This window comes from Halichoerus grypus, chromosome 15 (assembly GCF_964656455.1).
Source record: "Halichoerus grypus chromosome 15, mHalGry1.hap1.1, whole genome shotgun sequence".
In the NCBI taxonomy this organism is placed as follows: domain Eukaryota; kingdom Metazoa; phylum Chordata; class Mammalia; order Carnivora; family Phocidae; genus Halichoerus; species Halichoerus grypus.
Genome location: NC_135726.1, coordinates 58,111,499 through 58,229,615, shown reverse-complemented (window position 1 = coordinate 58,229,615; position 118,117 = coordinate 58,111,499). Strand labels below are relative to the sequence as shown.

At 57.3% G+C, this 118,117-nt stretch overlaps 9 protein-coding genes across 32 annotated transcripts; 6 read left to right on the top strand and 3 right to left on the bottom strand.

Annotated features, from left to right (window-relative positions):
* The first annotated feature begins 9,141 nt into the window (after positions 1–9,141).
* On the top strand, positions 9,142–12,925 carry SBK3 (SH3 domain binding kinase family member 3). The gene is made up of 4 exons (XM_036096834.2): positions 9,142–9,186; positions 9,719–9,869; positions 10,580–10,782; positions 12,236–12,925. The coding sequence occupies exons 1-4, from the start codon at positions 9,142–9,144 to the stop codon at positions 12,923–12,925; spliced, it is 1,089 nt and encodes a 362-aa protein (XP_035952727.1).
* A 3,982-nt stretch (positions 12,926–16,907) lies between these two features.
* Positions 16,908–20,376, top strand: SBK2 (SH3 domain binding kinase family member 2). Its single transcript, XM_036096830.2, has 3 exons — positions 16,908–17,160; positions 18,812–19,014; positions 19,446–20,376. Exons 1-3 carry the CDS (start codon positions 16,908–16,910, stop codon positions 20,106–20,108), a joined length of 1,119 nt encoding a protein of 372 aa, XP_035952723.1. The 3' UTR covers positions 20,109–20,376.
* A 5,722-nt stretch (positions 20,377–26,098) lies between these two features.
* On the bottom strand, positions 26,099–48,583 carry SSC5D (scavenger receptor cysteine rich family member with 5 domains). Of its 7 annotated transcripts, none has more exons than XM_036096801.2 (14): positions 48,199–48,582; positions 47,650–47,676; positions 47,030–47,338; positions 46,727–46,846; positions 46,397–46,510; positions 45,817–46,125; positions 43,806–44,123; positions 43,417–43,593; positions 41,401–41,718; positions 39,378–39,986; positions 38,989–39,306; positions 38,701–38,868; positions 31,218–31,382; positions 26,099–28,290 (listed from the first exon to the last, which is right to left on the bottom strand). In XM_036096801.2, exons 1-14 carry the CDS (start codon positions 48,221–48,223, stop codon positions 26,681–26,683), a joined length of 4,587 nt encoding a protein of 1,528 aa, XP_035952694.2. In that variant the 5' UTR covers positions 48,224–48,582; the 3' UTR covers positions 26,099–26,680. The 7 variants fall into 7 exon arrangements, with proteins under 7 accessions (XP_035952694.2, XP_035952695.2, XP_035952696.2 ...); XM_036096802.2 differs by having other exon boundaries at positions 38,989–39,303; XM_036096803.2 differs by lacking the exon at positions 31,218–31,382 and having other exon boundaries at positions 48,199–48,583.
* A 612-nt stretch (positions 48,584–49,195) lies between these two features.
* Positions 49,196–51,739, bottom strand: NAT14 (N-acetyltransferase 14 (putative)). 3 transcript variants are annotated; one of them, XM_036096840.2, is made up of 3 exons: positions 51,584–51,739; positions 51,067–51,183; positions 49,196–50,299 (listed from the first exon to the last, which is right to left on the bottom strand). In XM_036096840.2, the coding sequence occupies exons 2-3, from the start codon at positions 51,136–51,138 to the stop codon at positions 49,751–49,753; spliced, it is 621 nt and encodes a 206-aa protein (XP_035952733.1). In that variant the 5' UTR covers positions 51,139–51,183; positions 51,584–51,739; the 3' UTR covers positions 49,196–49,750. The 3 variants fall into 3 exon arrangements, with proteins under 3 accessions (XP_035952733.1, XP_035952732.1, XP_035952734.1); XM_036096839.2 differs by having other exon boundaries at positions 51,575–51,694; XM_036096841.2 differs by having other exon boundaries at positions 51,554–51,675.
* A 664-nt stretch (positions 51,740–52,403) lies between these two features.
* Positions 52,404–79,686, bottom strand: ZNF628 (zinc finger protein 628). 7 transcript variants are annotated; one of them, XM_078062964.1, is made up of 3 exons: positions 79,585–79,686; positions 65,786–65,924; positions 52,404–55,661 (listed from the first exon to the last, which is right to left on the bottom strand). In XM_078062964.1, the coding sequence occupies exon 3, from the start codon at positions 55,654–55,656 to the stop codon at positions 52,528–52,530; it is 3,129 nt and encodes a 1,042-aa protein (XP_077919090.1). In that variant the 5' UTR covers positions 55,657–55,661; positions 65,786–65,924; positions 79,585–79,686; the 3' UTR covers positions 52,404–52,527. The 7 variants fall into 7 exon arrangements, with proteins under 7 accessions (XP_077919090.1, XP_077919089.1, XP_077919091.1 ...); XM_078062963.1 differs by lacking the exon at positions 79,585–79,686 and adding an exon at positions 74,303–74,352; XM_078062965.1 differs by lacking the exons at positions 65,786–65,924; positions 79,585–79,686 and adding an exon at positions 59,454–59,481.
* C15H19orf85 (chromosome 15 C19orf85 homolog) lies at positions 65,811–73,665 on the top strand. Of its 2 annotated transcripts, none has more exons than XM_036096867.2 (3): positions 65,811–65,940; positions 67,062–67,296; positions 72,751–73,665. In XM_036096867.2, exons 2-3 carry the CDS (start codon positions 67,124–67,126, stop codon positions 73,205–73,207), a joined length of 630 nt encoding a protein of 209 aa, XP_035952760.1. In that variant the 5' UTR covers positions 65,811–65,940; positions 67,062–67,123; the 3' UTR covers positions 73,208–73,665. The 2 variants fall into 2 exon arrangements, with proteins under 2 accessions (XP_035952760.1, XP_035952762.1); XM_036096869.2 differs by having other exon boundaries at positions 65,849–65,940; positions 67,089–67,296.
* On the top strand, positions 74,540–81,360 carry ISOC2 (isochorismatase domain containing 2). 8 transcript variants are annotated; one of them, XM_078062969.1, is made up of 7 exons: positions 74,608–74,678; positions 77,393–77,503; positions 78,293–78,430; positions 78,762–78,971; positions 79,208–79,278; positions 79,418–79,535; positions 80,963–81,360. In XM_078062969.1, exons 3-7 carry the CDS (start codon positions 78,296–78,298, stop codon positions 81,041–81,043), a joined length of 615 nt encoding a protein of 204 aa, XP_077919095.1. In that variant the 5' UTR covers positions 74,608–74,678; positions 77,393–77,503; positions 78,293–78,295; the 3' UTR covers positions 81,044–81,360. The 8 variants fall into 8 exon arrangements, with proteins under 8 accessions (XP_035952742.1, XP_077919093.1, XP_077919095.1 ...); XM_078062968.1 differs by having other exon boundaries at positions 74,608–74,741; XM_036096849.2 differs by lacking the exon at positions 77,393–77,503 and having other exon boundaries at positions 74,540–74,678.
* Positions 81,361–81,482: 122 nt separating this feature from the next.
* Positions 81,483–100,706, top strand: SHISA7 (shisa family member 7). Of its 2 annotated transcripts, XM_036096811.2 has the most exons (7): positions 81,483–81,711; positions 84,839–85,004; positions 89,202–89,913; positions 91,439–91,593; positions 93,173–93,238; positions 93,717–93,866; positions 96,371–100,706. In XM_036096811.2, exons 2-7 carry the CDS (start codon positions 84,980–84,982, stop codon positions 97,012–97,014), a joined length of 1,752 nt encoding a protein of 583 aa, XP_035952704.1. In that variant the 5' UTR covers positions 81,483–81,711; positions 84,839–84,979; the 3' UTR covers positions 97,015–100,706. The 2 variants fall into 2 exon arrangements, with proteins under 2 accessions (XP_035952704.1, XP_035952706.1); XM_036096813.2 differs by lacking the exon at positions 84,839–85,004.
* Positions 100,707–111,539: 10,833 nt separating this feature from the next.
* Positions 111,540–115,997, top strand: UBE2S (ubiquitin conjugating enzyme E2 S). The gene is made up of 4 exons (XM_036096856.2): positions 111,540–111,737; positions 112,352–112,499; positions 113,848–114,038; positions 115,506–115,997. Exons 1-4 carry the CDS (start codon positions 111,735–111,737, stop codon positions 115,824–115,826), a joined length of 663 nt encoding a protein of 220 aa, XP_035952749.1. The 5' UTR covers positions 111,540–111,734; the 3' UTR covers positions 115,827–115,997.
* The last annotated feature ends 2,120 nt before the right edge of the window (positions 115,998–118,117 follow it).

Genomic DNA, 118,117 nt, shown 5'->3' with positions numbered 1-118,117 from the left:
CTTTTCACCGATGTCATGCACCCGCAATCAGAACCAATGTCAGTGACACACACCCTCCCTGAAAAATAAAACAAGACGAAATCAGAGAGGGAGACAAATGTGAGAGACTCTTAACTCTAGGAAACAGAGTTGCTAGAAGGGAGGGGGTTGGGGGGATGGGGTAACTGGGTGATGGGCATGAAGGAGGGCGCACAATGGGATGAGCACTGGGTGTTTTATGCAACTGATGAATCACTGACCTCTACCTCTGAAACTAATAACGCACTATATGTTAATTAATTGGATTTAAATTTAAAAATACATAAAAAAAAAAAAAAGAAACCCCTCCCTGCGAAACAGCTTTATTGGTCTAAGTTCCGAACATTTGCTGCCGATGTTACCATGGAGTTTTAAATATATAATAAATATACACACATATATTAAACATATACATATGTGTATATGCATATAGAATGCATATGGACATGTACATTTATACAATGTGTATATATTCATGTATATAATTAGCACATTTTATTACTTCGTTCCCCCATCCTTTCATGGAGCACTCTATTGCACATGGAAGTCAATGGAGAGAACCCCAGTTTACAGCTGACCTCGCTGCCCGCAGACTCCACTACCCACGTTCATTTTGAGAGTAAGTTCCTGAGGATCAGATTGTCTGAGCTCATTTCAGATGCAACCCACGCCTTCAGCGTCTGTGGAGCTCCACGTCCCCGCTATGTTTAAAACGGTAGTTTCGAAGTACACGTAGATGGCATGGTGATTCTAAAGACAAAGAAACAGAGCCTGAGAAACTGGGGTGCTGACCTTCTCTGTCACCCTTGGAGTTTGTATTTGCAGATCAAGTTCGAAATGGAGAAGCAGAGCACCCACCACACAATGTAACAGTTTTTACTGAAGTGCAAGTTTGAGCTCACACCTGAAATCTTTGCTGAACTGGAACCGATATCTCTAACATTGGAATGTGTTCTTTTCAATTTCTGATTGTTTGCAAACTAAATATATATATATGTATTATATATATATATATTTATATATCTATCTCTTGAGATATTTATATATATATCTCAAGAAAAAATGACAAGTGATGGCTCTTAAAAATCATTTTGTTATGTGAGAGACACCCAGCACTCATGTCCCTTAGTGTTCACGCAAATAAGTGAAAATCTCTCATGCACACAAAACCCTGCACACGGAGGATACTTGGAAGCAAGACGATGGAAGATTATTTGGTGCTAAAAAGAAATGAGCTATCGGGTCACGAAAAGGCAAGGAGGAGCCTTAAATGCACATCATTAAGTGAAAGCAGCCCATCTGAAAAGGCTACACGCCACACGATTCCAACTGTAGGACATTCTGGAAAACGTAAAGCTATGGAGACAGTAATACAGTGAGTGGTTGCCAGGAGTTAGGGGAGGACAGATGAATTGGGGAGCACAGAGAATTTTTAGGGCAGTGAAGCTACTCTGTGTGATACTGTAATGGTGGACACACGTCATTATACATCCATCCAAGCCCGTGCAATGGGCAATGCCCAGAGCGAACCCTAATGTAAACTATAGACTTTCTGTGATTATGGAGTCAATGTGGGTCAGCAACTGTGACAAACGTACCCTCTGGTGGGGGACGCTGATAATGGGGGAGGGGGACGTTCATGTGTGGGGGCAGAGAGTCTATGGGAAATCTGTATCTTCCTCTCAATTTTGCCGTGAACCTAAAACTGCTCTAAAAACTCAAGTTTATGGAAGGAAGGAAGGAAGGAAAGAAGGAAGGAAGAAGGAAGGAAGGAAGGAAAGAAGGAAGGAAGGAAGGAAAAAGGAAGGAAGGAAGGAAGGAAGGAAGGAACCTCCCCAAACCAAGAAAACGATGCTGCTGGTTATTCCATGATTGTTGCTGAAAATTGCTCTGTTATCCAGAGGCAGAGGGGTGTTAAACGCTCTGTCACGTTCTCTGCAGCCTCGCTAGAATGTCAGCGCCACCACAGCGGGGACCTTTTTTTATAGCTTTATGGAGATAGGCTTCTCCTAGCACACCATTCATCTCTTTAAAGTGTACCAGCTGATGACCTTCGGTGTGGTCGCAGGGCCGTGTGACTGTCACCATGATGAACTTTAGAATGCTCCTGTCGCCCCAGAAAGGACCCCCTGACGCATCGCCCCACAGCACCCCATCCCCTCCAGGCCTCCTGTCCCCTTCCGGTCTCTGCAGATCGGCCTCTGAGGGCAGGGACTATTGCTCTCATTGCCTTCTCTCTATCCCCAGAACTGGCAATCCTGCTCCGTAACTCCAGAGCTCTTCAACCAATGTCTTAACTTGAATCCCAGATAGGACAGGCCTTTGCTTGGGGGCCTCTTTCTCCCCCACCCGTCATCCCCGTCAAGCCCTTTCAGAGTCCCCTCTGGACCCCACTTTGTCACCTCCATTAGAAAGGTGACACCTTGTTTTATGATTGCTTGCATCCTTGTGCATGGCACCTTCTAGACTCCTCCCCAGCGGGGACAGAACCTATCTGCTGGTCCTGGCTCCAAGTCACAGGCCCCAGGAAATGTGTGTTGAATTTGAATGGAAACGAGAGAAGTCAGCGACCTTGACTCACATCTGTCCCCAGCTCCTGGCCTGCAGACGTCTACCCACACCGGAGAGGCTGGGGGAGGGGGTGTGAAATGTCCTACTGTGCCGTTGACCCCTAGTGGGACACAGAGCAAGAGATTTAATCTCTGCGAGTCTCCCTTCCTTCAACTATAAAACGGAGCTAATAATAGGACCTACCTTTCCCAGCTGCTGTGAGGATTAGCACAGGGGCTGGTAATACACAGAGTTCAGTAAATGCTAGCTATAATTATCGTTAATCATGCGGGATTTACAAAGCCATTACAAATGCACTCCGGCCATCCGTCAGTCTCGTCCCACACACATTTCCTGAGGAGAGGGAGAGAGAATCCAGTGTGCTCCCGGGAACTGTGAGTCCTTCCGTGTGGCTGGGCTGTCGGGTGAGATAGGGCGGGGCGGCAGATAAGACGGAAAGAGCATCAGCTCCAGAAGGGCTCAGAGGCCAGGCTGGGGAGCTTGGACTCTATCCCAGGGGTAATAGGGAGCCATGGGAGGCTATTGAGGAGAGGGACGGGCACGTGTTGTCTCTGAGTGTTAGATGCTTTTGGGGTGGTGGGTGGGACACTCTACGGAGAGACACCGGAGGCCAGGAGTAAGGTGGGGTTATGGTCCACATATGTGAGGGACCTTGACCTGCAGCCCAGTGGACATGAGCGAGGCGGTCATTCTTAACCCGTGGTCTCTAGACTTCTAGAGAGATCCAGCAGGGTCGGTCCCCCTGGATGCTGTCTGCCAAATCGTGTTTCCATTTTTCCAAAAGTAAAAAAGGAACTAGGTGAAAATAATTTTGATGCTTTATTTGGTTCAATGCAGTGTATCTTCCTTATTCCAGTCGCTCAGTACACTTGATTCTCCTTATTTATGGTGGTTATGGTCTATAAAGTTACAGTGAATGCTGAATCAATGAATATGGAACCACAGTCCCTGGGGGAAGGACGGGCTTGGGTTCCTATGAGCCTTTGTCACAGGATTCTCACGAGCACCTACATGTCCACCACTGCCGGTCAATCCATAACCTTGTTTCACGTGTGTTCTGTTTAAAGACACCTTACTTAATATATATACTGTTGACTCGCTCACACTGAACTCACGGCCCACGGCTCCGTAACTCGTGCTCGAAGGAAGCTTACCTAACACAGATATTTCTCCGTAAGACACATCACACCTTCTTGCGCTCGGGGGCCACTTTCAACCACAAAGTCACCAACAAAAAAACACAATATTGCGAAAAATGCGGCACTAGCCAGGCTGCCAGAAGGATGCTTGTGTACGGGGTGACAGGTGGAACGAGGCAGAGGGTCCCCGTGTGCAGCCACCGCGCATGCCCACCAGAGTGCCATGATGTTGATTTGAGGACTACGGGAAACTTTTCGTGGGTAGGCGCATTTGCAAATACGAAATCCATGAATAATGAATTGGCTCTATATCCAAGACATTATCATGGCATCATGTAATTAGTATAAAAATCATCAGTGAGACAGTTTATGTTCTCTTTTTCATGCTAAGTCTTTGAAACCCGTGGTCTGTTTTACACTCACGGGAGTTCTTAATTTGGACCAGCCAGTTTCAAGTGCTTAAGAACCACACGTGGCTGGTGGTTTCTGTATTAGCTCAAGTCTCTGTGGCTTTCTTCAGATTCTCAGAGGAGCCTACGAACTCAAAAAATGACCACAAAAGGTCAATGCCAGATAGAAGCCCCTTGGAGAGCGTATGGCAGCACCAGAGTGAGCCCCTTTGCCCAGGGCAGTCCGTGTAAGAATATTCTTTGCATCCCTGCTTGTAAGAGCGCAAGATGGGAGAAACAAAGTGTCGGTCATCAGAAGAATGGACCCATAGAACAGGGCAGGTTCATAGGCTAGAATACGCAACATCTCTGCAAAGGGACGAACCTGAACTCCATGGAACGGCACAGATGAAGCTCACAAACACAGGGTGGAGCTTGTGAGGACAAAAGCCAGCTGCAGAGGCTCACATACTATTTATACAACATTTAACCGCACGCATGGTGATCCTCTACAGCAGCCATGGCTTATACATATGTAGCAAATACATTTTTTTTAATGAATAACAGATACCTCCTTAGTGACAGTGGTTACTTCAGGGAGGGAGGGGAAAGATTTGGAGTGTGGTAAGTACCCTGCAGGTTCCAATTGCCGTAGCAACATTCCCTTTCTCCAGCTGGACAGTGGTGGACATGTAGGTGCTCATTATATCATTTGGGATATTTTTGGCGTGTCAGCTAAAACATTCCATTGCATGAGGAACCATAGCAAGATTTTGTGTGGCTATGAAGAAGCAGACTCCCTGCTGAGCAGAGAGCCCGATGCAGGACTCGATCCCAGGACCCTGGGATCATGACCTGAGCCAAAGGCAGACGCTCAACCGACTGAGCACCCAGGTGCCCCAAAGGCCAAGATTTTGATTTACTAGTTTATCATCTTATTCTTTTTAGGCAAATCAACTTAAGGTTACCCCTTTTTTTCTTTCTCTATTGATCTTTTTTTGGGGGTGCGAGGGCAAGTGGGTTGTCAAGTGCACAGTCTTTGAAGTCTAACTCAATTTTTTCTGTGATCTTTCCATATATATTTTATTCATTAAAGTTATTTGGAAAAAATATAAAATATATAAATAATAGGGGTGCCCAGCGGGCTGGTTGGTGGAGCGTGCGGCTCTTGATCTTGGGGTCATGAGTTCAAGCCCCATATTCGGTGTAGAGATTACTTAAAAATAAAACCTTTAAAATATGTATATAACAGGGGCGCCTGGGTGGCTCAGTCAGTTAAGCATCTGTCTTCGCCTCAGGTCATGATCCCAGGGTCCTGGGATCAAGCCCCGCATCGGGCTCCCTGCTCAGTGGGGAGCCTGCTTCTCCCTCTCCCTCTGATGCTCCCCCTGCTCATGCTCTCTCTCACAAATAAATTTAAAAATCTTAAAAAAATAATTTAAAAAATATATAACATATAATATATATACTCTACTATATATAAGATGGTATATATTATATATAATTATATACAAGGTAATGTATATTACATTTATTATTATATTATATACAATATATAACATATTATAATGCTCTGGGTAGAACCTGCAGTTACTCCCATCTCATAAGGAGGAAACTGAGGTATGGGGGCAGTTGGACACTTGAGGGAGAGCACACCCTGGGCCAGGAGGGCCTGAACTAGGATAGTCACTGCAAGAGCCCATGGGGACGGGTGGACAGGAGACGCAGGAGGGGATGGGCGTGAGGCCTAGAGGCCAACTTAGATGAGGGATGTGTGCACCCTGGGGCCAGGGCTGGAGCCTGCCCTGCCTGCCCACACCTGCCCTCTTCAGGTCACTCCGGGTGACCCCGTGGGGTGGCGTTGCTAAATGGGGAGGTGCAAAGCTCCCTGGATCATCAGTGAGCCTCTCAGGGGGCCAGGGAGGGCCAGAGGCCTGCAGCGTTCCCCGCCCCCCCTGCCCAGCATACCCAGGTGGCTCTGCAGCCTGACCTTCTGGCTCCAGAGTAGCAGCTGTTCTGCAGTCCCTCCAGGCCCCTTGCACGCACACATCCTTCCCCAGTGGAAGAATTCAGCTCTAGTCACACACCAGGGGTCTGCCTCCCTCAAGCTGCCTGGGCAGGGGACAGAGAGCAGCCTGGAGGCCCCAGACCCTCTGTCTTTGCCTCTCATTGTCTGTTGGCCAATGCCTCTGCTGCTCCATGCCTCAGTTTCCCCATCAGTAAATTGGAAACCATCATTCTACTCGTCCAGGGCTTATAGGGAGGATTCCACCTTAATTAAAAAAAGCCAAGGCCTGGCATCTGGCATCTGAGAAGCATTGAATAAATAGTCATCATTGCATTTCTTCATCGTAGTCCTGGTTTTTGAATAGGTAACACATGCGGGGCAACAACAACAACAACAACAACAACAAATCAAAGAGTACAAAAGGCACAACAATGAGAAGTTCCCCCGAAGCTGTGTGTTGACATCGATCACCGATCCAACTACAGCAGCAACAGAGGGTTTATTTGGACAAATTGGGGTGCACAGAACAGGACTGGGTATCAGCTGGTTTTCCGGAATTACTGTTAATGTCGCTAGATGCAATTGATAATAGCATTGCAGTTGAGCTGGAAATGATCCTTCCTTTCAGAGAGATGTAGACCCCAGGGTAGCAATAATTTCTCGTGCCGTCTGTCGTGTATTTGACAACATTTAGCTTTTTATGAGGAAAAATGCCCAGCATAGCCAAAAATAAAGAGTAAAAGGAATCCCCTCACTCACATTTTGCGAGGTGAGTGCCACTCCTGTCCCCGCACCCCCCCACCCCCCACCCCACACACATTCTTGGATTTTTCTCCTGCTGGAGTATTTGGAAGCAGGCACCAGGCAGCATACCATTTCACCCAGAAAGATTTCGGTAGACTGTAATTTACTTTGAAATACTTCATTCCCCCACAGAAAACAGAGATACAGCGAGTATTGGAAAAAGTCAACCCGTGACGTCTGGTCAGTGCCCTGGAGGGTGGTCACTGTGGGGTCCTTTTGACTTTTGTGCATGTTTGCAGAGCTTTTCACCATCAAACCCCCCGAAAAGCAAAGAGCAAAGGAAGTTCTCTGCCACCTGCCCCACCCCCGGCCTGGGTTCCCAGGGGTAACTTCGCAGCCAGTTTCCTGGGGATCCTTCCAGAGTCTGAGTAGCGTCGTGGTTGTGACTTTATTAATAGCGTGTTGTAGTAGTAGTAAAACCAAGCTGGGCAGAACTCAGGGCTGTGAGTCACTCCGACCTGGCTCGGGTCCCACCAGACACCTCCTCCCACTCTGACCTTGTGTAAGACAGTCCCAGCTCACAACCTCAGTTTCCTGCTCTGTAAACTGGGGATAAATCTCCACCCTTTCTGGATGGCTGCGAGGATCCAGGGTAAAGCCCTACCCCAGCCCCTGCCCAGAACCAGGCTCAGGGCAAGTGCTGAGAACATGAAAGAAGCCCCTTCCCCCAGTGCTTCTCTTGGCTATTAGAGCTCCTGGGTCTGAGGGAGGAGGGGCTGTGGGGCTGGACTCCTGAGTCTGAGGGAGGAGGGGCTGGGGGCCTGGACTCCTGGGTCTGAGGGAGGAGGGGCTGGGGGCCTGGACTCCTGGGTCTGAGGGAGGAGGGGGTTGGGGGGGTCTGGGCTCCTGGGTCTGAGGGACGAGGGGCTGTGGGGCTGAACTCCTGAGTCTGAGGGAGGAGGGGCTGGGGGCCTGGACTCCTGGGTCTGAGGGAGGAGGGGGATAGGGTCCTGGACTCCTGGGTCTGAGGGAGGAGGGGGATAGGGTCCTGGACTCCTGGGTCTGAGGGAGGAGGGGGATAGGGTCCTGGACTCCTGGGTCTGAGGGAGGAGGGGGATAGGGTCCTGGACTCCTGGGTCTGAGGGAGGAGGGACTGGGGTCTGGACTCCTGGTTCTGAGGGAGGAGGGGCTGGGGGTCTGGACTCCTGGGTCTGAGGGAGGAGGGGGCTGGGGGAGCTGGACTCCTGGGTCTGAGGGAGGAGGGGCTGGGGGGCTGGACTCCTGGGTCTGAGAGAGGAGGGTCTGGGGGCCTGGACTCCTGGGTCTGAGGGAGGAGGGGGCTGGGGGTGGGGACTTGGTATTAAAGAACAGGGCTTTGGGAACAGTTTCCCTGGTTCCTAGAGGCCAGACTCCCATCCCATGGAGGAAGGCAGAAAGCATGGAGCTCTGGGTCACCCATCCCAAGTAAGGTATGTGAAGGGGCCCTGTTTCCTCTTTTCTCACTGCCGTCAGGCCTGGCCCTTGGGGGTTCACAATATGTTTTGTCCCCTCTGTCCTGGGACCAGAGCCCAGAGTCCAAGCTGGTCTAAGTTTGGAAGGGGGAGGGAGGGGGGCAGCGGGTCAGAGGGGGTGAGGGAGGGGTGTGGGGGGACAGGATGTCTCTGAGCTGTCACACACACCCCTGTCCCAGGCCCAGAGAAAGGGAGGGACAAAGGCTCTGAGAGAGAGTCAGGAACAAAGACGGGAGGAGGGAGACAGAGAGACACTGGGGAGAGCAGGCCAGAGCATGGCCGAGTGGGAGAACAGAGAAAGAGTGAAAGTGTGGGATATCCTGAATGACAGACAGTGGTGACAACAGTGGGGAGAGTGTGGGGACGAGAGACAGGATAGGGAGACCCACCTGGAGATCCGAGAGCTGGGACAGGGAGGCTGGTGGGGAGAGAGAGACTGGGAGACAGATAATCACACAGAAGCAAAGATACTGTGAGGTCAGAGAGGGGAGGGAGGTGTGAGACGGAGCAGAGAATCAGCAGGATAGTACAGACGGACACACACAGAGACCCGGGCTGACAAGGAGGCAGGAGTCCGGCAGAGGACGGCAGAGAAATCCTCCGACTCAGACAGGCAGAGGGAGACCGAGGCAGACCCTTTCAGACGGACTCTAGAGCGTGGCTCTGTAGGGCAAGGACCTGTGGGGTGCGGTGGGACGCGGGTGACCCAGGCAAGGCGTGCTTGCTCACACAAGGTCCAGCTGACGCCAGGGGACTCCGACATGGAGCTCAGGGAGCCCGAGAACCATGAGGATGGGGACCCAGAGGTGAGAGACGGGAGACAGGGAGAGAGAGAGAGATGCAGAAAAACAGAGTCAGAGACAGACACGAAGAGGGACAGTGGACAAACACACAGAGAGATGGAAGAGACAGGGAAACAGAGAAACAGCAGAGACCCAGAATAACACAAACCTGAGGACACAAAGCAAGACCGAGGCCGCCAGGGCAATAGACTCAGAAACAAAAAACGGAAAGCACAGGGGGAGGATGGAGAGAGAGATGGGTGCAGTGGGGGTTGTGTAAGCTGAGGATGCAGTCCCAGCCAGGGCTGGGGGCTTCTGGTGGTTCCCAATGATGGTGGTGGGCAGGGTCTCTGAGACAATCACCCCTAACCCTGCCAGGACAAAAGAACAGGTGGCCCAAGGCCGGTGAGTCATTGTGACTCATCCTCCTCCCTGGGGACAATGACCCCATCACCCTGGCACCCCACCTCAGCCCTGGGCTGGACCTCCAGTTTCCCCCACTGCTCTCAGTGGGCCCCAGACTCACTCCTTCCCCACCTCTGCTCCTCTCTGACAGGAGGACACAGCTACCGCCCTCCAACGGCTCGTGGAGCTGACAGCCACCAGGGTGACCCCAGTGAGGAATCTGCGTGTCCTGTACCGCCTCATCCGAGAGCTCGGCTCGGGCTCCTATGGCCGTGTACTCCTTGCCCGGCCTCGCCAAGGAGGTGAGTTTGGCCATCGAAGGGCACACTCCAGAATAGGGTTCTCAGAAGCCACTGAGACAAGGAGCACCCCAGGAGATGATGGGAACCCTTGATGGGGGCTCTCAGAAAGTTAAGAGCTCTTCGATCTTCCAATAAACAGAGCTAACCCAAAGAAGGGGAACTTGCCTGAGGTCACACAGCAAGGCAGGAGTGTAATTTGGATTGGAGCCCCAGTCACCATGTCCCCTACTTGATTCAAGAGAAAACTGAGGCTCGGGTGCCTGGGTGGCTCAGTCGGTTAAGCGTCTGCCTTCGGCTCAGGTCATGATCCCAGGGTCCTGGGATCGAGCCCCACATCGGGCTCCCTGCTCAGTGGGGAGCCTGCTTCTCCCTCTCCTCCCTTCCTGTACTCTCTCACTGTCTCTCCTTCTCTCTCTCTAATAAATAAATAAAATCTTAATAAAAAAAAAGAGAGAAAACTGAGGCTCAGAGAGGGTAAAGCAGTCGTGCAAGGCCACACAGCAGAATAGGGAGTCCTCAGGGAAGGTCACTGTCAACCCCTACTGCATGCAAAGACAAACTGGAAGCAGAGAGAGGTCAGATGCTATGCCCTGCCACTCTTGTTTTACACATGAAACATCCATGGTTCAGAGAGGTTAAGCAGTTTGCCTAAGGCCCCACAGCAAGATCAGAGCTCCCTGAGCTCCCTTCTGCACCCCTCTCCCTGGCAGGTCCTGCTGTGGCTCTGAAGCTTCTTCGTCGGGACTCGGTCCTGAGAACCACCTTCCTGAGAGAGTTCTGTGTGGGCCGCTGCGTCTCATCACACCCAGGCTTACTCCAGACCCTGGCAGGACCCCTGCAAACCCCCCGACACTTTGCCTTCACCCAGGAGTATGCGCCTTATGGGGACCTCAGCGGGATGCTGAAGGAACGGGTGAGGCGGGTGGGGAAAAAAGGTCAGAACTGCTTATCCCATGTATAACTCTGTCCCTAACCCATTTCTATCTCCAATCCTGACACCCAGATCAGTGCTCAACCTAGCTCTGCCCTAATCCCCCAGACACCCTCCTTATTTCTAATTCTCGGTGCAATCCCACGCCTAACCCTAACCTAATCCACCCAGCCATTCCAGCACGAGTTTGCATGGGCAAGGGGATGCGGTTGGGTTGGGAATGAGATTGGGGTGGGATTTTAGTTAGCACTGGGATTGGGAGTGTGGGAGTGGGTGGAGTTGGGTGGGTTGATAATAGACTGGTAATGGGTGAGAAAAGCATGGATGGGGTCTCAGAGTGAGACAGGGATGGTTGAGGATGTGTATACAGAATGAGTTGGAGATCAGTTGTAATGAGGTTCTCTCTGGTGAGGAGACCAGGTCAGGACTGAATCCATGAGATTCTGGGGGTACATGAGTTTGAAGATTAGGGTGGAGCCATCTTTAGGAATAGATTTTGGATTTGAGATAGGGTTGGAGATAAGCAGAAGGAAAGAAAGAAGAGAGGGAGACAGATGAATGGGTAGAGAGATGGACGGATGGATGGAAAGACGGGTGGATGGATGAAAAGATGGGTGGATTGATGGGTTGGTGGATGGATAGATGGACGGAAAGATGGGTGGATGGGTGGATAGATGGAAAGATGGGTGGATGGTGGATGAATGAAAAGATGGATTGATGGGTGGGTGGATAGATGGATGGATGGATAGAAAGATGGGTGGATGGCGGATGGACAAAAAGATGGATGGATTGATTGGTGGGTGGATAGATGGATGGATAAATGGATGGTAGATAAATGGAAGGAAGCAAGGAAGAATGAATGGATGGATTTTGGATATTAAGTAATTGAATACATTATTGGATTGCTGACTGACTGGTGGAATGGAAGTTAAGCAGAAACCCTGCTGTGTAGACCGTCGAATGGATGAGTGGTTTGACAGATGGATTGCTGGCTAGCTGCCTGGCTAGATGGATGGACAGATTTACCAATCCAGTGATGAAGAAAAATGACTTCAGAATGGTGTCTGAATTAGAAACACCATCTAAATTAGTAGGAACTAAGACTAGGATTCAGTATGAGATTTGGGGTCCCACTGGAGATCTGGGTAGTCAGGCTAGAGGAGATAAGAAATATAAGGAGGAGTTTGAGTGTTAGGGTTAGGAGAAAGCTTGGTGGAAGTGCAAAGAGCTTCTGGTTCGGTCTGGGGTTCCAGTGACGACATACCGGGGGCTGGACCACAGAGGTTGTAGCCCGGTGTGGCTGAGGATAATCTGAAGAAGGTGCTGGGGGACACTACAGGTAGACACTGGTCTGAGGTTCTGAATTCTTGAACTCCAAGAAACCAAATAAAGAAGGAGCCAAGGCACCCTGACCTTCATCTCTCCTTGACCCCAGGGCCTCCCGGAGCTGCTGGTGAAGCGGGTGATGGCCCAGCTGGCTGGAGCCCTGGACTTCCTCCATGGCCGGGGGCTGGTCCATGCAGATGTCAAACCAGACAACGTGCTGGTCTTTGACCCCGTCTGCAGCCGCGTGGCCTTAGGTGACTTGGGGCTGACCCGGCCCGAGGGCAGTCCAACCCCTGCCCCACCGGGGCCACTGCCCTCGGCCCCCCCCGAGCTCTGCCTTCTGCTGCCACCAGACAGCCTGCCCCTGCGGCCAGCAATGGACTCCTGGGGCCTGGGGGTGCTTCTCTTCTGCATTGCCACTGCCTGCTTCCCTTGGGACGTGGCACTAGCCCCTGACCCTGAGTTTGAGGCCTTTGCTGGCTGGATGACCACCAGGCCCCAACCCCCACAGCCACCCCCACCCTGGGACCAGTTTGCACCCCCAGCCCTGGCATTGCTCCAGGGGCTCCTAGACCTGGATCCCGACACTAGGAGCCCCCCACTGGTTGTCCTGGACTTCTTGGGGGATGACTGGGGGTTAGAGAGGAACAGAGAGGGACCTGGGGGCTTGGGGGGCATGTCTAGTGAAGATGGGGAGGAGGAGGAAGAGCGAGGAGCTAGCCTGGAGGAGTGGACGGACGAAGAAGAGGAGGATGACAAAGATGGCAAGAGGATGGGGACAGATGGGGGAGCTCCCTGACCAGGTGACTGAGACAGGTGGTCAGAGCCTGGGCCAAAGGCCCCTCCCCCAGCACCCCCCCCCCCCCCCCGGCCCTGGCCACCTGGATGGAGACAGCTGCTCCCGGGAGGACAGCGACGGAACACACTGCATCTCTCCCTGCTGAGCGCTGGACTGGGCTGCACAATTCCCCTCTCAACTGAGGACCTGGGAGTCCAACACCCAGCCCCTCCTCCCTCAGACTGGGAGTCCAGGCCCCCAGCCCCCTCCTCTCTCAAGGACCCTCCCTCTTCCTTCTGTCCTGAATGGGTCTTCTCGGAGGAAGGCACCGCTTCCCTATAGACATATTTCCACAGTGTGGGGACATGCTGAGTGCCTCTCATGGATTCTGACGGGGCCGCTCACCCCCACGGAGACCTGGTTGACTCTCACCATCCATGGTACCACATCTGAGCTTTCAGGATCCAACACCATGGAAACCTCACCCCCTACGTCTTCCATTGCCCTGGGCTCCGGGTGACACTGGAGAAGTCACTCATCCTGTCTGAACCTCAATCCTTGCACACACACACACACACGCACACACGCACTTTCCTGCCGCGGGCCCTCCGCACACCCTGAGTCCTCCCCTGAGAACACCTTCCTCACAGCTCGGTGCCTCCAAGCTCTCTCCAGTCTCATCGGGAACCTACATCCGGGCGATCTATGTCTCCCGTCTTTTTCAGCCTCACCTGTTTGGGCTGCCCGGGACGGACGTGGTTTTTCTCGTTAGGACATCCTTTCAGTTCTGCTCCCCCCTGTGCCAGCTCCCTACCGGCCCGGAGCACGGCGCTGTGTGACTGTCCCAGCTCTGTGGGCCTCGGGCTCCGTGCTGACAGCTGAGGCTGGCTGGGGTGAGCTTGCCTTCACCTGGGCCGGCCCGTGCGCCCCACGCCTCTCCGGCGCGCGCCCGGTGCCTGATGCTTCCCGCCTGCAGGGCAGGGGCGCGAGCACGAGCGTCGGACGTGTCCCGGTACCCAGCTCAGGCTCCGGAACGGGGAACTGCTCCCCCCTCCCGGGGAATCTGTCCGGCGTGCTTTCTAGACTCAAAAGAGTGGGTTCATGAAGCGCAGTGGGGTGTCCTGGGCCGGACCCCGGGGACAGCACGAGGTTGTTGGCGGAAGCGCTGCTGAGATAGGCAGGGCCTCGCACCCGGACGGATGATTTCTTGGACAAATGTGTCCTTGGCTGCTGGCTGCGTGAGATACCAACCTGGTGGGGAGCTGGGGACGCCCGGCAGCTCTCGGCACAAGGCTTACAGCTGTTCTGGAAATCTAAAACTGTTCCGAAATAAAAGGTTTAAAAAAATTAAGGGAGTTCACAGTGGTCATCTTGCTGCAAACCGGAGGAGGGGATGTGGCATCCCACGCCCCCAGCCCTTCCTCCATCAGGCCCAGAAGTTCCTGCCTAGCCCCCCCACCAAAGTTGAAGTCTGCAGACTCAGAACGAGGACTTCCCCTCCCCGCTCCTCCCAGGGGCTCCACCACCTGCTTCCCCTCAGCCCCAAGTCTGAGATCATCTCTCACTGCATCGTTCTGGAATCTGGTTGTCTCATCCTTTCCCCAAACAGGACCCCAGTGTCCCATCCCCTGGACACCCCTCACCAAACACTTGTGTCTGACCTGTCAGTGGGGCATTGATGGGGCAGCTGGGTGGGGTCAAGGCAGGGCCAAGCTAGAAAAATGATTTCATCCTCCACAGGGGCCCGGACTCCTGGGTCAGAGGGAGGAGGGGCTGGGGGCTGGGCTCCTGGGTCTGAGGGAGGACGGGCTGGGGGCCTGGACTCTTGGGTCTGAGGGAGGAGGGGGCTGGGGGCCTGGACTCCCGGGTCTGAGAGAGGAGGGGCTGGGGGCCTGGGCTCCTGGGTCTGAGGGAGGAGGGGCTGGGGGCCTGGACTCTTGGGTCTGAGGGAGGAGGGGGCTGGGGGCCCGGACTCCTGGGTCAGAGGGAGGAGGGGCTGGGGGCTGGGCTCCTGGGTCTGAAGGAGGAGGGGCTGGGGGCCTGGGCTCCTGGGTCTGAGGGAGGAGGATCTGGGGGGCCTGGACTCCCGGGTCTGAGGGAGGAGGGGGCGGGGGGCCTGGACTCCTGGGTCTGAGGGAGGAGGGGGCTGGCGGCCTGGACTCCTGGGTCTGAGGGAGGAGGGGCTGGGGGCCTGGACTCCTGGGTCTGAGGGAGGAGGGGGCTGGGGGCCTGGACTCCTGGGTCTGAGGGAGGAGGATCTGGGGGGCCTGGACTCCCGGGTCTGAGGGAGGAGGGGGCGGGGGGCCTGGACTCCTGGGTCTGAGGGAGGAAGGGCTGCGGGCCTGGACTCCTGGGTCTGAGGGAGGAGGGGCTGGGGGCCTGGACTCCTGGGTCTGAGGGAGGAGGGGCTGGGGCCTGGACTCCTGGGTCTGAGGGAGGAGGATCTGGGGGGCCTGGACTCCCAGGTCTGAGGGAGGAGGGGGCTGGGGGCCTGGACTCCCGGGTCTGAGGGAGGAGGGGGCTGGGGCCCTGGGCTTCTGGGTCTGAGGGAGGAGGGGCTGGGGGGCCTAGACTCCTGGGTTTGAGAGTGGAGGGGGCTCTGGGGCCTGGGTCTGGGACAGATTTCTGGCGGCGGGCAGTTCTAGGAGTCAACGCACGATGTCGCTCTGGCCCTAGTGGGGTAGAAGGGGCGGGTCCAGGGGCGGGGCTTACGACCCCCTAGGTGGGGGCGGTGTCTGCTCCTGGGCAAGCCTCTGCTGGCATGGGATCTAGTGCTGGGCACTGAGCACAGCAGGCAGCGAAGGGTCAAGCAAGCTTTGGAGAAGGTGAGGTTTGGAGGTCGGCGCCCAGGTCAGGAGGAGGCAAGGGTTAAACAGCCTGAGGTGGGCAGCACCTGATAGTGAAGCCGAACGGCCGGCCGAAGTCCTGGGTCCCTCAGAGGGTCAGGGGCTGAACTTTGAGGCTGTAGAGTGGTTGAGTGTTAGGGAAGCAGAGTCTGGGAGTCATAAGATGTGTGAGTTGTATAAGGTTCCAGGAGAGGGGTGGGCTGGCAGTCCAGACTCCTGGTCTGAGGGAGGAGGGGCTGGGGGCCCGGACTCCTGGGTCTGAGGGAGGAGGGGCTGGGGGCCTGGACTCCTGGGTCTGGGGGAGGAGGGGCTGGGGGCCTGGACTCCTGGGTCTGAGGGAGGAACAGCTGGGGGTCTGGACTCCTGGGTCTGGGGGAGGAGGGGCTGGGGGCTGGACTCCTGGGTCTGAGGGAGGAGGGGCTGGGGGCCTGGACTCCTGGGTCTGAGGGAGGAGGGACTGGGGTCTGGACTCCTGGGTCTGAGGGAGGAACGGCTGGGGGCCTGGACTCCTGGGTCTGGGGGAGGAGGGGCTGGGGGCTGGACTCCTGGGTCTGAGGGAGGAGGAGGCTGGGGGCCTGGACTCCTGGGTCTGAGGGAGGAGGGGCTGAGGCTGTAGGAGTTGGACCCCAGGCGTCTCAAGGACTTGACCTTCCCAGTGCTTGTTCCCATCCAGGTCCCAGGCGTCCCCCAAGGCCCTGGTGTGCGCAGCCGCCCTCACCAGCCCCTGGAGGCCGAGAGCACCTGTTTGCTCTTAGGAGAAAGAGGCTACTCATCCACCCCCAGGGCCCAAGTCTGTTTGCTTTGGAAACAAGGTGGGGGGTGTCTCGAGTTATCTGGTTCATCTTTCACCCTTGGGCCATTGGGTGGCGCCAGGATGTGGGGGTGGGGGCAAGAGACATCTGTGACCTTAGGCTTGACCTCACCCCAACCAGCAACTGGTCTCCCCACTCCTCAGATGCCATAACGAAGAGGGAGACTGAGTCACAATGGAAAGTGCCAATGAGCCCCCAGCCCGTCCTCCCTCAGACCCAGGAGTCCAGGCCCCCAGCCCCTCCTCCCTCAGACCCAGGGGTCCAGGCCCCCAGCCCGTCCTCCCTCAGACCCGGGTCTAGCACAACCTGGGCCCTGGGTCACTGTCTCTGCTCCGTCCTGCAGAGATGCCTGGCAAACAGTCAGATGAGGAACAGGAGGAGGCGGGGGCTGCTGAAAACGTAGCTGAGGAGGACCTAGGGGGCCTCACGGCAGAGGAGCTCCGGCAGGGCCAGGAGGCAGCCCTGGAGCTAGAGGACATGATGGCGCTAAGTGCCCAGACCCTGGTCCAAGCCGAGGTGGATGAGCTTTACCAGCAAGTGCGTCCCCTGGGCCAGGGCCGCTTCGGCCGGGTCCTGCTGGTCACCCATCGTCAGAAAGGTACCAGGGCCCGGAGACAGATGCAGGAGGGTCAGGGGCTGGTGGAATGGGCCAAGACAGATGCCAGTCAAGGCCGGGGAGTCTGTAAACAGGAATCAAGTGCTGCCTCTGCCCCTTCCAGGCTGTGTGTTCTTGGAGCCTCCCCTACCCTCTCTGAGCCTCAGCCTCCTCCTTCGAAAATGTGGGTGATTCTGTGAGCATAGGTCGATGGCTCTTGCTGGTGAGAAAGGGGGGCAGACAGAGTCCTCCCCTGTGGCTGGCTTAGCGGTCACCACGGGGATGATTTGGAGCCACACCGTGTGCCGGACCCTCCGCAAGACCAGAGCACAGTGGGTCCCCCCACCCCGAGTCTGGCACTTTCCTGCCAGGCGTGCACACATCCTCTGTCCGTCCCCTGAGACCGGCACAGTGTGGATGGAACTCAGAGTCAGTGTCAATCCGGGGACACGCCTAGCAAGGCCACCTGGGGGGCTCGGCCCTGTCCTCTGTGCTTGGTGCTTGGACCCCAGAGCTGAACCCCTGAGGCCTGCCTTCGCGGAGGAGCTCCGGCCTGCGCAGGGAGAGAGGGTGCGAGCAGCTGGGGCAGCCACAACAAAGCACCACAGACTGGGGGTTCGTTTTCTCACGCCTCTGGAGGCCCAAGTCCCCCGCCCCCGGGTGTGGGCGGGGCTCCCCCCGTGTGTCCATACCTGCGTGTCTGTGACCATTTCCTCCTTCTCTAAGGACACCAGTCACAGTGGGCTAGGGCCCACCCTCGTGACCGCACTTTACCTCTTTCAAGACTCTGTCCCCAGATAACAGTTCTATTCTGTGAAACCGGAGTGGGGACTTCCACCTCGGGGTTCGGGGCGGGAGGGTGCACAGTTCAGCCCACGTCAGAGACAGATGCAAAGAGCAAGAGGTCCAGGTGGGGGTCATGACCAAACTGGAGGCACAAGCCATAACGGGGGCACAGGGGCCGTGCTTCTTTCCACCTTCTGGATGCCCGGCGCCTGGGCCGGGAGGTGCTGGGGCCGAGCGCTCACGGCACAGACGGACGGACGCCATCAAAACAGACGGCGGCCTGTGCGGTCATGGCGGGAGTCCAGGGCTTCCCAGATGCTTGGGAAGGGCGCTGCAGCATCCAGCTGGGGAACGGAAGGAGCATGGTCAGCGTGTGAGGCGAGGAGGCGGCCTTCCTCCATCACTCACGGGCTCCTGGGGGGGGAGTTGGGGTCCTGGCGGCGGGTGACTATGCAGGGGAAGAAGCCAGAGTTCCCGCCTCCAGGGGACTTACCCTCCAGGTCACTAGGCGTAATGACTCCTCCTCAGCGGGACGGAGTCTCCCGGGCAGGGCATCTTTGCTGCATCCACTGTGGCTTTTGGGCACTGGTTTGCGGAAGGAGGGCATTTAAAGTTCCGAGTTCAGTTTCCCAAGGGGCCCCCTCCATCTGCTCCAGCGCAGCAGAGCAGAAACTCACCGAATGCTGCACTGTTGTTATTATTAATCACCACTGACAGCGTTTCCGTGGCCACGCTGAGTTTAGGGTGGCGTGGCGGGAGGCAGGTTTGCAGGAGGGGGCGATGGCGTGTGGGAGAGTCAGGGCTGGGGTGGGGCGGGGGCGGGGCGCGGCTCTCACACTCGCTCCACACCTGTCCCCACTGCCCCCAGGCACCACCCTGGCGCTGAAGCAACTCCCAAAGGCCTCCACTTCTCTCCGTGGCTTCCTGTACGAGTTCTGCGTGGGCCTCTCTCTGGGCACGCATTCAGCCATAGTCACGGCCTACGGCATTGGCATCGAGTCAGCCGACTCCTACAGCTTCCTGACGGAGCCCGTCCTGTATGGGGACCTCATCACCTTCATCCAGCCCAAGGTGGGTAGGTGCGCCCCGAGCCGGCCCCCGAGGGCCCCTCCCTGGGCCTCTCCGGAGTTCACGGACACCACAGAACCAACACTGTGCCCGAGTGAGATTCACCTGCCCCTGTGGACTCACCCCAGGCCTCTAGGGGGTCACATTAGACCTCCCCAGGGCTCACAGTGCCTCACGGGGTCACACTGGGCCTCACTGGACCTCACGGGGTCACACTGGGCCTCACAGTGCCTCACGGGGTCACACTGGGCCTCACTGGACCTCACGGGGTCACACTGGGCCTCACAGGGTCACGCTGGGCCTCCCCGTGGCAAGTCTGTTGGAGGTCCTTCAGTGTCCTGGGCCCCCCTGGGACTGAGGAGCTGCTGCATGGCCTCAGGTCCCCGCCGGCTGTCCAGGGAGGGGCAGGAGGCCCTGACGCCAATCCCCCGCAGGTGGGCCTCCCGCGGCGGGCAGTCCAGCGCTGTGCGGCCCAGCTGGCCTCGGCCCTGGAGCACATCCACTCCCGTGGCCTGGTGTACCGGGACATCAAGCCCGAGAACGTGCTGGTGTGTGACCCAGCCTGCCAGTGGGTCAAGCTGACCGACTTCGGCCACACGAGGCCCCGTGGGACACTGTTGCGCCTGGCTGGGCCGCCCATCCCTTACACGGCCCCCGAGCTCTGCTGCCCCCCGCCCCTCCCCGAGGGCCTGCCCATCCAACCTGCCCTGGATGCTTGGGCACTGGGGGTCCTGCTCTTCTGCCTTCTCACCGGCTACTTCCCCTGGGACCAACCCCTGGCCGAGGCCGACCCCTTCTACGAGGACTTCCTCATCTGGCAGGCGTCGGGCCAGCCCGAGGACCGTCCTCAGCCCTGGCTCGGCCTGACGCCTGTGGCCGACAGTCTCCTGTGGGGGCTCCTGGACCCTCACCCCCGGAAGAGGAGCCCGGTGAGCTCTGTCCGGGGCTACCTGGGGCGTCCCTGGAGGCAGCAGGAGGAGGAAGCTGAAGAGGTGGAGGAGGGGGACGGAGAGCAGGTTGGAGAGGAGGGGGGACAGCCCGAGCCCACCTTGCCTGCAGAGACTCAGAAAGGGAACCAGGTGGGCCCCACATCCTGAGGTCACCTCTGCCTTCTTGTGGTGGCTTTTGGCTTCTCTCTTGCCCGTTTTCCCCTTTCTGCCTTCCTTACCTCCCACGTGGGCATTCTGTGTCCCTCCCGTGGCCGGGGGTGGGGGGCATCGCTGAGACGGCCACCGGTCTGTCCCACCGTCCCCGTCTTCCCCAGGGCTCTGGCACCTTTGCTCCCCTTGCCCGCGGGCTTGTGGCTCCTTCCCTCGGCTCCCGCACGCCCTGGGTGCTTCCGCTGCCCTGCTCAGCGAGGCCTGCCCTCGGCGCCAGGCCCCCCGCCCCGTGTTCCTACCACCTCCCCCGCCCCGCTCCCTCCGCTCTGGGACGCTCATCCCCTGCAAGCTGTCTGCTTAGGTCAGTGTGGCTCTTCTGCGTGTCCTGCTGGGGGGGTCCCGCCTGTCCTGTGAGGTGCCCCGCGTAGCCGGAGCCGTCCTGGCCAAAGATGTTTGCTCAATAAATGCCCCCGTCTGGTTCTGTGCCGCCGTCTCCGGCCCTGTCTCTCCCCCCGGCTGGGTCTCACTCACTCCCTCGGCCCCGTGGCTTCTGCCCACGCGCCAGGCTGTCGCCCTCTCGATAATGTGCCCTCTCTTCTCTCACCCAACTTCATCCAGCACTTAGGTCTCCATGATGCTGCTGGTCTGTCCCCTTGGGGAAGACTGGACAGCGTGTTGTCAGGCAGAGAGACGGAGCGAGGGACGGACAGGCAGACAGAGTGGCAGAACACGGTCCCGCGGCGTGGCCGTGCTGCGTGCCCGAGGCTGGCCTCGGTGTGCGTGTCGGGACCGCGTGAGCCTGTCTCTGCACGGGCCTGCGTGTGAGCAGGGGCCCCGAGCACCAGAGCTGACCGGGCTCGGGCGCTTCCGCTGGACTGGGGCAGGAATTTCTGCAGATGTGTGTGTCCGTGAGCGTCTGGGCCCGTGGGTGTGCACAAGTCATGGCGCGTGGGGGAGACACGGCGACGTGACTGTGTTTCGTGTGTCCGAGCGTTGGAGCCTGTGTGTGAGGGGACAGGACGGAAGCTTGCGTGCGCCTGGCTCTGTGTGTGTGGACATCAGGCCCGTGTTTGCGTGTCCACGAGACCTTGAGTGCGCGTGTGTGTAGCAGGAGGAGAAAAGTCACCCAGGCGCCACTGCCAGTCACCAGCTGGGCCCCTCTCTCCTTCACACCTTCTTCCCCCGCCACCCTGGCCCCTTCTTGGCAGCTGCCCTGTTTGCAAACACTCTGTCTTCCTCTCCTCGCCTTCTTTGGCCACCCGCCCAGAGCAAGGCTACAACTCAGAGCTGGATCGTGTGTCACTCTCTCCCAGGCCCCTACCACCCCCCCCCCAGGGCCCCTGCTGTGGCCTCCTAGGTGTTGCCTGGACTGGGGAGGGGGGTTGCTAACAGCACCTGTGGAGTGACCCCAAAGACACTTGAATCTAGTTCAATTCAGAGGACACTGGCCCCTGTCCTGGGCAATCCAGGTGAGCTTCCTGGAGTAGGGGATCGCTGGAGAGAACAAGATAGGGAGGTACATAAGGGGGGGAGCATGACCAGGACCTCCTGCAATCTTATCTGTGAATGTGAACTATCCCAAGCCATCAGGCCAAGAGTGTGTCCCAAAAAAGCTGGAGGTGGCTGGGGCAGGGTGGAGCTGGGAAAGAGGGGAGTGGAGATGGGCAGGGGCAGGGGAAGCTGCAGAGGGTGTTAATTGGTGGCAGCAGCTGAGGATTAACTGGGAGGTGATAATGACCCAGTGGGGGGCCCCAGGGCAGGGCAGGAAGACAAAAATTCCCAGGCAGGGCCTGAAGGGGGCAGGGGCAGTGCTAATTAAGTATTAGTTACTTAATTAGGTAAGACTTAATACTAATCATAATACTTAACATTAACAAAGCAGCTTGCTCCTCGAGCAGCCCCCCTGGCAGAAAAATCTGCTCACTTGGTGGGATCCTCCTCATTTCACGGGTGGGGGCCCCAAGGCCAGCGAGGGTGGTCAAGGTAGCACCTGAGCTCCCACCGTGGGCCAGGGGCAGGAGCAGAGCCAGGAGTCGGACCCGGACTGGGTCCTGCCCGGGGTCCACGGTCTTCAACCTTAGGGTGTCCCGCTGCTATCAGTGGCCGAAGGGGTCCCACACGGAGGGCTGGGGTGCATGTGAGGGGGTGCGTGTTGGTATCCGTGTATGTGTGAATGTGCAAGGTGAGTGTGCATGAGGGGTCGTGAGGTGGTCATCCCTCCCTGGGAGGACACAGGCGTTGGGGCAGGTAAACCATGGGGATAGAAGGTGGGGGCAGGTCGCAGAAGCCTCCAGACCCACTGACACGTGCTAGTGAGGACGTGGAGAGGCTAGAACCCCCATGCGGCGCAGAGAGAGTGTAAACAATGGTGCCGCCATTGTGGGAGACTGCCCGGCAGTTCATCAGCTCGTTAGACACAGAATTACCATGTGGCCGGGCAATTCCGCTCCTAGGTCTGTGCCCATGAGTAACGGAAGCATGCATCCATACAGATATTCACAGTGACATTACTCACAATAGCCAAACCGTGGAGACAACCCAAATGTCCATCAGCAGCTGAGCTGAGAAACACGAGGTGGTCCAACCAGACTCCGGACTACTACTCAGCCATGGAAAGGAATGAAGCCCTAACACATGCCACGTCGTGGGTGGACCTCACAAACACCATGGGAAGAGAAAGAGGCCAGCTCTGGAAGATGAGCCATTGCAGGACCCCATTATGAAAATGTCCAGAATAGGCAAATCCACAGAGGAAAGATTGCTGGCTGCCGGGGGGTGGGGCTGGCGGGGGGAGATGGGGAATGGCTGCTAAGGGGCACAGATTTTCTTCTTGGGGGTGGCGATGGTGGTGGAGTCGTCCTAAAATTAGATTACGGTGAGTGTTGCACAACTCTGAATATATTAAAAACCACTGAATTGTACACGGGAAAAGGGTGAATTTTATGGCATGTAGATTTCATCTCAATGAGGCTAAAAAACCACAAAACAAGCATGTCCAAGATTCTCATGCCTTGATCAGCTTCTTTCCTTCTCGGGGCCTCTGAATTCCCATCAAAGAGAAAAGAGAAAACCCTGCCCTCCTTCTAATAGCTCTGAATTAATCAAAACCAAGACCTTAAACACAGGACCCACTCCCTACCCCTCCCTCCATTTTACAGAAAAGACCATTGAGGCCCCAACGGGGAGGAACCTACTTTCCGAAGACCAACAAGTCTAAAGGTGTTAGAGCCTGAATTCAAACCCAGCTCCGGCCTGATTCCAGAGTCTTTGCTTGTCACCCCAGCCCAGCACCTCTAAAGTGTGCCGGGGCTGGTGGTCATCAAGGAAGAACTGCTCCCCCCAGCTGGGAAGCCCCAAGCTTGCAAGCAGGACCACGTGGGTGTCCAGTGCAAAGTGAAAATGTGGGGTTTCTTGCTTCAACGAAAGTTTTTCCTTCCCCTCCCCCTCTGCCATTTGCTGTTGATGCCACTCCCTGGCCTCGGCCTGGGGCATGGAGCTACTCCCTGGCCGACCCTCACCGGGGACGGGGCATCCAGCCACCAGAACCCAGCAGGGAAGTGACTGTGCATGAGCTCCGGCTCCGGTCCCATCGGCTTCACTTAGAAAACACAGAATCAAAAATCACGAAGAAGAACATGGGCAGAGCGTTAAACCAACCCAGCTGCACCCCACCTGCACTCTGCTTGCAGCGGGGAAAGAGCCTGCCCGGGGCCGGAGGGGGCCAGCCCCGCAAGGCCTCTATGAACAAGCTGCGGGGTGGGAGCTCTGCAGTTCAGTCTAGGACACAGATAATGCAAATGGCTTGAGCAGCTCTTCTCAGTCGTGACAGCTGCCGGCCGCGAATCACCGGCCACCTTGTTAAAACGCGGATTCCGATGGGGGGGAGGGGTCTGAGGGGTGCTGGTGAGGCCCATGCTTTCAGGGCATGGGTCACACTTGCTGGTGCAAGGGACACAATTGTAGAGTACTGATCTTGCGTCCTAGCTAAACTCTTATTAACTCTAACCATTTGTCCACTGGATGCTTTGGGCTTTTCTACGTGGACAGTCATACCGCCCATGGGAAAGGACAGATCTGTGTCTTTCTTCCCACCCTTCCTGTGATTAAGGAAGCCCCCTCTGCTCCTACTCTGCTAGGAGTGTGCGTGTGCGTGTGCGCGTCAACCATGAATGGGTGCTGAGTTTTGTCAAATGTTTTTTTTTCCTGCATCAGTCAAGCTCACTAGGCCTCTGCAGCTACTGTTCTGGGCTTGTTGCAAGCTGGCAGGCACAGGATAGGGCTCAGCTGTCCCGTAGGAGGTGTCCAGGTCAGGGCCAGCAGTAGGTGGGGGCTGGCCATCCACCCTGGCCCTGGGCCCTGGGGCCAGATGTTTGGGCTTAGCTGCCTGGCCAAGCAGGGATAGAGTGACCGGATAATTAAGCACCCGCTTCTTTGGGGCTGGCAGAAGGCGGCAGAGGGTGGAGGGACCTGGGGCCAGAGTGCCCAACAGCCTCCCCACCAAGTCCGGCTCACAGATGGGGGCCTGGAGCCTAAACTCCTAGTGGGGCCCTCTGAGGGGACCCAGAGTTGGGGTGCACCTGCTCCCAACCACAAATGGGAAAGTAGACCCTTTGCCTCCAGGTTGGCGTGCCGTCCTCTGAGCCCCTGACCGCCCAGGAGGGCAAGGGGCAGGCAGGCAGGGCCCCCTCGGCCCTCCCCGTTTTCCAGTCAGCAGTTATTTAAGTCTGGGGCTTAATGAAACCCGGGGAACAGAATTCTCTGTGTGTTCCTCTGCCTGTTGGCGGGGGCAGACAGTCTATCTATCAGGACCCCCGGACATTATCCGTCCCCGCCCCCAACAAGTAACTGGACCCTGCTGGCCTTTGCAGGACTGTGGGGGCGCCAGCTCCATGACCTTCCAGGACCTCTGAGCCAGGCTCCAGACGGGGGAGAGGAGGAGGAGGGAACGGTCTCCTGTCTGAGGCTACAGAAACCAGAATCGGAACTTCTTTCAGTCTTTCAAGACAGCCCCCAGTTTACAAGTTTACAGTTTACAAGGAGAGGGGAAGGGCCCACCCAAGGTCACTCAGAGAGGGGCCATCATGGGAGTCCTAACCTGGAAGCCCAGGCCAAGGTCAAAGCAGGGGAATTTGCATCTCGTTTTTCTGGGTTTGAGTTCCCACTCTGCTGTGTGGCCTGAGGCAAGGCGCTTGCCCTCTCTGAGCTTCAGTGTCCTTTCTGAAATGGGGATCAAGTTCCTCCCTTAAAGGGCTGTGGTGAGGATGGGATGTAGTGTGTTAAGAGGCCACACTGGGTCACGCGCAGAGAAGCGCAGTCAGGAAGGGATCACGATCATTCTTGTTAACTGAGCACATGATGTGCCGAGCTCTGTCCTTGCCCACCCTACCTCATCTAATCCTCACCACCACCACCTCCCCAGAGGCAGGTGCTATTTCTCTCCCCGTGTACCCAACGAGAAGGTTCAGAGAAAGGAAACAAAACCCGAGTCCCACTGCCTGGACATGGTCTCGAGTCCAGGATAGTCTGACTTATGAGCAAGGACCCTGGGTCAGACAGGCCTGGGCACCAATCATGGCTCCACTAGATCTTCCCTGAGTGACGCGGGGCCTCAGTGCCCTGATCTGTAAAATGGGGATAAATACAATAACAACTGGCACAGAACGAGCACTTACCAAGAGCCAGGCCCTGTGCTAAGCGCTCTTCCATATGCATTAATTTATCAGTTAATCGGCACAGCAACCCATGAGGTATGTACTTATTATCCCCCTTTCATGGTTGGAAAAACTCAGACCAAGAAGTTAGGTAACTGGCTCAGGTTCATGGCCACAAACAAACTCAGGCGTTCAGGCTCCAAAGCTCACTCCTTCTCTGCTGAGCTGTGGTAACAGTACTCTCCTCAGCAGGTGTTCATGAAGATAAAGTGACATTATGCACTTGAAGCCCTTAAAACAGAGCCTGACCCAAAAGAAGTACCCAACAAATATTAGTCATTATTATTATTATCATGTACTCATTCATTCATTCAAGAGGTATTTAAGGAGTGTGCACTCTGCGTCAGGCTCTGTTCGAAGAGCTGGGCATACATCTGTGAACAAAACAAAGATTTCTCCCACCGCGGGGCTTCGTCGGTGCCATGGTGGCATCATCTTCAGCACCCGCACCCCCATCATGATCTTCATCACTATGTCGTCACACTCATGCCCATGGCCGTGAGCACCTTCATCATCATCACCGCCATGATCATGGCCAACCTCACTTCCATCACCACCATCGTTGTCACCATGACCATCACCACCATCACTGCCATTGCAAAGCTCCCCACCATACGTCTGCCACAGTCACAACGACCATCATGCTCATCGCCCATTATCACCAACACCATCACCATAAACACCATTGCCTTGCCTGGTGCCTGTGGGATTGACAAATCAAGACCAATCTTGTGATTCCATCTCTCTGGAGTTCCCCCTAGGTCCCCACAAATGTCACTGATATTTTGTTTTTAATTAGATACTTTGGTTTTCATTTTTTGTTTGGGCGTGTCTTAGCCCCTCAAATCCCATACAGGGTCACACGTCTCCCCTCAGAGGCCTTTCTTCCTCCTCTGGGGTGGTGGTGGTTGGTGCAGATGTGCTGGGGGGCCAGGCCCCCTCAGCAAGTCTTTTCACAACCTCACCCAGCTGCCCGAGGTTCCGGGTGGCCTCCACCAGCTGGGTCAGCCCCAGTCCCAGGGCTTGGCGCTGCTGCAGTTCCTGTTCCAGGACCAGCGTCAGCCTCTGCAGCTGGCCACCCACGTCCCTCACAGCAGCCACCAGCTCCACCAGGGCAGGCGGCTCACAGGCCATGACCCTTACGGGTGGTGGCGGCGCCACACATGGGCCAAGGGGGTCTGGGCTCTGACAAGGAGCTGGCTTTGGGGTGAGACGGTCAGGGAGAGGTTGAGCCAAGGGGTGGGCCATGGAAGACAGGTGGAGGTCAGAGGTCACAGTAGGGTCAGGGCCTGAGTGTGGGGTCTGGGTGGGTGGTAGGCTTGGTTTGGGGCTCTGGCTTCTTGGTGGTTCAAAGTCCTGAGTGGACAGTGTGTCCATGCTTGGGGCTGGAGAAGGCCTGGAGTGGCTGGACTCTGAGGCTGGAAAAGGCGCTAGGCTCGACATCTGGGATGTAGAGAGACGGGAGGACCCCGTGGAGGTCAACCAGGGCTGTAGGCTAGGCTTGACTGTTGGTGCTGGCGTGGGAGAGAAGAGTCCTGTTCCCAAGGAAGTTAGAATGGACTTGATAGTGATCATAGGGGTTGAGGTAGGGTCGGCCGTCATGGCGGGGCGAGCAGAGGTGGTAGAATGAAGGGTCATGGTGGGGTGAGGGGTCGTGGCAGGGTAAGGGGTTGTGATAGGGTGAGGGGTTGTGGTGGGTTGAGTGGCGGTGGACTGAGGGGGTGTGGTGGACCGAGGAGTCATGGTGGGTTGAGGGGTTGTGGCGAGGTAAAGGGCTGTGGTAGGAGGAGGGGACGTGATGGGTTGAGGGGGTGGGGGGGGTTGGGGGGGTGTGGGGGGTTGTGGAGGTGTGGTGGGTTGTGGGGTCGTGGTGAGTTGTGGGGTCATGGTGGAGTGAGGGGTGGTCATGGGTTGAGAGGTCATGGAGGGGTGAGAGGTCAAGGTGGAGTGAGGGGTGCTAGTGGGGTGGGGGCTTGTGGAAGGGTCTGGGGATCTGGAATGATCTGGAACTGTGTTGGCGTATGGAGCTGTGTCCAAGTTTGGGGTTGTGTCAGATTCTGGAGTCAACTCTGAGGTAGAAAAAAGGTGGGTCACCACTGCTGGTGCAGAGGGGTCAGAGGTCAGTTCTTTGGGCGAGGTGGGTGGTAGGGGGGGTGAGAGATCAGGTGTCAGCGCTGGAATCACAGCGGCCTCAGGGGTAGACAGAGTGAGGCCAGGGGTTGTCAAGGTGAGGTCAGAGTTCATCCGGGAGGCCAGGTCTGGGCTGGGTGGCAAAGTGCCAGGAGGGTCAGAGGTCACCTCCCGCGTTGAAGCTGTCTCGGGAATAAGCCGTGGCGCAGAGTCGGGGGTCACCGGTGGGCCAGGGGGCTCTGGCGAGGCCGAGGGAACTGGGGAAGCGGCAGGGGGCGCCGTCCTGGCCGCTGTGGGACGCTGCAGCCGACGCTCCGGCCACGGTTTCCTCAGGGAACCTGGAGGAGGAGGAAAGACAGATGGCCGAGGTCAGCTTGCCCCGCCCACCCCCGTGGCCCGCCCCGCCCCTCCAGGGAGGAGCCGACCAACGGGAGGGCGCAGGGCCTTGTGACATCATGGGTTGCCAGCAGACTTCACCCCGCCCTAGCGCCCCACCTCCCCGCCACCTGTGATGTCTCCAGGCGCCACCTGGCGTCCTCCACCGCGGGTGAGGGAGCGCAAGGGAGGTGAGGGGTACCGCGGAAGGCGGGAGGGGGCGGAAACGTGGGGGGCAGAAGGGGGAGGCTGCAGGGGGTTGTGGAAGCATGTGGGAAAATGCGGGAGTGTGAGGGATGTGGAGGCTTACCTGGGGATGCAGGAGGGGCTGAAGGGCAGAGGGGATGAGCGGGCACATGGGGGGAGGAATGTGGGAGATGCCAGAAGGTGCAGAAGCATGAGGGGGGATGCAAGAGGGTTCTGAGCGTAATCTCAGTAGTCAAGATTTTTATGTCACATTTTTAAACAAAATTATTGCAAGAGATCCACTGTGAACAAAAAAGTCAAAATTTTACCCCGACAGAATCTGACGGGGCCAGGATTAGGGAAAGTCAAGTGAGGTAGATGGGATCCTGCCTCTAGTTAAATTTTTGATATTTAGTTCATTGTGAATGTTTTACATTAATTTTTATTTTTAAAACTATAAAGATACTATTTACCTTGATAACTGAGTGTTTTGGCAGCCCCTTACATTTAGGGCCTGAGTAGAGTGAGAGGCCTCACCCCCTTCCTGGCTCAGCTTCCAGGTAAATGAGAATTTTATCCCTTTTTGCAGATGAGGGGAGTCAGGCCAAGAGGGTAGGTAACTTGCCATAGGTCTCACAGATACAGTTCGCAAATTGTGGGGACAAGATTTGAAGCAAAGTCCTTTGCATTCAGAGTCTAGGTCATTAATAATCACTTTCTCAGTGATGGATATGATAACATGTGGCCACCGAGTACTTGAAATGTGGCTAGTCCAACTAAGGAAATGAAAGTTTCATTTAAAAAAAAATTTTTTTTTTTTTGTGGGCAGCAAAGCAAGGTTTATTGAGACTTAGCAAAGTGATAATACAAAACTCCCAAGGAGGGAGGGGACCTGAGGGGGTTGCCCTCATTTTTCAAATTTTTGATTCATTAAAGTAAAAAGCCACCTGTGTTGATAGCTACCATACTGAACGATACAGCTCTAGAGAATTCCAGTTTTCCTGTAGGATTTTTGATGTGCATCCTGTTCTTGCCATTTGTTTACAGCAGTAGAGAAGTGGTTAAGTAAAGGGTTTGGCCTCCAGCCAGGGCTTAAACCCCAGATCTGTCGCTTCCTAACTGGGTGACCATGGACAAGTTATTTAACTGCCTTGAATCTCAGTTTGTGGATGATCAACGGACCTCCCTTGTAGAGCTGTGATGATTCAGGGAGCTCCTGTGTGTACAGGGACTTAGGACAGTGCCTAGCATGTAACAGGCACTCTTGTGATTATTAATACTGTCATAGTCATTGATGTCCATACCTCAATTTCTCTCATCTGTGAAATGGGCATAATTCTAGTACCTACATCATAGGGCTCCCATAGATGTTGAGGGCTAAAGGGGTAATATACGTAAAGTGCTTAGAATAGTACCCAACACATGGTATATTGCTCAGTAAATATTAACTGGTTTAGTTATTATTTCAAGAATCTCAGCTTGCTTAAATATTGTAGGGGTTCAGATGCCTACAGTGGTCTTTTTAATTTTTCAGATGCAAGGTACAGAGAGCTAAGCTAATCATACTCCTCTGTATATTGTCATCAACAGTCCTGCAATGTCTCTTCTTTCTTCTCCCTTTTCTTCCCCGATCTCCATCCCTTGCACTTTCTCCCACAGCTACCTCCATTAATGTATTTGACATATGTCCTTATACAATATCTTATACAATATACAAGGCATATATGTATATATGTTAATATATTAAGTGTATGTGTATTTTTGTGTTTGTGCTTTTTAGTTTTTGCAAGTCATTGGAAATTTCATTCTGCTGCTGTCTTCCTCCATATTATGTTGTTCCTACCGCCCATGTTGCTCTGTGTATAGCTAGTCATTGCTTTAGCTATCGCATGGGATTCCATCATGTGTACCCACTGCATTTCTCTTGTTACCCACTGCGGGACATGTAACCTGCCTCCAACTCCCTGATATCACATTCCAAAGAAAACCCTCACATAGGTTTCCCTTAGGAGCCTGTTCAAGAATTTCTCTGGAATACAGGAAGAGGATTGCTGGGTCACAATGCACAATCATACTTAATTTCACTAAACTGTCTTTATCAAATAGCTATATCCAGTGGGGATGTCTGTATTCCCACATCTTCACCCACACTCGATATTACCTACCTTTCAAATTTTGTCCATGCTTGTCATCATTTTAATTTGAATATCCTGATTTCTTATGAGTGTGAATGTTTCTACGTATACTTGTTGGCCATTTGGGCTTTCCCTTCTGTGAATCACCTATTCATAACTGTTACCCATTCTCGTATAGGGTTTCCTGTCATTTTTTTATTGACTTGTCAGAGTGAATTACATAGTATAGGTTAGGGCTTCCCCACCTGGGCATCGTTGATATTTGGAGCTGGATGATTCTCTGTTGTGGGGGACTGTCCTGTATGTAGTAGGATATGTAACAACATCTGTGGCCTCTACCCATTAGGTTCTAGTAGCCTCACTACTCTTAGTCATGACAATCCCAAACATCTTCAGATATTGCCAATTATTCCCAGTTGAGGGCCACTGATGTAGATAATAACCCCTTGTTTCAGGATACATTTCTGTTGGGTCTCTGGGGTAAGAGTAGGGTCACCACTGGGGAATTTGGAGTCCATTTCTCTACCCCACAACACAAACAACCTGGTTGCCACAGCTACATGCCTCACCTGTGTCCCCATGGATCCTTGGAGCTGGAGAGGAATGGCCTGGGCTCCGGGTGATAGTGGTGGTAAGAATGGATCCAGGTCTGCCTGCGGTGGGTGTCCCCTTGGGAAGAGCCCCTTCTGAAGGTGTATCCCACGTCCGGGAAGGCTCATAACTATCCTCATCACCTTGAGAGATATAGGGAGAACTGAGTCTCGCTTCACTTGATTTTGACCCTCTGTTCCTCTTGGACCCAAACTCAGGCTTCATCCTCTCTCAACTAGACCACCACCCCAATCTCCTCCCTGACTTCACAGCCATCCTGGTGACTCAGCTGAGATGCTCTGAACTACCAAGAACAGAAACTTGGACTAAACCAGCTTATAAAATAAGAACAGTTATTATGTCAATGTCCTGATGTCCCTGCCCCTACTCATTCTTTATTTTTCCCTCGGGGAAAAAAAACAACCCTATAATATCTTTATTAATGAACCACTAGGAACATTTCTGTATTATTTTCCCTATTGTTTTTAGATGAATACACTTGGATAATCTCTACATGACAATAATTTTATATAACATATGAATGTATAATATACAGTGACCCTTGAACACCATAGGTTTGAACTATGCAGGACACTTGTATGTGGATTTCTTCCATAAATACAGTATGGTACTATAAATATATTTTCTCTTCCTTATGATTTTAGTAACTTTTTTCTCTAGCTTACTTTATTATAAAAATATAGTGTATAATATATATGTGTGTATATATAACTTACAAAATATGTGTTGTTTATGTTATCAGTCAACAGTAGGCTATTAGTAGTTACGTTTTGAGGGAGTCAAATGTTATATGTAGATTTTTGACTGCATGCGGGTCAGTGCCCCTAGCCCCCGTGTTGTTCAATGGTCAGCTGTGTAATAATAAAAATATACCATTTATAATGTAAAATATAATGTAAAGTATATCATTTTATATAGGGAGAATAGAAAGACTGAATTCAGTCTTCTAGCTTGGTGGATCAAAAAACTTATTTTAACAATAGCTTTGTTGGGTGCCTGGGTGGCTCAGTTGGTTAAGCGTCTGACTCTTAATTTCAGCTCACCTTGTGATCTCAGGTTTGTGAGATCCAGCCCCACATGGGGCTCCATGCTCAGCACTCAGAGTCTGCTAGAGGTTCTCCCCTTTCCTCTCTGCCCCTCCCCTTCACTTGCATGTGTGCGTGCATGCTTTTTCTCTCTCTCAGGTAAATAAATAAATCATTTAAAAAACACAATAGTTTTGTTGACATATAATTCACATACCTTAACGTGTACAATTCCGTGGGTTTGAGTGTATCCACAACATTGTACAACTGTAAAGTCCATGTTCCTCATCTCACTTGGTTAACTGCCCCCTGCCCACCTCTCCAGCACCCCCTCTTACCATGCCGCCTTCCACATGGTGTTGCTGCTCACCCTGGACCCCAAACCTTGAGGTGTTCACATCTAGCCTCTGTGCACCTCTGAGCCTTTGCCTTTGCCTTCTCCACCACAGATATTTTCCCACTCTGCATGTGAAACCAGGCAGAAGGATGGTATCTGACATACTAGGCATGTTTGTCCTGGTCACTTTGAGCTCTGTAGCTAGCTGTCCCAGTTGCAGAAATCCCTTGCTCTGTCACCTGCTAATACATTACACATGAATAGAACATGGGTCAATTTTCACCCTGATGACCAGCATTGCAGATACCTCGGTCATGTCTCCCTATTACTAACCGTTCTTAATTAAATACCTTCCCCATGCCTGTCAAATATCTTAAGAGGATAACCCGTGAAATCCTACCTGACGGTCACACTCATTAGGAATTTTAAAAACCATTAGCAGTACTATTAATTAAAAAGTTAAAAATGGAAAAAATATGAGAGAAAAACCATCAGCGGTGAAGATTTCTTTTCAAGATGCTGGGTTTTAGGAGAACTCCACTGAGAACATAAATTGAACTCCGTTAAAATGTCAGCCCACCAACTGCAGGCATACTCCTTGGGCCTCTGTGTTCTTGAAATGTCCTCTAAGATATGGCCACCTGCTCGTGGTCCGTTAGCATGGGATCAATTTGATTTTTTTCATTAAAATATGCATTTTTAATTTAAGAAGCAGCATTCCAGAGTTACAGTCCTTGTGAGGCCCAATCACACCCCTTCCCTGAAGGACTCTCTGATGCCATATTGTTTCTCCATGCTTTAGCTTCCTAAGTTGAAGACTTTGCCCATCTACCTATATACTGCATACGTCCTTTTGCAGCTTGGTTTGTGGGTGTGTCCCTTCCTAGCTGGGTGAGCAAGTCACTGAACTTCTCCATGACTCAGTTTCCTCACCTGTAAAATGGGTACCATGATGGTCTACTGCATGGGGTCGCAAAGCCTGGCATGTGATAAGCTTATTCTTTGAATTAAATTCATCTATCTCTAGCTGCTTCTTTTTAACCTTCATATACTATTCCGTCGTATGAATACACAACTGTTGATTCCTCTGTGCCCCTGCTGACAGGTGGTTAGGCTGTGGCCAGTGTTTTGCTGTTACAAATATGGCTGCAGTGAATTCCTGAGATCTGTGTCCTTGGGTTCATGAGTGAGAACTCCTCAGTACCTAATGTGTAACTGCTGTGTGGAAGGCAGCTGCATCTCCCTAGAGGTTGTTACACTGCCCTCCGAAGTAGGTGCAGACTCTCATGCCCACCTTCATCCCACATCCTTGATGCTGTCAGACATTTTAGTTTTTGGCAATCTCATGCGGAGAGGGTGGGTGGAGAAGCTGCCGTTTTGCTACAGATGACCAAACTGAAGCCCAGAGAGGGCAAGGAACTTTCCCAAAGTCACACAGCCAAGGAGCAGTGCTAGGCTTCAGACCCATGCAGGTCTACCTGGTCCTAAATGGAGACCTCTTTCCCTTGGGGTGCAGATCTCCTGAGTCTTACCCTACTCCTCCCCTGGTGAGCTTTTATTCATCCTTCAAGATTTCATTCAAAGGCCACTCCCCTCCCCCCCTCAATGAAGTCATGCCCTGCTTTATGCTTTCTGGGTTCTTCAGAGCTAATTCTGTCATATGCTCCTTCCCCGTCTCCATGGCTAGAGTGGTTAAGAGTGTAAATCCTGGAGTTAGAATCCAAGCTCTGCCCTTTGCTGTACTGGCCTCTTTGTACCTCCGTTTCCTTATCTGTAGAAGGGTGTTAAGGATAGAACTGATCTCATAAGGTTCCTTGGGGGAGGAAGTGAGTTAAGCCATGTGATGCTGGTAGATGGTCCCTGACATGTGGAGCACATTCAATGAATACTAGCTATGATTGTTAATACTTTCATCCAACCTCTGAATTTAATCCTGCATTTACTCTTGGATCCCCTTCCCTCTGCATGACCTCATGCAGCCATAACATACAGCAAAAGCCCAAATCCATCAATCATCCCACCTCCCAACTGGGTGTGGGAGGTCCATTAGACAAGGCTATCTGTCTGCACAGCTTCATCCATTCCCACAGCTTCAAATTCCATCCTGTCAATTTATATCTTCAGCCCAAGCACTCCTCAGAGCTCCAGTATTACGTATCTAATGTCTCCACTTGGGTGTGTTAAACGCATCACCAATGGATCTAATATTCCCACTGTGGATCCTGTGGATCCAGCTGCAGTAGTCCCTGATCCAGTAAAAGGTGGATCCCCATCTCCCACCTCCCTCTTCACACACCCTACCCAACCCATCACTCAAATCCATCAGCTCAACTCCCAAAATATAGCTTACATAATCCACTTCTTAGTCTCCACTGCCACCCCGGCAGAGACCACTGTCACCTTTCCAGAGACCTCTCAGCCTCCCTGTATGCACTCTAGCTCCTCCATCCATTTCCCATGCAGCATCCTGGGTGACTGCTTTGAAAATGCACATGTGACCATGTCCTTCCTAGCTCAAAATGCTCCACTGAGGGCTTCTTGCTGCATAGAGAATAAAACTCAGAGTCTAGCCCTCTCCTATCACTCTCACCCTGCCTGGCTTACCCTGCTTCAGCCATGCTGGTATCTTTGCCATTCTCTCAAGATCTCACCACAGCGCCTTTGCATGTGCTGCTCCCTCTGCCTGGAATGCACCTTTAGCTCCCTCGGGGCTCCCCAGCACAGATCTCATCTCCTGCCATCATTCCGATCAACCACTCCATTTCAGCCCCACTGACCTTGCTGCCATTTCTGGAACCAGCTAAGTACACTTCCACCTCAAAGCCTTCGAAGGCACTGTTCCCTCTGTATGAAACACTCTCCAACCAGGTATCTGCGTGGCTTTCTCCCTCTCCTCCTGAAGGTCATCACTTAAAGGGCACCTTCTCAGTAAGGCATCTCCCGGCCATCCTATTCCAAACTGCAAACCTCAGCCTCCCTTTCCCTTGCTCATCACTGCTCTGTTCCCAGGGGTTAGTAGTCACGCCTGTCACACCGCAGGTATTTGACACACGAGTTAATGTCTGCGTCTCCAAATTCCGAGAAGCCTCGAAAAATGTTACTTCAATGAACTAGAAAGTGAAAATTCAACCTTTGAAGCCTCTAGCCTCAGCTGTTACAATTCAGTCAACAAATGTGTCTCTGCTGAGTCTCTACAGCACACATTTGACGGCAGACAGAATAATTCTCCCCCAAAGATGCCTGTGCCCTAATCCCCAGAACCTGTGAATAGGTTACCTTTTTGTGGCAAAGGGATAGTGCAGATGTGATTAAAGGTCCAGACCTTGAGATGAAGAGATTATCTTGCATCAATCCAAGTAGGCCCAATCCAATCACACAAATCCTTAAAATCAGGACAGAGAGAGATGTGAAGACAGAAGAGAGGTCAGAGGGGTGCAACACTGCTGGCTCTGAACATGGAGGAAGGGGCCACGAGCCAAGGAATGTGGGGCTTCTAGAAGCCAGAAAAGGTACAGGAACAGATTCTCCTCCCCTAGAGCCTCCGGAAGGAACACATCCCTGCTCACACCTTGGTGTCAGCCCTGGGAGAGCCCTGTAGGACTTCTGACGCACAGAACTGCAAAATGAGCTTGTGTTGTTTCAAGGGAGTACATGTGTGGTTATGTTATGGTAGCCACAGAAACTGACAGTTAAACAAACGCGCGATGGAGCTAAGGGTCCAGGGAGATGACAGTGTCCTCCTGGCGATGCGGTTTCTCACCTAGAGCCTTTGCCCCTCTGAGAATTCCCTTCCTCCTGGTGTCTGCCGCTGGGTAATACCATTGCTCCGCAAGGTTTTTCCTGATTGCTCCACTAGAAATAACAACTCCTTCCCTGGGATCCTGCAGCTGTTGTTCATTTATGGTAAATCAGTCTAACCACCAACGTTCTGTGGTTTTAAACTATTTCACACACATTTTGTTCATGGGATTGGGACCTGAGGTCACCCAGCTAGTTCTCATCTTGGTGGAGCCACAACTGGAAGCCGAAGAGTTGGACTAAGCAACTCGCTGATAATTAGCTCAGTAATTCAGTAATCTTTCCCAACCCAACGAGCAAAATGTGTGTGAAATCATGTAAGATGGACCTCAACAGTGGCTCCTGTGTTTAAGTTCTGAGTCAGATTTTCTCCCCATCTGAAACACGGGCGTTAACAGGACCTAGGTCTCCCGGTTGTTGGAATCATGCGTGCCCAGCACGGAGTTAGCTCGGCTGGACTGTTTTTCCAGAGGAAGAAACAGGCTCAAAGAACTGGAGTCATCTATTTTCAGGGTCACCTTGCAGTGAGGATAGGAATTCATGTCTGTCCTTCCTCCCACTCCCCATCTGGCCCCCTTATTACTGTATCTGGGACCACCCCGAGATTTCCCTTGAGCGGCTCGCAATTCTGCACTTCTCTGAGCTCACGTAGTCGCCTCCCCTCCCCCCCACTCCAAGAAGGAACTCCATCCCCGCGTCTGACCGTCTCCGCCACGAGGGGGCGCCAGACGACAGACAGGGGTCTGCGCCGGTTGCAGAGAACAAAGGCTCTAGAACCCCAGCCGCAATGCACCCGGGAGCAGCACCTCGGAAAACTGGGCAGGACCGGCCCTACCTCACAACTCCGATCCCCCACCCTAAAGCGCGGCGGCCCCTCGGCCCGCTCCTCCCCTCCGTTTCCCCTCACGACGAGCCCAACCTCGCGTACAGGTCGCCGCTCTGGACGCCCACGGAGCGCTTCGCCGGGTTTTATTACCGCGGGCGTGGGTCTGCCGGCCAATCAGGAGGCGCAGCGCGCCTGTGGCGTCACAGGGCGTGAAGCGGATTGGGCCCACTCCTCCTCCCGAGGACAGCGGAGTGCGCGTGCGTGCTGAGCGCCAGAAAAAGGCGGGAAAATGCCCGAGGGGCGGGGCGCCCCGTTCCTGAAGCGACGAGTCCCTCAGGAGAAGACAAGGAGAGGGGCGCGGGGCGACAGGCAGAAGTGGGACCTTCGGGGGATGGGAGAGCACACGGAGAAGGAGGGAGGGGGCAGCAAGCTGGATGGAGTGAAAAAGGCGGGGCCAGGGCGGGAGGAGACAGCCGTGAGCTGCAGGCGAAGGAGTCAGCGTGCGAGGCACAGAGGGGCGGCAAGAAGCACGAGCGGCCGGGGTGCGGGGCAGGCAGACAGCAGGGCACGCAGGGGAGGCCGAGCCGCCGGCGTGGGAAACAGTGGGCCCCAGAGGAGGAGGAGGAGGCGGAGAGAGCGAGAACAGGGGAGGATGGAGGCATCGACTGTGGGAAAACAGGAACGCGGGGAGTGTGCACTGGATGTAGGCACACGAGAGCGATGGTGAGAGACTAGCAGACCAGGAGAACAGCAGAGCGATGGAGACGTGGAGTGGGGGAATGGAAGAGCGAGAGCGAGAGCGGGGCGGGGGGGAGAAGATGGAAGAGCCGCGGACGCGCGTGCGCACACATGCACATGCGCAGGGACGCTGGGCGGCAGCGGCTGCGAAGCCCGCGAGAGCACGTGCGCATGCGCAGGGACGCGGGGCCTGGGAGACGCCGCGGGGAAAGCCGGGAGAGCAAGCGCACGCGCAGGGAAGCACGCAGGGGCCCGGAAGACGCCGCGGAGAAGCCCCCGAGAGCAGGCAATGGAGCACGTGGGCTGGGGCGCACGGGCTCCGGGTGTGGCCGCAGGGTGAAAGGACACTCAGGTCGGCCGCACGGGCCAAGCTGTAGGGGGCTGCAGGATGGCGTGGTGACCTCGGCCAGCTGGGAGGTCTCGGGGCTCTGGCTGGAGGGGCCCAGTCTCAGGTGTCGCGGCTGGTTTGCGGGAGGCCTGTGAGGTCAGGCCGTGCTGAGCCTGGTCTGATGCTCAGAGACACACGGGGGTCTCCTCTTCAAGGCTCTCGAGGAGAGCCCAAGGAGGGAACGTTTTAGGGTCTCTAGAGCCGCGGAGAACCCGTCCGTGATCTCCGACACCCAGGCCCGCTCACTTCGGGGTCTCTTGGGAAGCCCTGCCGGGAGGCGCACACAAATTGATGGGGGCCCCATCCGCACCCTGGCCGTGCACCTCACCTGTGTCCGGAAGACGCCTTGTCGCCGGGGAGGGGGCCCCTGGGCTCTTGGTGGTGCCCCAGGAGAGCCTGTGTCCAGGTACCCCTGCAGCGGTGGTCGCCTTGGCCAGGTCCTCTCCCGAGGTGGGATCCCAGGTCCAGGGAGGATAATCATCCTCATCCGCGTAGCCTTGGGAGAAAGTGGGGCACGGGTTGAGCCCCACCCTGTCTCAGGTCCTTGCTGCTGCTCCAGACTACCCTTCCAGAACCTCCTGGAGTGACTCTGGGTCCCCCACCCCATCCCCAGTACCAGTGCAGGTGAGGCCCACGTCTTCCTCGTGGTCACAGTTGTGCTGGCCCCATGCCCTAGCAGGGCAGTCACTCAGCGAGGCCTCCATTCCCTTGCAGCCCACGTCATCCAGCCAGATGGGACCGGTCCCGGGGCCGTAGTGGGTTTTGCCCACTCGGGCCCGGACCCTTCCACAGCCCAGCTCCCAGCAGGCCACGGTACTGTCCCGCAGGTCCCAGCTGTCATCGCATACTGTCCCCCAGCGCCCAGCATGCCACACCTCCAGCCGGCCAGCACACCGGTTGGGCCCATCGGCCAGACGCACCCGGAACGGGCCTGCTGGTAGAAGACCCCAAGTCAGGAGGGGTCAAGAGGGGTCAGCCTCACCTCTTCATGTTCCCTCCGCTCACCTGATTCCCCAGCGGTGCTCCCAGTGGGGGAGGGGGCTGGGTCTTTGGAAGACTCTGGAGAACCTTGTGCTGGGGTGTCAGCGGATGGCTCCACGGAGGCCAGAGGGATTCGCTTCACCGTGGCCTCAGAGGTCATTTCTCGGGGGCCTTGAGTGGTTGATGTTGCCACGGTCTTAGCGGTCCGTTCTCGGGGAGCCCGGGGAGTCCGTGTTGCAGTAGTATGTGAGGTCGTCCTGTGGGGAACCTCAGTGGTCAACTTGGTAGTAGACTCAGAAACTGTTCTTCGGGAGGCTTCAGTGGTCAGGGTTGTAGTGGTACGTGAGGTCAGTTCAGGGGGCCTCTGGGTGCCCAGGACCCTGGAGTGTTTAGTGGTTGGCATCGCAGGGGGCTGAGTGGTCGGTCTCCTTGCATTTTTGGTCACCCACTTCTTAGTACTCTTGGGCATTTTCCCTGGGGCCTTGGTGGTGGTTTTCTCGGGAACACTGGGGGTCAGCTTTGCGGGGGGCTTGGTGGCCAGTTCCCCAGGGAGCCAGGCATCCGGATCTCTACCCAGGCCAGGGATCCAGCTCCAACTGAAGGGGTCTGCGATGGAGTCCAGGCCAGGGGTGTCTGGAAGGTGGGAGGAGAGGACAGGGAAGATGGTGGATACCATAATGACAAGGTTGTCTTTTAGATCTCTCCTCTCTCATCTCTGCAATCACCAAGTTTCCATTCATTTGTTCATTATTCATTCACTCATGCATGTCACCAACATTTATCAAGCATCTTCTATGACCCAGGCACTGTGCCAGATGCTGGGGATACAAACCTCCTGGCCAGAAACACCACCCCCTGCTCCTTGGCTTTTACAGTTGTGACGTGACTGATCCTCCCTGCCCTTCCCACGTCCGACCTCTCCTCTTCATCTTGGGGCCACCCATGGCGTCACTTCCTGTAACTTCTGACAGTCTCCCTTTCTCCCTGTCCAGCTCTTACCAGTTACCAGAGTGGTACCAGGTCTGGCGGGTCACTCCCCAGCTCAAAACCCTTCTGTGGCTCTGTGGCTTTAGCTTCAGTGACTCCATCCTGTGGGTCACCACTGTTGTCACATCTCTCTTATTGGCACCTGTGTGCAGTAAAGTGTCACCTGTGCCCAAAGAAAAGTTTGGCCCTTGGCCCCTGGTTCCTGGGGCTACCCAGAGAGTCGGCGCCAACATTGTGATGTATGGGCAGCCAGCCGGCAGGCAGCCATAGCTTGTAACCAAGCTCCTATAAAAACTGCACACGGGGTAGGGGACCATCTCTGCTTGGCAGTGCTGCGTGTGTGGGGTCACTCGCCCCTGCTGGGACAACTGAGTGCTGTCTGCAGGGCTCTCCTGGGACAACGGCTGCAGCTCCGTGAAGGTCTCCCCTGAACCAGCCCCTGTGCCTCTGCCTTGACTGGTTTTTGACGGCTCTTCTGATTTTTGTGAGTCCTTCTAGAAGATCACAGAACCTGAGGTTGGTCTTGGGCCCCCCCAAATGATAACACGTCACACGGGTTTGCGGTGATTTGTTGGTGCATCTCTTTCTATCAGTGAGCTGTGAGCTTCCCAAAGGCCGGGACTGTGATCGTTGCATCCTGAGGCCCCAGCACCTGGCTCAGTGGCACTCCATAAATGTTAGCAAACGAACGAGACAGACACAACGCTTGCACTTACTGCAGCTGGCCCTCACTTTGGCTTCTCTCCGTCTCCCAGTGTCCCTCTTTTCACCTCCTTTATCTTGGGGAGGAGAAAGAATCCCAACTCTGCCACTTAGTTGCTGTGTGACCTTGGGCAAGTTACTTAACCTCTCTGTGCCACGGCTTCCTCAGTAAAATGAGTCTAACATCCACCAGCTTGTACTAATTGTGAGGCGTGAGTGCGGTCACAGGTGTGGGAACACCCAGCCCGGGGCAGGGGCTTAGGAGACAGCACTCAGTAGATGTTAGCGTAGATGTTAATTCCTATCCCTTCTTCCAGGAAGCCCTCCAGGAGCCAGCAGGTGGGCAGGGCCTCCTTACCAGTGCAGGTGACTCCAACGTCTTCATTGTGAGCACAGTTGTGCTTCCCCCAGGGCGCAGCAGGGCAGTCTGAGAGTGAGGCCTCGGTCCCCAAGCACCCCACGTCGTCCAGCCAGATGGGGCCAGCCCCCCAGCCAAAGCGGCCAGCCGCAGGGTCCTGCTGCCGAGCTCTGCCGCAGCCCAGCTCCCGGCAGACCACAGCTGAGTCCCGCAGGTCCCAGCTGTCATCACACACCGTCCCCCAGCGCCCATTGTGCCACACCTCCAGCCGGCCTGAACACCTGCTGGGCCCTGCCACCAGGCGCAGCTGGGGGGACCCTAGGTTGGAAGAGACCCAAAGAATTAGTCAGGAAGCCGTCCAGCTCGCTGAGTCCCTCCACCTGCCTTGCATTCATCCACCCATTTGTCCATCTGGGCTTTCCCACATCCATCCGTCCTGGCGGCAAGCACAAGGGATAGAGTCAGGCACGGTCTGGGTTTCTCGAAAAGTTCAACGCAGAATTACCATATGATCCGGAAATCCCACTCCTCGGGATCTACCACAAATAAAGGGAAGATGGCTATTCAAATGGATACTTGCACACAAATGTTCATCGCACCGTTCACAGTGGCCAAAGGGTGGACACAGCCTGGGTGTCCATCACTGGATGGAGGGACAGCCAAGTGAGGCACACACACAAAATGGAATAGGATTCAGCCTTTCTAAGGAAGGGAATTCGGACACCCGCCCCATGGACGAACCTAGAGGACATCAGCACAAATACTATAGGATTCCATCTGCATGAGGTCCCTAGGGGAGTCAAGTTCGTAGAGACAGAAAGTAGAGGGGTGGGTGCCTGGGGCTGGGGCAGGGGGAATGGGGAGTCTGTCTGGGATGGCGACAGAGTCCTACAGCTGAATGGTGGTGGCTGCCCGACCTTATGAGTGTATTTAATGCCACTGAAATGTACACTTAAGAACAGTTGCAGGGGTCAGTTTCATGGTACGTATAGTTTACCGCAGTGAACCAAAAAGAGAAGGTGGGCTCTGGAGCAAGTTGCTTTCACCCGTGTTTCAGCCATGTGGCCTCCTCTGAAACACGGACACCAGGCAGCACCCACGGCCCGCGTGGCCGCGAGCGTCACCCGAGGGAGACGCAGACCGTGTCTGCGACAGCACCGGCCACACGAGCCAGTGAGCGCTGAGTGCCACAGGAAGAGGGGGAAAGAGGCCTCCGGCAGACCAAGTCTCCCACCCTTGACGAGTCAGCTGTGCTAACCAGGCCTCTCACTGTCTGTGTTTCTGACGCTGTGACCTCTCGGGGCCTTCCTGACCCTGCAGGGACTGCCCTCGAGGGACAGCTCATTCCGAGAGACGGGAAACCAGCGGAGCGTGCCTCTTGTACGCACGCCAGCCGATCCAGAGCCCACCCCCCACCTGCTCCGGGGGGGCGCTCACCCTCTGGGCCGCTGTCCACCCGCCCTCAGGCGCCCGACAACCAGGGGCAGCCCCTGCGCCCCACCGCTCGGGAAACGATCCAGGCGAGCCGACCCTAAGCCTGCTTCCTCGGCCTTGCCTGCTCCTTCCCACAGAAGCCACGGCCCAGGCTCTTGCTGCGGGTCCCCCTCGCGCCCTCTGCCTCCTGGCCGACGCGCCGCTTCCCTGCGTGGCCCCTGCAGCGCGTGGGCTAGAAACCCACTATCTTTCCAGTGGCGGTCCCGTCTTGATCTGCTGGCTGCACTGCACCTGAATAATACTAAGGCCTGTGTTTTACAAATGACAACGATTGTGGATCCAGTCATTTTGGTGGTTGTGAGGAGACCGCCTCCCCAGAATCACGCATTTCAAGATGGCACCAGCAGAACATTCAGCCAAGCACAGACCCTTCTGGGCATGGGGCTCTGTTCCCTCCTCCGCCCTTGTCTTCGCCCCGGATGAGACAGTCTCTGAGCAGGGAGAAAGGGTGCCTGGGGGCTGACTACGGGGGAGGAAGCAGTAGGTAAGGCCCCGTTTTCTCGGGGAGCAGAACAGACTCACCAGCTTCTGGTCCAGGCTCCCGAGGGACAGTGAGGGAGACAGGAGGAGGTGAGACACCTGTTGTCCCTGGGGCCTGGCTCACTGTGGGGGCCAGAGGCCTGGACGCTGCCTCCCTGGGCAAAGAGCCGTTGCTGTCCACTGCCGGGGCCGTGGGAGGGACATATCCAAGAGGCATACCTGGAGTGGGGGGAGGTGATCACCACCACGGTGATGCTGGACAGCTCCCCACACCCTCCATCCCAGGACCACTGATGCAGAATGAGGTTTCATGGATGAGGACAAGACGGGGCAAGTGGGCGGTCAGGACACCCCACGAGCCCCCCACTTCCTGTGCCTCCACTTGAGGCTCTAGCGCACCCACACCCCCAGCCTCTCCCTTGTGTCCTCACCATCACACACAGCCCCGGCGTCCTCCCTGTGGTGACAGTCATGCTGGCCCCAGGGCCGTGCTGGGCAGAATCGCAGGGCTGTCTCGTTACCCCGACACCGAAGGTCATCCAGGAAGATGGGTCCAGCCCCCTCCCCAAAGAAGGCGCCTCCGGGGGCGGCCAGCGCACCCCCACAGCCCAGCTCGCGGCAGGCCACGGCGGCGTCCCGCAGGTCCCAGGCATCATCACACACGGTCCCCCAGCGCCCGCCGTGCCACACCTCCAGGCGGCCGGCGCACCCGTGGGGGCCGTCAGCCAGACGCAGCCGGGGGGCCGGGCCTGGATGTGGGGAGAGGGAGGGGAACAGACAGACAGGAGACTGCGATGGATGAGCGGTGTGAGCTCCGTGCTCAGGCAACTACCCATGCGCAGGTACCGAGCTATCTGTGGGGCTGGGCTTCCTGCCCACGATGACGCTGGACAACAGGTATCCCACCTTCCGTTTGCTGATGAGGAAAAGGCTCCAGGATGGGAAATCACTCAGCAGGAGTCCAGCTCTGGTCTGTCCACCTCCCAATGCCCTGCCTGCCTGGGGGCGAGCCCTGCGGACACTGGCCCTGATCCCACTCCCCGGCTGCCTGCTTCAGGCCTGTAAAGCAGGGCTTCTCAACCTCAGCACCACTGACATGGGGGGGACGGGTCATCCCTTGCTGTGGGGGGCCCGTCCTGTGACTGTAGGATGTCCCGCAGAATCCCTGGGCTCCACTCCGCACATGTGAGTAGCATCCAGAGTGTGACAACCAGGCGCCTCAATAGGGTTCACTTCTCTTTCCCAGCAACTTAGGCCTCCCTCGAGCCTCAACTTACCTCCCATGACCTGGGCTCTGAAGGCCCCGCTTCTGCCCCTACGTCCTGCCCACGCCGTGCAGCACTGTCCCTGGCCCTCTGCTCAGTGCCCCAACCCAAGTGGGTGGGCTCCGCCCCCACCCCACCCTAAGCTTCAGATGCCCAGCCTGCCCAGCAGACCTGTCGGTAGCCGGACAGACCCGGCTGGTCAAGTTCTGGGTCTGGGGCTGAGTCTGTGATCTGGGCCATTTGGGTTAATTCTCTGAACCTCATCTCCACATCTGGGAAGAGAGGGGTGAGAATACCCACCCCAGAGGCTGTCCACGTGGGGGTGAGGCTCAGAGACAGCAGGGGAGGTGCCCAGCATGCTGCCTGGCACAGAGCAGGGACTCAGGTGGACATCCTCGTCCTCTTCCCCTTCACATCAGCTGCCTGAAGAATTGCCCACCCCCTGCCCCCCTGTCTGGTGGGCACCTACTGTCTGCCTGCAGCCCCTGTGCTTTCCCCCCCACAACTATGGGCGGCCCCTGCAACTGCCCTGTGCTTGCTGGGTCCTGCAGCACACGCACTGGAAGTCCGTGAGAGTGAGGACTGTGTCTCATGCTGCGTCTGCAGACCAGGCACGGATGGTGCTTAAGTGGTATTTGTGGGAGGGGGAGAGGGGAAAGGAGGGAGGGAAGAGTGGGAGGGAGGGAGAGAGGGAAAGAGAGAGTCAGGAGGGAGGGAGGGGAAGGAGGGAGGGGAGAGGGGGAGGGAGGGAAGGAGCAGGGGGAAGGGAAGGAGGAGGCAGGGAGGGAAGGAAGAGGGGAGGGAGGGAAGGAAGAGGGGAGGGAGGGAGGGAAGGAGAGAGGCAGAAGGGAGGGAAGGAAGAGGAGGAGGGAGGAAGGGAGGGAAGGAGGAGGGGGAGGGAGATGGGGTAGGGAGAGAGTCAGGAGGGAAGAGGAGAAGGGAGGGAGGGAAGGAGGAGGGGGAGGGAGGGAGAGAGGGAAGGAAGAGGGCGGAGGGAGGGAGGAAAGGAGAGAGGCAAGAGGGAGGGAAGGAAGAGGGAGGGGGAGGGAAGGAAGAGGAAGGAGGAGGGAGGGGAGAGGGAGGCCGAGGCGGGAGGAGGGCCCGACAAAGCAGGTGCACTGACCGAGGCAGGCGGGCAGGGGCAGACCCAGGGGGCGGGGGCGGGCGGTGGACATACCAGTGCAGACCAGCCCTGCATCCTCGTTGTGGTCACAGTTGCTCCGACCCCAGGGGCTTCGGGGACAGTCCCGCAGAGCCTGCTCTCCGCCTCCACAGCCCACGTCATCCATCCACACGGGCCCTGAGCCCGGGCCAAATCTGGCGCCTCCGGGGGCGGCCAGCGCGCCCCCGCAGCCCAGCTCGCGGCAGGCCACGGCGGCGTCCCGCAGGTCCCATCCGTCGTCACACACCGTCCCCCAGCGGCCGCCGTGCCACACCTCCAGGCGGCCGGCGCACCCGTGGGGGCCCGAGACGAGGCGCAGCCGCTCTGGGGGGGGAGGGGCAGGGAGGGAGGGGGTGGTGAGTCTTGTGCGAGGCAGTTTGGGAAAAGCGGATTCAAACACCCTTCATTTTCCATCTGGGAAAACTGAGCCCCAGAGGGAGCAGTGGCCTGAGATCCAGGGAGGGAGCGGCCACCTGGGGCCCCTGATGGGGTGGGGGTGGGGTGGGGGCACAACGGGAGCCTGGGCCCCGCTGAACCCCGAGGGACACAGTGCATGCTGGGGTCCCCAGGTCAGTCCAGGCTGCACGGATCGTACCCTGTCGGGGGGCTCCAGCCGTCAGCACAGGGGCCCTGGTGGATTTGGGTTGCTTGAGCGGCCGCGGGCTCTTCTTCCTGGAGTTGTTCTGTGGGGTCCCAGCCGGGCGGGGGGCTGGGAGAGACAGCGGCCAGAGCGCGGTTGGTGGGGAGCTGTTCAGCCTCCCGCCGGGGGGCCCGCACTGTGCTGCCTGCGGGAGTCCCCGAGGGTGTGAAGGGGGCTGTGACAGGGGCCCCTCGAGGTGGGGAAGCGGGTGCCCCCGTCTGTCCCCTGGGAGATACCAGCGCAGAAGTCCCCTCACAGCTGGAAGCGTGGCCAGGGCGGACTCACCGTGGGTCACAGGAGGCTGCTCAGAGCCCGGGCTCAGCTCCCCAGACAGCCCCGGCCAGGGGTCCCCCTCCAGGATCGAAGGTGGATCGTCCCTGTCCCTGGAGTTGGCCACACGCTGACCTGTGGGACGGCACAGGAGCTTGGCAGGGGCCCCCCCAGGCAGTGGGCAGCTGGGAGTCCCAGAGGGAGACACCTGGTTTTGGAGGGGGCGTCAGGGGTGGGGGTGCCTGGACTTCTGGACCGTCCGAGTCCCTGGGTCACATCTGCAGAAGTGCCCCCGAAGGAGGGCCCAGGGCCTCTCACCTGCACAGACGACGCCCGCGTCCTCCTCGTGGGAGCAAATGTGGGCCTTCCAGCCGCGGTGGGAGCAGAGCCCCAGCTGCCCCTCACTGCCCCGGCAGGCCAGCTCACTCAGCCACACGGGCCCCGCGCCCTCCCCGAAGAAGGCGCCTCCGGGGGCGGCCAGCGCACCCCCACAGCCCAGTTCGCGGCAGGCCACGGCGGCGTCCCGCAGGTCCCATCCGTCGTCACACACCGTCCCCCAGCGGCCGCCGTGCCACACCTCCAGGCGGCCGGCACACCCGTGGGGGCCGTCAGCCAGACGCAGCCGCTCTGGGGGGACAGAGGAAAGGCTGGGACGTCCAGGAGGCCCGGGGCCCGGGAAGGGCAGGGCCAGGGGTTGGCCCGCAGCGTGAAGTGCGAGGCCGGCCGCCCTGGCCGCTGCTGGGGGCCCCAACTCCTGGGTTCCCAGGAGAGCAGGGGCCCCACAGGAAGTGGGAGGTTGGTCAGCGGTGGTTCTGGGGGGAGCAATGCCCGAGGTCATAAGCGCCCACGGGGCCGCCGGGGTCCCCCTGGAGGGTGAGACTGGACAGGGGTGGGTTGGAGCTGGGCAAGGCCAGACAGAGGTGCTCAAGGCCACTTACCAACAGCCTGGATCCCCATCAGAGCCACTGGAAGGGAGGTTGGAGGGGTAGGGTAGAGTGAGGGCAGGCCCCAAGGGGGTGCTTTCTCCTTGTCTTAAATACTCACACACACACACACACACACACACACACACACACACACACACACAATCTGCACATCTCTGAACCAGAAACCCCACTGCTGGGAAGCAGGACTCTGGGCAGTGGACTGGGCAAGACTCAGGTCCCTGAGACGGGCGGGGTCTCACATGCCTGGGGTCAGGGCTGGGAGCCAGGCCCTTTGTGCTCCCCCAAGGGCCTGGTTAATGTCAAATGGTGAGTGACCCCCCCCTCGGGGTCAGGGCCGATGGGGGGGGCGGGTAGTCCTTGGGGTCCTCAGAGGGTGGGACTGGGTGTGCAGAGGCTGGGTCCCTTGGGGGATCAGGCAAGGAGAACCAGATGTCCCTTATCACAAGCACCAGGGACAAGGCCCCGGAAGTTGGAGTCGCTTAAGGGTATGAGCTCAGGGGTCAGAGGTCCCTGAGTCCCCAAGGAGAGGAGGTCACTCACCGATAAGGCAGGCCCAGACCCTCATGTTTGCAGACTCCAGGGCAGGGACGGGGTGAAAGGGGACGTGGAGCAGGAGAGGGGAGGAGGCTGCGGCCACCGGAGGGAGGGAAGGAGAGAGGGAGGGAGGGAGGGAAGCGCCTGCCAGAGGCGCCCTGGACCGGGAAGAAGCAGCAGGCCGTGGCTGGACGCCTTGCCAGAAGGAAGAGAGGCTGCCTGCCGAGGAGGCAGCAGGGGACAGGAGCGGGGGCAGGGAGGGGGATGGCCGGCAGCTGAGTTCTGAGGAGGAGGGGGGTGGAGGCGGGGAGGGAGGGTGTCCAACTGCAAACTCCCACGGGGAGCCGGGAGCGGCCAGGCCAGGCGCCCTGCGGTGCTTAGAGATGCTGATGGGAGGGAGGGCGGGCGGGCTGCAGGAAAGGGACCAGGAAAGGGACCGGACAGAGGCACGCACAGGCAGCCACCCTCTGCCTCCTCTGTCCAGCCAGGGGACACGGTGAGACCAGGGCGGAGCGGAGGGAGCGTGCATTCAAACCAGCAGCAAGACAGCTTACAGCCAGACACCAGGAAGGACTTCCTGATTGGGAAAGGAGCCAGAGGAAGCCCTCTCGGTTGGCCCTGGTGGGGCTGAACGCAAACCCTTCAGGCCCCCAGCTGAGGGAGCACTGGGTGAACCCCAGGGAAACGGGAGTGGGGGGGCCAGGTGGACTAAGCGCTGAGTCCTGGGTGAGGGTGGGGGACTCCACACACACACACACTCATTCCCCCCGCCCCCCACTCTCTGCACCAGGCAGCTGTGAGGCGGAAAAAATTCGGTAATGGGGAGCGTGAGTCAGAGGGCTGGCAGGGAGCGGGGCTGCCGTGAGCTCATTGCCTCCCCTTCTCCCCGTCCAGCACCCCCAGCAACAATTAACGTCAAGTCGGGGAAAGGAGAAGCCAGACAGAAGGGGGAGGGAGGCTCAGGGACAGACTGGAAAAGACATCAGAGAGAGAGAGACGGCCGCACAGCAGTTTCAGGCTTTATTAACAACCGGGTGTAAAAAACCAGATGGGTCTGGCCGCCCCTCTCGGCTCACCTTCCGGGGAGGGGCCTGGCGTGGGCAGCCCCGTGCCCACCCTGTCCTCGCCAGGGCCTCTCTCTGGGCGGACTACCCTCCTCTGCAAAGGCTCTGCTCATCCCCTCCAAGCAGTCATCAAACCCCTCCCCATTCCCAAGAGGGCCTTGTCCCCATTTGGGGTGCCCCAGCCACAAGTCCTAACCCATGGGGCCGGGCCCCCTCTCCTCCTCCCCACATCTCTCTCCCGGGCTGGAGCACCAATGGTGCGACCTTTGCAGACAGACCGAGGAGATTTCTCAGTGCAGACAAAATCTGGATCAGGGGGCTGGGCAGGTTGACCCCTGTGAAAAGTTCAAGCACTACAGACATCAGCCTGCAGTGGGGGGTCTCGCCCTCTGCAGGCCTGCCTCTGGGCCCCGGGCAGGCTGGGGATTCCCAGAGGGAGAACCCGCATACAGTAGTCGCTCACTAAGTGCTCTCCCTCCCGCCAGGGTCCGGACTCACAGGTCCTTGCTGAACTCCCTCACGAGGGTGTAGCCCATGCAGCCCCAGCTCCCCTCAGCCTGGTAGCCACACCCCTCCAGCATCCCCGCCACGCCCCACGCTGCCACAGCCACTGGGACCACAAGCCGGGCCCGGGGCTCCCCCATGCCTCCCGCCCAGGCCCGTGCCCGGGATTCGGCGAAGGCCAGCAACCGCCTGCCCACACCTCGGCGGCGGTGCCATCGAGAGACAGAGAGGCGGGTGACCCGGGCCCCGTCCCCAGCGTTGGAGCCTGGGGCCAGGGCCAGGACCCCACACACATCACCCGAGCTGCGCACTGCCACCCAGGGGCCCCCCAGGCCGCCTGGGGGAGGCAGTGAGCCCCATCGGGCCCGCAGGCCCAGCTTCATGGCTGCCACAGCCAGGAACACGGGCAGGAGGAGGGCCAGGGCGAAGGAGGCCAGGACGAAGCGCAGGCCGCTGCTGGCCGCTGCGAGGAGGAGCAGGGCCGGTGGCCGTGTCAGGGCGTGGAGGGCCACACGGTTCTCCGTGTCCTTCACGCCAGCCTGTGGGCAGAAGGAGCCGTCAGAGCCGGGGGCCTGGGCCTTGCATCACATTAGGGCCCCCGTGCCATCAGACATCGGGGAGAGGGGAGGGGGTGGGCCCAGGCAGGGGCGGAGGGGTGGGAGCTCCCAAAGGAGAAGGGAAGGCGGTGTGATGGGGCCTGCGGCCAAGGAGCAGGCAGGGAACAGGACCATGTCTGCTCTAGGCTCCAGTAAGCAGAACGTCCAGCACACTGGGCCCTGAGCGAGTGAGGGAATTAGGAGCTGTGCCGCACACCCGATTCGGGGGAGCTGCAGGGAAGGCTGAGGCCACAACAGGACAGAGGACTGGCCCAGTTCAGAGTAGGCGCATGCTCTGGACACCAGGAGGTGGCACTGGGGGGCGGGGGGAGACCCAGCGCCAGGCTGCGGCCCAAGGGCTCTGCTCGAAGAGCGCTGGGGAGGAGGCTGGCGCAGGGGGGCGGGCTGAAGTCTGCAGAGGAGGGAGGGAGCTGGTGCCACGCTCATCTCACAGCCCTCCAGCTATTCAAACTTTTATTTTTAGTAATCTCTACATCCAAAGTGGGGCCTGAACTCACAACCCCGCCGTCAAGACTAACCAGCCAGGAGCCCCTAAAACCTTTCTGACCCTAGGGGTAGGAAGAAGGCACTAGGAAAAGAAGGGACCGAGCCAGGAAGCCTCTTAGGAGGAAAAGATCAGGTTCCAGGAGGCTGGGCTGGCTCAGGCAGGTGGCTGGAGCCGCTCACGACGGGGCCCCGCCTGCTCTCACCTTCAGCATCTCCAGCACCAGGGGTTTCTCGTCTTCCCTCATCTCCCGCACGGACAGGTGGCCGGGGGCCATGGCAGCCCCCAGGCTCCCGCGCCCCCGAAGGCAGCGGGCGTGCACCTGGTGAAAACAAGCAGGCCAGCGTCAGTGAAGGGCACCTCTCGTCCCCACAGCGCCCCAGACATGGGGACCAGCAGCAGCATGGTCCAGATGGGGACACCGGGAACGCTCGGGACCCCCGAGCGAGGTCCCAGGCAGGACGGGATTCACCCTCCACCCCGCGACCTTCCTCAAGTCTCCCGGACACCCCCCCCCCCCCGCTCCGCCCGCCGCGGTGCTCAGCGAGTTCCCCCTAAAAGCCCTGCGGACGCCAGCACCCTGCAGCCCGGGGTTCCCTCCCAGGCCCCGGGGCTGCCCTGGGGAGTCAGCGGAACTCCCCCCCAACAGCCAGGGCATGGACCACGCTCCCGGCCCCCCAGGCGTCCCCGACCCCCGTCGCAGGAGCAGGCACCGGAGGAACCTCGGCAGGTCGCTTCAATCCTTCCACCAGGTGTGGGGGCAGCAGGGTCGGGAAGGGGTCGCCTGCGGAAGTGACGTCACACCGCGCACGGAGGGGGCGGGGTCCGCACCCTGCCTTAGCAACGGTTGCCAAGCGTCCTGGCTGGGGTGGGCGGGTGGCAGGACTCCCGGCGCGGGTCGGGGAGGGACCGGGGCAAGGAGCAGCGACCCCGCCAGCGTTGGGGTGGAGGGAGGAGACGCGAGCAGACGCGGGACGGGGCGGGGCCGGAGGGGATGCGGACGGCGGGTCGGCGCAGATCGGTGCTTCCCCGGGCCGCAGGGGAGAAGCGCACGTTCGCTTCCTGACCTTCCCTGGTTGCTAAGCAAGCTGAGAGGCGGTGGGGGGGCGGTGATGGGAGCGCATCAGTTCTCATTGGCTCGGGGGCCTTCGCGGGAGGGGCCGCATCCTGGGCTCACTAGTTCCCAAACTCCCGACCCCAGGAACCTCCACCCCAACCCACCTGGGCTCTCTCAGGCACCTTCGGCATAAGGATGCCCACCCACCCATTTTTCAGATGAGGGGAGAGGTGGGGTGACTGAGCGCACAAGTGGCAGAACCAGGATTCTGGGTCCCAGCTCCTCCCCACTACAGTGACCCCCGCAAAGCTTTTTTAAGGATAAACAGAACCTCACGTAGAAGTGGCTGGCCCCAAACCGCAAAGTCAGTCACCTGAGAGCTAGGAAGCAAGAGATAGAAGACTCCAAGCTCCCAAGCGGTGGCTATGGCCATGACATCCCCCACCCCCACCCCAGCCGCCCCCAAGAAAACAAAACACGGGAGAGGAGATTCTGGTCTTTATTAGCAAGCCCAGCCTGCAGCTCCCCTCCCCCCACCCCCCAGCCCAGCCCAGCCCAAGCAGTGAGTCCGGGTCTCTGTGTCGGCAGAAGAGAACCCAGGGGTTCTACTCAAAATGTGTGCACCAGCTGGACTGCGGGCAGAGTCTGGACGATCTGGATGGAGGGCAGCCCCTGCGGGGTCATGCCTCCAGGTGCAGCGCCAGTGGGCACCACTTGTACCATCTGGGAGGGGGGGGCCGCGGAGATGCCCACCGGGGCAGAGGCTTGGCCAGGCGGCGGTGGGGTCAGTAGCTGCAGCGTGGCAGCGCCTCCCCCACCGCTGCTATTCTCGAGCAGTTCGGCGGCTGGCGCACTGCGGATGATGAGCAGTTTCTGTCCCGGTGGGCCCGGGGCAGGCGGCTCGGCCAGCCCGGGGGGGAGGGTCTCTACCTCCTGCACGCACAGCTGGGTCTGCTCCCCATCTGCCCCGCTCAGCACCAGGACGCTCTGCAACCCCTCGTCTGTCTGCAGCGTCTCAAAGAGCACATCCTGGACGACACCAGTACTGGCCTCAGCATCACCTGGCTCCCCCGGGCCGGGACCGGCCAGCAGCTCCTCGGCTGTACCACTCTGAACCACCAGCAGATTGGGGGCCTCAGTGGTCACAGCGCCCCCGCCGGGATTGGACAGCTGGCCTGCCACAGGCTGGAGCTGGACGGTGGTCACTTCCTGAGCCGGCTGGAGCTGGACCGTGGTCACCTCCTGGGCCGGCTGGAGCTGAACGGTGGTCACTTCGGGGGCTGGCCGGAGGGGCTGGAGCTGGACCCCACCCACTTCCTGTGCCCCTGCCTCCCCACCCCCTACATTCTGTAGAACGATGAGGCTCTGCCCTCCCCCGCTGGCCCCTGCGTTGCCCCCTCCCTGAACCCCCAGTCCCCCAGGACCTGGCAGCCATACTACTCCAGGCCCCTGACCCGATTTCCCTGCCGCCCGTGGGCCCTGCCTTCCGCGGCTGCTCGCAGCACCAGTACCGGAGGAGGGTAGCAGGATGAGCTTGGGGGGAGCCGGTGGGGGCGGGGGCGTAGGGGGTTGGACGCTGCTGGGGATAAGCTGGAGGCCCTGGGCGGTCTGCACCAGGAGAAAAGTCTGGGAGTTGGGGGCTGCCTGGCCCGGGGGCGGGGCCGGGGCCGGGCCCCCTGCCACCTCGAGGGAGAGCGTGGCCTGGAGGTGCGGGAGAACGTGGACGTCCTGAGTGGCGGATGGGGCCGGGGCGGCGGCCAGCGGGGCAGGGGGCTGGGAGCCGGCGGCGGCGGCGGCGGCGGCGGGGGGGGCCGCGGGGGCGGGGGCGTGCGTCCTCAGGTGCCGCTGCAGGTAGGCCGCCATGACAAAGCTGCGGCCGCAGACGGGGCAGGCGAAGGGGCGCTCGGCCGAGTGCGTGCGCTGGTGCAGCAGCAGGTTGGACGAGTGCGTGAAGGTCTTGGGGCAGAGCGGGCAGCGGAAGGGCCGCTCGCCCGTGTGCACGCGCTGGTGCTGCCGCAGGTTGGAGGTCTGCGCGAAGCTCTTGCCGCACACGCCGCACGCGTGGGGCCGCTCGCCCGTGTGCACGTGGCGGTGGCGCCGCAGGCACGACGTGTTCCGGAAGGCCTTGCCGCACTCCCCGCACGCGTACGGCCGCTCGCCCGAGTGCAGCCGCAGGTGGTACTGGTAGTGCGAGGACCACTTGAAGGTGAGGCCGCACTGGCCGCACGTGAAGGCCCGCAGGCCCGTGTGCACGCGCTGGTGGATGGCGAGCAGCGACGAGCGCTTGAAGGCCTTGCCGCACTCGCCGCACTGGTAGGGCCGCTCGCCCGTGTGGTCCCGCAGGTGGTAGCGCAGCCCCGAGGAGCCCTTGAAGGCCTTGCCGCACTCGGCGCACTTGTAGGGCCGCTCGGCGCAAGCGGGCGCGGGCGCGGGCGGGGCGGGGGCTGCGGGGGCCAGGGGCTCCTGGGGACAGGTGACCTCGGCGGCCTCCGCCTGGGGCGGCGGGCGCCCCGCAGCCGCCTCTTCCACGTGGCACTGCTGGTGCGCCAGGAGGCTGGCCAGCTGCGGGAAGGCGCCGTCGCAGCTGCCACAGCGGAACGCCTGCCCGCCGGCCGCGCCGTGGTTGTGCTGGTGGCGAGAGAGGCCGGCCACCGTCCGGAAGGACTTCCCGCACGGCAGGCAGGCGAAGCCCGGGGCGGCGGCGGCGGCGGGCGGGGGCTGCGGCGGCGGCGGGGCCGGCGGGGACTGGGGCGGCGGCGGGGCGGGGTCCGCCTTGGGCGCCGCGGTGGCGTGCGCGTCCCGGGGCGGGGTGGCTGCCTCGGGCCCGGGGCAGGGCTGGTGCTCCAGGAGCAGCTCCTCGCTGCCGAAGCCCAGCTCGCAGCCCTCGCAGCGGTACACCAGCTCCACCGTGGTCTCGGCCGCGGCCAGGAAGAGCTCGGGCACCACGGGCGGGGGCGCGGGCGGCGGCGGCGGCGCGGGCGCGGGCGCGTGCAGGTAGGCGTCCGACACCAGCACCTTGGCGCTGGGCTCGCGCGGCGGCGGGGCGGGGGCGGCGGCGGCGGCGGCGGGGCCGTGCGTGCGCTGGTGCAGCAGCAGGTTGGACGAGTGCGTGAAGGTCTTGGGGCAGAGCGCGCAGCGGAAGGGCCGCTCGCCCGTGTGCACGCGCTGGTGCTGCCGCAGGTTGGTGCTCTGCGTGAAGCTCTTGCCGCACACGCCGCACGCGTACGGCCGCTCGCCCGTGTGCACGTGGCGGTGGCGCCGCAGGCTGGACGAGTTCTTGAAGGCCTTGGGGCAGTCGGGGCACGGGTACGGCCGCTCGCCCGTGTGCTGCCGCAGGTGGTACTGGTAGTGCGAGGACCACTTGAAGGCCAGGCCGCACTGGCCGCACGTGAAGGCCCGCAGGCCCGTGTGCACGCTGCGGTGGATCTGCAGCAGCGACGAGCGCTTGAAGGCCTTGGGGCAGTCGGGGCACTGGTAGGGCCGCTCGCCCGTGTGGCCGCGCTGGTGGTAGAGCAGGGCGGACGAGCCCTTGAAGGCCTTGGGGCAGTCGGGGCACTTGTAGGGCCGCTCGCCCGTGTGCGTGCGCTGGTGGTGCAGGAGCCGGGACGACCAGCGGAACGACTTGCCGCACTCCCCGCACTCATACTGGGCCGTCGGGGCGGGGGCTGCGGGGCCGGGCTTCTCCCCGGGCCCCTCGCTGGTAGAGGCCGGCGCCATGTCTGCGTGGGAGCCGACCATCACACCTGGCGGGGGATTCCGGGTCAGGGGAAGGCAGGAGCTCACCCACCTCCACCCAAACACCCCACCTTCTCAGCCTGGACATACACCTTTGCCCTTGAAGATGCAGAGGGTACCTCCCCAGCCCCCCACCCCCGCCCACGGGATAGACTCACTCCCTTAGGATCAGGGCCCCCAGTGGTCCAGGTCTGCCCCAATGCAAGGCTTTATTTAGGTGCTGAAACAAAGTTCTGGCAAACTGGGACGAGTGCTCACCAGCCATAGGATGCTGCCCATCCCCTCCAGGAGGCTAGACAAGTCTGAGAAGGCTGTGCGTGGTCTTTAGGAGGCCAAGCACTTCCCTTAGGACTAAGCTCCTTCCCTCTACAGATAGGCGCCGTCCTTGAAGAAGGCCGGGGGTCTCTCTAGCACCCTGGCTTCTGATCCTTGACCCTTCTCCCTCTAAAGCCTCATCTTCCATCCTGCCTCAACACCAGCTCCCACTGCCGCTATAACTAAAGCCCTGTGTGCATTCCACTCTCCACCCCCCCACCCCCAATCCTGCTTGCCTACTCCCTCTTGCGTATTAATCAAAGATCCCTAACCTCCACCAGACCCATAAGGGCACTGCACCCTCCACCCCATCCACATCCTCACTTTCTGCCTGGCTGCAGTCTCCCTTTTTTTTTTTTTTAATTTTTAATTTTAAGATTTTATTTTAATTTTTTAAAGATATATTTATTTATTTGAGAGAGAGAGCACAAGCAGGAGGGGCAGAGGGAGAGGGAGAGAGACTCTCAAGCAGATTCCGCGCTGAGCATGGAGCCTGATGCGGGGCTCCGTCTCATGACCCTGATATCACGACCTGAGCTGAAACCAAGAGTCGGCTGCTCAACCGACTGAGCCACCCAGGCACCCCAAGATTTTATTTTTTAAGTAATGTCCACACCCAATGTGGGGCTTGAACTCCCAACTCCGTGATCAAGAGTCACGCGCTCTACCGACTGAGCCAGCCAGGCGCCCTTGGCTTCAGTCTCCCTTTGCACTCACACCCATGCATCTCCAAGTTCCCTGCACTGCTCACACTGCACACACACACCCACTCAACAGGTGGTACTGGACATATTTCTGTTCCCCTCAAACCTCTCTCCTTTCCCCTCCTCCTCTTAGCAGGTGACCTTGCCACTGATCTTGTCACTGAGAACAGAAAAGCAATCAGAAGAGAACCTTCCCATGTTCTAACTACTGTAGCAGTGATTCTCAACGAGAGCAATCGACTCTCACATCCCAGGGGACATCTGGCAATTGTGGGACTGTCCAGTTGTCAACTGGAGGGGCTAGTGCTCCTGGCATCTAGTGAGGGGAGACCAGGGATGCTGCTCGACACTCTACAGTGCACAGGACAAGCCTCCACAGCACAGAATGATCCAGTCCAAAGCACCAGTAGTGCTGAGGCTGAGAATTCCTATGCTACCCCTCCCCCTTGCCTGCCTCGGCCCATGGACTCTGACTTCCCACCTACAACTTCTCCTTACCTCCTGGACTATTTCAGTGTACCCACAAGCTGCATCTCCCATCTTTAGAAAAAACAAACAGCAAAACCTTTCACCCCACCCCACCCCCGCCAGCTATGGCCTTATGTCTCTCCACCCCCTTTGCAGCAAAGCAACTCAAAGTGCTGTCAATACATGCTTTTTCCTGGGGCACCTGGGTGGCTCAGTTGGTTAAGCGTCTGCCTTCAGCTCTGGTCATGATCTCAGGGGTCCTGGGATCAAGCCCCGCATCGGGCTCTCTGCTCAGCGGGGAGTCACCCTCTCTCTCTCTCTCTCTCAAATTAAAAAAAGAAAAATACATGCTTTTTCCCATCCCAAACCCCATCACTCAGATCCTCCTCCCCCTGACTCTACTCCTGGCCTCCCTGGTACTAAATTGCATGGTCTCTGCTCAATCCCCAAGGGTCCCTCCCTCCTTAAGCCACTCTCCTCACCTTGGGGCACTGGTTCCTTTTCATCTCCCTGACTTGTGAATTTAGGAGAGCCCAGGGCTCTGCCGACCCTTGGTCCTCTTCCTCATCCACACTCTCTCCCAGGGAACCCCCACTCATTCTCAGGATCTCAGTCTATAAGTGGGATGACTCCAAAATGTATCTCTATTTGACACCCTCTCCTTTGAACTCTAACCCCCTGCTACAGTACGCCATATGGACGCTTAACAGACAACTCAAATTTATCATGCCCCAAATCTAACTTGGTGGGGTTTTTTTCACTCCTGCTCGCTCCCTTCTTCACCCACAGTCTCCATCCCTGAAAACCGCTCGGTCCTTCCTCAGGCGTCGCCTCTTTCTCTCACCACCTATGCCCAATCCAGCAGCGGGTTCTCCTGTCTCAGCAGGAACATATCCGGAATCTGGCCACTTCTCTCCTGAGTCCCCCATTGCCACCTTTGTCCAGGGCCTTCCTCCTGGGCAGCTGCAACAGCCTCCTAAAACAGATCTCCATGTTTCCACCCCTACTCCTCCTACCCCGAGGATGCGCCCAACACAGAGGCTGCGGGGAACTTGCCCTCTACTGCTCCCATTTCAGAGAAGACAAATCTCTTACAGGAGCCTACAGACTTCCCATGCCATGGCCTCCTCCCCTCCCTGACCTCCCGCTAGCCTCTCTGACTCTCACACCATCCAGTCACCACCTGGAGCCTCACACAGGCCCCTGCCAGGGACCTCCCCCCCCTTCCTGACAGGGTGCTTGCTGACATGTCACCTCGGGGAGACACTCCCTGCACCAGACCTCAATTTGCAACCCCTTCCAACACTCCCCGTTCTCTATAGTACTTCTCACCTCCTAACCTGCTTCCGATCAGGGTTTCCCAACCTCAGCACTGTTGAGATGTGGGGCTGACTAGCGCCGAGGGGCCTGTCCCGAGCACTGTGGGGTGTTTAGCAGCATCCCTAGCCCTCTACCCACTACATGTGGTGGCATCTTAATCACTGTCGCGCTCCAGCGCCTAAAACAAAGTCCGGCATAGAGCGAGCACTGAGAAAACATATTCTGAATGAAAAAAGGCCGGGCATCCCCTTTGGACAGGCTATAAAGATTCCCTTTAATAAGATGAGCATCCTCTTTAAAATGTAAGCAAGTCCTTTTAAGAGAAGCTGCCCGTGCCTTTCGGAAGACCGAGCATGCCGTAAACAAGAGGCGTCCGCCCCCTGCCAGAGCCGGGCCCATCTTGCCCAATGAAGAGCACCCCCTTCGAAAGGCCGGACCACACCCTTCCATCAGGCCCGACTTCCCCTTTAAGAGGCTACTCCCACCGCACACCCATGTCCACCTTTGTTGAGCTAAGCTAGTGTAGGCTGGGAAGCCACCAGGACTCAGAAGCTATTCCTTCGATGTCTGGGACACTGTCGGTGACCTTTCACAAAATAACCCATCCTTAGAGAATAAAAAGCGGGAAGCTAAGGGGAACTGCAGAACCTCACCCGCCCCTCCAAAAGCAGCCCCTTGCCCTTTAAAAGGGCGGAGCCGGCCTAGCGGACAAAAGTCGGCGGTGAAGTAGCGCCCTCCCCTTTAAGGCATCCCTTCCGGTTTCACGCTCGCCGTTTCCCCAACGTCTCCGCCCTCCGGTCCCTCCCCCCACCCCCACCCCTCCGGTCTCTCACCTGCGGCCCCGACCGGGGGAATGAGCGGGGGAGACCTAGGGCCTTCCCACGGGGGCCGACGGGAAGACGGGGCCCCGGCAGCGGCGGGACAGGACTGGGGGCCTGGGAGGGGGGCGGGGGCGCGCTCCCTCCCAACAGCCCCCGGCGCGAGGCACCCAACCTTTATCGGTCGCCTCTCGCGCACACAAACCCCGACGTCCCCGTTGGCGCGTCACGACGCCACGTGCGCCGAGGCCCCGCCCCGCCCCTCCCGTTGGCCTGCGGCGGTCGCTCGTTCCCCGGCGTAAGCGGCGCACGGCATCGTGGGAGTTGTAGTTCTTCCCCGACCCCCGGCTGCCTGGTCGTTTTGGCGGTAGCGGAAGTCAGCCCAAGGCCGGGGAGGGCCGGCCCTGGACCTGGGGTGGGTGGCTTGTTCCCCCTTTCGACTATCGATTCTCCCTGTCATAGAATCCCTCTGCAGCAGCGCGGTCTCCGAACGGCCTAGCCAACCAGGGGTGTGGGCCTTCCTGGCCTGGGCCCCACGCCCAGGCCCTGGTCTGTAATTTCCCCGTCGGGGAAACTGAGGCCCGCGAAGCTTCCTGCCCCCCAGAGGCCCCACGCGCTCGCGGTTCCCGGGCGTCTGCTGCGTGCCCGCGTTGTGGTTGTGCAGGAACCTGGGCCCCGCTATGCCTTCTCCTTCGTGGCCTGGGGCTTAGGGAACCACTGAGCTGTCCCGGATCCCCTGGCCCCCTTTCCACCTCAGCCCAGAACGGCTTCAGCCTCTGAGCCGTACTGGCTGATGAAGGGCATCCAACACGGTTTCTCAGCCATGGCACTAGTAACGTCTGGGCCAGATCGTTCTTTGTCGTGAGGGCCATCGGTGCCTTGTAGGGGGGCCAGCAGCCTCCCTGTGCCTGGCCTCCACCTTCTCTCCCCACATGTCCCCTCGTTGAGAACCACTGCTCCGAGGCAGTCCCCCTCAGCCTGAGGGCTGTTTATCAGACCAAAAGGCCCTTCTGCTCCTACCCCACACCTCCTCAACTCCTGTGGGAAAGCCTGCGATGCTAGGTGGGCTCCCGTTACATGCTCAGCAGCACTCAGCCATGGTTCATGACACAGGGCACCCAAGTGTCCGCAACAACCAGCAAGGGGCCTGATCAGAAGCCAGCGGTACTCTTCGTTGAATGAGCCTCCCAGGCAGTTTCCCAAGGCCCCCAGGCAGGCCCAAACTCAGGTGTGATCTGAGCTGATGTGGACCTGTCTTTTTGTCCCTGCCCTGCAGGATCGTTTTTGCAGTGTCCAGTGAATTCGTGCATGGGAATCCTAGGATTCCAGCTCAGCCCAAACATCCCTTTCACTTCAACTTTTACCTCCCCTGCCAGAAAGGAAGCTGCCCAGGGACTGGCAGGGACACATGAGCAGAGCTCTGAGCTGTTGAGGAATAAAGAGGGGAAGGAGACAGTTGCAGCCATCAGGGTAGAGTTAGGAGGCCCTGCCCCAAGGGGTTGGTCCCCACCCGCTGCTAGAGCTCCCCAACACACCGGACCCCACCCCCTGAAGTTGCTCCCAGATGGAGGGAGGATTCCACACTGGGTCAAGGTGTGGATGTGGAATGTATGGCCCAGCTGGCTGCAGGGAGAACCTAGGCCCACCTGCTTCATCTCAGGCCACTGGGGCCCCTGCAATAGTGAAAGGAGCTCTCCGTGCCAACAGAGCCCCAGCCAGCCCCCATCTACCTGCCAGTCAGGAGGTATAATGAGGGAGGTGAGAGAGGCCAAGTCCCAGCACCTGCCCTTGTCAGCCATCCCCTACTCTGGAGCCAGAAAAGAAAGGCTTTGAACTCACTGGCCTCAAGGAACTGGCTGTGCAGATTTAACTGGCTTTTTCCAAATAGTAGTAGCTGGACACCTCGTATAGAATCCTCTACAAGGGACATCATGGGGCCCTCATACAGACGAGCAAACAGCCTAGCAAACACCGCTACAGGCCCCTGGCATTCTTGTTTCTGGCCAACAACACCCTGCCCCAGGTGCTTTTGGGGGAGACTAACCCCCTCAACTAGATCAGGCATCTTATCCAGCCCCAGACCCTCCAAGTCCTTGTCCCCCACCTTGCCAGCCAGATGAACCATTCATCCCGGAGGACAGAGCTGGGAGTGGGGACTGCAGCCTTTGAAGGTAGCCAAGACCTACCGGACCCTTCCTAGGGATCTAGGCTGTTACTCCTGCCCCAAAGGCCCCGTGTGCATGTGGGGTTGTCCCTCTCTGTTACCCCCATCCCAAAGCTGTCAGCCAAAAAAGGGTTGGCAAGGGTCTGCACCCACCCCACCTCCTGATTCCAGAGAAAGGCAGCCCCACTCCCACTGGTAGTCAAAGGAGAAGAGACCCTGGGAGGAACTGGGGAGCCTGGACCTTTCCCTCTTCCTCACACTCCCCCTCCCAACCCTGTCAGCCACACTGTGGGTGGTGGGGAATGTGTCCTGGGTTTCTGGAACAGTCCAGCTCCAAGGTGGCCCAGCCAGGACCAGAGTCTGGGCCTGCCCTCTTTGGGATCACAGGGTGGGGAGGGGGCTCAGGTCTCACTCACGGTGCCCCCACATGCTCAAGCCCTCCAGTCCACATCCCTTCCCTCTGGAAGGAGGGGGCGTGTGATGTCAGGCTGTGCGGACATTCGGTTCTGGTCTGGGCCACTCAGCCCGTTGCCTCCGTGATGGCACCACTTGTGTTCACTAGAGAGGCGAGGATTAGGGGCTGGGGTGAGAGGTGTCCCTGGAGCACCTGTCTCCCCCTACACACAGCAGAAGGTATCTGGACCAAAGACAGGACTCCCAGGGCCAGAGGTAAGAATAAATAACCTTTTTCACCTGAGTACAGGAAAGAGAGCAGAGATGCACTCTAAGCAAGGTGGGGGGTGGGCAGGAGCCCAGGGGGCTGGCCTACACCTCCCACAGACTAAGGATGGTCCTTTTTGACATTTCTTGGGTCTCCCATGGGGTGCCCAGCCGGCCCTGCCCGCATGGGCCTGTCCCAGGGAAGGAGTGTTATCCCCACTTGACCGGGGGCTAAGTAGAGGCCCTCTGAAGTCTCTTGGCCAAGCACAGAACCAGGAAGTGATGTAACATACTGAACCAGGAAGTGATTCCTGTAACCCGGAAGTGATTTAACCAGGAGCGTCTCCAGCCCCAGAGACCATCCCCACCCTGGGCCTATCTAGCAGGTCCCCACATGCGTGGTCACAGCCCAGCGCACAGGAGCCAGAGGAGACTCCCCGGCTGGTCACACTGGGTCACACGGTCCCTCCTGTACGGGGGAAACACATCCCTCGGTTTTAAGTACAAAAATGTGGACCAGGGACAGATCCGCGGCAAATGCCCTCCCCAGGAGTGGCCTCCACTTCCCATGACGACCCCCAATGACCCACGCCCTCGTGCACCACGTGCCTTTTCTTCTCGTGGCCAGTGGGTGTGACGGACATCACTCCTGTGACAGGTTATGTGATACGGCGAAGGTGAAGGGATCTGGGCACGTGCAGTCAAGGCTCCCCGTCAGTTGACGTTAATCAAAAAGAAATGTAATGGTTGATTTTATGTGTCCACCTGACTGAGCCACAGGAAGCCCAGGTATCTGGTTAAACTCAATTTCTGGGCGTGTCTGTGAAGGTGTTTCTGGAAGAGATAAGCGTTTGCATCAGTAGACCGAGTAAAGCCAAGGGCCCTCCCCACCGTGGAGGGGAGGCGACTGGCCATCACCCAATCCGTGGAGGGCCTGGCTAGAACAAAAAGCTGCAGGAAGGTGCAGGAAGGTCGATTCCCTCTCTACCTGACTGAGCTGCAGTGTTGATCTTTGCCTGCCCTCGGGGCTCCTGGTTCTCAGGGCTTCGGACCCAGACTGGAACCCACACCATTGGCTCTCTGGTTCTTAGGCCTTGGAACCACACCACTGGCTTTCTTGGCCTCCAACCTGCAGATGGCAGATCACGGCACTTCCTCCCTAATTCCACGAGCCAGTATCTTACAGTAGAGCTCTTTATGTATAAAATGTAAGATATATAACATCGCTCTTTCTCTCTCTATATATATAGGTAGATAGATAGAATAGACACAGATATAGATCCTATTGGTTCTGTTTCCCCGAAGAACCCTAATACAGAAAGATTGTACTAGGTGGGCCTGATATAATCAGGCAAGGTCTTTGAAGCTGGGTCTAGAGGTCAGAGATGTGAAATGTCAGTGATTCTCCTGCTGGCCCTGAAGCCGCCCAATTCCATGAGTTCTACAGATGAAAGGAAATGGATTCTTCCACGTGAGCCTGGAAGAGGACCCAACCTCAGATGAGACGGCAGCCCCAGCCTACACCTGATCGCAGCCTCGTGAGGCCCCGATCAAGTGCCTGGACTCCTGACCCATGGCAACTGTGAGAAAATTAGAGTATATTATTTTAAGCCATGGTATTTGTGGTTATTTGTGACACAACATAGATAACTAATACACTTCTTGTGTTAGTTTGCTGGGGCTGCCCTAACAAGGCCCCACAGGCTGGGTGGTTTAAACAACAGAAATTTATTTTCTTATATTTGAGACTAGAAGTCCAAGATCAAGGTGTTGGCAGGGTTGGTTTCTTCTGAGGCCTGTCTCCATAGCTTATCTTCTCCCTATGTCTTCACATGGCCTTCCCTGTATCTGTCCGTGTCCAAATGTCCTCTTCTTATAAGGACACCAGGCATATTGGTTTGGGCACAGATATATGACTTGATTTTAACTTAATTACCCCTTTAAAGACCTTATTTCTGAATACAGTCACATTTTGAGGTACAGGGGTTAGGACTCCAACGGACGAGTTTGGGGAGACACAACTTAGCCCATACCATGGTGTGAAACAAATATGAGCGGGTTGGCCTCTGAGTTCCTGGCTGGGAACACCAGGAACCTGCCACCTGTAAATTTTCACAATAAATTTTAAGGGAAACAAAGTCCCTCTGGGACTAGGTAGAGAGATTGCAGATGAGCAGGATGGAGGCAGGGAAGGACAAGTTTTGTCTGGGCTCCTGGCCTGATCCTGACACCTCATTTCCCCCCTCCCCATATTAGAGAGGGATTCAGGAGTGAGGTCTCCACATTCCAGGTGCAGCGAGGCCAGCAAAGGAGGTCTCGGGCAGGGCCCTGAGGTCTAGGCACTACCTCTGCCTCAAACCCTGCATAGCTCCTCGTCACTCTTGCCTTCATAGCCCAACTCCTACCTGGCCTACAAAGCCCTAAGGGTTCAGCCCCTGTCCACGTCTCTGACTTTACCTCTTCCTATCGTTCCCTCTGCCTGGGAAGCTCCTGGCTGCCCTGTCTTCCACTCAGGCTGCAGGACAATTGTCACCTCAGAGACGGCTTCTCCATCTGAAGCAGCACCCCTCCCCCATCCAACCTCCATCATCCTGGACTGGTCTTTTCTTGTTTGTGGGTGTCTCCCTCCCAGACTCCTCCAGGGACACACTGGGCTTGTCTTGATCACTGCCACATCCTCAGTCTACTGTTGGTGCTCAATCAATGTTTATTAAATAAATAAACTTCCCCCCCGCCCCCCCCCATGACGAGGGTTGGGATGGGGGAAGGGAGCCTGTGAGGACCTTCTAATACCAGGAGGGGCAGGTCCTCAACAAATCTCAGAGGAAGCCAGCCCCCAGCTGTGGGTGACGCTTATCCATGACCAGACAGGAGGAGAGGGGCCCAAAGGTGAGGGTGCCGCCGGGGCGCACAGCCTCCCAGCACTGCCCGGGATGTGGGCGCCCCCTGGTGGAGCATCCCTAGGCCCGAGTCAGGGGGCTGGCGGCCCTAGCTGTGTTCCAGACTCCCCTGGCCGAGGGACAGAGCTCGCTAGCAGATGCTGCCCTTGGCTCCTGGTGTTGGATTCGGGCCTGCTCCTGGAGCCGGGCTAGCAAAGGTCATGCCCCGGCCATGCAGTGGCTGTCCTTGAGCCTGAACCCTGACCTCCAGAGGGTCCCCTCCCCCACGGCCCCTTGCCAAGGGACCCTGCACATTCCCCTCTGGGCCTGAAAGTCACAGGACAGGAAGACTTCCAGGCTGTCCCACAACATCACATGCACGCCCAGGATGTGCACACATGTGAACACACACACACGCACGCCTTGCCCAGGCCAACAGACAGACACAGACTCTGAGAGACACTGCAGAGACAGAGACGGCCAGAGAAGCTGAGAAACAGCCATGGCGAGCGCTGTGGTTGGAGACAGTGAGGAGGGGAGGACAGGAGACATCCAGGGAGGGGCCGAAAAACCAGGAGGGGCCAAGGGGCAAAGTGCAGCTCAGTGAGGGGGCTGGAGACCCCTGGAGGCGCCCAAGACGGTCGCTTGGTGTCTGCCGCGGCTGGCCTGGTGGCCCCCATCCCGAGCCCTGGGCCCGGCCTCTGCTACCGTACTTGGGCTGCTGCCCCTGTGCTGACCCTGCCCACAAGGGCATGGTGTCGGGCCTATGCTGACTCGAGTTCAAATCCCAGCTTGGCCACTTACTTGCAGCGTGAGCTTGGAGAAGTCACGGCAGCTCTGGAAGCTGGAGAAGGCTTAGGGGACGGATTCTCCCCTGGAGCCTCCAGAAGGGACACCTCGCCTTCAGCTCAGAAGACCCACCTTGAACTTCTGACCCCCAGAACTGCAAGAGAATAAATGTACATGGTTTTAAGGTTTGTGTTAGTGCGTACCCCTAGGACACACACACCCCCCCAACGCAAACCTTTAACGCAGTCCCCCCAGAGCAAACACGGAGACGCCTCTCCCGCACCAGCCCAGGCCAGGGTCCCCCACTTTGACCAATGCCCTCCCAGGAACCAGAGGACCCCACTCCCACCCCCCAGGAGCCAGCCTCCTCACCCGCCACGTCCCAGCCTCCCCCAAATACCAAGGGGCCCCCCAGCCCCTCAGTACAATGCCTTCAGGGAAACCACACCCGTGTTTTCTCTTCCCCTCCCACGGCCACAGCCAGGCTGTGCCAGAAACAGTCCCTCCTGTCACCCACCTAGGCAACCAGGCCAGCCAGCGCCTGTCCCCCGCCCCCTCCGTTGCTCTCTCACTGCTCTGGCGGAAATGCAGGGTTTGGGGCTCAACCCCCTCACACAGAAGCCAACCCTTCATGCTGGCTAGAGGCCTTGGGCATAGGCGAGCCCCCTCTCTGAGCCTGTTTCCCCAGGATGCTGGGCCCGGAGCCGAGGGAGGCACGGGGGATACGTCTGCCGGTGGGTGGGCAGATGTCAGGTGTCTGCCCCGCAGCTGGAGCTCCCAGGGATCCCAGGGAGCCGTGTCCCCCTCCCTCCCAGCCTGCACCCAAGCCTCCCACCACCCCCTCCCCTCAACTCCAATTAAGGGTCCTCAACGCTAATCGATGCGGTTGACTCAGGCCCTGGCCTCGCCTCCCTAATGAGGCCTTTGTCCCCATAATTGGCTATCTCCAGGTGCTTTTCTCTGCCCCCCACCATGCTGCCCTGTCCCATATCCTAGGTCCAACTATGTGCTAATTGGGCCCCTGGGGGGGCGCACATAAAGCTCCCCCCTTGCCTTCCTATATCAGACCCCACCCACGGGTTCCTCAAAGCTCTGCATCCAGCCTCCAAGAGGTAAGGATGGGGCATAGGCGGGAGGACTTGTCCTAATTCCCTGGGCCCTGCTTCCTCCAACCAGAGCCTTGCCTCCCCTCCAGAGTCGGCCTGCCCCTCCCAAAGGCCCTCTCCTCTCCCGTCTGCTGTCTACCTCCCCAGCCCTGAGCTCCTGGCCCTGGTTGCTCCTCTCGCCTCAGATTTAGGAGCTGCTTTCTGACCAGCAGGACTATTGTGGAGAAGCTATCCTGTCACCCCAGCCATGCACCCCGGGGCCCCTACAGCCTCTGCAGTCTCTGAGCCCAGCCCGCGGGAACTGTGTGCCTTTGTGAGTGGGGCGGCCACCCACATGCTGCGTGCCCTGCACCCTCGGCGGACCCGGCCCCCCAAAAGGAGACCCAACCACAGGAGGTTTCTGCACAACCAGATCTGCAGGTGAGTGGGGGTGGACGAGGGGAGGGGCCAGACAGCTCAGAGCGGGGGGGCCCAGGCCCAGACAGAACAGAGAGAAGGGGACCCCAGAATGCAGTCAACACTCAAGATGCATTTATTGAGCATTAACTGTGTACCAGGCCCCCGAGATCCATCTGTGCAAGTAGACAGAACCCCCTGCCTTCATAGAGTCTGTGTTCCAGAGGCAAGGTGGCTGATCAGGGACAGCTAGATAAAGTAAGTGATATGTGGATGGACCTTGAGAACACAATGCTGAGTGAAAGAAGCCAGACACAGAAGACCACACATCACATGATGCCATTTCTGTGAAACGTCCAGAACAGGCAGAGCCAGAAAGCAGGGGAGCGGTACCAGAGGAGGTGGGATGGCGAGTGATTGTCACTGGCTCGGGGCTGCTTTCTGGGGTGACGGAAAGCTCCAGAACAAATTAGAGGTGGAAGTTGTACATTGTGAATGTACTAAATGCCACTGAATTGCACACTTTAAGGTGGCTCATTTTAAGTTATGTGAATTTTACCTCAATTTTAAAAAATTATATGGCATGCTATGAGGTGATAAGTGCCATGGAGTGCGTGCTGGGGGAGGACTGGCATTTTAGGTGTCAGGGAAGGCTTTACGGAGAAGGTGACAGTTGGGCCAAGACCTGACTGAAGCCAGGGAACAAGATATGGATGTCTGAGGGAAGAGCATTCCAGGCAAGGGACAGCAAGTGCAAAGGCCCTGAGGCAGGAACATCCTTGGAATGCTTGAGAACCAGTATGGCTGGGGCACAGTGAAAGGGGGAGGGAATTAGGTTCTGAAGAAACAGGAGCTCCCCATTTAGCACTATATCATTCAGCCTCTGGGCTTTTGCACATCCTGTTCCCTTTGTGAGACAATGCCCTTCCCTGTCTCTGGGAATGTAGATGGTGCCCTGAGCTCCTTCAGGTCTGTACTCACACCTCACCCAGCCCTGCCCCGCCTTGCCCTGTGCTCTCCCCTCACTCTGTGACAGTAACCAGTTTTTGAGCCCTTGCTGTGTGCCAGGCACACCATACTAAGGGTTAGACATACGATATGTCACTTAATGCTCCCAATAAACCTGCACAGTAGGTTGTCTGTGTCCCTACATTAGAGACGAGGAGGCTCAGAGAGATTTGATGACTTATCCAAGCTACACAGCTAAAGAATGGATACAACCCACACACTCTGAGTCCAGAGCCCATGCTCTGTACTACTTTGCTGTCCTGCCTGGATACAGCCTCTCAGGGACTTGAGGATGACGATGATGTGATGATGGTGATGATGGTGTGATGGTGATGGTGGTGATGATGATGGTGATGATGGTAGTGATGGTGGTGATGATGGTGGTGATGATGATGGTGATGGTGGTGATGATGGTGGTGATGATGTGATGATGGTAGTGATGATGGTGATGATGATGATGGTGATGACGATTATGATAGTGGTGATGATGATGGTGATGATGATGGTGATGATGATGATGATGATGGTGGTGATGATGGTGGTGATGATGGTGGTGATGATGTGATGATGGTGGTGATGGTAATAATGATGATGGTGAAGGTGATGATGATGGTGATGACGATGATGATGGTGGTGATGGTGATGATGATGATGGTGAAGGTGATGATGGTGATGACGATGATGATGGTGATGATGATGATGGTGATGACGATGATGATGGTGGTGATGGTGATGATGATGATGGTGAAGGTGATGATGGTGATGATGATGATGGTGATGATGATGATGGTGATGATGGTTGATGATGGTGGTGATGGTGATGATGTGATGATGATGGTGAAGGTGATGATGACAGTGGTGATGATGATGGTGATGATGTTGATGATGGTGGTGATGGTGATGATGGTGAAGATGTGATGATGATGGTGAAGGTGATGATGATGGTGGTGATGGTGATGACGATTATGATGGTGGTGATGATGGTGATGGTGATGATGGTGATGATGTGATGATGATGTTGAAGGTGATGATGATGGTGGTGATGGTGATGACGATTATGATGGTGGTGATGATGATGGTAATGACGGTGGTGATGGTGATGATGATGATGATGGTGGTGATGATGGTGATGATGATGACGATGGTTGTAGTGATGATGGTGATGATGGTGATGGTGGTGATGACAGTGGTGATGATGGTGATGTTGATGGTGATGATGGTGATGATGGTGGCGCTTGTTCTAAGCACTTTAGTATAAACTTATAATACTCATTCACAATGAATATGAACTCATTAATCCCCCATAATAACCCTAAGAGGTAGATGCTATTATAATCCTCATTTTTCAGATGAGGAAACTGAGGCACAGAGAGGTAAAGTGACTTGCCCAAGGACCTGCTTTTCTCTCTTTTTTTTTAAAGATTTATTTATTTGACAGAGAGAGACACAGCAAGAGAGGGAACACAAGCAGGGGGAGTGGGAGAGGGAGAAGCAGGCTTCCCGCGGAGCAGGGAGCTTGATGCAGGACTTGATCCCAGGACCCTGGGATCATGACCTGAGCCGAAGGCAGACGCCCAACCAACTGAGCCACCCAGGTGCCCCAGGACCTGCTTTTCTCAAAGTAGGTTGTTCCTCCCAGCCAGCCCAGAATCTTGCTCCAAGAGGTCTTGGAACCAAATCTGAGTAAATAGGAGCCTGGTCCAGCCTAACTCCTGCCTCTGCACTACAAGCCACCTTCTACCAGGATGCCCAGCCCTGGCCACAGTGTTCACCGCCACCATCCTACACACCCATTATTGAAGAGGAAAACACACATCTCTTCAAACAGGGTTCAGCCCTGTGTCCCAGAGCTAGCCTTCTCACTCCTCTTCAGCCCCTTCATCAATCAGTTCAGGACCCCTCCCCCATCTCCAGCCCCCATCTGGGTTCCCTGCCCGCCTCCAGTCTGGACCCTGGGCTAATGCCAGCCTCTTACCTCCCACGTTGCCCATCTACCCTCCCCCACTCAGCCCCCCTGCTCCCCCAGGGCCAATTCCTCTCCTGTAGCATCCCAGACATTCCCACCCCCATGCCTGGCTCTGTCACATGCTCCCCGGAAACCCAGGCTTCCCACGAGTTGCCTCATGGGCAGCCCAGGCAGCTCTGGAGCATATTCCCTGAGAAAATCCAGGTCAGAGGCAAACTATCCTCGGCACCTTCCCACCCACGTCCTCCTCCTCCCTCAGGTCCCCTCAGGCCCTGCTCCCTCAGGAGCCCCCTCCCACCCATGTATATGGATTTTTGACTTTTTATTGTGAAGAATTTCCAATCTACAGAAAAGTCAAGACAGCTAGCTGTCTGACATAGCAGTTCTCAAAAAATGGTCCCCAGACCCACAGCATCAGCACCTCCGCACGGTGTGGGGATGTGCTAGAGATGCAGATTCTTGAATGCCACCCCAGGCCTGCAGAACCCAAAGCTCAGGGGCCCAAGGACCTGTATTGCCACAAGCCCTCCAGGTGTTCCATTGTGCTCTCAAGTTAGAGAACCACTGGCCTAAAGATCACTCATGTACCATCACTTAGACTTTACTGCCCATAACATTTTATCCTATTTCCTTCATCTATCTTCTTAAAATAGTTCAAGCAAATCACAAGTGTCATGACTCTTCAGCCCTAAATGTCATTTATACGGAGTTTGTTCAAGTCAACTCCCCCTCTCTCTCTTCCCACCCCCATTCTCTGCCATTTAACCTGACCTCCCATTTCTGAACATTTTTCCTGGGGACTCAGAGTGTAACTATTCTCTTTGGCGTCAAAGACAGTTCCGGAGTAACAGCTCTCACCAATTTATTTATGAGCCTATTTTCTTGTGGTAAAATAGACATAACATAAAATTCACCATTTCGAGTGTTTTAAAGTGCACACTTCATTGGTGTTTCGTATATTCATAATGTTTTGCAACCAGTTGCCTCTATCGGGTTCCAGAACATTTTCATCACCCCCAGAGGAGATCCCCTACTCCCCATCCCCCCTCCCCCAGCACTGACAGCCACCAGTCCGCTTTCTGTCTCCAGGGACCTGCTTATTCTGGACATTTCATATAAACAGAACCATACAATATCAGCTAACTGTTTAAATAAAACCTTTTCTGGAAATTTAACAACTACAAGAAATGCACATAGTATTGGCATAGAGCTTGACGAATTTTCCCAAAGAGAACCTACTAGTGTAAGCAGCACTCAGGTCCAGGAACAGGGCCCTTCTTGCCCCTGGAGGCGCCCATGGTGTCTCCTTCCCATAAGCTGCCATCCTGATCTCTCTTACTGTCGTCAGGTTAGCCTGCTTTTTGAGCTTCAGATGGAGTCATGCAGGTACAAATTGTGAGTCTTGCTGCTTTTGCTCAACATTATGTTTGTGCACTGATCTCCTACCACTGCCATAATCAAACACCACAGACTGGGTGGCTGAAACAACAGAAATTTACTTTCTCACGCTTCTGGAGGCCCCAGTCCCAGATCAGGTGCTGGCAGGGCGAGGCCTCTCTCCTTGGCTTGTAGATGGCCTGTGTCTTCCCTCCACAGGTCCCAATCTCCTCTCATTGGATTAGAGGCCACCCTCACCATGTCATCTTAACTTAACTACCTCTTTATTTTTTATTTTTTTAAAGATTTTTTTATTTTTATTTATTTGAGAGAGAGAGAACGAGAGAGAGGGGGGAGGGTCAGAGGGAGAAACAGACTCCCTGCCGAGCAGGGAGCCCGATGCGGGACTCGATCCAGGGACTCCAGGATCATGACCTGAGCCGAAGGCAGTCGCTTAACCAACTGAGCCACCCAGGCGGCCTTAACCACCACTTTAAAGGCCCTGTCTCCAAATACAATCATGTTCTAAGGTACTGAGGGTTAAACCTCCAACATATGAATTTTAGGGGGACGTAACTGAGCCCATCATCGTTTGTGAGATCCATCCACATAGTTCTTGAGGGGTAGGAACGCTAGGGGAGGGGCCAGTGTGATGGCTGTTGTGGTCATCCAGACGGGAAATGCCGGGGACTTCAACCAAGGATTGGTGGGGATGCAGAGGTGGGCAGATTCAAGAGCTCGGCAGGGAGTAGAATCCACAGGGCATCACTGTTACACGTGTACCCCTAGCCCATAGTGCACCTTGTGTGGAAGACACTTCTCAAGGCACCCTTTCCTTCAGACGTTTTTTACTTTTATACGTTGGGATGTGGCCATAACAAATCTAAATGTCAAAAATGTGCATTGTGCTGAACTGGAGGTGCTGCCTTGTGCAGTACACAACCCCCACAGCTGTTCAGAGCTCCCCTATGAATGGAGTTATAAAAACTGGATTGTCAAACTCAAGAAAGGACCCAGGTAGCACAGAGTAGAAAAATGGAGAGGAGGAGAAGGGAAAAACTGGTCCTGGGATGGCAGACAGGAGGGGAACACTTCATGGCTACCCAGTAATGCTTGTCTCTCTGCAGGCAGTTTGCCAAGATTGAAGCTGCCACCCGGCGCCTGGCGCTGTCTATCCTGTCCCAAGAGGCACCTCCCCAGAGACCTCCGCCCCGAAGGCCGCCCCCGCCACCTCCGTCCCCCTTCCTGGGGGTGGCCTGTGCTGTGGCCCCCACTGAGGCACCCTATGCGGGCCCCAGCTTGAGCCTCGCGGCCCTGGACACCTCCACCCTCGACCTCTTTGATGACATTGCACTCACCCCAGAGTGTCCCTCAGTGCCATCTGAGTTGTCCCTCTGTGCTTGGGGCCAGCCAGACCTGAGGCAGGCTTCACATTTCTATAATCCCCTCCCCCATCCCCCGAATGCCCCGGGGGGAGTGGACAGGCCCTGGGCTCCTGAGGCGGATTGGGTGGGCAGGTGGGAGGTGCCTTGTGCCTGTCATTCTCAGGGAATCCCTGAGGGCTGGGGTACCTGCTCCCCATGATCCTCAACCACAACCCAACCTAGGGCTCCCCCAGCCGGACAAATCAGAGGCCACCCTCATGATAGCTCAGCAGCCACCCCCCAGGAGCCCCCTGTCCTGTCCACTCCCCTCCTGGCAACCCCTGGGAACATGCACCAAGCCCAGACTCCTCCCACCTTCAGACCACGTCTTCTCCTGGTCCAGGTCCCCCACCTCTGCCTCTGCCAGGGGTGCCCCCTTGCACTCTCCCTCCCCCACCTTCTCCCTTCTTTCTTCCCAGCCCCATCTCCTCAGTGTCTGCCGCTCCAGGCTCCTCTCACCTTGGCTCATTTCTGCCTAATGTCTGGTCTTGTCTCATTTATTCCCAAATATGTACCGAGGGCCTACTATGTGTCAGGCTCCATCTAGATGCTGAGGATTCAGCAGTGAATAAACAGACAAGATGTGTGCATTTAAGGGGGTGGGGGACGGGTACAGGTGGGGGGGATTGACAAAGGGTACATTCGTACATTTCTTAAACGCAAGATAAGTTTCCAACTTCAGATTGAAATTAGTGCTGTGAAGAAAATAAAACAGAGACTTTACTGAGTGGCTGTTTGACACAGGCGGTCAGGGAAAGCCTTGAATGACAAGGAGCCGTCTAAGCAAAGGTCTGGGGCTCCAGGCTGGGGAAACAGGACGTGCAAAGGCCCCGAGGTGGCTGGAGCAGTGTGAGCAGGGCAAGTGGTAAGAGATGAGGTCAGGGAGGTTGACAAAGGCAAACACGAAGTGGGAGTAGTTTGGATTTTATTCCAAGACTGATGAGGAAATTCTCTCCCCAACTCTTTCTCAGCCCCATTTCCAAGCACAGAGTCTAAATATTACAAACACCACGCAAAACAAACAACCAAACAGCACCCTAGGAGATGGGGAAACTGAGGCTGAGTGGGGTTGGGAGGACTTCAGTCCCCTTTCCTGGAAAGTGCTTGGGTCTCTTGCTACGTTTCTGTCTCAGCGTTCTCTGGCCGAGGGCCAGCGCTCGAACCCCAGGCCTGCCTCTGCCCTGGCTACGCCCCTCCCTCCCTCTTCCTCGGCCTCAGAGGTCTTGTATAGACAATGCGGGTGGCCGCTACCCACCTGCCCAGCTGGAGCTCGCGTTCTCCGCACCCACTGCGCCGCTCCGCCCCGGGCCCGCCACTCACGCCCTTCCCGTCTCCCCATTGGTCGGAGGCGCTGCCTTCCCGCCCCCTCCCCATGGCGGGCCAATCACGCTCCCAACATTGACAGCGTGCCCGGCACCGCCCCTCCACGGAGGGCGAAAAAGCCTCGCCTGTGGATTGGCCGGCCGCAAGGGCGGGGCAGAGCTTGGCGAGCGCCGACTGGGCGGCTCGGCCTGGATGGGCGGACGCGGATGGCGCGGGGGCGGGCCACGTGTGGCGACCCTACAAAAACGGTGACCTAGCCTTGGAACCCGGCAGGAGGACCTGAGCGGCCTAAGTCCGGGCTCTGAGAGGTGAGTGTCCCCCAGGCCTCCCCAGCGGAGGAGCGGGCCAGGCTGGAACCCGGCGCCTTCCGGGTAAGCCCCCCCCTTCCCCAGGGCTGCAGGGGGACCGATCTCCCCGCCTTGCAGGTGGGGAAACGGAGGCTTTGCCAGGCGGTCCAGGCCGAGGTGACACGGCCAAGGGGAGCACTCCTGCCCAGGCCCTACAGAATTGGCTGGCCAGGGACTCGAGCCCTCCACGGGTCGCGCCCGCCCTCTCTGCATCCCCGGCCGAGTTTTGCATCATCCCTATGGGGTGGGTGAGTTTGACCCCTATTTTCAGGCTCAGACAGAGCATGAAACTTGCGAAGGGTCACACAGCCAGGAAATCCCAGCTGCAGGGCTGCCCACCCCCCCAGGCCACGTGGGGATCTAAGCAGCACCCCCCTCCCCCTGCTGCTGCCCCTCCTCCTCCCGCCTTGGACTCCCTCCACCCAGAGCTCAATTCTGTACCTTCTCCCCACGGCACCCGCAAATGGGTCTCCAGCCCAGACCTCCCCACATGCGTCCACACACACTCCCCGCCCTCAATTTTTCATCTCCTTCCCCAAACCAATTCCCCTCTCCAGGTCCCCAGTTAGTCCCTGGGACCTGCCACCCATGAACCAGGAACCTGAAGATCTTCCTTCTTCCCTCCTCCCCCACAGCCCTGCCCCCTGAATCTCTCTGTCCTCTCTGCTTTAACTAGAGCCCAGGCCTCACCCTTGCCCACCTGGACCCCAGCCCTGGTTTTCTTCCTGGCCTCCACCTCCAGTCCAGCCCCACGGAGGCCAGCGAGGCCTCCCCCATTTTATCTGATATTTTGAAAACTTTTTATGGAGCTGTACTGCATGTGGAGGAAGACCATACAAATCACACGTACATAGCTCAAGTAACGTTTCACATAGCAAACACTCTGGTGTAAACAGCATCCAAATCCAGCCAGAAGTAGGACATCCCCCACGTCCCAGAAGCGCCCACCTTGGACCCTGTTCTTCACTGCAACCCAAGAATAACCATTCATTCATTCATTCATTCATTCATAACTTCACCACCACAGATTGGTTTTGCTGGGTTCTCACCTTATGTAAATATTTTATTGTATTGTAGTTATTACGACCAGACAACTGATCACACATTGTCCAAAATTCAAAAGGAACAGAACAGTACACAGTGAAAATCAAGTCTCCTTCACACCTGGTCCCTCAGTGACCTGCTCCCTGGCCTGAAGTACCTGCTCCATATAGAGAGGAGGGTCACACTGGCTTGTTCTCTCCTGATTGGGGCACAGATGGGAGCACTGCTATATACACTGTTCTGCTTCATTTCACTGTTACCCCTCTTGGACAATTTTCCATATTGTTACTTAAAGAGCATCTTTGTCATTCTTCCTGGCTGCAAAGAATTCCATAGTATAGACATACCGTAACTTAGGGGACGGCCGCAGGGCTGCCCAACCGTAGATGTTTACATTGATTTCTATTCCTTTGCTCCGTGGAAGAGTCCCATAATGAGTAACCTAGGCCTGGTAGTGAATAACCTCGTGTCTTACATGGATGTCTGCAGGGCAAACACTCAGGAGTGAGTTTTCTGGGTCACAGGGTTCACATAACTCTAATTTTGAGAAATGGGGTCCCACGTGCTTCCCTGAGGGTTGTTGCAATCCACATTCCTACCAGTGTGCAGGGGAGATCGTTCTTGCTCCAGACACATGTCGTAGGCTTGCATCCATTAGGGCCCTGATCTGACCTTGACCCTCCTGTCTCCAGAAGACTCAAAAGAGTAGAAGTGAGAAGAGCACCCCAGCTGGAGGGACCACCAGCAAAAGGCCTTGAGATGCAACATGCCTGGCCAAGGCTGGAATGGTCCACAGCGCCTTGTGGGAGGGGGTTATGTTTTAGTCCTGAGGACAGAGAGAAGCCATGCAGGAGGGTGGGGGCTGAGACAGGGGAATGACAGAGTCCGCTTTGTGTTTTCAGATTTTCTCTCTCTCTCTCTGGCCACTTCCTCGGGGAGAATTTTGCACTCTGCCAAGATAGATCAGGTTCCCTCAAAATCCCAGCACTGATCACAGTTGTAATTATGTGATTAATTCATTCAGTGTGGTTTTGTTTTTGTGGGAGCTTCCATGCCATTTTGTTTTTAGATAAAATTCACATAGCATAAAACTCCCCCTTCTAAGCATCCATCAGTTTTTACATTTTAGATATGTTGCCCATAAAAAACATTTTCTATGGTAGACCTGTTATTTGAGAGAATCCCCATAAACACCTGTGTGTACTCACCACCCAGCCTTCACACCTCCCCCGTGTTAACCTTTGGCCTTCCATTGGGTCTGCAGGGTCTCCCATGTCCCAGGTAAATTAACGAGTAAATGAGTGAGCACACAGAGGGGCTGAGAACTGTGCAGCAACTTGGGGACCCAAGGACTCAGGCCTCCTGGGGACATGGGCTGGGACATGCTGAGATTCACAGAGGCAGGGCCCCAGGTGCGGGATACGGAGCCGCTCTGACTGGGAGCCTCGCTGTCCTCTAGTCCTGCAGGACCTCAGGCAAGTCATGGACCCCTCTGGGTCTCAGTGGCCTCCCCGTAAAAGGGCTGCTGGGCAGGTGGCTCCACCAATCGCGCCCCTTCCTTCTCTCTCTTTTTTTTCTTAAACTGTGCTAAAGTACACATAATGAAATTTACCCTTTCAACCATTCTTAAGCGTGCCATGAAGTGATCGTTACAAACATTCATGACTTTGCGTAACCGTGGCCACCATCTAGCTCCAGAATGTGTTCATCACCCCAGACGGAAACTCTGCACGCATTAGGCGGTCAGTTCTCGTCGCTCCACCCGCCGACCCCCCAGCCCCTGGCAGCCACCAGCTGCTTCCTGCCTCTGGACTTGATCCCTGTGGGCAGTTCATGTACAAGGGCTCCCACAGCGGGGGGCCTTCAGTGCCTGGCCTCTGTCACTGAGCACAGCGATTCCGAGGTTCATCCATGAGGTCGCACCTAGCAGCGCTTCATTCCTTTCTACAGGTGGATAATGTTCCCCTGTGCAGGTTACCCGCCTTTCTGTCTAGGAGCCAGAGGGACGCGCAGTCCATGCATTGCACACACGGGTGAACTGAGTTGCAGAGGCTGAGTGGGGAGAGTCCGACTTGAAGGAAGTCGGCACCGCCACTCCACCCAGGCTCTGTTTTCCTCGGGAGCCACACCTGCTCCGTTAGCTGCTTGGGCCCTTGGGTGGGTCACTTCACGCCTCACCCTGAGGGTGAGGATCACAGTTGGGGCCTGGAGTGTGGCAGGAGAGAGGGTGACCTTGACGGAAGGGAAGGCTTCCCAGGGCCCTGGGAGAGTGGGACTGGGAGCACCAGGGTGGTCAAGGTCAGAGAAGGCTTCTGGAGGAAAGTGATCCCCCAGCTGAGTAGGACACGTTAAGAAAGAAATGGATTCCAGGCCCCGGGGAACTGCAGACACAAAGGCCTGCAGGTGGGAGCACAATGGTTTCCAAAGCACTGTGTGGGACCCTCAAGGGTCTAGGTGCATGGACCCTGGATGTGCAAAGAAGCCCCTTGCCCATCTGACCCTGCCCACTCAGCACCTCCGCCCATCCCCAGGACATGGCGGCTGTGAAGCCCAGCCTGGGCCGAGTCCTCCCTGGATCATCCATCCTATTCCTGTGTGACATGCAGGAGAAGTTCCGACATATTGCATACTTCCCCCAGATTGTCTCTGTGGCCGCCCGCATGCTCAAGGTACAGCCCCTCCACCCTCAGACCAGGTATCAGGCCCCCAGCCCCTCCTCCCTCAGACCCAGGAGTCCAGGCCCCCAGCCCCTCCTCCCTCAGACCCAGGAGTCCAGGCCCCCAGCCCCTCCTCCCTCAGACCCAGGAGTCCAGACCCCTCCTCCCTCAGACCCAGGAGTCTGACCCCCAGCCCTCCTCCCTCAGACCCAGGAGCCCAGGCCCCCAGCCCTGCTCCCTCAGACCCAGGAGCGCAGGCCCCCAGCCCTCCTCCCTCAGACCCAGGAGTCTGACCCCACAGGCCCCTCCCTCAGGCTCAGGCCTGTCCCCTCCCCTGGCACAGGTGGCCAGGCTGCTGGCGGTACCCGCCGTGCTGACCGAGCAGTACCCAGCCGGCCTGGGCCCCACAGTGCCCGAGCTGGGGGCGGAGGGCCTGCTGCCGGTGGCCAAGACCTGCTTCAGCATGGTGCCCGCGGTGCTAGAGGAGCTGGACAGCCGGCCGCAGCTGCGTTCTGTGCTCCTCTGTGGCATTGAGACCCAGGCCTGCATCCTGGTGAGACCCCCCACTCACTGCATCTTCCCTGACCCAGAACCCTCCCTCCTGGCAGGACCCCATTCCTCACCCGGGACGTTCCTCCTTACTCTGGACCCCGCTCTGCCTGGTGCTCCCATCCTGCCCTAGGATCCTGTTGTAACCCGGGGGCGCTCCGGCCTGATCGGAGCCTCCCTCATCCCATCCCAGCTCCCCAGTCCCTCACCCCAGACCCCCGTTCTTGTCTGTGCCCCCAGAACACCACCTTGGACCTCCTGGACCGTGGGCTGCAGGTCCATGTGGTGGTGGACGCCTGCTCTTCCCGCAGGTGAGCGGGTCCTGCTAGGGGGGTGGTGCATGTGGGGCACAGATGGGGTGCCCAGGAAGAACCAGGGAGTGGGGTCCCTGCTGAGCTTGCCAGGGGTCTGGGTGTCCAGGCCGAGGCATCAACAACCGCCCCCCCCCAGCCAGGTGGACAGGCTGGTGGCGCTGGCCCGGATGCGGCAGAGTGGCGCCTTCCTCTCTACCAGTGAAGGGCTGATTCTGCAGCTTGTGCGTGATGCCGCCCACCCCCAGTTTAAGGAGGTACCGGCCCCGCACCCCGACCTCCCTTGCCTCCCTTTCCAGCACCCACCACGTATTGGTTGACAGAATCCATCTGGGAACACAGCAGGCTGCCGCCTCCAGTGGGCAAAGTTCTAAGCTCCGTGAGAGAAGCTGTCCATGGCCGTGAGGACAGGAGAGAGAGAAAGCGGGGGAGGGGGCTGGGAGGGCTGGGGTGCAGAGGAGGGGCGTTGCACGGGGTGGCGTGGGAGGCCCCCCAGGGAGAGGTACGGGAGGCAGCCAGGCAGGCAGGCAAGAACAGTCTGGCAGAGGCCCTGTAGATGGGAGCCCTGTGACCCTCCTCTCTGTCCCTTCCTCCAGGCCCCGCAGCCACCACCACTGGCCCTCAGGGTGGCGGAAGGTGCCCAGCCCTCCGAGGCCCGCCCCTTTCCCTCCTCTTAGTTCAGTTCTGTTGAACATTTGCTAAGAACCTACTGTGGCCCAACCGCTGTGGCAGGTCCTGGGGCAACAGCAAAAGCCAGTCCGTATTCAGTTACACCTTGTGGCCAGAAGCTAGAAAGGGATGTTCAGAGTGTGCGAGGAATAAGACGGGGGCTCACAGCAGAGAGGTCCTTCCCCAGGGGTGGCCTTGAAGCAGAGACCTGAAACAGGACGAGCAGCCAGTCATCCAAAAAGTGTTCCTGGCAGAAGGAACAGCTAGGGCAAAGGCCTGGATGTGGGACTGAACTTGCCTCATTCAAAGCACCGTAGCAAGGCATGGTGAGCCCTCCGTGAGTGTAGGAGGAGGGCAGGCAGAGAGGAGCCAGAGCCCCGTCTTCTCAAGGATTTGAGGGTTTTGCACAAGGGAGCTGGCCATGGTCAGATCTGCAGTTTGGTTCTGGGTGGCCCATGGATTGGGCCGGTGGCCGGAAGGAGAGAGACCAGAGTGGAGGCAGTGGGGATGCAGACTCCTGATTTTTCTGGAGGCAAGCACAGTGGGGCCTGCTGATGGGTGCAGTGTGGGGCTGTGGGAGAAGGCGGCCCCAGAGAGGCGGTTGGGCATCTGTGGTCTACTGACCGTCGGTGTGAGCGGTCAGGTGGTGACCCACGTCTAAGAGGCAGTTGGATCCATGAGTCTGGAGTTGAGGGGCAAGGCACGGGCTGGCTTTGGGAGTTGAGAGGGATGGGAGAGGTGAGCTTACTTAAGCAGGAGCCAGTGTAGACAAGAAGCTCCAGGACAGGGCCTTGGTACAGCCAGCAAAGTGGACCAAGATGGCAGTGATCAGGAGCCAAGCCAGGCAGCCATGGTGAAAGGGAGGCCCAAGGAGCAGTTTCAAGAAGAGGGAGTGGTTGGCTTGGCCAGCTGCTGCCAAGAGGGCAGGCAGATGAAAATGGCGAAGTGCCCCTCCAAATCTGTCCTAGAAATGGGGACTCTTGACTCTTCCTGAACCCTCCTCTTCCCCTTACAGATCCAGAAGATCATCAAGGAGCCTGCCCCGGACAGCGGGCTGCTGAGCCTCTTCCAAGGCCAGAACCCCCTCTTCCGCTGAACTCCTCACCCTGAAGACCACCCTCCTGTCATTGGGACCTCCGTGAAATCATTTCACCCCCATCCTTGGCTCCCAAGAGTGGTGCAGTCCACAGGGAGTGCCACCCCCTCGGGAGGGGAGGTGGAGCGCCACCTTGCCATTGGGCCAGAGCGCCCGGAAATGCAAATGAGACTCCTGGAAGCTGTGCGGCAGTTGGCTGAGCAGAGCTGGGGGCGGGGCTCGGCCCCGGGCCACTTCACGAGGCGGGGAGGGGCGGGGGAGGGAGTGTCACAGGCTGTGGAACCCGGACTTGCAGAATAAACATTGATGTGGCTGTGGACCGAACCATTCTTGGACTTGGGGGGTGTCCCGGGGGCGAGTGGGGGCCGCGGGTTGGGGGAAGAGGGGTCCCAGCAGGTGGGGAGGGGGAGGTGCCTCTTCTCGGCTCCCAGCCGGCACGAGGCGAAGGCAGGCTGGCCGCAACCACATCTGCAGCGAAGCCGGCGCGCATCTGCACGGACGGGAGCTGCGGGCCGGGTCGCACGCCCCACACGCTGCCGGCCGCCCCCCACCAGCGCGCGCACACGCCCAGCCTGTTGGCTCGCAGACACGCGCTCGCTCTGCCTCCCCGGCCGGCCCCCCACGCCGCCACCCCCGACTCCCCAAGGGTCCCGAATCCGGAAAGTGAGGTGAGCGCGACCGCACCCCGGTGCGGAGGGGGAAACTAAGGCACTGGGGACATGGGGACGGGAGGAAGAAGAGACCGGCATGCGGATGAATGGATGAATGGCTGGGAAGGACAGACGGCTTCATCTGAGTGGTTCCTGTTCCCCTAAGACGCAGGAGCCTGGGGATCCACATGGGGGCTCTCAGAATTCTGCAGCCCCCGTGGAGATCTGGGGGCCCGGGCTCTACGGAGCCCCCAGTCAAGGCCCCTCAGCCTCTTGAGATTCGCAGTCCTTGCTCCCCGCCCCCCAACCTTGGAGACCTAAGAAGGCAACCTCTGAATCCCCCAGAGACCCAGGCGTCAGAGCTTCCAACTAGCCCGCCCCCCACTGGAGAATCTGAGTCCCCCCACCCACCCCCGCCAATCCTGGAATCCCACCCTCCCAGAAGGCCCGGTCCCCGGAACCCGGCATCAGAGCGCCCAGCACCCCCTCTCCCCAGGGACCTAGGAGTCCTATCCTCCCCCCTCCTCCAGGAGCCCCCGGGACCGGCGTCGGCGCCCCCGGCCCCCGCCTTCCGGATCCAGGTGTCCCCCCTCCTCACCCCCTAGCCTGATGCTTCGCGTCTCGGAGGCCGCGCTCGCGTCGCCATGGCAACGGGAGTCTATTTTGCGCTGGGAACACACAGCTCCCGCTGCAGCGCCCCCCCACCCCGCCCCTCCAACCCGGGCCTGAGTGAGAGTAGGGGGACCAGGGAGGGAGACTGGGCTCCTGGGTGGGGTGGGGGGAGCCACAGAGACACTCAGAGGGGCAGAGATCTGTAGATAGCAAACCTGGGAAAGAGACATAGAGCCAGAGACAGAGTCAGAGAGGTAAAGAGAGATGGGGATGTGGGGGTTGGGGGTTGGGGGTGGGGGGAGACACAGAGACAGGATGTAGAGAGACGGAGACGGGGCAAAGGGAAGAACGGACACAGAAAACAGAGACTCAGAGAACGGGACAGCGTGTGGGGGCCGGGAGGAGAGGTGGATAGAGACTCAGGGACGCAGAGAAGCGATGAGACATGTAGAGAGACACAGGCTAGGAGGACGGTGACCCAGGGCAGATCCCGTTAGAGATGCGAGGCCGCCTGCGGGCGGGTGGGAGGCGGGGTCCGGGAGGAGAGGTGGGCAGGGAGATGCAGACACCCAGAGTCAGAGAGGCACAGGACACGGGAAGACCTGGGGATGGGGCGGCCGCCGGGAGCGCCTCGGGGAGGGTCCTCGTCCCTGAGTCCCCGCTGCCTGGATGCCCAGTACTGGGATCCCCGCCCCCCATCCAGACCCCTCCCCTTTCTCCCTCCTCTGCTCCACATCCTCTCCTCCTCTTGCCTGCTTTCCACATCCCTACCTCAAACCGACCCCTCAACCCCAGATATTCCTAGGATCCCCTCCCTTTGCACGCCACCCGGACCCTGCGTGTGCCCAGGCTCTCTCTCTCTCTCTCTCTCTCTTTCTCTCTCTCTCTCTCTCGATACCCATCGCGCACCCTCAGTCCTCCTCTGCCGCCCCCTGCAAACCCCTCCAGCCCCCAGTTTCCCGAGGTTCAGTCTTCTCTTTCTGCGTCTTGCCCTTCTGTGGGTTTCTGTCCTCCCCCTTTCTCTCTCCTCTCTCTCTCTCTCGTTCTCTCTTAGCTTCTCAATCTCTGAACCCCACTTCTCTGGGATCTGTGCCCCTCTTGTGAGCATCTGTTTCCCCCCAGCCCGCTCCCTCTCTGGGTCTCTGACCCCTCTCTGTCTTTGACCCCTTCTCTCTGGGTCTCTGTGCCCCTCTCCCTGGGTATCTCTCCTCCTTTCTCTGGGCCTCTCCCCCCACCAACCTCCCAAAACTCTTTCCCTGTCCCCCCGCCATCCTCTCCATCTCTCATTCCCAGCTGCCATACGTTGGCCCCACCCAGCAACCCAGCCCTAGGCCCCATCCCCAGCTGGCAGGCTGTGTGCGCCCAGCGCATGCAGGTACTGTAAGGTTCCCAGGAGCCCAGGGACCGAGTGGGGCCTGCTCCGGAGACGCTTGTCAAGTTGGCTCCCCTGATCTCTGTCTGTACGTCCCTCAGGCCCTAGGTTGGTGCTAGGGCGGGGGCACAGCCCTGGCCCTTTGCTGCTGAGCATGCACGGTGCAGGGAGGGAGGAGACTGGGGCGAGGGGCCCCCTTCCTCTCAGCTGTGGGGGAGGAAAGTGCCCGTGTGTGTAAGGGGCTGCGGAAGGACTGGGGGGGGGGGGGGGTCACACGTGTGCTTCCAGACTCCACCGCTGGGGGGCGTGTGTTTGCACATATGTGTGCACCCCCGGGGATGCATGACCGTGGGCTGGGATGTGCATGTTGTGTCCACGTAGAGGTGGTGGCTTGGGCGGGTCCCTGGTTGTGTTCTGCAGCTATGTGTGGTCCCAGTGTGTCACAGTGTCTGAGACCGTGCCTCGGTCCTGTGTGCTGTGGGTGGAAATGCCCAGAAGTGCACAGCTGTGTGTCCACACGGAGCTGTGTGCACGTGTGCTGGGAGGAGCTTACAGGTGCGCCACCAGGATGACATTGGGTGTCCTTGTGTGTTGTGTTTGCACACTATGTGGGTGTCCTGTGTTCTCTGTCATTGTGTGTACATAATGTTGTGTGTCTTTGTGTTGTTCTGTGTGAGGCGAGGGGAGACTCGGTCCCCCCGTGTCCTGGTGTCTAGACAGGTCACTGTGTCCCTAGGTGTGTGTCCCCCTCCCTTCAGGAGGTGTAAGGCAGGGGCAGGAGGCCATGGCTCCCTCCACTGTAGACGTGCCATGTGTATTGTGTCTGGGTGCATCCCTGGGTTTGAGGGGATAGATGCCACGGCCCCCACTCCCCAGAGTTGTCAATGCTGTGAAGTTGTGTCTCCCTGGGCATGTGTGTGTGTGTGTGTGCAGTTGGAGGGGACAATGGGACTCTGTTAGCAGAGGGAAGAATTGTGTCCATGGAGCTCAGCTGGAGGCTTGGCACAGAATGGGGACTGAGTGGGCAAACTGCTAGCCCATACAGCACTTTATGCAAATGAGACAAAGGTACCCCCTGGCCCAACGTAGCTCCCCTGTGTCTACGCTTTGGCAGGCAGATGGCAACTTTGTGTGAGTTCTAAAGGGTGCCCCTTCCCCCAGATGGATGCAGTCCCACCAGTACGCCTTAAGGAGGAGAGCCTGGCTGGATTCCAGCCTCTCAACCCGATCTCCTTGTGCAGTGCCCAACCTGCCCAACCGTATGTGGCAGCCCTCAATGAATGAAGAAATCCACATCACTGCATGCATGTGGATTCACTGATGAAAGGTGTGTGTCTGTATGCATGTCAACCCACGTTTCTCTGCATGGGATAAAGGTTCTACAGGTGGCAGCGCCCTGAGACCTGAGTTCAGAGCCCAGCTCCAATGCTTGGGCACCGTAAGGCTTAGGCGACTGATGGGACCTCTCGGAACCTCAGCGCTTTCATCTGAAGTGTGTGTGTATGAGAGAGAGACAGACAGAAAGGGAAAGAGAGAAGACCCACCTCTCACACTTCCTCTCAACATTCATCCCTACACGTACGATGTGGCAAGTAGAGATGGAAGCTATGACAACACAGAAAGCAGGTGTGGGGACCAGAGCGGTGGGAGGTGCTGCTTTGGACAGCACAGGGAAGGCTCAGTGAGATGACCCGTGAGGGACACCTGAGGGAAGGAGTGGGGGGCACAGACCAGTATCTGCAGCAAGAGGAGGTCCCAGGCGAAAGGAGCAGCAGATGCAAAGGCAGGAAGAAGGGGCCCTCTTGGGCATGGGACCTGGAAAGACATGAAGGGACAGGAAAGGGACAAGGGCTTTCATGTTATCCCAGGTGTGACAGGAAGCCAGCGGACGGTTTCAGCAGGGGAGGGCTTGATGTCATCTGACCTATGTTGGTGGTTTTTTGTTTGTTTCTTAAAATTGTGGTAAAATACACCTAACTCAAAATTTACCATTTTAGCTATTTTTAAACTGCTTTTAAGTGTTGAGTTCAATGATACTTAGGACATTCATCATGTTGTGCAACTGTCACCACTGTCTCATGCAGAATATGTTCATCACCCCAAAGCAGTCACTCCCCATTCTTCCCCTCCCCCAGCTGCAGGCACCCACTAATCAGTTGTCTGGCTTTATGGCTTTGACTACCGTGGATATTTCAGATAAATGGGATCATACAGTATATGACCTTTTGTGTCTGGCTTCTTTCACGTGATGTTTGGAGGTTCATCCATGATGCAACATATCAGTGCTCCCTTCTTTAAGGCTGAGTATATTTCGTTCTCTGCATAGACCATATTGTGTTTATCTGTTCCTCTGTCGATGGCCATTTGGGTGGTCTCCACTTTGGGGATATTACGAATAGTGCTGCTATGAACATTCGTGTGTAAGTTTTTGTGTGAACATACATTTTCAGTTCTTAGGAGTGGAACTGCCGGGTCATGTGATAACTCTGTTTAACTTCTGAGGAACCACCAAAAATGGCTGTCCACAGTGTGGGCCAAGCCACTTCTAAGATGCCTATGAAACACTGAGTGGGGGATTCTAGCCCACAGTGCAAGGGAGGGCCCGGAGCTGGAGCTCAGAGAGTTGAGGCCCCAGGTGGGAGGGGGGCCAGCTGGCTGAGGGGTGGGGAGCCTCAGCTCCCAGGACCCTCTCTCCACCGACTTCTGGGGGTAACGGTGTGGTCCCCAGATACACACGCACTCAATGGAAAGGAGCATAAGAGTACTACCTAATGATGCTTATCGGACTAGTCCTATCCACCCTTCCATCCCCTTATGCAGCTTTCATTTAGCCATGACTTCCTTCAAGATTTAATATTTCTTCACAACAGTGTTCCACATGCCTCACACTGGCTTCTGTCTGCACACTAGCCCTCTCCCGTCGCTGGAACGTAAGCCCCATAGAGGCGGGGACCCCGTGGCTCAGTCACAGCTGCATCCTCAGGGCTCAGTCCACGCGGCCCGCAGCATCTGTGCTGGGCAGACCCGCCCCTCCGGCCCCTCCCTCTGCACCTGCGCCACGGGCCCGGCGGGCCCTGCGCCGCCCTCCGCCAACAGCGGCTGCGGCAAACACCTGCGCGCCCGTGTGCAGTCGGCCGCTCGGCAACAGGCCCGGCTGCTCCGGGCTCCTTACACAGGTTAACCCTGCTCATCCTCGTAACCACCCCCTGATAACCATCCTTACCCCCATTTTACACATGGGGAAACTGAGGCACGGGAAACTTAGGTAAGAGCCTGTGCAGTGTCAGGCAGCTGGCACGTGGTGGAGCTGTGCCACCCTGCCTCTCCTGCTGGGGGCTGAGACCCTTCAGACCCGCAACTGTGAGAGTGTGTGTGCGTGTGCGCATGTGTGCGTGTGTGTCTGTGTTGCATGTGTGTGCACGTGTCTGTGTGTGCGTGTCTCTGTGCATGTGTCTGTGTGTGTGTTTGTGCGTGTGTCTGTGTGTGTGCATGTGTGTGTGTGTGCATGTCTCTGTGTGTGCGTGTGTCTGTGTGTGTGCATGTGTGTGTGTCTGTGTGTGCATGTCTCTGTGTGTGCGTGTCTGTGTGCGTGTCTGTGTCTGTGCGTGTGTGTGTGCGTGTGTGTCTGTGTGTGCGTCTCTGTGTGTGCGTGTGTCTGTGTGCATGTCTGTGTGTCTGTGCGTGTGTGTGCGTCTCTGTGTGTGTGCATGTGTGTGCATGTGTGTCTGTGTGCGTGTGTGTGTCTCTGTGTGTGTGTCTGTGTGTGCGTCTCTGTGTGTGCGTGTCTGTGTGTGTGTCTGTGTGTCTGTGTGTGTGTGCGTCTCTGTGCATCTCTGTGTGTGTGCATGTGTGTGCATGTGTGTCTGCGTGTGCGTGTCTCTGTGTGTGCGTGTCTGTGTGCCTGTGTGCATGTGTGTGCGTGTGTGCGTGTGTCTCTGCATGTGCGTGTCTGTGTGTGCGTGTGTCTGTGTGTGCGTGTGTGCGTCTCTGTGTGTGTGCGTGTGTGCATGTGTGTCTGTGTGCGTATCTGTGTGTCTGCGTGTGTGTGCGTCTCTGTGTGTGCATGTGTGTGCATGTGTGTCTGTGTGTGCGTGTCTCTGTGTGTGCGTGTGTCTGTGTGTCTGTGCGTGTCTGTGTGTGCGTCTGTGTGTGCGTGTGTGCATGTGTCTCTGTGTGTGTGCATGTGTGTGTGCGTGTGTGCATGTGTCTCTGTGTGTGTGCATGTGTGTGTGTCTGTGTGTGCGTGTCTCTGTGTGTGTGTCTGTGTGTCTGTGCGTGTGTGTGCCTGTGTGTGCGTGTCTCTTTGTGTGTGTGTCTGTGTGTGCGTGTGTGTGTCTGTGTGTGTGTGCGTCTGTGTGTGTGCGTGTGTGTCTGTGTGTGCGTGTCTCTGTGTGTGTGCGCGTGTGTGCGTGTCTCTGTGTGTGTGCATGTGTGTGCGCGTGTCTGCATGTGTCTGTGTGCGTGTGTGTGCGTGTGTGCGTGTCTGTGTGTGCGTGTGTCTGTGTGTGCGTGTGTCTGTGTGTGCGTGTGTCTGTGCATGCGCACGCGCGGGTGTGTGAGAGATAGACACACAGAGAGGGCGGATGAAGGAGAAAGGGGGCGGGACAGAGACAGAAGCTTGAGACCCCTGGATGACCAGACCTAAATGAAAGAGAAATAAAATAAGCCTTTGGGGCCGCTGAGCACCATGCCGGTCTAAGCCAGCCATGCTCAACCGGGCACACTTGTGCCCCCAGGGGGACGTTTGGCAATGCCTGCAGGCATCTCAGGCTGGCAGCACGTGGAGAATGCGAATTCTCCTGGCACCTGGTGGCTGGTGCTCAACACCGGGCAGCACGCGGGACGGGGCCCAGAGAGTGGAGCCCAGGTTGAGAAGCCCTGCACCACCTGGTTCCACGTGCCTAGTCTGTCATCTCCGATTCTCAACCCCCATCTCTCTCTCTCTCTCTTCCCCCACCCACACCTCTCTCTGTCCTTCCCCATCTCGCCCCCCGAACATCTGTTTCCACTCCCTCCCCCATCCCCACTGACCCACCCCACCGTCCTCACCGCTCCTCCACCCCCAATCTCCCACGCCCTGCTCTCACCGACCCCTCTGCCCTCCCTCCTTCGCTCCCCCGCACGCTTTCTCCGCACATCCTATCTTGCTTCTGGTGTTTGTCCGTCCTTTATTTCTGCTCACCCCTCTGATATCTCCGCCGACCTTCCCAATCTTTCCTCCCGCCTTCTCGCCCACCGTGATCCTTTCCCGTCTGAGCGTTACCATTTCCATCCTCCTCCGGCCGCGTCTGGGCAGATCTCCGTCCCCCCCGCCAATGCCGTGCACTGCCCTGTGGGACTCGCACTTTGGGCCCATGCATCGCCCGCTCCTACATCCTTTCGCTCCCCTGGGGCTTGTCTTCCTCCATCCTTCCACCTTCCCTCGGCCCGCCTTCCTCACGCCGTCCGGCCACCCATCCCCACATCTCTGCACCTCTGGCCATCCGTCCCGCGCCCACAGCTCCCGCCTTGTTTCTCCCCGCAGCCGGCGGCCCCGTCCGACCTCCTGCGCGCCCCATGCCGTCCCTCCTGCTCCTCGGGACCCTCCTGCTCCTGGCCTCGACCGCCCGCCAGGCCGGGGCGCGCCCGTCCAACGCCACAAGCGCCGAGCCCCCGGGCCCGCTGCCCGCCCTGCTGGCGCACCTGCGGCGCCTGACCGGGGCGCTGACCGGCGGCGGGGGCACTGCGGGCCCGGGCGCCAACGGCACCAGGACCAGCCCCGCGAGCGGGACAGGCGCGGCGGCGCGGGCGCCCCCTCCCGCCGAGCTCTGCCATGGCTACTACGACGTTATGGGCCAGTACGACGCCACCTTCAACTGCAGCACGGGCTCCTACCGCTTCTGCTGCGGCACCTGCCACTACCGCTTCTGCTGCGAGCACCGCCACATGCGCCTGGCGCAGGCCTCCTGCTCCAACTACGACACGCCGCGCTGGGCCACCACGCCGCCGCCGCTGGCCGGGGGCGTCGGGGGTGCTGGGGGTGTGGGCGGGGGGCCCGGGCCCGGCCAGGCGGGGTGGCTGGAAGGGGGCCGGGCGGGGGGCGCAGGGGGGCGCGGGGGCGAGGGCCCCGGGGGCAGCACGGCCTACGTGGTGTGCGGGGTCATCAGCTTCGCCCTGGCGGTGGGCGTCGGCGCCAAAGTGGCCTTCAGCAAGGCGTCCCGTGCGCCCAGGGCGCATCGGGAGATCAACGTGCCCAGGTATGTGAGCGCTGGGGCCCTAGCTGAGTGGGGCCTGGGGGCGGGGCCTGGGCAGTGAGAGGTGGAGCCATCTGGTGAGGGCGTGGCTACAGGGGTGTCTGTGCAGGTTCGGAGACGCAGGAGGCCTCCACCGCGAGCCTGGGATATGGGCGGGCCCTAGGGATAGGCGACAGAACGGGCCTGGCTGCGGAGTGACGGGTGAGGCTCAGGCCTTCATTCGCCCAACAAATTATTTTTCGAGCACTTTCTGTGGGTCAGCAGCTGGGGATACAGCAGTGAAAAAACAAGGTCCCTGCCCTGCTGGGTAAACCCGACTTCCAACCCCAGGTCTGCTGCCTGCGGTCTGCGTGACCCTGGGCCTGTCCCTCCATTTGCTTGCCTGTAAAATGGGCCTAATAACTGTTCCCCATCCATTCAGACTGTAACGAAGATTAACTGAATTGATTCATGTCGAGTCTTGGCACATGGTAAGCCCTCAATAAATGTTGGCTGCCATTATCATTAAATGTTAGTGGTGGAGAGAGTACGCAAGCAACCACATATGCAATATAAATTTAGGTATTGATAACCGCTGTGAAGAAAAGAAAGCAGCATAACAGGTAGAGAGTGGGGGCCGAGGGTGTTGCTTTATGCGAAGTGGTCAGGAAAGGGACCTGGAGCAGAGAGCTGAGGGGAAGGAGCAAGCCAAGCAGGGATCTGTGGGAAGGGCATTCCAGGCAGAGGGAACATCAGGAGCAAGCCAAGCAGTGATCTGTGGGAAGGGCATTCCAGGCAGAGGGAACAGCGCGTGCAAGGGCCCTGGTGGGAGTACTTGCAGGACAGTGAAGGGGCCCATGAAGCTACAAAGCAGTGGGCGTGGAGCAGATTTATTCTGAGAGTGATGGGGAGCCTCTAGAGAGCCCTGAGCTCCGGCGCGAAGCCATCTGATAATTTCAAGAGTTCCTGGGCTGCGTGTGTGCGGCCGGACTGCAGGGGACAGGGGTGGAAGCGGGAGATCCGTTAGGACACTAGCAATGAGCCAGGTGAGAGCAGGTACCGGGAGCAGCACTGGTGGTGAGAAGTGTCCCGTTGGGGATTTATTTTGGAGGTCGAATCTGCAGGACTGCTGAGGAGCATGAAAGAACAACAGGAGTCAGGGGTGATTCTAAGGTTTTCGGCCGCATAGCCGGACGAATGGGGCACACTTTATCACCATGGGACGGCTGTAAAAGGAACGGGAGTGAGGTCCCAAGTTCAGGGCGGGGCAGGTGCCCAGGGGGGACGATGTGGGAAGGACCACAGGGGGGTTGGGTCCAAATGAATTGAGGAAAGGGCTGTTTCAAGCAAGAAATACGGTGGGAGGAACCTTGGGATGGGCGGCGCTCAGCTTGACATTAGCGATGGGCGTGGCCAAAGGCGAGGAGCCCGGGGCGAACTGACAGACTCCCCCAGAGGGAGAACAGGGAGGGAAAAGAAGCCTGAGCCCTCCCTCTCCCTGCCCCCACCCCCGTCCCCAGGCCGCTGACCGTCGCTCTGCCACCTCTAGGGCTCTGGTGGACATTCTGAGGCATCAGGCGGGGCCTGGGACCCGCCCGGACCGGGCACGAAGCAGCTCCTTGACCCCGGGGGTCGGGGGCCCTGACAGCATTCCCCCGAGGACGCCCAAGAACCTCTACAACACCGTGAAGCCCTCCAATCTCGGTGAGTGGGACCTGGGAGTTGGGGCTGCAGCTGCTGCCTCTGGCCACGCCCACCATAATGTAGCCCCGCCCTCCCAGATACCCCCGCCTCCCCGCTGCCCAGGCCCCGCCCCCAGTCCTCTAGCCCCCGCCCTCCCCGGATAGCCCCACCTCCCGCTGCCCAGGCCCCGCCCGAGTCCTCCAGCCCCGCCCTCCCCGGATAGCCCCACCTCCCGAGGCCCAGGCCCTGCCCCTAGTCCCCTCCACCGGCCTCTGCCATCTCTGAACCATTACGGGTGGGTGCCATGGACGCCGGGGTGATTTAAATTTATACATTCTCAGCCCCTGCACTTGAGAAAGTCCGTGTCTGAGCTCCCAACAGCTCACAAGAAACTCACAAGAAAGTACCTAATAACTGCATTGGAACGTGTCCCGAACCAGACAGCCTGGGTCTGAATCCTGGCTCTGCCACCGCCGACCGGGGCAAACCGTTTCACCTGTCTGGGCCTCAGTGTCCTCACCCATGAAACCAGGAGCACAACAGCCCTCACCTCACAGGGTTATCGTAAAGGTCAAGTGAACCAGTGACCGAAGGCTTAGAGCAATGCCTCACACAGAAAAAGCGCCATACAAATAGGAGCAGTTATTAGTGTTCTTCTATTTTATGATGAGTTCATCAGTGGGGAAGCCCAGGGAGCTGGAACGGGTTAGAGGAGGAGGAAGGCTTCCCCCAGGCAATGCTATTTGAGCAATGGCCTGGTGGGTGAGGGGGTTACTTGGGCCAGTGGAGCTCAGGGCGGCTGAAGCAGAGTTTGCGGGCCAAGGAGAGGGTGTGCAGACACCTCGGGAAGGACCTGAGCACCAGGCTGGGCTGAGGAGCTCTGCCTTTGTCCTGATGGCAGTGGGAACCCACGGTAGAGTTTAGAGCAGGGATGGGCAACAAAGTCAAAAGTGAGTGGAAGAATGATCTTTCTGGAACCCATGTGAAGGGGGAGGGATGAGATGAAGAAGGCCCAGGGGGAGGGTGGATGGTACTCCAGGCTGGACAAGGCCTGGGCTGGGGTCAGAAATGGAGGGGAAGAGGTGGGTTTGAATAGTAGTAATAAAGAGGAGACATTTGAGGCGGATCTTGAGGGGTGAGTAGCAGTTCTTCAGGCAAAGAAGGAATTCAAGGCGGAGAGAATAGCATAACAACATGTGCAAAGGCCCTGTGGCAGGACTGAACTAGGCTCCTTCAGGCAAGGCATCAGCTGGAGCCAATCTAAGCCAAGTAATTCCTGGCTTAGATTTTGTCCTGTGGGTGACAGCCAGACATGGAAAGAGTTTGCAACAGCAGAGGGGCAAGGGCAGGGGCAAGTGTGGGTGTCAGGAATACTACCCTGGGGGGCTGATCTTGAAGAGGGGGCTGGCCAGATGGCCAGAAGGCTGATTTGATGGTCCAGGAGGGAGAGGCAGGTCAGAGCAGAGATTCAGGAGGTAGCAGGGATCAGAGCTGGGGACCAAGTGGACATGAGTGGAAATCCTTCCGCAATACCAGGACAGCAGCACCAGCTGGGAGTGAGTGATGACAGTAACACCACTTCCTTTCTTGGTCCCCACAGATAATCTGCACCACAACTACCTGCACCTCAACGTCAACAGCCCCAAGCACCATGCCACCACAATGGGTACGGACTAGGGCTGGGCTGTGGGGAGGACAAGGCTCCTTTCCTTCCCTGCCTTGTATTGAGCCTGAGCTGGGGGCCCAGGACAGAGCAGGCATGAGACCCTGTGAGCCCTGACCCCCCAGTCTAGCCAGGTAACCAAGCTAGCCTCGGCTGCCCAGTTTGAATACCAGAAGTGGTCATCTCCCTCACACCTGGGTTGGTGGGAAGACGAATGGAGTGGACTGCCCCTCCAGCCTGGGGCCAGGCACACGGCAGGTGCCGAGCAAGAGCTAGCTGCCTCTCTTCCTATGACATGACCTGCTGCCCCAGCAATGAGCCTGTCTCCTGAGTGGGGGGGAATGAATACGGGGGTCCTGGACTGCTGGTGCTCTGAGGGGCTGGAGTCCCTGGTTTCCACTCCCTAAGGGGCTGGGGGCTGGAATTGCTGGGTCTGAGGAAGAGGGGCTGGGCTGACCCCTGCCATGCCCCTCTGCCCCAGATTGGCGCGCCATTCCACCACCCAGCCCCTCCTTGCACTACTCCACGCTCTCCTGCTCACGGTCCTTCCACAACCTCTCGCATCTGCCCCCGTCTTACGAGGCTGCTGTAAAATCTGAACTCAACCGCTACTCCTCCCTCAAGAGACTGGGTGAGTCCCAGGAGGGGGAGGGGCACAGGCAATGGGGTGGGGTGAAGAGCCAGGGTCTGGGTTCAGAATGGTGGAGAGTGGCCCAATTGACACTGAAGGTGCTTTTTTTTTTTTTTTTAATGTTATGTTAGTCACCATACATCATTAGTTTTTGATGTGGTGATCCATGATTCATTGTTTTCGTAAAACACCCAGTGCTCCATGCAGTACTTGCCCTCCTTAATAACCATCACCAGGCTAACCAATCCCCCCCCCCAAAAACCTCAGTTTGTTTCTCAGAGTCCATAGTCTCTCATGGTTCATCTCTCCGTCCGATTTCCCCCCCTTCATTTTTCCCTTCCCTCTCCTAATGTGACACTGCTTTTTAAAAATGCAGATTCATGCTCTCCTAAGATCTATTGTATTCATCAGGACCTGTATTTACAATTAACAGAAATACAACTTAAGCAAACAAAAAAAAATTTAAAAAGGCAACTACATTAGCTAGATAATGGAAAGTCTCTGAATCATGAGCTTCGGGTATGGCTGGATCCAGGAGCTCAAAAGCTGTCTCCAGGATTCTATATGTCTCAGCTCTGCTAAATGGTGGGCTGGCTTCATTTTCAGAGAGATCCTTCCTTAGTGGTGGCAAAGACTGACCTGAGGAATTTCAGGGTGCCATTCTACCAGCAGAAAAGCATCTTTCCCAATGATTCCAGCAAAAATCCCAGGTCTGGAGCCTACTGGCCCAAACTGGGTCACATGCTTGTCCCTGAACCAATCACTGTGACTCCGGACATTTCTGGGTCAGTGGCAGTAGCCTTCAAACATTTTTAAATTGAGAGCCACATTAAGAAATGCTTTTTATATTATCACCATGAGACACATGTATATATGCATATTTTTTAATTACAGGAAAAAATTTGAAACTTGTTATTATGAACTTTTTCAAACATACCCAGCATTAGAGGAAATTGTAAAATGAATCCTCATGTTCCCATCACTCAACTTAAAATGAGCAACATTTTGTTAATCTATACTCCCTTCGCCCCAGTTTTTGATGGATTATTTCATTTTTTACTTTTTTTAAAATTTTATTTTATGTTATGTTAATCACCATACATTACATCATTAGTTTTGTTTTTTTTAAGATTTTTATTCATTTTTTGACAGAGAGACAGCAAGAGAGGGAACACAAGCAGGGGGAGTGGGAAAGGGAGAAGCAGGCTTCCCGCCGAGCAGGGAGCCCTATGTGGGGCTCGATCCCAGGACCCTGGGATCATGACCTGAGCTGAAGGCAGACGCTAAACGACTGAGCCACCCAGGTGCCCTACATCATTAGTTTTTGATGTAGTGATCCATGATTCATTGTTTGCATATAACACCCAGTGCTCCACTCAATATGTGCCCTCTTTAATACCCATCACCAGGCTAACCCATCCCCCCACCCTTTTTTACTTTTTTTTTAAGATTGATTTATTTTGAGACAGAGAGGGAGAGTGGGGAGGAGTAGAGGGAGAGAGAATCTCAGGCCAACTCCAAGCTCAGTGCGGAGCCAACGCGGGCGGCGCTCAATCCCAAACCCTGAGATCAGGATCTGAGTGGAAACCAAGAGCCAGACGCTCAACCCACTGTGCCACTGAGGCACCTCTTTGCTGGATTATTTTAAAACAAACCCTAGGTACTGTCACTGCATCCATTAATATTTCCGCAACACAAATTAACTGAAATAAAAACTTTATGAACTGGTACTCACCCTTATTCCCCTATTATGTGTATGCTTTCTTTTTTTTTTAAAGATTTTATTTATTTGACAGAGAGAGAGCACAAGAAGAGGGAGCAGCAGAGGGAGAGGGAGAAACAGGCTCACTACTGAGCAAGGAGCCCGATGTGGGACTCAATCCCAGGACCTCAGGATCATGACCTGAACCGAAGGCAGAGGCTTAACTGACTGAGCCACCCAGGGACCCTTAGATACTTTCTTTTTTATGTAACTTTTAAAAATCTTTTCCCCCACCAACCCCCTTAATCTTTTTTTTTTTTAATTGATTTTTTTAAGTAATATCTGCACCCAATATGGGGCTCAACTCAGGACCCGGAGATGAAGATGGGGATGCTTTACCGACTGAGCCAGCCAGGAGCTCCTGTGTGGATGCTTTCTGATAATTTTTTATTCTATCTCATTTTCAAAATGCCAGTCACCATCCACAAAACTGACTTCATAACCCATGAATAGGTCACATCTCCAAGTTTGGAAGGAAAAAAAAAAAAAGGAAGTTGCCCCACATCTACCGGCTCACCAGCGTGTGTGGGGCCTAGGAACCTGCATTTGGGTCACATAGCTAGCCTGATTGTTTTGACTGATTGCAATGTGGGACTCACCCACCTGTTCCCAGGCTAATGACCAGGGCATTCTGGTGATGTCTGGGGTCCTCGTGGGGGTGGGATGTACCGAAGCCAGGGGCTGGGGGAGGTTGTGGGCTGGCTGAGGACTTACCTCTATGGCTTTTCCCCCCTTCCCCCAGCTGAGAAGGATCTGGACGAGGCCTACCTGAAGCGCAGGCACCTGGCGGAGATGCCCCGCGGGACGCTGCCCCTGCATACCCTTCGGCGACCCGGCACGGGGGGCGGCTACCGCATGGATGCCTGGGGCGGCCCGGAGGAGCTGGGCCTGGCGCCCGCGCCCAACCCGCGGCGGGTCATGTCCCAGGAGCACCTGCTGGGCGACGGAGGCCGGTCGCGCTACGAATTCACGCTGCCGCGCGCGCGCCTTGTGTCGCAAGAGCACCTGCTCCTGTCGTCGCCCGAGGCCCTGCGCCAGAGCCGGGAGCACCTGCTGTCGCCCCCGCGCAGCCCCGCGCTGCCCCCGGAGCCTGCCGCCCGCGCGGGCCTGGCCGCGTCCCATTCCAACTTGCTGCTGGGACCCGGGGGGCCCCCCACGCCGCTGCACGGGCTGCCCCCGCCGCCCGGCCTGCACGCGCACCACCACCACGGCCTGCACGGCTCCCCGCAGCCCGCCTGGATGTCGGACGCCGGCGGGGGAGGGGGCACGCTGGCGCGCAGGCCGCCCTTCCAGCGCCAGGGCACGCTGGAGCAACTGCAGTTCATCCCCGGCCATCACCTGCCCCAACACCTGCGCACCGCCAGCAAGAATGAGGTGACGGTCTGAGGCCAGGCCCGGGGGCTTGCGGGCTGCGGCCTCGCCGGCCCCCACCCCAACACACTCTAGGGGCCTGGGACCCAGGATCAGCCTGTGGGCAGGGGGCTGCCTCCGAGGACACTGCTTTGGATGAAATCGTCACCGGAGACAAAACCTCCTTCTGGGATGTCATGGTAGATAAGATCCCTCCTCCTATGTCACTGTTTGAGGCAAGGCCTCTTTCCCATGACGTTATCACAGAGGAAGAGCCCTGCCTGTGAGGTCATCACTAGTGAAAATGTCTGTGTTCTGTGATGTCATCACAGGGACAAAACTTTCTTCCCATGAATCCATCACAGAGGAATAGGCCCACCCCTGAGGTCATCGCTAGAGGCCATGTCTCTGTTCCACGAAGTCATCACAGACTTTCTCCCTGTGATGTCACAGCAGAGACAATGCCTTGTCCTATGACATCAGCCCTAGAGACAAAGATTCCTTCCTGTGAATGTCATAGCAGAGACACATCTCACCCTGATGATGTCATGTCTGGCACCAAAAGGCCTCTTGTGACATCATCACCACCAGGAAAATGTTTTCTACCAGAGAAGATGTCTCTGTCTATGATGTTGTCACTACAGACAAAGCCATCTTCCTGGGACACATCGCAGGGGTAAGGTCTTGCCAACTGTGTCCTCCCTGTACGTACGACCTTTCCACAACACTGTCACAGGGACTCTGCCTCCTTCCTGTGATGCCATCTCCAGAGAAGGTGCCTTGCCCTATGACATGATCAGAGGGACTGTGCCTCTTCCCATGATGTCATCACCAGGGATGATAGTCTGCTTCTGTGATCTCACCTCTGGACTCTGCCTGTCCTGGGGTGATGCTCTAAGACACCTCCATGCCAGGTCATGAGAAGGCAGGGCATGCCCCAAATCCATGGCAACCCTGGGGTCACCAGAGAAAGTGCTCTGACCTGAGGAGTTGTCTGAGGGAATGTCATCACTGGGGAGGCAACCCCAACTGCAGAGGTCTCCATCGGGATGAATGGTCTGACTGTAGGTTGTTAGCAATGGGCCCCCACTGAGGTTCTGTCCCAATGCTGTGATGTCATCACCAGAGACACTGCCTGCTCTGGAGGGCCATCACTTGTGATGATGTCACCAGAGTTTCTGCCTTGTCCTGCCATGACTTAACTTGGTCACTCCTCTCCCTGACACCAGGGACATGCTCTGCAGGATGTCCACCAGACCCTCCCTCTAAAGGGTGGTTGGGCCTCAGATCCCACCCTGTGCAGTGATGTCACCTCCTGTGTGACTCCTGGAGGACAGGACTCCCAGACTGGCTTCTGCTCCCAAGGAGGCCACTCTGGCCCACCAGCCTCCCAGAGTCCTGGGACTCATAGTGGCCCAAAGGCTGGTGTCACGTCTTTCTGCCATAACTAGAGACATCGTCGCCTCTGTCAACAAACTCCTGGCTTCCTGTTGGGGGTGAGGTGGGATGGGGTTGGTTGGGGTGTGCCCACTATTAATTTTGCTGATGATATCATCAGTACCATAAGACTTCCACCACTCATGATGGCATTGTACCTGGGGTCAAATGCTAACCATGCCTGACGATGACATCATTTCCCAGGATTCCCTATGACCTATGGTGTCTTCATCTCCCAGGACCTACCACACCATTGTATCATCATCATCTCCTAGGATCCACTATGACATATTGTCATTACCTTCCAGAATCCTCTATGGCTGATGGTAACATCCTCTACCAGGATCCACTAGTACTGATGATGCCACCATTTCCCATAGTCCCTGATAATTGTGGTGTCATTACCTCCCAGGATCCACTTCAACCATGATGTCATCACCTCCCAGGATCCACTTCAACCATGGTGTCATCACCTCCCAGGAACCATGAGAACCAATGGGGTCATCACCTCCCAGGATCCACTTCAACCATGGTGTCATTATCTACCAGGATCCACCATAACCATAGCATCATCATCTCCTAGGATCCATGACACCAAAATATGTCATTTACTAGGATCCACTTCAACCATGCATCATTATCTTCCAGGATCCATCATCTTGAGTGTCAAGTACTACAATGGCTGTATTTCAATTGTTTTCTGGGGTCCCATGGCACCTATAACTGTTCCCTTAAGGGGAACTAGCACAATACACACCATTTTCCCATTCCTTCAAAAAGGGAATAGGTGGGGGTCCCTCTGATGACATCATCCTTAGCCCCTTCTTAATGATGTCACTGCCTCCCTCCTGACTCGAGCTGATGCCTGCATTAACCCCACCACAGACCTGGTCTTGGCCAGACTCCATCACCCCCTGGTGAGGGCATCCAGGCCCCTCCTAATAACTCACTGCCCTTCACCCATCTCATCGGTGACAGGGTCAACACAGAAAACTTTTATCATCACGGGGGAGGAGTGGGATGGGCTTCACAGTCCTCAGGTGACATCACTGCCCCTGTGACCTGGACCCCCACCCAAAACAGCACTCCATTGGCTTGGGCCAAACTCTCCTCAGAGACCCCATGGGCTGGGTGGACAGCTGCTGACCTCCCTGGGGCCTTCACTCATGTCTCCTGCTGGCCTGGTCCTGGAGCAGGCACATCTGGAGGGCCATGGCCACTGCCAAGGCCATGGGGGGGGGGGTGCTCTGCATCATCTCAAGATGGTGGAGAAGCTGCATTCTCTCCTTATCTCCCCCTCACACACCAGGGAGCCTCCAGGGGTTTTGGGGATTCCTCAACACCCAATGCACAATTTGCCCCAATTCTCTTTGTATATAGCCATGTTGCGGGGGGGCGGCCATTCCCCCACTCTTAAAGGGCTACATACCCCCTCCCCAGCCCCCAAGGCAAGGTGAGGGGGTTCTTCTCCCTCCTCTGGGCCGTCCCCCTCCCTCTTCTGTCTCCCCCCAAATACTGGCACCTCAGCTCACCCCTTCTCGTCAGGAGCCTGGGGCAGATAATGCCCTCAGCTCCCAGCACCCAGGGGAACTGGGGAGCTACCCCAATCTACCTGGGCCCCGTGTCCATGCTTCTAGCTGCTCCTGTGGGCTCCCCACAGTCCCATCCAGGGCCTCCCCATGCCCAGCGCCCCTCAGGCAGACTGTGACTTCCCCCAGAAAGGAGCCAGCTTGAGCGCCTGCCCCCTTTCACACCCCGTTCCCTCTGCTCACCATCCCCACTGAGCACTCAGCTTTCCCCAGCCGCCTGGAATACAGGGGCTTGGGGCCTTTCAGCTTTCGTACACCCCCCACGACTTGCTGTCTCCTGGCCTGGATTCCAGGTATCTTGTTCCCCTCCCCCCACTCACTCTGCCACAGGCTGCCTGACCTTGGGGCCTTGACCTCTGATCTCAAATAAGCCATAGTGGGGAGAGGTCTCAAGGGGGTGAGGAAGTGGGCTTGTCCTGCCTGATCCCCCTCGATGCTTCCAGAGCTGGGACCTCGCCATCTGAGTCTTCCGCCCCCTGATAAACCGGCACGCGCCGCGCACTCACACACACACACCCCGTTGTGGGAGGGGCGGGGGAGGGGTGCAGAGAGAAGATAACCAGTTCTAGACCAGAAGACTCTCCACAGCTTCTTTATCCCTCCCTCTCCCTGCTCAACACCAAACTCTTCCCCCAGTCCCTTGGTGAGGACAGCGGTGGAGTGGCAACTTGGTATTTTTTGGAATAAACAGATGTTTCCTGAGCCCGGGTCTCAAGGTTTACTGTCGGGAAGAAATGGGCTTCCACCTCCGTGCTTCTGTCACTGGGGAGTCCCCTGCGTGGCCGAGGTGGGAGGCAGGCATCTAGGAGTCTTTATGGGTGGTCAGGGCTGCCCCGAGTCTGCCCCCAAGCCCGGAGTCAGGGATGGAGCGTGGCGCCTTTACGTCCTCGGCATCTTCCTAAGAAAGCCTCTTCTCTCTGCATTTCAGCATCTGTTTGCGCCTCCTCCTCTTCGCGTTCTCTGGCCCAGTCTCACTGCAGTGGGGTGCTCTGGTAGTTTGCTGGGGCTGCTGTGACAAGCATCCAAAGCAACAGCAACGGGCCACCTGCTGGTTCCTTCCGAGGCCAGTGGGAGAGCTGGTGCTGGGCCTCTGCCCCGGCTCTCTGCTCAGCTGCTACTGGCGGGCACCCTCCACATGCACATCACCTTCTCTCTGTCCTTCCTGTCTCTGTGCACAAATTCCCCCAAAGTTGATGAGGACACCAGTCCTGTTGGAATGGGGCCCACCTCAGTGACTTCTACTCTCAATCATCTGCAAAGACCCTATTTCCAAGTAAGGTCACATTCACAGGTCCTGGAGGCGAGGACTTCCATAGCTCTGAGGGGGCGTGATTCAAGCCAGAACGGGGCTGTGGCATGGCACCGTTCATTCAAATACCAGCTTTTATGAAAACCAGGAAGCATTTCCCCCAGGGCATTAAGATACTAGCGTAGTGAGGTAAGAGCTGCCCCCCCCATCTTAGTGTCTTGACTATAAACCACAGTAGAGAGAGGAGATGCCTCCAAGGCTTGGCTTTATGGACTTTAGGGCACCTCTCCCCTAGGGGCACCCAAGTGTTTGTTGAGAATTGTAGGCTTCCATCTTGCACTGAAGGGCTCATTTGCACATCCCTCTGGGTGTGGGTTGTGCACGTTCATTTCAGTATTGACTTTATCATTAAGAAAACCCCTTCCTGGGGTGCTTGGCTGGCTCAGTAGGTGGAGCACGTGATTCCTGATCTCAGGGTTGTGAGTTTGAGTCCCACATTGCGTGTAGAGATTACTTAAAAATAAAATCTTAAAACAAAAAAAGAAAAGAAAACCCTTTCCTCTCTGGTGCATTTAAGTGTTTCCCAAATTTTAGATTTTACTCCATCACTCAGGGTTCTCCAGAAAAACAGAGCCAATAGGACATGTGTGTGTGTACAGATTCATTTTAAGGAACTGCCTCGTGATTGAGGGGGCTGGCAAATCCAAAGTCTGTAAGACAGGTCAAGGAGCTGGAAATTCAGGCAGGCCTTCTATGTTACAGCCTTGAGACAAAATTCCTTCTTCTCTGAGTTACTTCAGTTTTTGGTCTTAAGGCCTTCAACTGATTGGATGAGCTAGAATCATCTCCTTTACTTGAAGTCAACTGATAAAATTAATCACATCTACAAGGGGCTCCTGGGTGGCCCAGTCATTTAAGCATCAGACTCTTTTTTTTTTTTTAAGATTTTATTTATTTGAAAGAGCACAAGCAGGGGAAAGGAGCAGAGGGAGAGGAAGAAGCAGACTCCCTGCAGAGCAGGGAGCCCAACTTGGGGCTGGATCCCAGGACCCTGGGATCATGACCTGAGCCTAAGGCAGACACTTAGCCAACTGAGCCACCCAGGCGCCCCAAGCATCAGACTCTTGATTTCAGCTCAAGTCATGACCTCATGAGATCTCGAGATCAAGCCCCGCATCAGGCTCTACACTCAGTGGGGAGTCAGCTTGAGGTTCTCTCCCTCTGCCCCTCCCCCCAACTCTCTCTCACTCTCTCAGATAAATACATCTTCAAAAAAAAAAATCACACCTACAAAATACCTCACAGCAACATCTGGACGGTGTTTGACCCAACAAGTGGGAACATGAAATCTAACCATCACACCCTCCTTGTGCAGAGGTGCTTGCTCCTAGCTTGCTGGAGGAAGACGTGGGATCTGTGTTTGAGAAAGCCTCGTCCCCTTCAGTATAGTTAAGTGTTCACCACTGGCCAGATTGCACCCACTCGGGTGACTTTCCTGGCTAGAGATTAGTGGGGCAGGAGGGGACGCGAGTATCGCTGGTGTGCTCACTCGTAAAGCGCCCCTGGTGGTGAATGTAAGCGCTGTCTGCATAGTCTCAGAAATCACCTCTTTTCATTGATGTCTTTGTCTGCAGATGACTGCGGGTGTGCGGGGAGGGCGGGTGACCATGCTGTGCATCTGAGCATGGGTTTTCTGAGCACTCAGAGATTCTCCTCCTAGAGACACAGGAGGGCTGTACTTCCCTGCCCCCTTGAGATTAGATGTGCCTTTGTGACTGGTGTGAAGTGGGAGCAGAAGTACCTTGCCAGGCAGAAGCTTCTGACAGCCAGTGGCAGACGGATCCCCATGTTCTTCCGTTTCCCCCTGCTATGGTCACTGGCGATATTCCAGGTAATGCCTGCTCTGTCGGCCCGGGTCCCAGACAGATCCGCCAGAGCCCCGGAGTAAGGGTGCTGCCAGATGAGCACTTCAGCCAAGCCTCAAAGGATATGTGGTGTGAAGGAGAAATAGCCCCGTTCCTTTAGCAACTGGGGCCTTGGGGCTACTTGTTACTGCAGCGTAGCATGGCCAATCCTGGCTGGTACGGGTGGCCTGTGGAGGGCGGGGGGAGATGGATGGCGAGGGGCTCTTCAACATCTACTCTCTGTGCTTCCAGGTTTTTGGTGTCAGTGTATTGCCTATTTAAAAACAAAATCAGTTTGAGTGTAAATGTAAGTGGGGCCGGCTCTGACTGGCATCCCCCTGGCTGGGCATATGCCCGGGGGTGACTGCGAGCTGAGAGATGCCAGTCCCGGCGCTCAGCCCCGCAGGGAGACCAGCTTCCCACCCTGAGGTGGAATGCCAGGGCTCACAGGCACACAGTTTTCATTCAGCACGGCCTCTCCTTGCCAGACGCCTTCTTCATCTGTGCTCCACCAAGAAGAAGAGAGCAGTCTGATCCACACGCCCCGTCCCTCAGTGGGGCCAGTCAAAGCTCAGATCTGACACGAGCATTTCTGCCTTTGTGGCCTGACGAGCGCTCAATCTTCAACTGTGGCCCCTGCGCAGCTATCTTAACCTGTTTGACGGGGCAGGTCTGCGGCGTCTGAATTCTCTACCAGATAACTTCGTGTTTCGAAATGATTTCAAACTCGCAGAACGGAGACAAGAATACGTCCAAGAACCCGTGTACCCTTCGCCCATTCACCGATTGTCAACATTTCCACACACTGCTTTAGGATTTTCTTTCCCTACAAATATCCTTTTTTTCCCTCCAGAGGCATTTGAGAGTAAGCTCCATACGTCATACCCCTTTATCCCAAAAGGGACATTTCTGAAGAACAAGGACATTCTCTTACACGTCCACAGGAAAATGATCAAAACCAAGCACTTCACACTGATAAACTCCACGTTCAAGTTTCACCAACGGTCCCCATATTGTCCTTCAGAGCAATTTCTTTTCAGCCCCTGCTACGTGGGGACAAGCACTGCATCTGCTTACCACGTCTCCTGAGCAGTCCCTCTGCCTTTTTCATGACACTGACACTATTCTGTGCAACGTCCCTGCACCAGGCCTGAGGTTCCCTCGAGAAGAGGTCCGGGCTGTGTACATCCGGCAGGAGAATCTCAGCAGTGATGCTGACCTCTTGGGGCATCAGCGTTCGGGGAGCCCAAGCCCTCAGCCATCTGGGACTGCTGATACCAGCCTTGACCCCTGATGCTGACCGAGCACCTTGGTAAACAGAAAGCACCCTGGCTGAGGGTCCTGTGATACCTCGAGGCCATCGTGCTCTTCAAACTTCCACCTGCTGCCTCAAACCTCCACGGGCGATTCTCTGGCTTGAATCAGTTGTTACTGTGGTGTTTGTCGATTGATAATTTGCTAATTTTACAATTCCTCTGGCATTTGCTAGCTTTTGCATGTGATCCTCCCAGGGAAGAGGATCCAGTCCCTTCATCACACTGTGAGACACCAGGGATTCCAACAACAACAAATTCACCCTCATTCTCAACTGCAGCAGGTTTTCCATATCCTGCAGACACGTGGAAGTCGAATATTGCAGTCCCTACCCATACACGGTTGGGTTCTTCCTGATTTTCATGACTATAAACAATACCCCAAGGGACATCTTTTGCATACCACTGGGTGTGTTCACTTCTTTTCCCCCCAGGATGAGCTCTCAGGAGACGAATGTCAGAGTTGGAAGGTTTCAAAGATTTGCGACTCAGGGGCGCCCGGGTGGCTGAGTCGGTGAAGCGTCCCACTCTCGGCTGTGGATCAGGTCATGGTCTCAGGGTCCGGGGATCCAGCCCCATGTCAGGTGCCACACTCAACAGGGAGTCTGCTTGAGATTCTCTCTCCCTCTCCCTCTGCCCCTCCCCACTTCTCAAATAAAATAAACAAATAAAATCTTAATACACAAATAAATGAAGATTTGCTACTTGTGTGCCGAGCTGCACCCTGGAAAGCCTGTCTGCTCCCACCCTTGCCAGCACCGATCTGTTGAATCTGGGTGTGCATCGGGGGACCGGTTTTACAGGCATCAAAGGAAGCCCCTGGTGCCCGAAAGCGTGTTTGTACCCAGTGTGCAGTCGGCCCTGCTGTCTAGGATTTGTGGAGCCGAAACAAGCCAGCAGTGCGTTTCCTTACCAGTGTGTCCATCACTAGAGGCAGGACTGATCCACTACAGGGCATATTCACCCATCAAGGAAGGCCACTCCCACCCCGGGGAGCACTTCTGCTCCCGGGACCTACTGCATGCGGGCAGATGCCGGGCGGAGAGACAGCAAGGCCACCAAGGGCAGAGGCCTCAGAGAGGAAGATGGAGGCGCTTGCGCACGTAAAGATGCTCAGCCACGAGGCGGGGAAAGCAGCGCACAGGAAAGATAAAGCACGTGTGTCTGTCCGTGATGACGTGTATCTTGAAGACTGCTGATATTCAGGCTCATGCCCGCATCAGGACACTGACAGAGGCTGCATCCCGCCTGGAATGATTTCCTCCAGATTTCCACACAACGTGCTCCCTCGCTTCCTTCAAATCTTTGCTCAAATGCCTCCTTCTCGATGAAAGTCTACCCAGACCACCCGGCCTAAAATTCCCTCCCCCAGCGTTCCTGATACTCCTTACCCTGCTCTAATTTTTCCAGTAATTAGTATCATTTCATCCTTCCAACTTTTCTTACAAACTAGCCCAAGACTTTCCCAGTCTTAGCGCTGAAAGTCCCGCATCTGGGGCAAACCTGGACAGCTGACCACCCTGGCTTTCGTGCTTATGGGTTGACTATCTCTCTCCCTGCTGGAATGAAAGTCCCAGGAAGGCACTGTTTGGTTTCCTGTCTTGGTCACTGATCCGTCCCAAGCACCTGGAACAGCACCTGGCAAACAGTTGGTGCTAAAAAAACAAAACAACAACAAAACAAAAACCACTTGTTGAATGAACGGGTCAGGTCCTGATGATGGTGGGGATCCAAACAAGGACCACTCGGGAGAACTGCAAACACACAGGCTCTTTGTGCAAATCTCAGTTCTAGGAATTTCTCCAGAGAAGCTCCCAACTGCGCCCAAAGATAAATGTTCAAGCGTGCTCACTGCAGCTTCTAGCCCACCAGACTGAACCTGGCGTAAACGCCCGCTGGCGGGAGAATGCGAGAAGCCACGGCGTGCTCCTATTGAGGAGCAATGCACAGCACCTGGTCTCCACACTCCCACAAGGGGGCGCGTGTGGGAACTTGTGGGAACACGGACTCGGACGTCTCTAGGTCAACCTCCAGGTGTGGGGAGGACCCCGGGGTGCTAACAGGGGTACCTGAGGGGGTGGGAGCGTGGGGGGAGGAGGACAAGGGCAGCACCTCCAGATTCTACTGGGTGCACCTGGGTGACTGCGTGAATTTCCCCCCAAGTACCTATGTCTTTCATAACTTAATACAAATGAGCAGGGGAAATGACGATTAACTTGTGAAGCCAGAACTCAAGCTGAAGGGACAACCTGAGCTTCAGTGTATGAGTCTCCGGGCCACCAGTATTCAGCACCCCTCCCCAGTCTCCCACGCCGACTCAGAAGGCCATCGCTAGGCCACCTCCTGACTAGTTCTCGAGTCTGTCCCCTTCTCTCCAACTGCCATGCCACCACACCAGCCCACGCCAAGACCAACTGCTGCCAGATTTCCTGCTTCCGCTCCAGGCCTCCAATCCAGTCTACACAGCAGCCCCGAGCTAGCCTCAGTGAGAATACCAAACCCACTCACCACCCTCCCCCCTCAGAATTCCTCACTGGCTCCCTAGGGCTCTGAGGAGCCTGGCCCCCACCTCCATTCACACCCCATACACACAACTCACCAATTTAAAGTGCACGATTCAATGGTTTTTAATCTACTCAGAGAGTCGTGCAGCCACAATTTTAGGACCTTTTCACCATCCGAAAAAGAAAATCTGCACCCATTAGCTACGCCCTCCCTGTCCCCCATCCCCCACACCCAGCTAGGCAGTCACTAATCTACTTTCTGTATGTATGGATTTGATGATTCTGGACATTTCGTGTCAATGGGATCATAACCTATGTGGGACTTGTACCTGGGTGGCTCACTCGTTAAGCGCCTGCCTTTGGCTCAGGTCGTGATCCCGGGGCCCGAGGATCGAGCCCCACATCAGGCTCCCTGCTCAGCTTCTCCCTCTCCCTCTGCCACCACCCTCGCTCATGATCTCTCTCTTAAATAAAATCTTTAAAACTAAAATAAAGTAAGATAAAATACGTGGTCCTTTGTGACTGGTTTCCCTCAGCATAACATTTCTGAGTCTCCTCCATCTTGCAGCATGCGTTAAGAATTCCGTTCCTTCCGGGGCGCCTGGGTGGCTCAGTCGGTAAGCGTCTGCCTTCGGCTCAGGTCATGATCCCAGGGTCCTGGAATCGAGCCCCGCATCGGGCTCCCTGCTCAGCGGTAAGCCTGCTTCTCCCTCTCCCACTCCCCCTGCTTGTGTTCCCTCTCTCGCTGTGTCTCTCTCTGTCAAATAAATAAATAAAATCTTAAAAAAAAATCTATAAAAAAAAAAGAATTCCGTTCCTTCCTACGGCCGTGTAATGCCCCGCTGTGTGGCTATTACCACAGTGGGTTTGTCCATCGTCAGTCAGTGAGCTTCTGGGTCGTTTCCACCGTTTGGTGGTCCTGAGTAACGCTGCTATGAACATCTGTGCATGACTATTTGTGTGCACGGATGTTTTCATTCCTCTAGGGTAATAGCGAGGAATAGAACACCAGGTCACATGGTAACTCAATGTTTAAGCACTTGAGGAATCGCAAGAATGTTTTCGGAAGCAGTGGTAGCGTCTTCCCATTCCTACCAGCTGTGTGTAAGAGTTCCAATGTCTCCACATCCTCTCCGACACTCGCTAGCATCTGAGGTTTCCGTAATAACCACCCTAGTGGTGTGAAGTGGGATCTCACTGTGGTTTTAATTTGCATTTCCCTGATGGCTGATGATGTCGAGCCTTTTGTCACATGCTTATTGGCCACTGACAGATCTTTCACTGCCATCAGCGACCCTTCTGAGGCCGCTGCCCTGCCTCTGCCCTCACCCTCCTCTTCTGCACCCCGCAGTCAAGTGGCCTGGAAAGACCTGAGTCCGACCGTGGCGCTCCTCTGCCACCCTGCAGTGGCTCCCCATTCCCTCAGAGAAAAGGCTTCGAAGGCCCTGTGTGATACCACCCCAACCACACACACCTCGTTCCCCCATGCCCCATCCTGTTCCAGCCACACCGGCCTCCCTTCCATCCCTCCAATGTGCTGAGCCTGTGCTCCTATGTTCCCACGCCTGGGAAGCTCGTCCTTGGACACACACACAGCTCCCTTCCCGCCTTCCTTCAACCCTGGGTTCCAATGACACCTGCTTGGTGAGGCCCACCCTGGCCACCTGGCTTGTAAAATTCAGCATGGCGCTCACATCACCTGGTACCCCGAGCCCCTTCCTGCTCTACTTCTTCTTCCACAGTTCCTGCTCCCTTCCATGCACCCCAAGTTTTACTTATTTGTTCGATTGTTTTATGTCTGCCTTTCCCGCTACAGGGCAAAGAGGTGCCCTAAGCAGAATGGTGCCCAGCACACAGTAGGCGCTCAGTAAATGCCTGCTGAATGAATGAACACCTCCGATCTATATGGCACTCTGCTAGGGGCTGGGGAGAGTCCCTGCTCTCCTGGGGCTGGTCTACTCAGAGGTGACAAATTCTGACAGACCCGGATCAAAGAGGGTGAAGTGAACAAGCATGGGAGTGGAGGTGAGGGACGATAAGGTGATCCGAGGCCACAAGGAGGAAGAGGAGAAGACAAGGGACCCACGTCCACGCATCCTCCAGTGAGAGAGCTTGGCTGATACTGGGGACCCACAGAAAGGTGGCCCAGGGGCCCAGGGGAGAGTGTGCTTATGGCCGCGGGGGGTTTACTCAAAATGTAGTGGGGCAGAGGACTCTTGCAAAGTTTCCAGCAGGGATGGTGCGTGTCGGGATTGGGATTCCAGGGGCTGGTAAACACTGACCTACCCGAGGGCCACTCGGGGCACCACCTGCTTCTCTAGACAAAGTGTGACTGGAACACACCCCCGCCCCCCGCCTTGGTCTGCATATTGGCTACGCCACTCGGGCTGGAGCAGAACTGAGCCCTGGGTTGGGTTTGCTGACCCCCATTTTAAGGTGACTGTTCAGGGCGCAGGCGACCCTTCCCTCTCCCCCACACCAGGTCCTGTTGACTTGCACTGAACCCCATCACCTTTCCCGACCCCACGGCCACAAACCTGCTCCGCGGGCCATCACCTCCACCTGCATGGCTGCAGTCACCTCCTCTTTGGCCTCTCTGCTCCTGCCCGGAGGTCAGACGGAGTCATGTTCTGCTCAGAACCTCCAGCGGCTCCTCCTTGAAGGAAATAACACGCTGCTTACCGGGCGGCCTGGACTTGGGACCTCCCTGCCTCTCCCCACCTCTCTCCCCTCGGCGCCCTCCACTCGCCAGGCTCGCTGACCCAGCCCTGCCAGCTTCCTGGCCGCGCCTGAAACACACGGGGTGTGATCCCCTTGCCAGGCCCCGTGCTTGCTGTTCTCTCTCCCTGAATGCTTCTCCCGTTGACCTTCCCATAGCTCAAGGTCCCCACCCTCCCTCCCTTTCTACCCTCCTGGCCCTGATGTACCCTTCTTCAGTCTTTATCGTTCCGACAGGACCGTATATTCTTGCTTGCTTGTCTGGCTCCCCCAGGAGGGTGTGAACTCCACGACAGCAGGGGTTTCAGCCCTTTTACTCTGCTCATTCCCAAAGCATCCTGCCCGCACAGCACCAGCGCTCAAATCCGGAGTGGAACCCTGCAGCGATGCACCGGACAGGGTGGTCGCAAGCAAGGGACCGTGACCAGGCATGCAGAGGACGAACAGGGTCTGGCCCGCGGCGGTACGTGCTACCTAATAACCACCATTCTCCTTATTTCTGTGTCTTTTGGATGCACTCTTGCTGTAGGACCCGGTTTGACTACCTTGTCCCTGCTGCTGGGACACTGCGCCCCCAGCGCAGGCCTGCAGGGGGGAGGCCGGGGGCCCCGTCGGGGGACACCGCGCAGGCCTGCAGGGGGGAGGCCGGGGACCCGTCGGGGGACACCGCGCAGGCCTGCAGGGGGGAGGCCGGGGGCCCGTCGGGGGACACCGCGCAGGCCTGCAGGGGGGAGGCCGGGGGCCCGTCGGGGGACACCGCGCAGGCCTGCAGGGGGGAGGCCGGGGACCCGTCGGGGGACACCGCGCAGGCCTGCAGGGGGGAGGCCGGGGGCCCGTCGGGGGACACCGCGCAGGCCTGCAGGGGGGAGGCCGGGGGCCCGTCGGAGGACACCGCGCAGGCCTGCAGGGGGGAGGTCGGGGACCAGTCGCAGGCAGGGCCGTGCCTCGACCTCCCTCCTGCCACCACCAGGTTGCCAGTGTCCATCTTCCACGTGGGGAGACACAAACCCGACGCCGTGACTGACGCCTGGCCACGCTAGGCCACAGGCGGCCAAGCCCTCAAGGCCCGGCGGCCCGTTCCTTCGCCCCCAGCGCACGGCACGGGTCACGAGGCAGTGCCCGCACAAAATGGCGCCTCGCAGAAAAATGTAGCCTACTCGCAGCGCCCACCCCCACCGCGGGCTGAGGAGCGGGCGCGGGTGGCCGCGCACACCTCATTTGCATATACAAAACCGACGAATTTCGTTGGCTGCGAGGCACTAGGCCCGCGCTAGGCAAGGCCCCCATTGGTTACTCTCCATTCCTCCCCGCCCCCTGGCACCGCCTTCTCCGCCAAGGGCTGGCGCGTACGAGCCTCGTGACGCCAGTCTACGGTTGCGCTTCCCTATTGGCCAGTCAGCCTTCCATCATCAGTTTAAACCCCCCCGAGTCCCGCCCACCCTGCCCTGTCCCGGCTCCGCGGCCGACCGTTAGTCGCGTGCGCGATTTCCTGGGCGTCAGGGCACGCGCGCGTACGCCGGGCCGAGGAGGCGTCTCATTCAAACGGCCCAATCAGCGGTCGCGTTGCCCCGCGCGTCTTTTCTCTCTCTACCCTCCCTTCTCAGCGCCCCCATTCTCCAGGGACCCCATTACGACCCCCGCGCGTCCCCATTGGCCAACCCGCCGCGCGCCCCCCTGCCCAACTTCTCCTCCTTCTTCCCGCAGCTTACGGGAGGGGAGCGAGTGCCTCGAACGCCGAGGACCGTGCGGGGTGACGTCACGGGTCGAGGCGCGCCGCCTCGGAGCCGCGGGGGGGTGTGGTCTACGGGTGGCTATAAAAGGGGGGCGGTGCGCGCGCGACCGGCTCAGTGCGGCCGGGCACTCGGGGCGGGCGGAGTTCTAGGGGCGCTGCGCGGCGGCCGGCGGAGGCAGCGGGGAGTGGAGCGGAGCCGCCGGGGCCTCTCCAGGACCGCAGCGGCAGCAGTTGGGCCCCCCGCCCCAGCCGGCGGCCCGGAGAGCGCAGGAAGGGGGCCGGGGGGACCCGCCCCCGGCCGGCCACAGTCATGGTGAGCGCGGAGGCCAGGCCTGGGAGGGGCGGTCGGGGTTCCCCCCGGAGGAGGAGGCGGGGTCTCAGGAGCCTCTCGCGGACGGCCCGGGGAAGTGGGGGGCCCGCCTGGGGTCCCGGGCCTGGAATGGGCTCACGGGCCTTCCTGGAGGCGGGGCAGGAGCGGAGCCTGGGCGGCCCGCAGGGTCCCCGGAGGGGAAGGCCCGGCTGAGTCCCGGGGAGGGCTCAGGGGCTTTGTGGCTCGCCCGTGGGTGTTCGAGAGCAAGGACGCTCCGCCTCCGTCTCCAGCCCCGAGCTGGGGTTTCGAAGAGGGTTTCACCAAGGTTAGGTAGGGAAGGGGACCGAGGTAGGCCTCGGGCGTACCCGGAACCATGGGGGGCCATGCCGGACGATGAGCGAGCTCTGGATGCTTCTGGAGAAGGTGGACCCATCCGCAAGCCCCTTCGAAGACACCCCCCCCACTTCTGGTGGGAGGTCAGCTTTGGACGGCCATCTGAAGCATACTGGGTGGGGGTTCTGGGACTGCAGGGTCCACACCAGGGCAGCCACTGCGTCCGTAGATCGTGCAGGAGGCCCGGCTCGGCCAGCTACTCACCCCCGTCTCTCTGTGTCCAGAACTCCAATGTGGAGAACCTGCCCCCCCACATCATTCGCCTGGTGTATAAGGAGGTGACAACGCTGACTGCTGACCCGCCTGACGGCATCAAGGTCTTTCCCAATGAGGAAGACCTCACTGACCTGCAGGTCACCATCGAGGGCCCTGGTGAGTGTGGGATTGAAGGGGGAGCAGTGTGCGTAGAACTTTCTCTTCTTCAGTGCCAGAGTAGGTCAGAAAGACAGACAAATAGCATAGGGTTTCACTTACACGTGCGATCTAAAAAGCAAACGAACACACCAAAAAAAGCAGAACTAGAGCAAGAACAGGAAGCCCCCATTATAAGCGGAGCTCTGCCAGGTGCTGGGGACACAGCTGGGTGGTGGTGTGCTGCACAGGGACACCTCTTACTCTCGGGGCGCACGGTTTGCAGGGCAGGACACCACAGAGAACAAGTCATCGCGGATATTTTTGCTGCAGGTAGTGAGAAAACCCTGACCCCCGAGAGAGCATTTAAGGGGCGCCTTGCCGGGGTTCATCGGATGGGGGTTCTCTGGAGGGTGGGCCAGATGACCGCAGACTCCTTGCTGCTGTGCCAGGGGCCCCCAGGACAGGGCAGGGAACAGGCCAGATGCAGCGTCTCAGGAGGGAAGGGTAGTGACCGAGTGATCACACGCGATGTGGGGCCATGGGCGATACAGTGAGTTCTGTCTACGGAGTAAGCCAAGGGGTGCCACGAGCGTGGGGTGGAGGAGCTGGTCAGGGCTGGGGCAGTGGGGAGGGTGTCAGCGCTCCCCAGTAGGCCACGTCCTGAGGCAGGTGCCCTGGATACTTGGTAGAAACAGGGAGAAGAGACCGATGAAGCTCTTAGGGCTTGTAGGAGTCTGGAAGGAGGGGGAAAGGAATCCGTTGGTGGATTTCAAGCAGATGTGAAGGCTGCGCTGTTCAGCTGACGGGGAGGGGGCGGTCAGGAGACCATGGACCACTGGCGTTGGGTGAGAGGTGAAGTGGCTTGGCTGGACTAGGGGTTGGGGTCAGATTCAGGAGGGGACCAGGAGGTCAGCTGCCCAGGCTACCACGGAGGGATGTGGTGACGGGGGCGTGAGGAACAACTGTGCGTCTGGAACCACTCCCCCTTTTGTTGTGAGGCGAGCAAGTTGGGGGATGAGAACCATTCATTGAGATGGGCAGACGAGAAGACCATGGAGGTTACAGAACAGTCCCACCATTTGTCGGCGGGCCTTCCAAGTAGACGGTTTTCCAGAGAGACAGTGGGGGGCAGTGTCTGCCCTCCTTGGGAAGGGGACGTGACTGGGACACTTGAGAGACGAGGCATCCAGGGGTGGCTGTGGGGTCCCCTAACCTAGCCCCATCCCACTCTCAAGAAGGCCTCAGTCTGGTGGAGGAGGCAGCAGGGCACTAGCCTCATAGCCGGCCTGAAGGCGAGGCTTTGGGGTTCTTCGTGGTGCCAGAGAGTCCTGAGCCTCCTAACCGAACCCCCTCTCCCTTACCGCAGAGGGGACTCCTTATGCCGGAGGCCTGTTCCGTATGAAACTCCTGCTGGGGAAGGACTTTCCTGCCTCCCCACCCAAGGGCTACTTCCTGACCAAGATTTTCCACCCCAACGTGGGCGCCAACGGTGAGATCTGTGTCAACGTGCTCAAGAGGGACTGGACGGCTGAGCTGGGCATCCGGCACGTGCTGCTGGTGAGTTCTGGGGCGGCCCGGGCGCCTCCCCGCTGGACGTCCCGCTGACGTCTGAGCCGTGGTGCACGGTGTCTGTCTGAAAATCAGCCCTGAAGGAGTTGGGGGCTTCCATGTAAAAATCCAGGTTTCCAGCTGGAAAGTTCTGGAAGGATTGGCAGTGCTTGAGCCAGGACACTAAGTATGGCTGTCCAGGCTGCGTGGTGCCTGGGGCACCTTTGCTGTAGAGCAGGCGATGGGTTTGTATCCTGGGACGCTTTCCTGATGGTACAAGCCAGCATGCGGTCAGGGCTGTTTCTTTCCCGAGCTAGAGTTCATGGTCTCGTCAAATTCGACAGTCTAAGGTCTAGTTTGTTAGTTAGGCGGGGCTCACCTCTGTGGTTCTAGAATATTTTCACGAACTGTCGTTTCCCAGCCATCAGTGATTTGGCCCGCCGGGGACGTTTTGTGTTGTAAGCGTTGTATCTAGTGGGGGCAGACCAGGGGTGCTGCCTGAGGCCCCCACAGAGCCGTGTCAGCTGAGCCAGCATGGAGACGCCGTGATCCCCGCGGGCCACTAGAACAGTTAGGTCACCTACTGGCTCCGTCGGAAGAGCAGGCGACTCTTGATCTCTGGGGCGTGAGTTCAAACCCCGTGTTGGGTGTAGAGCTTACTTCAAAAAAAGAAAATGTTTTGATGGAATTGCTGAGGGGCCCTGGGGCAGACGGTGGGGGCGGTGGGGAAACTGAGTTTCCTGCAGGGCACCTGGGGAGGATTGAGCTCCAAGGTAAACATCCTACTCCTCCTGTCCCTGGAGTGTCAGCCACGGCTGCTGGGGACCCTGGAGATGAGCTCACGGAGTGACTGTGTCCCCGGTGATCCCGAGGAGCTGCTGCGGGTGGGACCTCTGGCTGTGGGGTCAGGGGTCCCTGATGGGCATCAGTGATGGGTGCTAGGCCAGGTGCGTTGCGTGTCTCAGCAGCCGGGGGAGCCGCTCTTGCTGGCCTCGTCTGCAGGCGAGAAAGGTCTTGTCACCTGATGGAGGCCATGCATGTTTTGGGCATTGCAGGCTCCCTGTCACAGTGGCTGACGTGGAGGTGGGACAGACGACCGGGGTGTCGGGGCCACCGCTGGTCCAGCCAGACCCACCTCAGGCTCCCCCAGCGCTGCCCACCACACCTATATGGAGTCCGTGCACTTGGGCTTTAGTTTGCTCCTCCGTTAAGAGGGGCTCGAGAAGGGAAGGGGTACTGGGACTGGCTCCCTTCCTAGATCTCCTTCTGGGTGCTCCTCAAGTACCGGCCCCCCAGTGGGCCTTTGCAGGTGACACTGAGCAAAGGTGAGGACACAGGTGTGAGCAGGGCCAGAGTCGGCTTGGGGGAGGGTGTGGAGAGCAGGGAACACCAGTGTGGAGGCCCTAAGGCCGGACTCCGGAGGCTTGGGGGGCCCCCGTGGGTAGCCCAGCCCTGACCTTGGCCTTCTCCCCACAGACCATCAAGTGCCTGCTGATCCACCCGAACCCCGAGTCGGCCCTCAACGAGGAGGCAGGCCGCCTGCTCTTAGAGAACTACGAGGAGTACGCGGCCCGTGCCCGCCTGCTCACCGAGATCCACGGGGGCGCCGGTGGGCCCAGTGGCGGGAGCGCCGAGGCCAGCAGGGCCGTGGCCAGTGGGGGTGCGGCCCCCTCCACTGACCCCATGGGCCCGGGAGGGGCCGACGGTCCCATGGCCAAGAAGCATGCGGGCGAGCGGGATAAGAAGCTGGCGGCCAAGAAAAAGACGGACAAGAAGCGGGCACTGCGGCGACTGTAGTGGGTTTTTCTCCCAGCTCTACCCCCTCCCCCTGACCCCGACCCCCGACCCCCAACGCTGTCTCTAAGTTATTTAAATTATGGCTGGGGTGGGGGAGGGTGCGGGGGCACTGGGACCTGGATTTGTTTTTCTAAATAAAGTTGGAAAAGCAGCTGCTCTGCCTCACAGACACCCCAGGACCGCTGCCTCAGCCACACTGGTCCCCCTGGCCCTTGAAGTGCGTGCGTGGACTTGCGATGTGGGGCGTGGCGGGGGTCGGCCGTGGGGGAGGAGGGAGCCCCGTGTCCCAGCTGAAAGTGGGGGAGCTGGGCCTGCTCTCCATCACATTTGCCCTTGTTCTTTCCTGAAGTAGATGTGTGACTTGGCAGGCTCCGTGCCTGGGACAGCGGGTGACAGGTGTGGCCCAGCTGCTGGCAGCTCAGCACCTGATCCAGCTCAGGGTGGCAAACCATGTTCCATGTGTGCTTCTGCATCCCAGGCCTCAAACGACGCCCGTCCAACCCTTTCTGTTGCTCTGTGGCCCGGGCGTGGCGAGCTGGCCACTCTGGTTTCACTAGCGAAGGCGTCTGCCAGTCCACATCCCCAGCTCTTGAAGCTGATGGTGGGTTTTAGGTCCTCCGCTCTTGGAAGCTGCCTGGGTTACTCCCCTGCGGGCTCCTCTCCCCCGCCCCTCTCAGCCTCAGGTGCCCCACTTAAGGGCCAGGTCCTTCAGATAGGCTCAGCTGATGGGGTGAGGCCACCCAGGTTCTCCTGTTTAACCCCAAGTGACCTCATCATAGAAACCGATCTGTCACATGGACAGGTTCTGCCCCCCACACACACACTCCAGGGGAGGGCCAGGAGACATGGGGCAAGTTGGCTTCCTGTCCCATCCTGCTTGACTGCAAGCTGGTGGCCCTTGTACGTCACAGACTTTCGTTGGGGCCGGAGGTGAAGGCCGCAAAGCCAGAGTGGTGGAGTAGGGAGGAAGAGTGGGCCTTGGCAGAAACTGTTGAAGGCACAGAGGGTTTTTTTTTAAGATTTTATTTGACAGAGACACAGCGGGAGAGGGGAACACAAGCAGGGGGAGTGGGAGAGGGAGAAGCAGGCCTCCCGCGGAGTAGGGAGCCCGATGCAGGGCTCGATCCCAGGACCCCGGGATCACGGCCTGAGCTGAAGGCAGACGCTTAACGACTGAGCCACCCAGGCGCCCCGGCATAGAGGCTTTAAATTGGCTTATTGTCTATTAACAAAAATTTTATGGTCCTCTCAAAAAAGGATAACGGAAAGAGAAAGGAAACCGCATCTACATTAAAGACTTGTACGTGAACTCTCATAGTTGCTTCCTTAGTGCTGGATGAAAAATGGAAACAACCCCAATGCTCAACAGATGAAGGAGTAAAAGAAACAGTTCATAGATGGGAATACCACTCGGCAAAAGATTAACACCAAAAACAGCACGGACAAACCTCAAAAATACTCTGTGCTAAGTGAAGCCATATTCAAAAGTGTACAGGATACCTGAATCCACTGAGAGGAAATGCCAGAACAGGCCGAACCGCGTGGTGCCCGGAAGCAGGGCGCCGGCCATCTGGGATCGGGGAGGCAGGCATGGGGGGCTTTCCGGGCTGAGAAGCGTGTTCCAGACCCCCGTCATACCGGTGGTCACACGGGTGCGTAAATGTGTCAGAACTTCAACTATACTTCTTTTTTTTTTTTTCCAGATTTTATTTATTTGTCAGAGAGCACACAAGCAGGGGGAGCGGCATGCAGAGAAAGAGGCAGGCTTCCCGCCGAGCAGGGGGCCCGATGCGGGGCTCGATCCCAGGACCCTGGGATCACGACCTGAGCCGAAGGCAGACGCCCAATGACTGAGCCACCCAGGCATCCCAAAACTTCAACTATACTTAAAATAGGTGTGTTTTTGTGTAAACTATATCCATGAAGTTTATTTAAATACTTTTAAATCAACTTGTTTATCTAAAGTAGATGGACGATAAGTCAGTGGGACAGAAGGTATTTGCGAGACCTAGAACCAAAAAGGACTAATCCAAAGCATATAAAGAGCCCTTACAAATCAATAAGAACACAAGAGTTGGCAAAAGCACTTAAGCACATCACAAAAAGAGGAAATCCACACGACGGCCAAACACAGAAGACAGTCCTCACGAGTAGTTGAGAGAATGCGGTGTAAGCTAGAGTCGGTGGGACCCCACTGCCGAAGCAGAAACGTTTAAAGTCTGACGACACCCAAGTGTTGACAAGGTCGTAGGGCCTCGGACACCTTCACATGCCGCTGGTGGGAGCACGTG

Coding starts and splice junctions, on each gene's coding strand:
- ISOC2 (XM_036096843.2), top strand. CDS start 77,673: ATGAGGTCGCACCTAGCAGCGCTTCATTCCTTTCTACAG. Junction 77,712..78,292: donor CGCTTCATTCCTTTCTACAG/GTGGATAATGTT, acceptor GCCCATCCCCAG/GACATGGCGGCTGTGAAGCC. Junction 79,536..80,962: donor CCCACCCCCAGTTTAAGGAG/GTACCGGCCCCG, acceptor TTCCCCTTACAG/ATCCAGAAGATCATCAAGGA.
- SSC5D (XM_036096805.2), bottom strand. CDS start 47,549: ATGACCTCGGGCATTGCTCCCCCCAGAACCACCGCTGACCAACCTCCC. Junction 31,383..38,700: donor AAGGCGTCTTCCGGACACAG/GTGAGGTGCACG, acceptor ATATCTCTCAAG/GTGATGAGGATAGTTATGAG. Junction 28,291..31,217: donor AAGGATCCATGGGGACACAG/GTGAGGCATGTA, acceptor CTCCTCCTCCAG/GTTCCCTGAGGAAACCGTGG.
- ZNF628 (XM_078062961.1), bottom strand. CDS start 58,069: ATGGGGGACTCAGGAGAGAAGTGGCCAGATTCCGGATATGTTCCTGCT. Junction 55,662..57,984: donor TGCTGGATTGGGCATAGGTG/GTGAGAGAAAGA, acceptor ATCCCCCGCCAG/GTGTGATGGTCGGCTCCCAC.
- C15H19orf85 (XM_036096867.2), top strand. CDS start 67,124: ATGCACCCCGGGGCCCCTACAGCCTCTGCAGTCTCTGAGCCCAGCCCG. Junction 67,297..72,750: donor CTGCACAACCAGATCTGCAG/GTGAGTGGGGGT, acceptor GTCTCTCTGCAG/GCAGTTTGCCAAGATTGAAG.
- SHISA7 (XM_036096811.2), top strand. CDS start 84,980: ATGCATGTGGATTCACTGATGAAAG. Junction 85,005..89,201: donor TGTGGATTCACTGATGAAAG/GTGTGTGTCTGT, acceptor TTCTCCCCGCAG/CCGGCGGCCCCGTCCGACCT. Junction 91,594..93,172: donor CGTGAAGCCCTCCAATCTCG/GTGAGTGGGACC, acceptor TGGTCCCCACAG/ATAATCTGCACCACAACTAC.
- UBE2S (XM_036096856.2), top strand. Junction 112,500..113,847: donor GGTCACCATCGAGGGCCCTG/GTGAGTGTGGGA, acceptor CCCTTACCGCAG/AGGGGACTCCTTATGCCGGA. Junction 114,039..115,505: donor GCATCCGGCACGTGCTGCTG/GTGAGTTCTGGG, acceptor TTCTCCCCACAG/ACCATCAAGTGCCTGCTGAT.
- SBK3 (XM_036096834.2), top strand. CDS start 9,142: ATGGAGCTCAGGGAGCCCGAGAACCATGAGGATGGGGACCCAGAG. Junction 9,870..10,579: donor TGCCCGGCCTCGCCAAGGAG/GTGAGTTTGGCC, acceptor TCTCCCTGGCAG/GTCCTGCTGTGGCTCTGAAG. Junction 10,783..12,235: donor GCGGGATGCTGAAGGAACGG/GTGAGGCGGGTG, acceptor CCTTGACCCCAG/GGCCTCCCGGAGCTGCTGGT.
- NAT14 (XM_036096840.2), bottom strand. CDS start 51,138: ATGGCCCCCGGCCACCTGTCCGTGCGGGAGATGAGGGAAGACGAGAAA. Junction 50,300..51,066: donor TGGTGCTGGAGATGCTGAAG/GTGAGAGCAGGC, acceptor TTCTGCCCACAG/GCTGGCGTGAAGGACACGGA.
- SBK2 (XM_036096830.2), top strand. CDS start 16,908: ATGCCTGGCAAACAGTCAGATGAGGAACAGGAGGAGGCGGGGGCTGCT. Junction 17,161..18,811: donor GGTCACCCATCGTCAGAAAG/GTACCAGGGCCC, acceptor CACTGCCCCCAG/GCACCACCCTGGCGCTGAAG. Junction 19,015..19,445: donor TCACCTTCATCCAGCCCAAG/GTGGGTAGGTGC, acceptor AATCCCCCGCAG/GTGGGCCTCCCGCGGCGGGC.